The following is a 121,896-nucleotide window of genomic DNA, read 5'->3' as shown; positions in this document are numbered from 1 at the left end:
TGAGGTGATAACGCCGCAGAATATAGCGATATGTCATGAATCGTGATATAAGTTAATTACGTTCCTTTGTTCAAACCACCATGTAAATGGAACTTCTTCAATGAAAACATAAATCGAATATCGATTTTCTAACCACGACGAGTGCTTCTTGTGTGGAAACTAGAATTTTTACGTAGTAGATTGTTGTAGAATTATGCATGTCTCAGTTTCTCTATAATTTGTTATCTTTTGATACGTTTATAAACTCTATTAGTCTCGTTAAAAAATTCTCTCCAAATTTCCAGCAGTCGTGTAAATCGTATTTTTATTGTCGTATTTTTTTATTTTTTTTATTTTACTTAATTCAATTATGTGAATAAAGATGTATTTTGAGAACGTTGTCTCCAAAATATAATATATGCAATTTTTAGAATTAGTGCTAAGTACACCCACCACTGATGCAGCCCCAGTTCAGTGTGTTAGGTATAAAGACACGATTAATTAACAAATTAAAGTGTATCTTCAATAGAGATAAAAAATTTACGTTATAATGCTATTTCTATGGCGTTTCACTTTTACAATTATGTGTATGTATGTTTAAGACCTTTTTGTGGAACTATATACCCATTATTAAGTATACCTTTTATTATCTGCCTATGTCACAGACATGTATTAGTCATATACGTAGACTTGATACCTGTCAATTTCAAAGTCGAAACCGCTAGTGTTCAGTTCAATTTATATAATTAAAAAGTAATACCTATAAATATAAAAAGTATGTTTGACAGACGTCATTTTGCATCTGTGTTTACCGAAAAATATATTCGGTGCAGTTACCGATATTGTAATTACAAATCTTTTAGAATTTAGTTACTGCTTGTTCTCTCTCTTACAAATATTATATTATTAGTTTAACTTTAGCTCTTGTGCTGATATTTGCAATATGATTCAAGTAAGTACTCACCCTGCCTACTTTTCTGAACACATTGTTCAATGTTGACGCTTATCTCGCGATTATACGTGAGTTTTCTTATAAACAATCTTAAATCGTTGTAATAGTGTAAAATTAGTTTAGTCTGTCTTTGAAATACTTTTATTTATGTAATTTACTTTAAAAATAACCTGTTGTCATTTTCCAATATGGCTCACTGGAGTTAAATGATTATATCACGTATTTTGCAATGTAAGTTGGTACGTACATATTATAATGTATGTCATAAAGAACACCATCCACTTGGATTTTATTGGGAATAAAAGAGAACATTGGGAGCTATTTCAAATAAACATAGTGCCTGTTATTGCAGGCTGTATATTTGCAATATTTACTTAAACTCACAAATAAATAAGGTATCACTAAAACTAACTACAAGAAGAATGTTGTTTTATGTAAATATTAACAATTTATTTTTGCTATTAGGATAATGGATCCTATTATTGATAGTGACTGGCTTATGAACAAATCAGAACCTATTGATGACAGTCAATCTGGCAATATTGCACGCAGTTGGGTATGGAGAGAAAGAGGTATTAATCCCCCTAACTCACCAAGCAATAAAACTGTGTTAGAAAATGTTGCTGAAGATATTCTTGTTCAAAAACCACTTAAAATAAGAGTAAGTAATAAAAGTTACTCAACATATATATCAATCTTTAATTGTAATTAATTTATCCAAAATTTTTGCAAGTAAATATTATAGACAAGGTATTGGCTAAAGAAGTGTTTACTCTTACTATAAATTATATAATATTTGTTTGAACAGTTTGATGTCTTAACTTATGGTATATACCATAAGTTTTATACACATTTTATACATTCATCATAGTGCTGCATTTTTTTATTACTTAAAATTTAATTATTACATTTGTAAATGATATCTAGATCTCCATACAAAGTGGTATAAGTATACTAGTTAAGAATAAATGATTTCAGTGCTGTGATCTACCAGGATATCCACGTTCAACATTCCTCATGGTCTTTAGTCCTGATGGGTAAATGCTTTATAATATTTATATTGCTATGTACTTACCCTAACATTCAGAGTCAAGACATAGCGTTTACAAACCACACTAAGTAGAGAACTAAATTAAGTAAGACTAGATTGCTCTAAGTCTTAACTCTGAATCTTACCCATAATTCTCATTCATCGTATAAAGATATCTAAACATTTTGTTTCAATATGTGAAATATTGAATTTTTTTATAAATTTCCTAATTAAATTCAATGTTTGAAAATTAGTTTCTGTTTGTAGATTGCTTTTTTTGTAAATATGAGTAACAATGGTGAATATATTTTTTCTACCCTTTTCTGAACCTAATGGTCTAACCTAAGTAAATAAGTAACCATACATTTTATTCAATATGTATACAATATATTTGACTATGATTATAATTTTAGTTACCAATTTTCAGTACCAAAGTTGCATCAACGCATGGAAATCATAATGTGTATGTGTCTGAGTTGGCGAGTGGTAAACATGTCAGAATATTAAAGGGTCACCCAAGAACACCATGGTGTATAGCATTTCATCCATCACATCCAGAACTAATTGGGTCTGGTTGTCTTGGAGGCCAAGTCAGAGTTTGGGATATTGCAAGTGTAAGTATTTTATTGTATATATACACAAGTAATGGAGTAGTAAGTTGCCTATGTGTAACATGAACTGAGTATTAACCAAAAAACTTTACATACACCTGTCTATAAATAGTCTAGATCTGAAATAAATTTGAAATATTATCAAACATTGATTATTTTGTAAATGGTGTGGAAATCATTGATTGAATTTTTTTTGAAGTGAAACTTCTTTATCGGGGTTGGAAAAACATTTAGTGTAACATTTTTTCGTTACGCGTCACATTTTTCGGTTACGCGCCATGTTGCTTTTTGAAGTCAAACTTCTTTATCGGCGTTGGAAAAAATTTTACCGGCACATTTCACTTCTTACGTGTATACACCTAGTACACGCACACATTTTTTTTTTAAATTTAGGGTGGAAGTGAAGTATGGAGTGTACAAAAGGAAACTGTAATAGCGTCAATTGCGTTCCATCCGCGGGAGCAGTTACTAGTGATAGCCACTTCTAATGAACTTTACTTTTGGGATTGGAGTCAACCGGCACCCTTTACTAAAGTCTCAACTGATGATATCAATGAGAAAGTGAGGTATGTTTCAAGGGAAGCTAATAAGAAGTGTTTCTTTAGAACAACATTAACAATAAAGCAGTTGTTCAAAAAATCAGTTAACCTAAATTTTTATTGTAAAATCAATGGTATGGAACATACCAAATATTTTGAAAAAAAATTGTACTGCATATTACTTTTGACATTTTCCAGATAATTGTTAATACAATTAAACACCTATATATATATAATTCTTCTGTGAGTGTGTATGTCATTGAACGTCTCTCAAACAACTGGACCGATTTTGATGAAATTTTTTGTGTGTGTTCAAGGGGATCTGGGAATGGTTTAGATTCACAAATCAGCCCGGCAGGTGGCGCTGCAGTCGGTACTTTCATACTTTGCTTTACTAATTGCTTGAAATATCATGCAGGACAACGTCTGTCGGGTCCACTAGTGGTCATATAAAAGATTACTTTTAAAGCTACAAGTCCGGGTTTTAAGTGTATTGTGTGGGTATGGCTAAATTCTGGATTCAAACAAAAATAACTTCTTCTTTCAGATATGTGGCATTTGATTCACTCGGATATAAGCTCATAACAGGAATATCACTGTATAATACTCCACCTTGTGCGCCTACTGTCTCTGAACGCAATGCCCATTCAAGTCCGCCAGTCAACTATCGCAGACAAGAACCCGATGATAGTCCTAACAATAGATCGGATCCAACGGGCCCAACGGGAGATGTCATAGTTAATTCTTACCAAAATTTAGTACAAAGATATGACAGTCTGGTGAGAAATTATCAGAGGTTGTTTTTGGTACGACATAGGCTTACAGCTACGACCCCACCGCCTAGCACGGTATAGTTTTTATTTTCATTTGTAAAATAAGTAGATTCGGCCATTTCTAATTTAGTATACTCTCATTTTTTTACATTTGACACATTTCAATTGTGAGCATTGCTCTAATATGTACATGTTTAAATTATATATATTGTGTATTAATTATTTTACTATATGAAAAATTAAAATTGTTGATTCGTGAAATTTAATAACTGAAAAATAAAATATAGTCTATATGACAATAAAACAAACCATTAAAAAAAGTGTCAAAAGAAAAAAAAATCTAGAGTATAAAGTAGTAAATGTAGAGGAAGCTTTGTTAACATAATTGTTCTACAAATGAGATATAGTTAGGTGGATTACAATTGTTTTAGTTTGGAGGATGTACAATATTAGTCAAATATAGCCCATGTCTGAAGTACTTAAAGTTGGAATGAATTTTGAATATTAATGTTTTTGCAGACCGATCGCGGAACAGACCCAATGGAAACAGATTCTGCAACAGATAATAATGGACCAATTCGTCCAACGCGTAGGACGCCATTCTTTCCTGAAGAAGGTAAGAAAAATCTTTTAAAATAGAATAAAAGTTATTTCATAAATGTCTTTCTTTTTTCATATTAAACGTTTTTATGTGTTCTGCAACAGAGAATGCACCAATTCGACCAACGCGAAGGACGATCTTTTCTGAAGAAGGTAAGAAAATCTATAATAAAGCAATACATTTTATTTAACGAATATATTTCTTTTGTCATAATAAATTGCGTTATGTGTTATTGTATATTTTACAATGCAAAACAATTTAATGTAATCATAAATGAGTCTTATTAGGTAAAACATTTGAATGGAAAGAAAGTATTTTTTTTTTACATACAAATTTTATTAAAGTAAAGTAAAAAAATCATTTAATCGCTATGTAACATAATGTACACTTATGACATGTCAGTAAAGAAATACATATCAATTTTACATTTAATGCCAGTTTTCAAATCAAGGGCGTAGAACGGGAGAGAAGAACTGGCAATAAACTCTCCGCCACTCTTTTTAATCGCCATTTTTTGTTTTACAAAATGTTTGTAAGGAACTGCAACCATTACACACACCATGTCCAATGTGACATTTTAAGTAATTAATAATAATAACATAAATTAAAAACAAAGGTTTGTCCTCTATCAGCAGGAGGCATGGTGAAATAGTAGCACGCACTTACATTCTCGTGGAAACAACACGCAAACACATAGTCGAAATAACCAACATCACCGCATACACGAATTCAAGTACGACCAGTCACCAAAAGCAGCACCCGAGCATATTTAAATCGATTTCCGTAAAAATATGTACTATCTTAAAATTATAATATCAATTTGTATGTTATCAAAGACGAAAAAATCTAAAAAAAACACCACTTTACCTAAGTTAATTTCCTTCATCATAGACTTATATTGCGATTTTATTAGCTTTATTTTTTAACTTCTTTGTTAATAGATGTCCTGCCGAGCACATCTAGAACTAATGAAAATACAGATAATGCTGATACAGATCCACTTTCTCACAGTCGACTTTTGAATCTGGATGCATTGACGCTCGAAAGAAACTCTATGAGGTAAATTTTTAATGCTTTAAAATAGGCTATCTAATATTATGGATCAAGTTATTGTACGGTCCTACTGAAATAAATTCGTCCTCAACACCGTGGTGCAAATGTGCAGTTTAATGTTTTAAAATTTCAGGACAAGAAGTTCGAGCACCACTCGCCCAGAGTCCTCTGTATTTGGTTCTCGCCCTTCAGCGTTTCAACCTCTCAACGAAGGCAATAGGCCATCTCTTTGGCAAGCGGCCAGGCATTTACCAAATCCCTTTACACCGCCGAGACGTACTTTGACGACTACCGTTTTTAACCAAGAGAATTCGGGATCTTCTCGAACAAATGTATTTCCCACTTACAGATCGGTGACTCCTCCTCCCCCTCCCACTCCTCCACCTCCTCCGGCCCCTGTCGATCCCCTAACGAGTTTCAATGACACCATTTCTGATTCTGTAGACGCGATTTTCCCTTCAGACAATTCAGTACAAATCGATTACCTAACTCCCTCGTCTCCAGACGTAAATAGTCCCATTCAGGTAGTGTACGATGCTTTCCCACCCGAAACCTCGAGCAATCCTACCACGTCTAGTACAAATACAACCACACAATCTCCCGTCAATACCCCAGTCGATGCACAAACTATCAACGAGAGTCTCGATCTGATACGTGACATTCTCAGAGATTCTGGGACGAGATTGTTAAATTTGATCACTAATATGTCGTTATCGAACTTGTCGAGAGAAAGACGACGGGAACGTTCTAGAGCGCATTCTGATGGAGACGGATCGAGCGATGGAACTTCCAGATCTCGAAATACCAGAACTCGGCCCAGGTTGTTTAGTTCAGGCTTACCCATGTCACTCTTTTTATCATCTAGTTCAGAATCAGACAGTGATAACCCTCCCGAAGTTAACATATTCAGAACCAGAAATGCATCATTCAGGGAAGACGCCGCCAGAAATAGTAATCGTCCAAATGCAAGTGGATCTACTAGACCGGAACATCCTACGGACAGATTAGTTTTCGAATTGAACGATGAATTGGTGTTGGAAGAAAACTTCGAGTTGGGTGGTTTTAACGTGTCTCCCAATCCTAGAACATTTCATGTTAGGTCACAAAATCCGCAATCCGCAGAGGAAAGCACAAACACTACCACAACAACTACTACAACAAACGCAGAACCTAGAGAGAATCGGGCACGGAGTAGTAGCTTCGACCCTAATATGCCCTCTACCAGTAGAGACAACTTTTGGTCCGGAGGAAACACGTTGACCTCCCAAGAAGCATTTCGAAAAGTTCGAGGCGGCGTTAATGCCTTGCAAAAACATGTTCAACAGCTAACGAATTTCTGGGTCCGCGGACAAAGGATAAGTATGAGGGACTTGCGTAATATGTGGGAAAATTTAAGGAGGCGAATTCTAATGCTTCATAGGGAAACGGGAAGACAGGATGTTCCCAGTTATTATTCAAGATCACTTTTAGAAAGATGCATGATGTTGTCTGACATGTCGGAGAATGTTAGTCGCAGCTCGAGCAGAACTAGAGGCCACCAAAGGACAGAAGACAGAAACGCTGAAACGAGTAGAGAGCAAGCACCTGCAGAAACGGGTGATAATGAACCAAGTTCAAGTCCTGGAACTTCAAATACAAGTAGACAGAATAGAAATCCACAAACGAGATCCTCCTCAGGGGGTCGATTTTCTCCATTCGCTAGACGCCGCCTACAACCTAACCATAGGTGGAGGCATGAAGACGAAATACGCAGAAGAGCCCGAAATCCCACATCCAACCGCTTATCACCAAGGCTCTCCAGGCCTCGGCGAGAACTCGCCCGGGCTATTGAAATAAGTGCTACGAGGCATGAGATTCGGATGCGTGCAATGCAAGTTTTGTCTGTTATGTTCAATATGATGATGATGTGCTTGGAAGAGCCAGGTTTAAGCCAACTTATCATAAATATGTTACGAACGTTAAAAAAGGCGTTAGCTTTAACCTGTCTAATGCTAATGAGTAATAGAAACGGTGGACGTGGAAGTGGAAGCACGAACCAATCTCCACAACGGTCCGATAATCGCAATTCTAATAACTCTGGAAATACTGGAAGTAACACTGACGGTAATACCAATGACGCGAACACATCGGAATCAGTGCAAAATTCAATATCAAGTGAGGCAGAGGAAGATCGCGCTCGCGAAAGTACATCTAATAATGCAGAAAATTCTATCTCTCTAACAATGGTTTCTAGTCCTAGTACCAGTACCGCGCAAAATGAATCCTTATCATTACCAAGTACATCCGCCGCTCAAAAGTGGAGTAATCGTCTAGCTGTCCAAATAGCAACAGCTAATAGAAACACATCTGTAACTGCCAGATGTAGAAGAGAGTTATATTTGGAAAGTAGACGGCTTAAAGCTTTACATCGTACTAATCCTACAAAACATCCTCTTATAAGGAAGCGTGTGCCTCCTTTGGCCTCTCACCGGATTCCTATGTTGCGGGCGTTACCTCGAAAGATTGTCAAAACACCTACCCCAAGAGATCCTTCGCCACCAGTCGCACCTGTAGTTTTCCCCCTACGTGGACCACCGCTTGGTGAAATTTCAAATCAAGAGCCGTCTAGACTCCCACCAGAAGTTATGAACGAATTCGAGCACAGGATTAATTTAATACGCATAGCTCACATGCAAGCGGTTAGATTGAGAAATGCTGCTAGAAATAGATATAGACGCCTGCAAACGATACGTCTGTATACTCCGTCGTCTGTGCGGGAAATGTTTACTCTTCAAGATGGAAATGATCAAAATCAGCAAGGGGCCCGTTCAAGTACTTCCGAAAATCGGTCGAACTTACTGAACAGAGAACGTCTTGTCGCCCGAGTTCCTATTAATATACATTCTGAAGATATGAGACAACTCCACGCCGGTGAGGCGCTGCTGCAAGTGAATGACGCGGTCAACGTCGAAGGACAAGGGAATCCACAAGCACGATTGCCTAGGATTCACGAATATCTACAACCAATAATTCTGGCACAGGTAAGCCTTGTAGTACTTATTAATTACAGCGTAAGTTGCAGATTTAGAATTGTTTATTTGGCCTATTTTAATTTCATTACTAATACTTGATGGCGACTGTCTTCACATCGCACGTGGAGTATTAATTCATGTTGTACTACCCTAGCTTAGAAACACTGCATATAACCTGTTTTTCTTTTCTCAATTTAGAAATATCTTATGAGAAAGGGTTTATGCGAGGATTTTACAAATGATATTAGTGAATTTTGATTCCCACAATGTTTTGTCGTTGCAAATAGAAAACCTATTGAATTACAGAATGCAGTGGTAGTTGAAGATGAAGACGAGAATAATGGGGAAGGGAATGGCTTTGCTGGTTTCGGAGTTCGACGAGTGGGCATGGGAGGGATGGCTGGTCTATTGGACGCTAGTGTTATATCAGACAACTTTCCCTCCCCGTCCCATAGAATACAGGCATGGGATTTCACTAGTGGAGACGCGCCGGACATAGCAGATGGTGCGTATATTCAAATGTTTAGGATGCAACCACTTTCTTTCGCGTATTACGCCCAAAATATTAATTTTTACCGCAAATTTATTCGGTGAAATTTGTTTTTCTGATTTCAGTTTAATAATACTGACTAATAACAACTTTAAATTACACTAGAAATGTTTAATTTAGTAATTAATCGATTGTTTAATTTTTAGTACATTCATGAATTAATATAATAAAGGCACTTTTATAGTGTTAAAGTCTATTTTGGAAAAAATATATCTTGACATATTCGAAGATTTCCCTTTGAAGAAAATTTGGTCTATCAAGTTTGTTGGTAGCAAGTATCAACTGAACTGATTTAGAAAATAGTGTTTCCAGAAGTGATCTACATATTTCATTGTGTTCTCGTTTTACCACGAAACAGTTTATTATAAGTTTTTCAGCTTATAATATAGATTCTGTTAAATTATTTTAGGTGACAAAAATATAGTGGTTCAAAGATGCAGAATTCATAACGATGCCAGTATTGATATATCCAAAGATGGCAGATTGCTAGTGGCTCTCTTACCTGTACCACGATTACGAAACACAAGCCATTGGCTAGGTAAGATAGGTGTGTGTGATTTTTATTTTTTTATTTTACACTAACACTACACAAAAATACAATTAACATTACGGTCTTTAATTCAATTCTTTTTTGCATATATCGGATGAAATAAGACGCCTACTCATATAGAATGAAGAAGAGAAAACAGATCTGTTATAGTAGTTCTTCTCCAGCTAAACTCTTAACTTTTCTTTTTTTTTCTTAACTTTCAGACAAATAAAAGAGTAACGACAACTGAGACCCATTTAATACATTTTTTGTTTATTCTTCGCGCTTTATTACTTCTGTACACTATCTTTGAGAGTATGGAACTGATGCCCTAAAAATATGTCCATAGTTCAAATCTTCATTGAGCTGACACTAAAATTGATCATTAAACTTTAAAATTCATTGACGTCAATTATAAAGTTGAGGTATAATATCGCGATATTTCCGATCAAGGGGTGTATTCGCTGGAATGGCCCCGCCTGGGTCACTGCCTTCACACAGCGGTGCTGGAGCAAAGTGCAGTGTCGGTAGCCCTCTCCCCAACTGGGCGACACTTGGCCGTGGGGCTTGGGTCTCGTCGCTTCACATCGGTACATCACGCGAGAAGCAGCGTTTTTGCGTTGCTCTTCAGACTTGACCCTCTCGGTAAGAGTTACTCAATTTACAATTAAACAAACGGAGAAAACAAATGTTTAGTTAAAAATAGTTATATTTTGACTACCGAAAGACTGGTTTTATATATGTAAGGAACGACGATGTTTAATTTGTCACTTGACATAATAGATGTAAGATGTTTTAATTTTTTTCATTATATTATTTTATTTTATAAAATCTAGAATATAGGCTTTAAATGTTGTTACTTTTGTATTCACAGAGAAACGCAGTTGCGCCTTATTTATTCCCAGCATAAGCGATCGATACCATTATATATATAAATTGATTAACTCTATACGTTCCACAGATTCTTCTAGCTTCACTGTACATGTATAAAATAATTTTCAGACGGCACAAGCCGCACCGGGCTGTCGCCTATAAAAGAGTTGGAGCAAACCTGGGAACACGGTTTCACGAGCCTCAACTGTTTGCGTTGGGCGCCACAACCTGGCCAAGGTTTAGTCTACGCTAACAACACTGGCCAACTTATTATTATGAGTTAGACGGGTCACGTGACGTGCGAAATTTGAGCGCTACAGAGAAAGCTCATGGTTACTATTAAACGTCATAGTATGCATCGAGTTATTGTTAGTTAATTGCCCAATTTGAAAATGTATTACAGCGCTTAAATTTTGTGTCGCATGTGAGACAAAATCTAAATAAAGTTTTATCGAGTTTGTCATTTCTAATAACGAAAAGAAAATCTACTTAAATTTTGGGTCGCATGTTAACAATCTATATTCAACAAAATCAAAATAACGTAGCATTTTAACGAGGATATTTTCATTGTCAATAACGAAAAACAAATATAAAATAATAACTTACCAAATGTAATATCCACATTACAATTGCGTACCAAAAAATTTAACTCATAATAGTGTAATTTTAGGCAACGTTCAAACGAATACATGTTCAATGCCGACGATTTTAGGTCAAAAACTTTAGACTAAAATGACAATCTTAAGGTGGGAACTGACCAACGTTACGAGGTGTAATGTAACATGTAATGTAATGTTACACAGCGAGCATTCGTGCAGTCAGTACGTCGTGTTCCGGGGAAACACGACGTAACACTACGTACTGACTGCACGAATGCTCGCTGTGTAACATTACATTACATGTTACATTACACCTCGTAACGTTGGTCAGTTCCCACCTTAAATGTTTGCTTATCAAGGAGCTTTATTAGCGATTTCCCATCGTTCATTGACAATTACCTAATAGGTAAAATATAAGATTGGTCTGTTTAATGATCTCGGGCCTTTATTGGCGGCAACCGGTAACATGACACTCGGAACACCTTATTGTTACCATATTTAGTTTTACAGCAGAATTGATTTTATGAATTGTAGTGTAAAACATGTTTTAAATATATAACTTAAAGTAAATTTGGTATAGTACTCGGCGATAACCTACCAAATTTGAACGGCCTTATGACGGATCAAAGTTACCATGGCAACGGCAATGGTAACCATGACAACGAATACCGTACTAAAGTCTACATTATTTAATAAGTCCGGAACAATGTTTGACGAACGGCGGCTTCGGTCAACGGCTGTCGCCAGTAGAATGAGTGACAAGGAACGTAGCCAAGCGGAACTAAAGCTATCTCTTTCTAATGGTCGTTGTTATCGTTAAGTACTGTACACAAAAAAATCTATATCTTTATCAGTCCTGGTATACTATCACTACATTTTTACTTATATAATAAGATCCCAATGTTTACATGAAGTCATTCGGTTTCATGTACATTAGAATTTAGGCGTAGGTATTTAATTTCTTTAATAATTTGTAATATAGGTAGGTAAGATGCGTGAGCATAAAACTGTTTATATTTTTTTCTATGTAAAATTTTTCATTGTACTGACTTTGGATGTAAATTAATAATTTATTTTGGAATTTTGAAAATAGTACAATTTTAGTTCAATAAATTATGTACGAAAAAAGCAGAATTTAAATTATATTGATCTTTTAATTTTTATTCTAAAAATTTGTCGTATTTAATTTTGTTTCGATGATAATAAATATGGCTTAATTTTAATATTTCCTGAAAGGCGATAACCGATGAACGTTTTGAAAATTAGATTATCTTGATAAAATGCTTTAGTTAATAATTTCTTGCGAATTAACTATTAAAGAAATGTAAATAATAAATCTCTTTCTTATGTAATTGTGAATGCATTAGACCTTTAATATTTCTTTAGTTCTTCCATTATGTTTGTAATTTTATTTTTGTATAAAGCTTAATATTTTGTTTATTATGTAAAATGGTAATAAATAGAGAATTTCACTCAATTATGTAGTTTGAATTGCAATGCATTACTAATACTACTCCAATTAAAAAAGGAAAGGCTAACACATGGCTTAGTTTTCGAAGACTACTTTATTCATAAAGCTAGATACAAAAAAAACTAGGTGAAGTGATATAGAATACAAATTCCTCATTTTATAGCCAGCTAGATGTGTCGCTATCGTTGATTTGTCAACGTTTAAAGATATTTCAATCAACATTTGTAATATCATTAATGTAGATTGCAATCATGACGTAACTTTATTAATATTTCATTTATTAGTTGTGACATTTGTTATAACACCACCATTAGTCGGAAGCTTCGATTCTCTCCCATTTTAACTTGTGGCATCAATTTCAGTTCTAGCAGCTCCAGTTAAAAGCTGACAGTTTTTTTGCGGACGTCAAATACCCTTGGTATTATACCGTTAAGTAAATCTAGAACATAGAAATAAAACACGATAAACTTTTTCTAATAATTTATTCATCATTATTATGTGACAAAATTTGCCAAATGTACAAAATGTGATTATAGGTATATTGTGGTATATTGTAGCTAATTTAGATTTCAAATATCCCTGCTTCATGATGCGAAATATCTTCGACTTGAATTATTTTCCCTAGCAGGCAACACTATTCTGAAACATTCTTAATAATTGTTTCTCTATTTCTTTAATAAAATAATTTTAACGTAAATTTAAATGTAGTGCAATCAATTAAAATTTTCCTTTGTCTAAAATTAGTTAAACCCCAATAAATTGACTTACATTAACAGAAAATAAATTTATTTATATATTTCCTGCATAATTCATCAATATTCTATAAACGCAAAACATATATTTAATTGTAACTACACAAACGTGATGATGACGTAAACTAAAACTATATATTGATTATTACAAAAACAAATTGAATTAATGAAACTGTACTACAAAATATATAAAAGATAACGCTCAAAGTCCTATGGGTAATACAATGGGAATTCAATGCATACAAAATGGTACCAAATACTGAACCAATACTCATATTAGCTGAGGAGAATGGATTTATAAATGGCTGACATTCTCATTGCATCTCGCTTGCATAGATCGGTGTCCCTCACACATCGGTAACGAACTGTTGATTATAGTTTAGTCTAAGATACTCATTTAATTATTTAAAAAAAACTCGTAATAATAACTCTTCAAATATTATCTTTTTGATTATGCAACATATTAAGCCATTTATAATTTCCTCCTTTAGCTCAGTTACACAACTGTTATCGAATAAAATAAAAATTAAAAAATACATGTCATATTTACAAATTACATAACATTTTGGTAAAAGATTCTGTAACAGACTTTTCTCCCTAATTTGTGAATGATACAATAAAAAAATCCAGTTGTGACTTAGGAACCTGTCACTATAACTAATGGTTTTAACTTACAAATTGTATGCGAAACCATTGGATAACACTAAAAATTCCTACAAATAATTTGCTCGCAGCACACAAACGACTCATCACAGACCGAATGTAGAATAATAGGAGTCTAGTGTGACCACACCCTCCGGTGACTTAGAAGCATTTAAATATAATATAGCGTCTATAACTAACTTCTTTGAAGTGATGTGATGAAATGTTAGTGTTCTGATGGCTTCAATTCCTTAATTTGCTTTATAAGGTAAGCCTTCTCATCATTGAACTGCTCGTCTTCAGAGCGGTCTGTGTGGAACTTGGTCAGGAAGTCCACCAATTTATCCTGGTTTCGAAGCAGTATATCCAGTATTGGTTTTGGTTTGTTTGGATTGGCTACGAACACCTGTAAAATTATAGCATCATTAGCCTTTTCTTGTTAATACATTAATCACTCAAAGTATAAATAAAATAAAAACTTAATTAGAATCCAGGTTGGATTCAATCATAATGTAGTATTATAGTAACAGTTCTTATTAGAGTGAATATATTTCATTTATAATAATTGATGTGTACTTAATTACTTATTCTATTTTGTTTAGACAATGCATACTATTTTAGATATTAAGGTTGTCTTAGTTGATGTAAAAAGCTAGACCTAAAAATAAATACTTATTAAATAAAATAATTATTACTATTTGTAAGAAGAAATCAGAAATCTCTAAAGTAAACCTGAAAGAGGCACTTACACTTTTATAACTTCCATTTAATCCAAAGGGTCAACTAAATATTCCAGTATTAGATATCAGATAAAAACATAAAATTCTATAATCTATATGAATAAAAAAAACTAAAAATAATTGTGAATGAAATAAATACCTTAAAAACATGGAAAGCCTCAAACTGTATATTACGCGATTTCTCTTTAAGCATATTCATCATCAACTTCAAATTCTCCGGGTTGGTGATGTAGCGGGTCATAATTGAAAAGTTATGTCGATCCAGCAAGAGTTCTCCAAGTAATTTCAAACTCTGCCGTCGAGTTACATAATTCTCCGAGTTCAACAATCGTTGGTAATGGTTAAACACCTTATCGTAATTTGCTTCTAAAAACTCAGCACTTAATATTTTGTGTCGTGTTAACAGTTCCTAAAATTTATATTCCCATTAGATCATTTTTTTTTTTTAATTTCTTTTACAAACAAAATATAATACAATCATAATAAGTTACATTAGAAAACCGCTGTGGTTTATATTGATGTAACCATAACAGTCTTGTTTAGGAGCGCGACAAATGCATATAAAAGTAGTTTTTTAATTTGCTGTTTATGTTGGTTGGCGTTAGGCAATCTAATATGTGATTGGGTAGACCATATACTAGCCGCGGTAGCAAATACCTCAACGTTCTCTCGCCGTATATGTTGTTTGCTCTTGATGTACAGAGCCGAACTTGCGTTACCGCTCGGGTCTGTACGTCATGCATTAACATCAAGATAAAATATAGCTCAATCAATAGCTTAGTGTGGCTTAATTATATTACTTATTCTATACATTAGTTTCATACACATTGCGGTGTAGTTTTATAGATATTTTACTTTAAATAACCTGACAAAGTGCTGATTAATTTCATTAATGGTATTGTCCAATTAATAATTAGCAACATGATAAATTTAAAAGTTAATTAACATTCAAAAATACAAGAATAATATATACTTTATACAAAATTATATAAGATATAAGACCTAAAGTGCCCCACATTTAACTTGGAGTTGGGGACCGTTCAAGTATTACGTAACGAATTTTTGTAAAACGTTACGATACGGGGCGGAGATTGAATTACGCGTTATTGTTAATATTATTTTCGACTTTCCAGTACTTGACACCACATAATGGTGTTTTACTATACTTGGGTACAGATAAACGTTACGGCGCGTTACATGGGGGGGGGTCAATAATATCTAAAAATTGCGTGACGTAATACGCCTTACTTCCCATTTTAGTGATTATTTTCTACATAAAAAAGTCAGATTCATTGTTGTTGCCTTACAATTGATAATTATTCCCAGAGAACCAAATAGAAACAGAAAATAAAACTATGAATGTTCATTAGACAATTATATCAAAACACTAAACATTTACATGACCTACTTACTTAAGCTTATTTTATGAGCCTACTTAAATAAAAAAAATACTTTAAGAAATGAATTGTGACAAATATTTTTAGTGTATATTACAAATTTTAATTAGTGACCAAAATAATGATCTGATAACTAATGGTACAGAAGAAAAAATTGTATACACCTAAAATGTGTAAATATTTGATTAAACTATATGTTTTATGTCTTACATATACAAATTATTCATTTCAGATAGTAAGAAAATATATCTAACGGGCAGGAGAATCTTCTATTCAAAAAGTTTCATATATCATTTCATAATTAAACACTTTTTTCACCTACTAACCTTAAATGTAGAAAAGGCATCAGAGGCAATATCAAATGTTGAAACTTCTACATATCTGAAGAAATTGTAAAAATCATCAGAATATAACATTATTTTAGCTAAAGCCTCATATCTAGCACACTCCCTTAGCATAGTGCCACAGTTTGAAGCAATTTCTTGGTGCTCATACCTGAAAAGCCATATTTTTAAGAATTTATTGTATATTTGTGAAATCATTTTATTTATTTTAAAAAAATACAGAAATTTATATAATGGCGGAGCACAAATTAGTGGCAAAATTATTTCTAAAATAAATCCTACTACAAAAATTCTTTTTTTTCAGATTCAATGTAGTTACTTAAAGTCACAATTTGCCAAAACTTACCCAGACATCAGGGTAAACAGAATTTCAGGTTTTGTACATATGTACTCAACGGTTGGTGACCGAGTACCTATTTGACGCCTCAACACATTGTTAAATACTTGGGCAACATCTTTTTTTCCTTCAAAGTCAATGCGGTTCAAGTTCTACACAAAACAATATTAATTTATAACAAGTAAAATACAAGAAACAAATTATCTTTACTCTAGTACCTACTTGAATGAGGAGAAGAAGGAGGTTAGTATTGTACAATTCTTGCGCCAGCTGTGCCACTATGATATCAGTTTGTGGCTCTGCATCTGAAGTACCGTACAGCATGTTTTTTATCAAAACCTATTATATACAAACCAATATTAATATCTAAAAGTATTATTATTAATATCAATATAATTTAGTATCTTTCATACCAAGTTTTTGCTCACATCTTCTTGGGCTTTTTCTGCTTTCTTATCCCCCCTTTCTAGAGCAGTTACGGCATCTTTTAAAGATCGTACAAGCTCCGCTGGGCTCTTCTGAGATTTACCAAAAAGGGGCATAGTATTTCGATTAAATCGTCACAGGCAGTCTAAGTAATCTCGTCTTCATATGATATTACCTGTAAGTAATTAGTATGTATGAAAACAAAAACAGTATATAGCAAGGCTACAAACCTATTTACTCCAACTATGTCTACTGGAACGAAAGACAAATAAAACTGTACTTGGAAAATTCATGATGCACCTGCCAACCTTTTGATATGCTAGATGGAGAATGAGAGTTTAAAATTATGTTTTGTTCGTTTTAAATACCACAAATATAAAGAAGTCACACTCACTTTCAGATTATTAAAATAAATTCGCACCTGAGAGACATAAACCACAGCAGAATCGAACAGCTGTGCTGTCAAACTTAAAGTGTCAATAGAAATGTTGGTAGAACAGCTAACGCAACACATTAGTGTATAATATATTATTTTTATCCTTGTAACGTTTTATATGGCGTGGATAGATTAAAAACATCACATAAAGTTAATCAAACAAAATATTTTTTATAATTAGTAAAGAAACAAGCCATGAACTCCTAAAATACACATATATATATATATATATAATAAGAGCTGCTTTTTGGTAGAAACAATAAATGTGCTGACTAGGCTTTTGTCTGTGCGGTTGTTAATATTATAAATGTTCTGTGACTAGCAAATCTGGTGATTTGTCAATTATGTCATGACAAATTCCTAATACCTGTTTTCAGATTACAGGTTATATTTCAATTTTCAGGTTAAGCTTAATTTAAATAAGATCAATTTATATCTCACAATATCTAAATCTTGACTTAAAATGGCTGAGGCTGTAAGTGAAAAGCTATCGAAAAAGTGAGTACTGTGTGAATAATCGTAATAATATGTATTCGTCACGGACTTTAACGACGGTTCTGTTTAGTGCTTTGATGAGTAAAAATATAAATTTTGTAAAACCACTTTCCCAATTTTATTCTACAGTTAACCCACGGTTAGTTTATTCATTTAGACATACATCTTAACCTAAGGTGCAGATATTTAAATTAATTATATTTATAGCGAACTTAAAAGGCGTCTTAAGGCCGAACAAAAACTGAAAGAGAAGGCTGAAAAAGCTGCTCAACAGCCTGTTGTTAATGTAGAAAAGAAAGCATCCAAGGCTGAAGAAGAAATCAGTCCAAATGAGTACTATAAATTAAGAACAGCAGCAGTAGCAGCCCTTAAAAATGGAAAAAAAGAAGATCACCCCTATCCCCATAAGTTCACTGTTACAATATCGTTGGAAAACTTTATTGAAAAATACAATAATTTAAATGATGGAGATGTTGTTGATAATGTTACCTTGTCAGTAGCTGGCAGAATTCATTCTATAAGAGAATCTGGGTCTAAACTTATTTTTTATGATTTACGTGGGGAAGGTGTTAAAATTCAGGTAATTTACAATCAAGTCATTCAAAATAATCAGTTACCAATTTATTATCATTTTGCATATATCCTGTAGTGTTTTTCTAAATTTTATAGGTGATGGCTAATGCTAAATTATATGAATCTGAGGAAAAATTTATCAAGGACACAGATAAATTAAGAAGAGGTGATATTATTGGATGTGTGGGTCACCCTGGTAAGACTAAGAAAGGGGAATTATCAATTGTTCCAAAGACAGTGCAATTACTCTCTCCCTGTCTTCATATGCTTCCACATTTGCATTTTGGTCTAAAGGATAAAGAGACAAGATTTAGAAAAAGATACTTGGACCTCATTTTAAATGATAAGGTAATTTCCTTCAAATTAAAGCCTTTAATTTTCAGGCTTTAAAACTATTTTTAAATCCTAATATCTCAATATAGGGACAATTTTCTGATCATTTTATAAGAAAATATTATATTTGCATTGCATTTCTAATTCACATTTTTGTTTATTTTTAGATATAAAGTTCTTCTTGCTAAGTATGTGAACCATGAATTAGTAAAACACACTTTATAAAATTTAACGCATAAAAAATGTGAAAGTGTCTTAAAACATTAAAAGAATTATCAAAGTTAATTTTATAAAATGTATATTCAACAGGTGAGACAAACATTCTATACTAGGACTAAGATTATAGCATATATAAGAAGATTCTTGGACAACCTTGGATTTTTGGAAATTGAAACCCCTATGATGAACATGATCCCTGGAGGAGCAACTGCGAAGCCATTCATTACCCATCACAATGATCTTAACATGGATTTATACATGAGAATAGCTCCAGAACTATACCATAAAATGTTGGTTGTGGGTGGTCTAGACCGGGTATATGAAATAGGTAGACAATTTAGAAATGAAGGTATTGATCTAACACATAACCCTGAATTTACTACCTGTGAGTTTTATATGGCATATGCAGATTACCATGATTTAATGTCAATAACTGAGAGTATGATTTCTGGTATGGTGAAAAGCATTCATGGTTCTTATAAGGTAAGGAAAATGTTTATATTTGTTATAAATAACAATATTAATAGAAAAAACAAATGATCATAAAACTGACAGAAATCTGAGGCCCAAACCTGAAAGATTGAACCTCTACATTTTTTTTATTAATAAGGATACAATGCAAATGAAACCAATGCTATTTTTCTTGTCAGTTTAAATTTACAGGTGAAGTACCATCCTGATGGTCCAGAGGGAGAGGAAGTGGAGATTGACTTTACTCCCCCGTTTTCAAGAGTACCTATGATTGCCACTCTGGAAAAAGAGTTGAAAGTAAAACTTCCTCCTGCTGATAAGCTTGACACACCAGAAGCTAATGCTATTCTTAGCAAACTTTGTGAAAAACATGAGGTAAATTTCACACCAATTCATATTTCAATTTATGTTGTATATTATGGGGGTTGAACAATTAAATTTATTTTATTTCAGATTGAATGCCCTTCCCCAAGAACAACGGCAAGATTATTAGATAAACTGGTTGGAGAATTTCTTGAAGAGAAGTGCATCAATCCAACATTCATATTGGACCATCCTCAAATAATGAGTCCGCTTTCAAAATATCATAGAGATATCCCTGGCTTAACTGAAAGGTAAAAGTAACTTTTTGTATGATTAAAAAATCACATAAATTTAGATTGTGTATTTCTGATAAACACTACTACTATGAGAAAATTGTACCCTACATGTATAAGTTTTAATTTAATGTAACATTAGATTACATTCAATATAAATGCATGATTATGCAATAATCTCTGTGCCCTATTTGATAAACTAGCCATTGTTGTAAAATATAACTTATAATTAGAATTAATCATCTTATTATCTTACTTTGCCTTTACTGACTTTAAACTTATTAGTAGTATATAACATATTTTTCAGATTTGAAGTATTTGTAATGAAAAAGGAAGTGTGTAATGCTTACACGGAGTTGAATGACCCAGCCACACAGAGGGAGAGATTTGAACAGCAAGCTAAGGATCGAGCGGCTGGAGATGACGAAACTCCACCAACAGATGAGGCATTCTGCACTGCTCTTGAATATGGCCTTCCTCCTACAGGGGGTTGGGGACTTGGTGTTGATCGTCTTACTATGTTTTTGACGGACTCAAACAATATAAAGGTAATTCTTTCAAAAGTTAGAGAAATATATTAAAGATTATTCATATATATGTATAACAAGCAAACATAAATGGTTGGAATCGTAAAATCACAAATTGCTTTTAGGAGGTGCTGTTGTTCCCAGCTATGAAACCAGATGACCCTAATAAGCATAATGCAGAGGAAGGTGAACCTAACCCTATACAAGCTGGTGCCTAATTTGTGAATTATGTTTGAAAATTTGCACTAACCCTTCTCAAATAAATTGTTTTAACAATACAAATATTTTATTTACAGTCCTTAGAATGAACGATTATTTTTTAATGCTGACTATTCTTTTAACTCCTTGTTATTTAAAATAATGATTCTTTGAAGTTAACTGCTTTTAAATACCAGTAATATAAATATTTAAAATTAACATTTTGTTCTTGTAAAACTTAATATATTACTTAAAGAAAATATGGTTATAGAAAAATTCTGCTGAAATTGCCTACTAAATAATTCAGTTGGTTAAACTACAAAAATAGTCCTTTGGCCTTCAACTAAAATAGTGAGCAAATAATGCCATTCATAATAATTGTCATAGAAGAGTCACATATCTCATAATGGACTCATCTATTTTAGTCTTCATTTAGTTAACTGCTATTGGTTATCTATCTCATCTTGAACTAATGTCACAGTGGAATTATAATGTTCACCTAAGCTATACATATGACGGTGATATGTTATTATTAAAGGTGGCCCTTCATAATCATTACCCTGTTCAATAGTTTCTGGACCTGTTGCCTGGATAACAGTGATTGGGCATTTTAGACAATTAGATAAGGCTCGGATCTCTAATTGACCACCCCATACTTTAGTGCTACAAATTTTTTCACAATAATCTTCAAATTCTTCACTAGTGAGCATTTCAAAAGTATTTGGGTTTGTAAGAAATGGTAAAAAATCATCTTTATTTTCTTTTATGTGATTACACACATTTTTTCTCAGCTCATCAACAGTGACTGTAATGTTTCTCTTATGTGTTAGTTGGTGTTCGATAGCTTTATAGAGGCAATCACCATCTGAACTGACAGTAAAAATATTAAGGTGTCTTTCTTTTAGTCTTGCTAATATAGCTTGCATTTCCAAATTCCTTGGACCATGTCGGTTTTCTTTTTCTTGAAGTTTAATTTGTTCGGCTCTTTCCTGTTCTTCTTGATTTTTTTTATTTCTTCGTTTCTGAGCTTTTGATAACTTAATATTATTATCTTTATTTTGCCAAATGTTTTCATCTTCTAATAAAGACGAAGCTTCATTAACATCATCTCTTTTGAGTTCTTCTAGTTCTACAGTTTGTCTCGACTCCAACTCAGCTTCTAATTTAGCAATTTCGGCTGATAGTTCTTTCTTCCTTGTCTTGTCATTTTTAGCAGCTTTTTTTAATCCTTGGATTTTGCTTTGTAGTTCTTTTCTTTCTTTTCGATGTCGACTTTCTATAGATGTTAACAAATTATATTCATCAATATTATCATTACTCATTATATTAAGTAAATAATATCTAATTATATATATTTCAGTTTTCACGTCTAGACTCTACACTCTACAGTCTACAGTCTACAGTTAACGGTCAGGGGGTCTAGCCATATTGGTGTCGAAAAGTATTCTACATACACTACCGCTTTTGCGTAATCGTACTGTCGAAAACGCTTCGTTCGTAGCCAAGAGGCATGTCGATACATTACCGCAAAGTCGACAGCGTAGATGCGAGCTGCTGTTCGTAGCACCTTATTCCGTCATATTGTCTCTGGGTTAAATGTATTCCTAATGTCACTTTTATAAACAAATAAAAGTTAAAACTACAATATTATTGTAAATTTGCAATAATTGCAAATTCCAATTATTGGAAGCTGCAAAAGGGACATTAGAATGTCAGCAAGGTCGGAACAATTTTCGATTTAAGTGGAATTTACGGAAGGTGCAAAGTGAATATATGAATTTTAATTGCATGTTTAAATCAATTATGGTTTGTTTCGTGTTTTCTCAGAAATTTAAGGCTAAATACAATATTTTGAAATTGCATAATTGCGATATATAATAATTAGTACCTAGTACTCATACTTTGATATTTTTAGGATTTGACCTCACAACTTATCTGCAAAATGAAGAAGCAACATGTTTTGTTACCGCTTAGAAGAAACAATAGAAATAGTACTGTGGATTGATAAATAAAGAGTGAAAATAAGGTTGAAATGAAAAGAGGGATTAACAAATATTATAAAATAGAAACTTAGTCTGGTATGAAATTATAATCCTTAATCAAAGGTTTTTGATTCCATATTGATGCTCTAACATCTTAGATATAAATTTAAGTTTGATGCTGATTTTATTAAGTTAATATTTATGTCAATTAACTTTTGGTTATATCAGTGATTTGCTACTAGTTAATATGTAAATGCAAAAATCTGTTTAAGTAAGAAATGAATAAACATTGTATGTTATGTATTTGTCAGTTTTATTTTTGGTAATTTACCTATGTCTTCTCTAGTAGGAAAAGCCATTAAAGTGGTTAACAATATTAGTTTATTTTACAAGAATATACAGATAAGGCATATATGAATGACCCGTACCTACTAATAGTTAGGTATATTAAAGAAACAGGTAGCAAAATAAAAATGTTTCAGTTATGGTTATTTTTTATTAAAATAAGGCACCAAATATCTACCTTAACATAATTCAGTCTACATAGAAAAATAAGCATATGTAACAACTTATTAAACAATACAGACATTACTACTGAACACACACAGGTGCACCAAATTCAATGCATTACTACCTAATGTAGATGTATTCATATTTATATATGTAGATAATTAACTAATAAATGTAAGTGTTAATTTGCAGCAATGTCAATATCTTGTTTGTGTGCTGTCATATACAAAAAATTTTTCAATTCATAAAACCTAATGTTAGATGTTGTGATGATTTCATAAAATTACTATGATACCTACAGTTACTATGAATACATCCTGGGAGATTAAAAATTAGAGATTGTTTCCTTAACACAACAATTGTAAATAATAATAGTTATTGTAAAGATATAATTCTTCCCAAAATCTACAAATGCAGTTTGTTTATAATTATATCTCATTAACATCCAAACTGCTGAACTTATTAAGATTAAATGTGGAGGAACATAGTTTCAGTTACTGTTTTCTGTTCATGAGGCAATGTTACTTAACCAACCATTATTTCATACTCCACTTGTCTTATTTTTTACATTATTCATTAAATGCTTCATTCCCCTTTATCAAATTCATTTTCAGGTACGTAATATAACACTTAAATTAATTAAAAGATAAGACTTTAATAAATCTTGTCCATTTGTGGGTTTTTTTAATATTTTTTCAGTTGTCTTATTAGCTTCTCTTTTTCTGAAAAGAAAATATTTTAGTTAGTACTTTGATCAAATAGAAAACTGACAAACTAAACTGTAAGATCGGTCCAAGGTTTGTTCAATAGGTAACTTTAATATTAAAACTCTTTACTTAATTCAAAACTTAAAAATATACTTAATTTATCACTTTGCTGCTTATTGTCAATTAAAGTTATTAATAACCAAACAATGTCAGTAACTCCCAAGGGACTTGAATTCAAACTTCTCATTCATTAACAATATTATAATAAAGTCTCCAGTATATTGACTTAGTAAATAATTAAAGAAAATATCTGCTTACCATTACTTAGTATTGTTCACTAGATTTTATATTTCCAAAGTTCATAAAGTATAAATCCATTTTATTTCATTAATTTAAAACAATATTATATCATTAGCTTCTATTATAATTACAATAAAATATATTTAGAACTTCTAATTATGTTCATTAGTGACTGCTTTCTCATCTGAAATATACAAATAAAATGTACAATCATTTTACTTTGCGATTTCATAATATATGCAATATTAAATGGTATATGTATTTTTCAAATTAAACAACAATTTCATGAACTTACATGCAATATAAATATCAATAAAAGATATCCAATATAACTAGGATTTGCCTCTACTAATTTGCTGATTTTCTTGATATTTTCATATTTATCTGTGTCTATTATGTTATCCTCGCATTGATTCATAGAAAAACTAAAACTCTTAACTTAAAAATATTAACTCTAGTTTAAATTATTATAATTACACGAAAACGTTAAAAAAAGACAGATAACAAATTAAAACCAGTCCACAATATGACATGTTTTTAAAACGGTAGCCATTAAAGATGGCAATATTTGTACTGAATTATTGCAAACAGCAGCTTTTGAGATCACGCTAAAAAATGGCGGAGAAACGCCGTTTTTTCTACACTGCCGAAACATTAATTGGCCGTTGGCTAGCGAATAGCGTAAGCGTTAATGTGTGTCTTTTCGTAGCACTGTCATGGCGTCGCTTATTGTATCCCGACTCACGCCTTTAGGGCCTAGGCTACCGACTGTCGACACGAGCTGTCATTTTCATACAAATTTAGTTTTCGACTTTCTACATACACTACTGTTAAGCCATCTTGGCTAGACCCCCAGGGGGTCTAGCCATATTGGTGTCGAAAAGTATTCTACATACACTACCGCTTTTGCGTAATTGTACTGTCGAAAACGCTTCGTTCGTAGCCAAGAGGCATGTCGATACACTACCGCAAAGTCGACAGCGTAGATGCGAGCTGCTGTTCGTAGCACCTTATTCCGTCATATTGTCTCTGGATTAAATGTATTCCTAATGTCACTTTTATAAACAAATAGAAGTTAAAACTTTACAATATTATAGTAAATTTGCAATTGGAAGCTGCAAAAGGGACATTAGAATGTCAGCAAGGTTGGACCAATTTTCGATTTAAGTGGAATTTACGGAAGGTGCAAAGTGAATATATGAATTTTAATTGCATGTTTAAATTAATTATGTTTTGTTTCATGTTTTCTCAGAAATTTAAGGCTACAAATAAATACAATATTTTGAAATTGCATAATCGCGATATAAAATAATAATTAGTAGTACTTTGATATTTTTAGGATTCGAGTTTTGACCTCACAACTAATCTGCAAAATGAAGAAGCAACATATTTTGTTACCGCTTAGAAGAAACAATAGAAATAGTACTGTGGATTGATAAATAAAGAGTGAAAATAAGGTTGTCTAGAAGTTGATAAAGTCCAAGGAATTTAAAAACAATAGAAACGTAGACTAGTGTGAACACTGAAATTAGAGTTTGATTTAAGCTTTAATTAGGTTTGGTGTTTGTGCTTGAACATTTTTAATGTCAATTTGAAAGCAGATTTTTATATAAGTGTAGATTTTATTAGTGATTTGCTACTAGTTGGAATTATCTCTGTTTATGTCCATCAAACAATTTCAGTTTAAGTTAAGAGTCATAAAGGTTGATTGTTTATAATATATTTTAAAAAAAAGAGGGATTAATTAAAATTTTAAAATTGAAACTTAGTCTTAAATTATAACCCTTAATCAACCTTTGACTCCATATTGATGCTCCAACATCTTAGATATAAATTTAAGTTTGATGCTTATTTTAAGTTAATATTCATGTCAATTAACTTTTGGTTATATCAGTGATTTGCTACTAGTGAATATGTAAATGCAAAATCTGTTTAAGTAAGAAATGAATAAACATTGTATGTTATGTATTTGTCAGTTTTATTTTTGGTAATTTACCTGTCTTCTTTAGTAGGAAAAGCCATTAGTGGTTCACAATATTAGTTTATTTTACAAGAATATACAGATAATGCATATATGAATGACCCATACCTACTAATAGTTAGGCATATTAAACAAACAGGTAGCAAAATAAAAATGTTTCAGTTATGGTTATTTTTTATTAAAATAAGGCACCAAATATCTTCCTTAATGCAGTCTACATAGAAAAATAAGCATATGTAACAACTTATTAAACAATACTACTGAACACACACAGGTGCATCAAATTAAATGCTACCTAATGTAGATGTATTCATATTTATATATGTAGATAATTAACTAATAAATGTAAGTGTTAGTTTGCAGCAATGTCAATATCTTGTTTGTGTGCTGTTATATACAAAAAAATGTTCAATTCATAAAACCTAACGTTAAATGTTGTGATGATTTCATAAAATTACTATGATACCTACAGTTACTATGAATACATCCTGGGTGATTAAAAAAATAGTGATTGTTTCCTTAACACATCAAATGTAAATAATAATAGTTATTGTAAAGATATAATTCTTCCCAAAATCTACGAATGCAATTTGTTTATAATAATGTCTCATTAACATTCAAACTGCTGAACTTATTAAGATTAAATGTAGAAGAACATAGTTTCAGTTACTGTTTCCTGTTCTTGAGGTAGCTTGTCTTGCTGCTTGTCTTATTTTTTACATTATTCATAAAATGCTTCATTCCCTATTTTCAGGTACATAATATAACACTTTGGTTTTTTTTAATATTTTTAGTTGTCTTATTAGCTTCTCTTTTTCTGAAAAGAAAATATTTTAGTTAGTACTTTGATCAAATAGAAAACTGACAAACTAAACTAAGATTGGCCCAAGGTTTGTTCAATAGGTAACTTTAATATTAAAACTCTTTACTTAATTCTAAACTTAAAAATATATTTAATTTGTCACTTTGCTGCTTATTGTCAATTAAAGTTTTTAATAACCAAACAATGTCAGTAACTCCCAAGGGACTTGAATTCAAACTTCTCATTCATTAACAATATTATAATAACTTCTCTAGTATATTGACTTAGTAAATAATTAAAGAAAATATCTGCTTACCATTACTTAGTATTGCTCACTAGATATTATATTTCCAAAGTTCATAAAGTATAAATCCACTTTATTTGATCAACATTATATAATTATCAGCTTCTATTATAATTACAATAAAATATATTTAGGACTTCTAATTATGTTCATTAGTGACTGCTTTCTCATCTGAAATATACAAATAAAATGTACAATCATTTTACTTTGTGATTACATAATATATGCAATATTAAATGGTATATGTTCCTATTTTTCAAATTAAAGAACAATTTCATGAACTTACATGCAATATAAATATCAATAAAAGGTATCCAATATAACTAGGATTTACCTCTACTAATTTGCTGATTTTCTTGATATTTTCATATTTATCTGTCTCTATTATGTTATCCTCGCATTGATTCATAGAAAAACTAAAACTCTTAACTTTAAAATATTAACTCTAGTTTAAATTATTATAATTACACGAGAACGTTAAAAAAAGACAGATAACAAATTAAAACCATTTCGTTAAAACGTCCAAAATATGACATGTTTTTAAAACAGTAGCCATTAAAGATGGCAATAGTTGTACTGAATTATTGCAAACAGCAGCTTTTGAGATCACGCTAAAACATGGCGGAGAAACGCCGTTTTTTCTACACTGCCGAAACATTAATTGGCCGTTGGCTACCGAATAGCGTAAGCGTTAATGTGTGTCTTTTCGTAGCACTGTCATGGCGTCGCTTATTGTATCCCGACTCACGCCTTTAGGGCCTAGGCTACCGACTGTCGACACGAGCTGTCATTTTCATACAAATTTAGTTTTCGACTTTCTACATACACTACCGTTAAGCCATCTTGGCTAGACCCCCAGGTCTCCGTCTACTAGAGTCTATCAGTCTAGACATAAGACAATGGACCAAGAGAATATCTTATATATAATATACTTTAGTCTGTATGGTATATACTAATCACAGTCCACACTCCACAGAACACTCTAAGCTTACCACTAATACTATAACATCTTTTGCCTTTCCCATTAGGAATAAATTAATACATAATATTAGACCACAAGCCCATGAACAAAAAATACCTGTGAAATGACCCAACCTGAATTACGCTTAGAAGGCTGTTACTATATCTGAAAATAGCTCTGAGCACTATGCCGTCATTTCTGAGCGGTACATGTGAGTACGTGAGTGAATGGACTTTCTCAAGTACAATGGGGGAATTTCGACTAATTATTAATGTACGGCTTTGTTATAAGTGTATAGATGATTAAAAATAAATGTCGAAAAACCTAGTGCCGTACAAAAGTGATGGTGCCGGAAGTCGGTGCAAATTTTTAATTCGACGACAGTTGCAGAAGCAATATAGGTCATTTATTACTGTACGGCATTTGTGTGATTCCTTTTGGACACATATACAGATACTTTACCCGTAAACGCCGTACATATTTCCAGCGGAGCGGTCGAAAGCCAAGGGTCGGAACCCTACCCCTACACCCATATTTTTTTTTTTTTTTTTTTATAAAACAGGGGGCAAACGGGCAGGAGGCTCACCTGATGTTAAGTGATACCACCGCCCATGAACACTCTCAATGCCAGAGGGCTCGCGAGTGCGTTGCCGGCCTTTCAGGAATCGGTACGCTCTTTTCTTGAAGGACCCTAAGTCGAATTGGTTCGGAAATACCTCAATGGGCAGCTGGTTCCACAAAGTGGTGGTGCGCGGCAAAAACTACCTTGAAAAACGCTCAGTTGTGGAACGGCGGACGTCGAGGTGATACGGGTGGAATTTCGTACTCTGCCTCGACGTCCGATGACGAAACTCAGCTGCAGGTATTAATCCGAACAACTCCTCTGAACACTCTCCATGGTAAATGCGGTAGAAGATGCAGAGAGACCCCACATCTCTACGCAACGCCAAAGGATCAAGCCGCTCGGAAAGGGATTGGTCATCGACGATTTACCCTATACCCTAAGGTCATTGTAAAATGTACGGCAACATGTTCAAAATATTATTTAACACGGACAATAATGTTTTATAATTATGCCGTCCAAATATTATAGTTAATATTTGTGTAATTAAATATTTATCGAAATTTCTGGATTTACCAAGTTCTTACTGCTGTAAGATCAGAGAATAATGTACGGCAACTTGTTTTTTTACATAATGTTACTAAATATTACCGTTGTACATTATAGCCGTTCATTATAAATGGTAACAAATAAAAATATTATGATAAAAAATATATGAAATTTCCGAAATTTAGATGACTTTTCAAATGCTCCTAGAGTAATATGGGGAGTAATATTTTCAAAGATTATTGTTATTTTATATGTAACAAATATAAATAAACAAAAAAAACCAGATGCCGTACATTTTACTCCAGATTATTCTTTACAGCTGATAAAAACTTCGACGACGTTTGAGGTGTCCCTTAAGGTCATTAATAACTGTACATATCTGAGTATATTTACAGCCTTATCGTAACAGCAGAGAGAGGTAAAGGAAAAATATTTTTAACAAAAATAAAAATATAATACAGGGCGTCCCAAAGTTATGAGACTTGAAGGGAAAGTACCATAAATATCGCAGATAGGGTATTTTACTAAAAGAAGACTTTATGTTATTTTTAAAAGTTAGTAATTCTGCATTCAAAGATTTTTTAAAAACTACTTGCCTCATCTGGAAATCGAACCGGCTTAAATTAAAAAAAAAACACCCCTACTTTTATGATGCCAATCGAAAGAATGGCCAAAACCTAATATTTTACTAAAATAAGACTTTAGTCTTATTTTAGTAAAATACCCTATCTACGATATTTAAGGTACTTTCCCTTCATTTCCCATAACTTTGGGACGCCCTGTATTGGTAGGCGGTGGTAGCGGACTATCGAAAGTGTACGGCATTTATCTTTTATTGAAGATTGTCTACAGTATTAATAACCTGTGTTATTGCCGTACAGATAAAAGTCACCGGAAAATGACTCTTTTCTGAGGAAAGTATTTTACCCCATACACCTATGTGTTCCACAAAAAATGTACGGCATGCTGGAAAATGTTATCTATTTGTGAAGTACTCTCAAGATCATTTAATTTTATGTTGATTCATATCATCATCACCTATATGCTAATCAGACATATGTTGCGACCCTTGGCTTTCGACCGCTCCGCTGGGAATATGTACGGCGTTTACGGGTAAAGTATCTGTATATGTGTCCAAAAGGAATCACACAAATGCCGTACAGTAATAAATGACCTATATTGCTTCTGCAACTGTCGTCGAATTAAAAATTTGCACCGACTTCCGGCACCATCACTTTTGTACGGCACTAGGTTTTTCGACATTTATTTTTAATCATCTATACACTTATAACAAAGCCGTACATTAATAATTAGTCGAAATTCCCCCATTGTACCTGAGAAAGTCCATTCACTCACGTACTCACATGTACCGCTCAGAAATGACGGCATAGTGCTCAGAGCTATTTTCAGATATAGTAACAGCCTTCTAAGCGTAATTCAGGTTGGGTCATTTCACAGGTATTTTTTGTTCATGGGCTTGTGGTCTATATGTATCATCATCTTGTATTTAGAATAACGTCGCCTTAACTGGGGATTGTGGGGGGGGGGGAGACTGAGGGGTGTAAATAAAAAAGATTTTTTTTTTACCAAACCTAACCTACCCTATCCCGTTTTATATATACACTCTAAGGGTAGGGCAGACAAGACCACGTGGATAGTGGGATGCTCTGATTCAGTTTTAGGTACTTTTTGGATATTAAAATAAACACTTTATTCTAGTAAGAATTAAATAATACAGAATGTTGCAAACAATTAAATACAAGTACCAATTAGAAAATACAAATTTTCGGAACCCTTTAATCTATTAAAACTAAATTAGGTTAATTTCAATGATGATTATACAATCGTTTAACTAAAAAAAACGATTTTTTAACAAGAATGTCACATGACACATGTGACACACATCTCTTATAACCAATAGATAAGTAGAAAATGTCGGAATGTTTACAAATTATTTCAATACATTATAATATATTATATTACACAAAACTTTTCAAATTTATTTTTATTGTTTTGGTTGCTTAATGCTTATTATGGTCTACTTCGCACCGTTCATGTTATCTGTGACGATTTTGGAGACAAAGTATATCTGTGGTTAAAGTTTTTAAAAATTATACTTTTTACTTATGGCTCTGCCTGTGCTAAGTGCTTGTTTAACTAAAAAACTGTGGTTCGTAATTTGTTTAGTTTCTTGAACGAAAATAGGCTAATATTTTGTTATTATTTTTACATAATTTCCTTAACGTGTAATCTTCTTGTATATTATATATCCTATAAAAATCGTGTGAGAAATGAATCCTTGTTCCATAGCGACACCTCAGCAGGATACTGAAGGCGATGGAAGGTGGAATAGCATTGTAAGTTTGCAGGTATTAATTTAATACGGACATCATGATATTATTAGCAATTACATCAAAACTTCTTCGTGGTATGGTATGTACATAATTAACTATAATGATTATAATTTTTCTAGCACAACAGATTTCTTTCTGATGCGAAAGGAAAAGATGCCGATGTCATTTTCCTGGGCGATTCTGTATTGCAAGCTTTAGAGCATACTGAAGTGTGGAATCAATGGTTTGCTCCACTACATTGCCTTAACTTTAGTATTCATAGAGACCAAACTCAGAATGTGTTATGGCGCATTAGAAATGGGGAGCTGGACCATGTTGATCCAAAAGTAAGCATTATAATTTTTTATACCAGTGCCATACATTGTTCTATGTTTAAATATTATGATATCTTATCCTAGATTGATATAATTAATTTTTTACAGGTCATTGTATTGCATGTAGGAACAAATAATGTTGAATATACAGCAGAACAAATTTGTGAGGGTATATTAGAAATTATTCATACAATACAAGAAAAGCATCCTAATGTTTACATAGTCTTACCTGTAAGTATATATTGTGTGTATTAATTATATGTAATACAAACAGTAACTATATAAAGTAAATAAAATTTCAGAGTCTTCTTCCTCGTGGCCAACATCCTAATTTATTAAGAGAAAAGAATTCTAAAATAAATCAGCTTTTAAAAGAAAAGGTGGTACATATGAAGAAAGTAGATATGGTATTCATTGATAAAGGTTTTATTCAAAGTGATGGTACCATAAGTCACCATGACATGCATGATTATCTAATACCCACAAATGCAGCATGTCGGAAGGCATTCGAGCCAGTTCATGATCTCTTGCATCAAATATTATCTGAAGGAGAGCCAGAGAAGGATTTGACACCTTCAGAATAAGATCCTTTACAATCTTTCTAGCATTTCTTTGGCAAGCTCATGTGATTATACACTAGTACTTATTTATATTTAGCTTTTTTTATTATAGGCTAAGAATTTAATGTAATGAATAATTTATTTGTAACTCAGACATTCCTTATTTATTATGTATTGGCTGTGCAATTTGGACTGAAATATTTCTGAAAAACATGAGAAATATTCAAAATTTGAACACTAAAGAACCCAAAATTAGGAGATAAGGCAACAATATTTTATAAGTAATGAAATACTTTAAATATTACATAATGTTGAATTTGATAAATTCAAGAGAATGGTAAATGAGTGATGCAAGTACATGTTTTATAATTGTCAATAAATAATTATAAACAAATCCTACCACTGTGGCACATGATTTGCTTAGAATCTTTTTAGTGAATGGCTTTATAAATATTGCCACATGATTTGTTAGTATTAAAACAGGGTCTATATTTTTTATGAACGGCATGCCTAAGGTGTAATTATACCATTATAAGCATTAAAAACTACTAAAACTTACAGGTATACATCTAAGTTTGGTATTATTTTAAAACAAATCATCAATTTTCTTTCAATTATGACCAAAGATATTTTTATTACCAAAGCTCCAATTTCAATATATCATGAATGTGCTAATTCATAGAAAATATTTTAAAAAAGATCTCATTCTTCAATATGGTTGTTAATAAGTACCATTTGATATAAAATGTAGGCTACTTAAAGAAATGTATTTCTTTTGCATAAATATTTGTGTAGTGGAACTACAACAATTGTAATTTCAATCAATAATTCTAATAATACTATTAATCATTACAATTAATCAGAAAGCTGTCATGTATAGGCTTATTTTATAGCTACTCAAGTTGCCAAACTGCTGGAATCTCATGACTGTTAATTTGCATTGCATTGATAAGGCTTGAAAGTAAAAGTGCAATTGTTTCTAAAATTGTTTTATTCACTGCAACACCTGTCTATTTTTTTTTTACGAAAATTATTTCTACAGAATCTACATTAGAAAATACAAGGAAAATAAATAAATTATGCACATAGTATTGCTTGCTTGATTAATCAATTAATTTTACAAATCAATTATGATTAAAATATTACTAACATGCTTTTACACATCTTTAAAATAATATTCAACCCAATGTAACATTTCTGTAATTATTTTCCTAATATTTATTAAGAAGCCTCTTAAAATATAAACTAAATGGTAAAGTAGAGTTCCTCTTTTGTAATGAAGTATCATATATGTTAAAATGATTTTTCTGCAATTTTGTTAGATAAATTTCGACACCAATTGCTGGTAGGAAAATCTGGTTTGCAATTTTTGGTATTTCTATAGCTCTAGCCTGAAAAATTAATGTCTTTACAATTACTTTATCTATACAAATAAAAAACATTCATATTTTTTAGTACATACTTTTTGCAAATGGCTGTTTGCCCTACTTGCTACTTCAAAAACAACATTACGCATAGCTTCATTATCAATTCCTCTTAATATTGATTCTTGACTTATTTTATATTTCATTAAAATGTCCATTGGTAATGTTACCATCTTGTGATGGTTAGACACATGGATGGACCTGAAAATATGCAATATTTATAAACATTTGTAGTGACTTGGCTATTAATTTATATGACAAATTACCTTAGTATATTCGCTAGTCCTTGAGATTTCCCTAAATGTGAGGCAGCATGATCTACATGCACATTAGTTATTCCAGCTACGCTTAGTAGTAGATAGTAAATTGATGACACTGAATTTTCAGAGTGCTTCTCTATATCTTCAATTGTTCTAAAGTATTTGGTTTTTAATATATTGCTTCTAGATGTAATTAATCGTTCTAAATACCTTTGGGGTAATTTATAACTTTGACAAACCTAAAAGTGTATTTAATTAATTTGTGTTATTGGATGAATTTTAAATAGGATTATTCATATGCCTGCAAACATACTTTAAACAATTGTTGAATAACAGGATTGGCAGGTATTGTTGATTTGTCCACAGATTTTTGAAATATTTTATTGAGGGAATCTTGCCAAAATTGCAACCTCATTGTTGCTATTTGTGGATCAGTTGTTTGATCTTGCACTCTTGCAACTTCTACATTGAATGCTCTTATTACCAATGCTGGTGAGCGTATAGCTTTTGTCAAAAGAAGAGTTGCCAAATAGTTCTCATAATCATACTGTCTATCTGAAAAAATAACACAGAAGTACCATGGTTGAATGGTTTATTATGTAAGAAATAAAAAAGATACAAGTTTTAGATAATAATGTTTTAATATACCTTACAATGTCAGCACAGTAATTTAATGAATCGAAAGCTGTATTAGCTTTCGGTGACAATCGTTTCATATATCGAGCACCTACTATAGCAGGTTTGGTTAATAACTTTATTTGAAACATAGTGTTTTAATGTAATTCTACCTAATGGCTATAAATTAGTCAATAACCAGTGGAACTTTATTTTAAAGGCATCTTAATTTCCAATGATTGTTATAAAGTTCAATTTTTATATAAGCATGTTAAATTACTTGTCGTTTACTTATCCTTGATTTTGCTTTATCCGGTTTGGCTTTTAATAATTTGAATAATGTTCTATTAATAATTAAATTCAATAATGTTTTTTTTATTACAAACTCCACAGATTACACTCAATAGTAAATATAGTATTAGACATAAGTACCCTATCATAGAGTATACTGTTTAACTACACAACCTTTTCAACCATCAATTAAAATAAAAGCAATACTAATGCAGAAAGCCAAACGCCTCAGGATTTAGGGGTATATTCGTAGATGAGAACTAGCGCTAAGTATGACTTCCGTACATCTAATCCAAGACGTTTTTGACAGACAGGAGTCACACTTAGCGATAAATACCGACTGTGAATTTGAGGGTCAGAAATTAACAAAATATTATATTGTGAACTACCTGCTAGTACTTAATTTGAGTCAATAATGTTCACGTTCTAGTCTCTATATTTTTCAGATAGTATTTTGTTCCTAACCATCATATTTTGATGGCATAGAGATTGTGGTATCATGAAACCCTATGAAAATGCTGACAAGTTGGTCATTAGCTAGACACTTGCAACAGTTCCCAAAAACGACTTCTTTGCATCTACGACTCTTATAACTCAAGTACCGAACAATACTTGCTTCTTTTGCAGACTTAAGGTTTCGATAAAAAAAAACGCTTATAACTGATGTATCCGTCAAAATCGTCTTTATTACACATATACACTTAATAAAAACACAAAAACGTATACATTGTATTAACGTATAATATTTTCTAGAACATGTATTTATTTTGAAATGCTAAAAACTAGAAGTGATTTTAATATAACAATCGTTAGGCTATTGCATATAACATAATCCAAATAGTATTGCTTAAGAAACTTCAATATCTTGCGGTACCGATACTTCGTTACTCTCCATGTCTTTACACTTGTCGCCGAAGTCCACATGTTCCGTACAAAATAGTATTATCCTTTGGCAAGCTTCGCGTAAATATGCTTCAGGTACAGTTAGAACTATTCTCATATAGTTGGGATACTCGAAACACTGAAAAATAAAAAATAGTCACAATATGATCAAGATTATTTTATTCTAACTCTTATCCTGGAGCCAAAAAACCTGGTAGATGAAAGGTGCGTGCAGTACAGAATTATTCAGGACCTTAGGTAGGTTTGGAGGTCCTGGGTAACCTGGCTAATTCTGTCCTGGTCCTGGGTCAGACATAGAAGGTAAGAAGCCCGATATATAGTATAAGCTGTGCAGATCCTTATGGTGATGATATTCGGCGCAATACCTGTTGTTGTAACAAACATACCTTCCCGGGTAAACAGAAGACTGACTGCTCTTTCACAAGACGCTCCACAAATTGACATTCATTTGTAATATTGGGAAATAGGACCATTTTTATTTCAATCATCATGTACATGGCTCCTTGAGGCATAATTGGTCGCAAACCAGGGGCTCTACGTAATTCTTCATATGCAAGTTTTGCTTGATTCTGAAAATCAAAAGCTCTGGTGAACTTTTACTTTAAAATATATATTCTATTTTCACCGGTGAATACGGTAATGCAAATTATATGTTCCTAACACCTTATTAAAACATTTTTTGTATATAATTGATTTTAAAATATACACGCTTTTTAAACCAACTTCATGTGCTAATGTTAACTAACCTCAATAAACAGTATGACATCATCGAAGAAAGTTTGTGGTGTATATTTGAGAATACTTGGTAGCGCTCGCTGAACTAACACACTTGGTCCTAGAATTCTCGATGCTAAATTGCTTAGCCCGTTCCTAATTTCTTTTCCAAGAATATTATGGCGATCGTGGATGATTACCCATCCCATACGCCAACCAGGAACTAAGAATCTCTTCGTAAGCCCACTACACGTTAGCACAGGAACATCAATAGATAACGATGATAATGCATGGAACTTGTGACCAGAGAACACGAAATGTTCATAAATTTCATCAGCTATAATTGGCACATGGTTTCTTGCCGCTACATCTAATATTTCCAGCAAATGATCCTTGTTGTATACAGAACCGCATGGGTTCGATGGATTTATTACGATAATAGCAGCTGTGTCATCATCGATTTGGCTTTCTAAGTCGTCTATATCGACTTTCCATTGCTCATCTGGCTGTAAAATATAAAATGGTGTAATATTTGCGGTGTTTTACGTGTTACGTATTTACGCATTTATAATTCAAAAGGATACGAAAGAATAAGACGTAAATAGTAGGTATGCAAATCAAGCTACACAATAAACTGGAAACTTGTTATGCTTCTAGAAACTTGTTGATTAGCGCTTAGTAGATATCAACTGGGAATTAATTATATTTTCGTTGATACCGCATGTCTCGTTAGAATATTAGGAAAACCTTTTATCCCAAGTAATAGAATCCAAGTACTTTCTGATTACCAGAATTCAAATAAGTTGATTCAAGCAATCTATATTTAAAAGAAATTTCGTTTAACTATTTTGCGTTGTATAACCCATGGTTGATGACTCTTAAAATGTAGCTGTCCTCGTTGTTTTATTGATCTTTGAATTCAACTTTCAAGGTCACTTGTTTAAAGGGTAAGTCGTATACGTATTTTAAGGCATTTGATTAATTTAAATCAGGATTTTTTTAAATATATTATTTAATTGAATGTAATAAAAAAAATCTGATAAATAGAATATAAGATAAGATAATAATATTAAGATAGATGACTTACCAATAAGTTATAGAATTTAATAGATATTCCTAATCCCTCAGATAGAGTTTGATAAATCATGAAACCAGGTCGTGGTATAAGTATGTTTTGTCCAGAATCTGCGATGGCGGAGATAGCAAGCTCAATCGCATGAGAGGCACCGCTAGATAGTATGACATCGTCTGGTTCTATAACTCCTTGATGCGCACTATATTCTGCAACAGCTTGTCGAGCTTCTAGATGCCCCTTAGCAGGAGCATAGCCCCGACTTGAGTGGGATTCTATACTTTCTCGAACGGCTTGTAATACTTGTTCCGGAGGATTAAGATTCCCGAATGTCGTAGGATCACCTGCCAATGTAGCGTCAGAAAATGATAAACGATAAATATATTCACTTGCACAACCAAAATATATATACATATATTATGTTTAATAGCTGATTTGCTTTGAATTAGTTAAAATATATATTTTTTAAATTATTTGTAAATTAATCATGACAATTTAAAATTAAATTGAAATTAGAAGAAATATCTATGGTACATAAAATGATTTCTTATGCTTATATTTTAGATAGTTAATGCGTATGCATTTTATATTTTTGCCACATACATCAATCATACCTATAGAAAGAGCGATCAATTCCTTTTGGGGATTAGGCTCAACCCGTAGGTTCTCGACTATACTTCTTATTTTGTTATGGGTATTACGGGCTAGCGTGGAAGCTCGTACGTCCCACTCCTTTCTTCCTGGCGTCCTTCGTGACATGGGCACCAAACTTATCGTTATTAAAATCTGTGGCAACACGCGAATTGAGAATAGAGGCTGCCTCTCGATACACCTCACTTTTGTATTAAAACGTTTGACGATCACGAGTTCCCGAGTCGCAGAACTGGTTTAATTATGTATATGAGATGACGACAGAACAGCTTTTAAATATTCCACCCTTATTATTAATATCTAAATACATATACGGATTATAAGAGCACGTTGAAATTTAATTAAGAAAATCTGATCTACGAGTAGAGAAGCGTGTTATAATGTAATTAAATTTTCGATAAGTACGAATAAGTACTAATAGAAGTAACCTTTACCTAATCATGAATTGTAATAGATTGTTCAGTCACATAGGAAAAATAGTTTAGGTAAAAACTGCCATAATATGTATGTACTATCTAGACCCCATGTGATATTGATATCTACAGAATGGTTCTCTCGGCAGTTAAGCTCATAACCACTGAACTGCGACGGTATATCTGTTTTATTATGTACCTAGTTAATATTTTTGTTTTTGATTTAATTTATAACGCGGACATATAAAGTGCATTAACATTTGTTTGTAAACAGGTTGTTATGAAGCCTGTTTACAAACAAATAGTAATATTAGTACTACGTATAACTTGAAGTACTTCATCTATGACTAAAGACTAAACATTATCATGTAAGTACTTTTAATAATATCATTGTTAAGTTTCATATCGAAGTTGGGCAAAGTCAATCCATGCATTATTTTACTAAGCACGTACAATGTCACACCAAAAGAAAACAATTGTATTTTTTAATTTATTATTAAGGTACCTTCACTTATAACTGCTTTATAAAACTTGCGTAAATATATTAAAATAGTATGTATGACTAGATAGTGAATAAAACTATTTATTATTATTAGATTATTGTATAGAAATTCTGAATAGGTATGATGATTGATGAGGTTATTGTTGGGCCTGGGACTAGTGCTAGACAGGCTTCTTCTAATTAATTTGCGATATTTGTTTTAAAATAAGTGTTGTTTGATGATTTCCTATTTTAAAAGAGTACCGAGAATTTTTTACGCCGGCTTATTCTCTCGGCCTGCACCCTCTGTCTTCTTTGCCGAAGAGTAGGTATGCCTACAAATTCAAATTTAATGACGTGGAATAAGGGATAGCTGTATCATATGTTCCATAATAAACATATTTTTTTTATGATTTTAGATGTTTTATATAAATAGCGAATTATGTTATGAAACATAACTTATTTTACTTATTGTTATATTTTACTCACTTTATGTGGTTAAAAACAAAAACGTTTTAATGAAATAATTTTATTAATTGTATTTATTTCTTTAATAGTCAATTTTGTAAACCCATGTCTTATTTGTACAATGGGGTTTAGTCAAGATGCCTTAACAGTAGTGTATGTAGAAAGTCGAAAACTGTTGATTACCTTTTATATAAATAATAAAAGTTTCGTTTCATATACTTTTATTATACACCCCCGCCTGCAGTATGGATACAATGATACTTCTGAGCTCACTTGTCGTGCACTAGAACCAAAATTTGTACGCTTAGGTCTACTAGAAATAGATATATGTATTATAAATCGCTTTTTTCAGTATAATACATCAATCCAAACTTGTAAATCTCCTACCGAAAAAGAGGGGTTTGTAACTATGTTGTACCTATGGCATTCTCGTTCCTAAAGGGATGGACCGATTATGGTGTGTTCTTTTATGTTAGAATGCTCTCAGCTACAAATTATAAAAATCACTTCAGGCGTTTTAAGATCATGAGCCAGCTCTTAAGCGCATCATCATACTTTCAACATGCCACTGAACTACTTTGATGGTGTAGCACGAAAGAGTTTATACGAATATTCTGTGTTACTGCTTTCTAAAACCATTAATAATAATAACTATTCCCTTAGCTTTAGAATGTTTAAATTCGTTTCGTTTCAAAGTACGTACACGTAAGTACACGACGCAAGTATCACTTCATAAGTTATCCAGTGTAAAAAATGTGCACCTACTTATTCTTTAATATCGTGTATAACTCTGGAGTGTTTGCTAATTTGATCACTTAAGATAGTTGGTTGAGTCTGATGTTTGAGTGAGGATTTTTGTGATCGAAGAGTTTGTGACCTTAATTCTTACAGTTCTGGATGACTGGCCTATCTGACACCAATCATATATGTGTACATAAATATATAGGAATAGTGATATTTTTAACATATCAAATGCCATAAAATTGCTAAAGTCGAAGGCTATTTTAATATAAGTTAATTTCATATAGATATATAAATATTTCATTTAAAATGATATTCTTTGATTATTACCCAATATTGTGCAATATCGTAGTAGGTATAACTCTGGAGTGTTTGCTAATTTGGTCACTTAAGAAAGTTAGTTGAGTCTGATGTTTGAGTGAGGATTTTTGTGACCGAAGAGTTTGTGGTCTTTATTCTTTAAACAGTTCTGTTGCGGGATGACTGGCCTATCTGACACCAATCATATATGTGTACATAATAATATAGGAAGAGTGATATTTTTAACATATCAAATGCCATAAAATTGCTAAAGTTGCAGGTTATTTTGATATAGGTTAATTTCATATAGATATATAGGTAAAGATTACATTTTAAACGATATTCTTTGATTATTACCCAATATTGTGCAATGTCGTGCCAGAAAATAAAACGTTAGGACTCATTTATGAAAATTATTCAATTCTCATTTTACAATTAAATATTATCTATCTACTTTATTTTTTCGGTTTTAACTATTGATGATGATTTCAAAATATTTTGGGCTCTTTTACAAAGTATAAAGCTATAAGCATTCCAAGCTAAAGTAAGCAATAACAGCAATTGTATGTGATTTGTACTACTTCGTAAAGATATGTTTTAATAGAAAGTTCATATACAGGTTACTGATAAAGTTTATTTCAAATACGCTTTGTAGTTTCATTAAGTAATAATTTTGTAAACATAATATGAAAAGGAACTTGTCGATTTATATAACGAAAACAATGAAAAGTTCTATCTAGCGAAACTGGTTGCAAGCAAAGCTTGGTCAGAGTAGAGGGAAAAAGGGCAAAGTGAGGTCTCCGTTGCGCACTCCCTCGAAAGAGGGGAAGTTGGGCCCGTTCGGGACATAGCCTCCTTCGAGTGGTGTTTCCATGTTCGCGCCCTGCTGATACAGGCCGGTAAGGGGATGGGCGCATATATATATATAACCCCCGGTTGAACCGGGTGAGGCCCAGCGAAGCGACACACGTTTCCTGCCCTGGTGTCGTCGGCGTCCGCGGAGAAAAGCTCACGCGGGTACTTGTAACGGTCTGGTTGGATTTAGAATTACGTCGCACGAATTTGATGATGCTGATTATGCAGGAGTCTCGGGGGACCTTGATTGTAACACCTCCAAGCCGGATTTTTGCTGCCAGAAATTGCGTCTAAGTATTTTAAAAAAATTTAGATGTGATATGTATTGAAATTTGTAAACAACCCGCCATTTTCTACTTTTCTATTGGTTATAAGAGATGTGACATATGACATTCTCGTTAAAAATCGGTTTTTTAATTAATCGATTGTTTTTTAGCATGAAACATCGATGATAATTTCGTGTTGATAGATTACAGGGTTCCGAAAATTTTGAAATTATCGCTACCTACTCGTTTGTATTTCCTAATTAGTACGTGTATTTCATTGTTTGCAACTTTCTGTATTATTAGTACCCAAAACTGAATCAGAGCACCCCACTATCCACGTGGTCTTGTCTGCCCTACCCCTATATACCCCCTTTTTTAAATTTAAATAACTGTTTCCGGCGCGTAAAATTGGTGACGGTTGATTACTACACCCCCCCCCCCCCACAACCCCCAATTCGTGCGACGTAATTCTAAATCGTTACCGTGCCACGGCGCGATGTTTTGGAGTTGTGGATATCGAGACGTGTCCGGTCCATCAAACATCCTTTCCGCTCCCTCCGCAGGTCTTGCGCTAAAATAAAATAAAAAAATAAAATATGTTTATTATGGAACGTAAGATACATGTATCACTTATTCCACGTCATTAAATTTGAAGGCATCCCTACTCATCGGCAAAGAAGACAGAGGGTGTAGGCCGAGAGAAAAAGCCGGCGTAAAAAACTCTCGGTACTCTTTTAAAACAGCAAATCATCAAACAACACTTATTTATAACAAATATCGCAAATTAATTAGAAGTAGCCTGTCTAGTCCCAGGCCCTTTTATCAATTAGATAATCGTTGACTTTATAGTAAGCCTTTTTACACAGCTTTTCTTTAATACATTTCTTAAATTTATTGAAAGGCAGTGATAAAAGAGCTTCTGGGATTTTATTAAAGAAGAGTATCCCTTTCCCCAAAAAAGAATTACTAACTTTAGATAGTCTAGTACGGGGAAATTGCAGCCTGCGTTTGTTCCGTGTATTAACATTGTGCGTATGTTCTATTCTAGTAAACTTATCACTATTTTTGTATACATACATAATATTTTCATAAATATATTGCGAGGGAAAGGTAAGTATATTAATTTCCTTGAATTTATCTCTAAGAGATTCCCTATATTATAGCTATATTATAGCATTCCCCTCGTGACGTGGGGTAATAACACTCTCGATAATACTGCACGCCGTAAGGTAATATTTTGTACGCCGCGCAGAGGGAAAGGGCAAAATGAAAGTTTGATTTCTTTTATGTAACGAGAGTTCGGCTAATAGACTTGCATCCACGTTACGTAAAAAACAGTAGTTGATTCTGTGGTTCTTTGACAATTTTGTCAACACTTGATAGAATGACAGCTGACAATGACTCGTCTGTCTAGTCTTAATATTCTAAGTTTTATTAAAAAATTCTCTACCCAACTTGAAATTGTTCTTTGATTAAAAAAATTAGATCAATAGTTCACTAATCATCCCGAACTAAAATAATAACTTATAGAATTCAGCTGCTTGCAGGTATACTGCAAATATGTCTCAATTAAAAAACTCAAAGAAATTTAAATGGGCTTTGGACTTCAATCCTAAGTAAGTTTCGTGTTATTTATGATACAAATTTTTAGTTATTATTGATTTAATACATCATCTTCTTGTAGATCACGCTCGCAAACAACGGAATTACCTTCGCCACCAGGGTACAGTCAATCCACTAGTGCAAATTATGTAGAAACCTCTAAGGACTCTGACTCACAGCTTCTCTTGATAAAAAAATTGTGGGATGTTGCTTTAGGCCCACTCAAACAAGTACCAATGAACCTCTTTATTATGTACATGGCAGGAAATTCAATTTCGATTTTCCCTATCATGATGGTGGGAATGTTAATTGTACGTCCTATAAAGGCACTGTTTACTACACAAAGTACATTCAAAATGGTAGAAGGAACACAGGCTGTAGGACAAAAGTTTGTTTATATAATTGGTAATATAGTTAATATATTTTTAGCATTGTATAAGTTTCAAAGTATGGGTTTGCTTCCAACACATTCCAGCGACTGGTTAGCATTTGAAGAACCATTAACTCGAATGGAACATATTGGAGGTGGTTTATCTATGTTATAAACATACAAAAGCTAGAACTTCATGTATTATTTATTATAAAATAAAATCATACTACAACCCCTGTATTTACAATTTAATTCAAGCCTACATTACACTGCATTAGTCTTTTTTGCCATTGAACTCATCAATTTTTCCTTTAATAAAAGTCTGAGCTTTCTCAAATAAAACCTGTGGGGACTCCACCTTTTCTATCTGTAACACAAATAAATTTATGTTAGTAAATTGTATTTTACAATAGTGATAACTATGTTTATTACATAAAAAGACAGCTTTGAAAATCCTTAAAAAAAAATTTTGGAGTTTTAGTCTTTAAATATTTACCAAATATTGTCCCTGGTTCAAGAATAACAAAAATAAAAAAAATATTTAAAACAAACCATTTCTTTTTTTCCAGAGCTCTCTCACATTCTTGTGCTGTTCTCTTACAAAATAGAGAAAGAAAATCCTGCATTAAAAACAAAATAGAAAAAATTTAGTATTTATAGACAAATTTGGTTTCACAAAAGAGGCCATTGAATGATAAAATCTATTGAACCAGGTACAATATATAACTATAAATGATTGTTATCACTCCTAATTATTTCTAATCCATTCTAAATATTTATCTAAAGAAATTGATGAGGTTTGATATGGCCTCCTTTGTAGTCTACTATATAATGTAATGAAGTAATTATTGACGATATTATGCACTTATTGAATATGTCTTAAGTCTCTCTACAGGTATCCATTGGTGGTGGTATACACTTGTTTCTACAATATCCGCCTGCATATAAATCCCCCTTTCCCTTTAAAAATTATATTTGTTGTAAATAATAATTTAAAATTTTGTTAGTGGTAGGCAAATACCAAAACTAAATTACAAACCTGGTAGGTTTGTGCTACATATACACCTGTATAAACCCCACTTCCAAAGATGATCTGAAATCATTATATATGTTGTGAAGTCTTGAAAAGTAGTATTATATTAAGGTATAAAATTGTTTTAAACCTTTATATAAAAAAAAAGTATAAAAAATTATAAATCTACAAGAATTTTGAACCTCTTTACCCAAGTATAAAAAAGCCAAAATATTTAAGAAAATTACGATTTTCTCCATACAACTATCTTGTATACAAAATCAACTTACACTTGTTTTAAATAATGAAGTACAAATACCCATTATTACAGGTATATATTTCTTAAATTGGCTTCTATTTAGTTAACATTTTGTGTAAAAACAGAAAATTTTATGAAATTCAATATTTCAGTGACTTTTAATGACAAAATAAACATGTAAGTGACATTAGATATGAAACCTTCAAATACTTTATTTTTTTAATGAGTATACCTAAAGAGTACCTTAAACACTCAGGATATCATGAACCAAGAATATATCTACTGATAAGATAATGTATTTTTTATACATTTATATTGACAATCAATTGATAGTTTAAGGGTCTGTTTCACAATGTATGGATAATTTCTACATAAGTTCCAAATAAGCTATTTATTACTTATTGGTAGGATAAACACTATTGTTGCGTTTCACGACTGTCAGAGTGCTTCGTAAGTCCATAAGTTATGAGTCCGATGAAGTGACAAATACCACAATTTATCTTCCAAATAATTTGGTAATTTAACCTGACATTGTGAAACAGACCCTAATCTTATAAGTATTATATAGGGTACCTTAAATAGAGTATTCCAATATATTATTTTTTTTAAACAGAAAATAAAGATCAATCCAGTCAAAATTGAAAAATTGTCAATGTTGTTGTGTATTTTAGATAACTTTTTTGTTTATATAATTGTAGTAATCAACTAGTAAATTTTTATTATAGATATTTCCCTCATTAGTCAAAATAATTTCTAGTTTTTCTTTATTTTATTCTAATTTTCTAATTTCTTCTTTAGAATCTCTAGATTAAATTAAATATACCATTCATTTTCTAATAAAATATAGAAACGGGACAAGCACTAAAACATTCCTAAAAATAGACTTCATTTTCGTAACATGTATACAATAATTTGGTAGTTATTTTTATATTAGTAACAAACCCATTGTTCTTAAACTCAAGACAATGATATGGCATACAATCCTTAAATCTTTCTTTTAGCTAAAAAACTTACCAGTGCTTTCAACATTTTCAACAAAATTATTTACAAGATTATACAGGAATCGTAGAACTCAGCACTGCTTGTAGGTATTAAAATATCAAGTTAGTACCTTAATAAACTGTCTTTATTCTTAATATATAAATAGTACTGCTTTAATGCATTAGGTTTAAAAAAGAAAATGCCATTGTTTTGATTTCTGCTAACCTGCTAACAGTAAATCAGTCAGCTGATTTGTCAGTTCATGACAATTGTATTCATTTACGTCAATTGTCAAGCTCGAGTTGTGTCGAATGTCGATGAGAGACGAGGGTGAGAAACCGAATGTTAAGCTGCGTATAAATTAAGCGCGGCAGCCGCGCGAGGCAATGTTCGACCAGAGTTGACCTTCATTTGCCGCGCGAGCCAATATGAAGATGTAAATTTAGTTGGACGTGACTGCCGCGCGCGGCAGGCGATCGATCACAAACAGACCGCGGCAGATAGTCAGAACTCAGACGAGTTCACTCTTGTAAACCTGCGAGTATGGACGCGCGTGGTCGGGCGGCTGCCGCTTTCATTGTGATTCACCATCTTATTTGTAAAAAAAATAAAAGAAAAATAAATATACATACTTATTTATTTAATCTTTCAAATGTAAACTGAACTTTATTGACTATAATGACTCCTTTTCCAGTCTTTGATTATTTAATTGTAATTAATTATTTGCATGCAATCAAAAACTATTTTTAATAATGCCAGAGAAGTATAACTTCTTACGCGCGTACATAAGTACACGCACCCTTTTTTACGTATTCGCCGCGCGAGCCAAATCACCAAAACTATAACCGTCCCAACTGCGCGCGAGCCAACGACTGAACCTCCTTTGATGCGGTCTCAAAAACCGACAGCGAGCGGATCGACCCGCGGCACGTTCGAGCGCGGCAATGTTCGAGTCGCCGCGCGCGGCGACCCTGTCTACATGGTTTGCCGCGCTTAATGTATGCGCAGCTTAAGGTATTAATCAATGTTTCTTACTTCCCCTTTAATTTAATTACACAAACTGGCACTATTTTTAGCACCTATGTTTTAGCCACCCGTCTGTAGCCTGTGCTTCGTCTGGCTGGATCTTTTTTATTCGTATTTTGCAGGGCAGATACGATGTACAGGTGGTAAATAATTAAAAATGTCAAGCTCACTACCCGAATTCCCGCAGCCTGTCTATGTGACCAATACTGTTATAAATTTAAATATGTAAATATGTAGCCTAGGTAAGTTACTATACACTTTATTGTTCTGAAATTTATTCAGAAGTAGTGTTGTGTTTTTAGCAACCTATTATCGTTTAAATTTTACAACGATCTTTTCAGGTTTATTCGACATTTAAAAAAAAAGGTATACGAGGTTAAATGAGATGGTCATTTTAAATATTTTTTTTATAATCAAAACTTAAACTTTTTTATAATCAAGTTTCTGGACTTCAACTATAAAATAAATATTTCTTAATTCACTTTACCTGTTTAATATTCGCCTAATACAAAAATTTTTGGAGAAAAATACACATGTAAAAATATCGTAATATAAATATTTTATACATTTCATGATTTCTAGAATCTTCTAAACGAAAACTTTCATGTCCTAGGCATGTGGTACTTAAAATGATATTATTTAATATATTAAATAAAAGTAAACGTTTGAAAGAGTTGGTATGTTATAACTTATTATCATATTAATTGGCTCCTGGTTTATATTCACGCATGTAAATTTATTATAACAATAATTTAAGAACTAAGATTTTTTCTATATAAAACTAAAATAATACTTATTATTCGGTTTATTATTATGCTTGGTATTTCATTTGAGCACAAAATATTCAGCATTTCAATAAAAATTAAAACATAGGTACCTACATTCAAGAACACTCATAAAAATATTACATTTATTAACTTAATAATTAAAAAACCTAACAAATTTATAATAAAAAATTATTGGAATGTTTCGTCATTTGAATTGTACCTTGACTTGTTATAACCAAGTTCACAACATAATATAAGTCTCTCTAAACAACCATTAATTCATAAATACTATCACAATATTGTATTGATCCGTAGACCTATATTCTGTTCATTGTTCGGAACTTCTAAATAAGTATTGTATTGAGTCTTCGTGTAACGCGATTAGTAGCATAATAATACCGCCAGTTAAAATTCCTAAAACAGCAACAACCACGTGTAAGCTTCTTCCTTTATTGTTTTCATTTATTTCTGGAACTAAATCAGCTAATGCTATGTAGAAGAAAGTACCAGCTGTTGCAGCGTAGATCCATTCAGAAGCGGACTCGTGGTCCTCCGCAAGCCAGATTCCAATAGCCATTCCAAAGAAACTAAGTACTGAGGATAGAAGGTTGTAATACATTGCCCGTCTTATACTCATACCAGATCGAAGTAACACTGCGAAGTCACCGAGTTCATGAGGAAGTTCATGGCAGAAAACCGCAAGTGCTGTTGCGAAGCCAGTCACTGGATCTCCACTAAACGCTGCTCCTATGGCCAGGCCATCAGTGAGGTTATGCAAACCATCACCCACTATCACCATAAGTGCAGTTGACGTCATAGGACGTTCCACCGGCGGATCCGGTGAGCCAGGCATTATGGCTCCGAGTTCGATAGACTCTATTTGTTTTGCTGATTCGATTTTCTCTTCTTTGACAGTTTTGCTTTCATGGTCATGTGAATGCGAATGTCCACCGTTCATTGCCTGCATGATAGCTTCGACACTATAGAACAGTAAAATGGTAAGAAAGGTGACACTGCATTTTAGAATCACTTCGGTTTCTTCCTGTGGTTCACTTGAAGAGCCGTGGCTTTTCAATGCATGAGGTAGAAGATGAAGTAGAGCGTCACCACATAAAGTGCCAACAGCGATAGCGATCAGGAAATGAAGCACGTGACTGAAAATGGCAGACTTTATCATCGGTACTATTCCAACTCCCAATAGTCCAGTAGCGCTGATGACTAAAATGGCTAATGTTGCGTATATCCACGCTGAAAATTAAAAGTCAATATGAGAAAAAAAATAACAATTTAGTTATTACGGTCAATTAATATTTTAACATTATTGTATTCACTGTGAGTAAAAAAATACAAATTCGTTTAATAAGTTAGTCGTAAATTGGTTATAAACTAACCATGATGTATATATGAGATAATGCCCGTTTTTAGAAAGAAATAATATGGCGAAATAACTTACTCCAAATTCTATCCAATTTCGGAACAGGGGCATCTGTCTTGTAACAGGAACGTTGGTCTAACTGATACACCAGGGCTGGACACATTTCCAAAAATGTTTTTGGATTAATAGTTATAATGCCTGGCTCTTTCTCCATTCCATATACGGTGAGTATTTCTCTTGGTGATAAACATGATTTCTTGAGCATAGATGTTGCTGTAAGTAAAGAAATTAAAACATTTTAACTTTGATAGTGTATTAGATACAATAGATTAATACATTTCAGATTTAGATAGAGATTAAGAAACGAAAAAGAACCCCATCTAGTGTTTAGATGCAATGATTATATGTTTAATAGTCAGTTGCATTGTAAAATATAACGGGCAGCCTCATCGCTTTAAGCAATCTCTTCCAGGTAAGCACTCAAAGGATTTTTTTACAAAATATATCGGACTAATTTGATTGTCTTAATCTTAAACATAAAAAAAAATCGAAAAACTAAAATAAATACAGATAACTTAAGGGGCACACGAACAACAATACTTTCTAAATTAGGGATCTCATATGGACAGGTCCTGCTTATACAGTTGAGTTTTAAAGGAAGATAGAGAGTAAATTAAATATACTATAGATTAGTAAAATAAGAATTTGAAAAAGTTTTCCGGAAGTACTTTGCCATTCAGATATGATCGCAACGCGAAATCTTAGCTGGTACACTCTTATAAAATATGTAATATTGAAATTATGTGAAAATGAAGTTGTATTGAAATTGTAACATTCAAGAACCATTTCTCAATGTATTATATAAAAAAGGTGCGTACATAAGTAACGCGCGTAAGAAGTTATACTTCTTTGGCATTATTAAAAATAACTATTTTTAATAATGCCAAAAAATTATTTGATTGCATGCAAATGATTAATTACAATTAAAGACTGGAAAAGGAGTCATTATAGTCAATAAATTTCAGATTTGAAAAATTAAATAAATAAAAAATTTCACTCTCATCAATTTTTCATAACGCGCCTAAAGAAGTATAACTTCAAAAATGTATCTTTTATCATAATCCATAATAATACTAACTACTTTATTTAAAAGTATGAAATCTAGGAAAATATAAATCTAGATGCGCCATCTATAAGTCATATTTCAATTTCCAATAATTATTATCTTTGGTCGGATTTGACATGATATAGGTACTTGGTTTTGGAGGCAATCATTCGTATTATTTGATTTTATTTTACCTTATTACGTACTGAATTTTGTGGAAAGTGCGTGTTCTATCTAGAATAATTACTTTAAATAAATGTAAAAATATAGAGTTTGCCTCCTGACTCATAAAAAAAGAAAAAAATATTAATTCCATTTTTTGATTCATCAAAATTCGAAAAAAATATACAATTAATACTGTCAGGACTTCATATTATGGAAACTTAAAAATACTGCCGAGTTTGAATGTTAATTTGATATTACAATAGTAGAAACTAAGCATAACTAAATATTAAAACAGGCGAGGAATGAATAGATTAACAACTTTAGTTTGAGTAGCTCGGCTTAGATTAGCTCGTTTGGTGGGATTTTAATATAGATAAAATCATACAATAATTATAAAGTATATTACTAGCATTATCTAATCTTTCTCTTGTTAAATATTCTTCAAGTTTGCGACTTGTTTTTGTACAATAAACGCAGAAAAATTATTAGAAAAGCCGACGTCGAATGTCATGTCATGTGACAGATCTCTTAAATATTGATATTGACATTAGTCAAAGGTAAATGTTAAAAACTTTAAAAGTAGGTACGCATTGTTAATAAACTGTTGTACAATCACTAAGCCGGGTCGTAGTGATGTCGTGGACCTAGGGTCATAATAGGATAATCGGGACCTCTTAAATGACGGTCGAGTGTTGCGCAAAACCGACTTGTTCCTGTATCGTGATATGAATATCGTTATGATTTTATAACTCTTAATGTGATTTGAATATATCTTATTAATTAAAACAGCGTCAACTAGCAATGTATTTACATTGAGTTTGTCTTTATTATAAACGTAACGCAGTTTTATAAATACTTCATAAGTTGCAGTTTCTGGGACTTCTGGGATTGAAATGGAGTTTTCTTCTCGGATGTAACTTTTACTACTAAGCCGCTACAAGGGTGTCGCTAGTCGATCTAGGAATCCAGTAGACGTAGGTACAGAGGATGGAACAAGAATGAATAAGATTATCCTATCCCTTTATCTCGATTTTGTAGGGATTGTGCTTTTATATATACTGCAAAGCCATTGCGTACTATGCCATTGCGTAAAAACGATGAAGGCGTACATAAAAATATATATTTGTAATAATAATCTTTAACGGATATGGTTATATTACGTAAACAAGGTGTTTTGATCCACTCCAAATCTTATCTATTTCCCATACGTTAAGATCTGATAATATTAGAATGGGTACAATGTTATAATGTACACCAAATTTAAAACGTTATTGATTCCTGTCTGTTGGTCAATAACTTGCATTTAGGCTCGATTACTTAAAGCTGACACAATAATGAGAAAGTGCGTAGGTACACTTAATAACAAAATAATATTCTTAGTCATTGTTTCAAACAAAGAAAAAAACGTTTAATTTACTGAAGATTGGTATCTACCTTTAAAATAATAAATGGTTTAAGAATAACATAGGAATGAACGGTGGCAAGATGTGAGCTTCGAAGCAACGGTGGAGGTTCCTTAAATACCTATACAAGTATTTATCATAATATAACAAATATATAGAAGTATAATATTACGCGAAAGTCAGCTTTCTACCAAACGGACAAGTTACACCGGATTGGAAAGATTGTCCATTTATTAGTCGATAACCTATTTACATTGGCGTGATCTAGTTAAGTGTTAAGTACGTTGATATTGAAAACTTTAGAAAATTTTTATTCCAAATTTCCACTGTAGACGGAGTGTAATGTTAGTAGTTATACATAGCTTTCGCTTAGTAAAAAAACATTCTGAAATATATGCAGACGAATGTCAGGCCTAAGTAAAATAAGTGTAGGCCTAGCAGTGTAGCGACTCTCAAACACTGAGGCTACAAAGGTTTAAGATTTAAGGACTCGCGTAAAATTCATATTTCCGTCTGTCAAAATCCACAACACTTTTGACATACGGGAGACACACTTAGCTAAGTTTCTGGTTTTACCCATATACTTAGCCCAAATCTTGACGACTTATGAAGACAAAAGAAGGGTTACCATTAAAAGAGAAACGAGCAAATAAAACATCAAATCATCTGTGGCAAAGACAAATTCCATAATTATTATTAAAATTGATAGTTTGTATTTAGTACTATACATTAATGCAAGGACTTGTAATGTATATAATAGAATTATTTGGTTATATAACCATTCCTAACTGAATTGTGAATGTAATTTTCACGGATTTTTTGCAAGGTCGTTGGAACCAATTGTTTGAACACTAAATATAGTAGGTATATTCCTATAATGAGCTTCCGTCTTTCTCGTTGGAAATTCAAGGTTCTAAATTGGGTTTTAATTAAGTCAAAGTAGTAGGTTGTACTCGTAGGATAGAGTATGTAAACTCAAATGAAATTCGATTTTGAATGAAACCAATTTGTAGTAATTTTACTTTGATTATTTTTCCGACCCAAATATCGGCCAATAGAATTGCACCATTCGACGTCACGTGGTACAACCTACATGGTATTATACTGATAATTTTTTGTGAAAATTTTCTCTGGTCGTTGCTTCAAGAAAAGTATTAAGTAGTTGTTTTATTCATTATGAAATTCTTATTTGTTAACTGTACATTTCGTCTCATGGTGCAATTCTATTGGCCGACATTTGGGTCGGAAAAATAATCCCCCGAATACCACACGAGCTTCAAAATTATCGGGCATTTCCCTCAAGGTTCCCTGCAAACAAATATAGTAAATTGTTTGCAACGAACCTATCGGGAAATACCCGATAATTTTGAAGCTCTTGTGGTATTATAAGTGACAATTGACCTCATACGTTGACTGGAAAGATTTTTAACTCAATTGAAGTGAATCTAATTAGGTAATAAATTTGTATTTTCGACTATATACGTAATATAAAAGGTGGTATCATAACGTAACTTTGCCACTTTCTACGTGGAAAGCGCATGTAGGTACTTCTAGTACCTAAAAACAATTCCTGCGCATCTAATGGCACAAAACAATATATTGGCCAAGAATTATACTTATTATTTTTGTAATAACTGCGTAAGGGTATTTAGAACTAAACTATGATTTTAACAAAGAAAAACAAACAAACAAAGAAAGAATGAGATACTTACAAGTCGTTAGTGACCGTTTGTGTCGATGCTGTGTATCATGAAGCTGCTTGAAGGTCCCGTTGATTCTATGAATGGCGATATCATGTGGAGAATTGAACACACGGCCTCCCAAACCCAGGCTGTCTAGTAGATGTTCGAAACCCTGAAATACCCAATACATAATTAAGAAGACTTGTAAAAAATTTTACGTACATATAATCTAAATAAGCTTATCCACTTATGTGTAGGTAATACTATCATTCATCTCATTGAAATTGTATGACGCTAGAATATACAAACTGAAATCGCAAATATAAACGTTGTCATAATATTTTTCGGTTTTGCTAGTTAAAAACAATACATTTTGTCCGGTTTAAAGATTTATACGGTTCTCACGTTTCGGTGAGACATTGTCAATTTGAAAACATTCACATTACATAGTTTTTTTAATTATGTATTTGAACAGGTACCATACATGTTAAACGCGTGATTACATTACAATACTTGACTATTGCTAGGACAACCCAAGATAAATTTTGAACGGTATTTGAGTAGATACCTTCAATAAAAAGTAGTATTTTTTGACATTCAACAAAAAGTAATCAAAATCAGTTGATATGCGTGAAATTCTTAGAAAAAAATTCCTTGATCGATCTTTATTATACTTTTTCAAATTTGCCCGTGTTATTTTGTCACTTTAAATGACGACTGTACAATTGTTTTTTTTGTGTTTAGTTAGCGGCTCTTGAGAACAATGAACGAAACTACAGAGAAACAGGTGGTCCATTGAAACTGAAATTAAGCAAAATATCGTTGAATAAGTTGATAAGATAATAATTGTATAATGCTAATGCAAATCTTTGTTTGACAAAAGTCTTAATATATTATTTTGGTAACTATAAAATACCTATTAATCCAGATTCTGTTAATTTGATTGGAAAACAACTAATTCGACGCATGTATCACAGTCTACTTCATTTACAAAATTCTACTACAATACATACCTATAATATAATATTTTGCTTCAAGGAAATAACTACATAAAAATAGGTAATGTAACTTAAGACCATTGTTACATAATCTGCAGAAAAATGTCATTATGAAGGAAATCCTATATATATTTATTAGTAGATTATTATCAAATTCTGTAACACCATACTAGAATTCATTTCGTATTATATATATAATACAGAAAGTGTGTTTCATGAATTGTGTAAGAAATAGACAACTAAATTTTAAATTCGGGGAAACATATTATTTCAGTTAATTGTAACACACCTAATGAATGTGTATCCTACATCGATGCCTGCTTATTTGATAAGTTATTTTACCAACAAGACAATTCAGTGAGGTAAAAAAATATTTTATAAAATTAGCTAGAATTCAAAAATCTATTGAATTAAACGAGTAATGCTGACAATGATCGTCTAAATCTTAAATAATAAAACAAGATAAGTGTTATGATAATCAAATAAACGTGTTTAATAAATCTAAAATCTTATGTCATCACAATTCGGAGTATGCTGGGGTGTACATTTTGACAACTACGCGGGATTCTTATTTGACACGATAATTGATAAGAGATATGGAATCGATCAAGTTGGTTATGTTGTAACATCAAGTTCATTGAACTTTCGTTTACGAAATAGGGAAAGGTGATTTGGATAAAAAAGAAATTTTCCTATTATAAATGCGTGTCGTTTGAAATTGGGACATGAGACACTTTGCAAGATGAAAGTAGGTACCAATTTATATTAAGGCTGTGCTTATATTCGTATACAATTTGCTTATCTCATATCGTTTAGATCAAAAGTAAACTAAATTTGCTGCTAAAAGTTACCTACTGTTGAAATGTCTTCAAAAAACAAGAATGTACGCGATTAAAAAATGCACTTATTTTGGTGTAAATTCTTGTGGAACAAGGATTAAAAATATACTTTATTATACCAATTTTTTCAGTTAAATATGACATAAAACAAAAGACAACTCGTTAGTGAAACTAAAAACAAATATGAAATCGCACTCACCTCAAAGTTAATAACACCTTCCGATCCATATTTATCGAAGATTTTCTCAATGAAATACTGTTCTGCTGGTAATGTATTGTTAAGATCTTGCTCAGGGGCTAAGAAGAGTTCAGCTGACGCCAAACTCGTTGCCAAGAAGATGATTCCAATTACGATCATATTAGACACTTAGGCAGACCGTGCGCAAGCGACGATCCACAGCACACTATCTGATTATCTGATACGCGTCTGGCCACGTTGGGTACGCACAATGTAAATTGTTTATTTATTTGAGATAATCGCAATACGAATTGGAATTGCTCACGCGTCTTCGTCTGCGCGAGCGGCGTGTGCGTCTGGTACTTTCACTAAACGACCGCCGATCTTGCGAAGTCCGTTTTTGATAAAGAGGTATGTCAATTTGACGATTTTTATTGACAGTGTCTGCCTTATGTACGGTATAGACGCCAAGTTTCAATATCAAGCAAGAGCGAGGATGAAATCTGGAGTGTTATAAGTGCCTCGTCTAGGTTATCTGAGCGTGAATAACATTAATATACTTATTATGTAGTTACGCTGTAGGATTCAAGTGATTCATTTCACCTTCTTGCGGGACATTTTATTCATTTAATTCACAAACATGTAGATTTTAGAGATTAGTTGATAATTGCAGTACTAGAATAGTAATCTGCTCAGGCTTTTGATTCGGAGTGGCGGATTAAATAACATTAACAAAAAGTTTTTATGGATATAAATAAATGGATGGGGAAAATAATTAATTTTACAATTTTTAGACAGAAGCAATAAATAAGTTGCATTTTGCCGCATTTTTCCCTGGATCATAAGAAACATCGCGTATAAATCGAAGGTATGTTAAAATGAGTAAATAATATGTAAAATTGTTACAAATATAATTCTAATATTAGTAATTAAAATTTGTATGAACATACGAAAATGAATTTCTTAGTTCGGTTCGCTTTCACGCTTAATCTAATAGTAATAAATTAATAACCATATTTTGTTGCAGCATACATATATAATATATATATAGTGGGGGAAATGTACGAAGACTGAGAATGTAATGTACATACATCTATCAGATTCCGTTATTTTTATTACGTATAGTCAGTTTTTAACCCTCTTACTTCTCATTATGATTAGTCAATTACTAAGTCCAATATCGTTACCTAATTAAGCTCCCATTAGTAAATTTACCAGTTAATTGGAATACAAAATAACGATTGCGATAAACTGTAAGTCTCGTGAGTTTTATTGAAGGAGTCTCAGGTTCAGGGTCGGAACTTGCTCTAAGTATGACTTCCTTCAAAATCCAATGCATTTGTACATCAATATATTGGGGGGAAAATGGGAGTAATATCATCATACCATACATGATGTATAGTCATTAGTGAATCTGTCAATGTCCAACGCTTATAAACGTTGTAGGGCTCAAATTCCAATGTCAACAATTTTAGTTAGGAATATTTAGTCGAACAAAATATCGATAAATAAATATACCATACCTTCATATTAAACGAATATGTACGTCGAAGTTATATAATATTTATTTACGCGATATTATGCCGTTATGATATGTTCAGCTTATTCGTTTCCTGTTTTTTAAGTATGTTAGGATATTTGTAGTTACGATTGGGGACTTGATAACGTATTCGTTACCGTAAATATATAATTGTGCTAATATTTAATTAAATGTAGACGTTTCGCTCCAAAATTTAACACCTGATTCAATAATACATTTGAAAGGATCGCTGACGTTGTTCTTTGTTCATACCTGGTAAAAGTATTATAATACTGATAAATTCTTCACTAAAGGAGGTTTTAGAAGAACGAAAAAGTTAACAATAGAAACTAATTTCTAGGTACATCCTTGATTACACCAGGTGTTTCCAGCATAGATTGGACGCCATGAAATATAAACATAGATAAGTTAAAAAATATGACGTAAATAACAAATGGTTTTATCACGTTAGATTACATTTTATTGTTGTATCTCTTCTTACCTTTTTCGTGGCTGACATGATATCCACACATGTATGTATAGTTTGAAAACCAAGGCTGTGGATTCATTGTGTTTACTCTGACGCATGCATTTTGATGCCAATTGCGTATATCCTAGTACCTATTAGCTAGGCACATAAATATAAACATAAGTAAAGTCGTGAATTTAGGGTCAGATAACCAGGGTTCCCGAACGCAAAACAATTACCGTAAATGCGGGAAAATTTCAAAACGATATATGATGGTAAACTACTGTTATAAGTACTATAGTTATTTAATGTATAATATATAATACTGGTGACAGTAAAGGAAAACGCTGCAGAGGGCGACCTTTCGCACGCTGGGAAGAAGATATTAAAAAAATAGCTGGCCCCAAATGGCAGCACATAGCGCAAAATAGAGAAAACTGGCAAAAGCTGGAAGAGGCCTTCACCTGAAGAGGGGTTCCCATACAATAATTAGAATATCAAAAACTGTAAATAATAATACTTAGCATGATAGAAATATAGTCATAATATTTATTCATTTACTAATAGATTTTGTTAAGTTTTGCAAAGGTTTAGAAAACCACATAAAGAAATGTACCTTATTAATTGGGAAATAAAAGGCTTTTTATTTTTTTTATTTATTTATTTATATAATACTGGTGATTAACTTTGCGGTGAATTTTGATATATTATAACCAAATTACGATAATTTTACAACCCTGGTACTGATAGGTGAACATTGATTTACACCCACTTTGGAGCGTTGCTTACGTAAGTATCACATTTTACTTAAATTCGAAGAATGTTTTGGTTTCCTGAGCCACCTATTAACATACACATACACACATAACTAAACACCCCGCAAAATGTTAGTTAGATCTCTTTTATATATGTATGTATAACAGTGGGCAAACGGGCAGAAGACTCACTTGATAGACACCAGCCTTGCGATTCTGTAACTCACTTTTCGAACTCGCACAGCCGTTTTTGCAGCGGCGGTCGCGCTCAAATCAGCCGTGAAGCAGTCATTTTAAGATTTGGCATTCTGATAAACAATAAACTACAAGCTCCCTCCTTATTTGTACTTTCATTTCTTGAAGGACCCTAAGTCGAATTAGTTTACTGAGGAGCTGGTTCCATATAGTGGTGGTGCGCGGCAAAAACTACATTAAAAAAGGCAAAATACGAAATTCCACCTGTATCACCTCGCCGCTGAAAAAACATGGCGATTAAAAAGAGTGGCGGAGAGTTTATTGCCAGTTCTTCTCTTCCGTTCTACGCCCTTGATTTGAGAACTGGCACTAAATAAAAATTAGAAGCATTAATGTGTATTTCTTTACTGACGAGTCATAAGTGTACAATATGTTACCTATATGATTAGATGATTTTTGAATTTGAATTTTTGTCCGATGATGAAAATCAGCTGCAGGAATAAATCCCAACAACTCCTCTGAACACTCCATCGCAAATGCGTTAGAAGATTCAGAAATACCCCTTATCTCTACGCAACGCCAAGGAATCCAGCCGCTCGGAAAGAGACTAGTCGTCGAGGATTCGAATCGCTCTTCTTTGAATACGGTCAAGTGGAAGGAACTGGTACTCGGGGGCTCCCTCACCCAGAAATGAAAACAGTACACCATGTGGTGCCAAATTTGCTCGCCTTGCTGAGCACACCAAGCTTCTTAGAGGCTAATTTGGCTAAGTTGAAATATATCATTGATAAGCAGAAGACCTACGCGTTGGACTGACCAAATCAAGTCTGCCGTAGGAGACTCTCTCAATCAGTGCAGCAGGATGACCACTAATAGGCAACGATGGCGAAACGTCGTGAAGCGCATCACATCTGTCCCTACTATACAAATACTTCCTTGCGATCACGACCGCTCTGTCAAGAGTGCACCGGATAGGAAGAAGAACCAGGATTGGGGATAGGACACAGCCTTGTGGGACCCCAGCTGGTTTAAGGTCGGAGCATGCTCCGTGGATGACAACCTTGATGCTCCGATCGAATCTGAAAGCTGAAAATTCATTTGCATAATTTCTCGGGGAGCACATAGGCTGGCAGTTTCGAAAGAAGTGCTCTGCTTTGTGCCACACACGATCAAAGGCTTCGCTATGTCTAAACTTAGCGCCAGCGCCTCCCTCTTGGTGTCATTTGCTTCTGCCCACTTATGTGTGATGTAAACGAGAAGGTCACCAGCTGAGCGACCACGACGAAAGCCGTACCAACCATGGCTAATCAGCTGGCCCTCTAGATATCCCAGGACCTGGACGTTAATTCGGAGAACAAGGAGGTTATAGCTATTGGGCGATAGTTGGACGGATAAGAGCGATCACCTTTTTTAGGGATCAGATGTATGGAAGCGGTCTTCTAGTACTTCCGGACAATGCCTAGTGAGTACAGGTACCGGAAAAGGCGCGTTAGGACCGGAACCAACTCAGGAGAACAAGTACGCAGCACAATTGTAGGAAGCCATCAGGCCTGCTCGACTGATGTATGCCCAATGAAGGTAGAAATAGTAAATATTATGCCTATAGTTATTTTCAAGTAATACTATTCAGTAATCATTTTTACGAACTGCGGCGTAGCTATGCAACAAGGGTAGCAAATGCTACCGGACCTTATCGAGTATTAGTAAATTTGTCAAAACTAGAAACGTATTATAGGTAGTGGTATTTTTCTTATATCTAAAACTTAATATCCTAATGCAACCGACAGACTTCTTGATAGAAGTCGCGAGCATGTCATATATATATAAGCAATCGGTTACAGAAGTGATGTGAAGGGGTAAATAAATGTTAACATGTAACTATGAATAAAATATTTGCATCAAACATTTACTATGTATTATTTAGTTTCCAATCATGTATCAGCCGCTTATTTACCGCTCCCAACAAACATTCTCAGCGACTATACGATAGCTTGTATAAATATTGTCACAAACATTGCGATATTGCTTATTGATTATACCTTAATGGTATGACAAAGTGCCCCACGTCTCAGAAAGCTGATTACTCACATATCATCAAGAGAAAATAAATAGTGTAGTCTTTGGCGCGAATTGGAACTGCAACAGAGTATAAACAGGCTTCCGAATTCGAAACAGATTCATAGCCCCTTACTATTATTTATAATAGATCTCTTAAAGATGGTGTTTTTCCTGAAGTATGGAAAAGGTCTCGTGTTGTACCTGTGTATAAAAAGGGAGATATCACCGACGTAAAAAATTACCGTCCTATTTGTATTTTATCTTGTTTTTCCAAGCTCTTTGAGTCTGTCCTGTAGCCCGTAATCTCAAAATGTTTAGACGGCTGTATCATTGATGAGCAACATGGTTTTAGAAAAGGAACCTCATGTCTTTTGTGACTGAAACATGTCAGGAATTAGATCGTGGGCGCCAGATTGATGCCATATATACTAACTTTAGCAATGCCTTTGACAAAGTCAGTCACGCGTTACTGATGCAGAAGCTTCGTGGTTATGGAATGGGAGAGAATTTGCTGAACTGGTTTAAGTCCTATCTTCGTAACAGGCCTCAGTCAGTAGTTGTTGGAGGCGCTGAGTCTACTCCCTATATTGCGCGATCTGGTGTTCCGCAAGGATCCCATTTGGGACCGTTGCTATTCTTACTATTTGTAAACGACGTTAGGAATCATATAAAGCACTGTAAAGCGTCTCTCTTCGCTGATGATTTAAAAATTTATAAAGTTATTAACACTGTCTGTGATGCTGCTCTAGTTCAAAGTGATCTTAATGGTATACAACAATGGTGCTTTTTAAATGGTATGATCCTCAATATAAATAAGTGCTTTCATATTAAATACACAAGAAAAAAAAAACACTTGTTACTGTGTATAAGCTTGACAGCGCGCCATTGAAGGAGGTTCAGGAGATTCGTGACTTGGGTGTTATTATTGACAAAAAATTAACGTTTACATCACAAGTCAATAAAGTAGTCACCACATCCACACGAATGCTTGGATTTCTTAAACGGAATGCGGATTGTTTTGGTTGTACGACTAAAACAATTTTGTACAACGCTCTGGTGCGCAGTCATGTTGAATTTGGCAGTATTATATGGAACCCATTCGCAACGCGTTGAAAGCATTCAAAGATCTTTTACGCGGCACCTAGCTTTTATAAGCAGAGGATTTTCACATAGGCATCCGTACCATCAGCGACTCAAAAAATTTAATATGATATCTCTGTACAATCGAAGACTTCTAGCCGGTGTTACCTTCTTGCATAAATTGCTCAATAACTGTATACAGAGCAGTGACCTCTTACAGGAAATCAAATTTGTCGTCCCTCACTCATTTGAAATATATTGTTGATTTTAAACCTAGGGAGGTTTAAAATCAACAATATCTTTCAAATTCCTTCTGCCAAAACCAACCTAGGAGTTCAGGCACCTCTCGTTCGAATTCTTCGCGATTTCAACAAATTGAACACAGCGTATCCAGAGCTGGATATATTCGGTAGTGGGCTGATCGGTTTTAAAGAAAGCATTTGCAAGTGCCTTTCTCAAACCTAATTTCGCTGTTTTGATGAAGATTTTTCTTTTTTTTCTGCTCTAAGTGCCAACAAATTTCTGTATTTTTTTTTTTTTTTTATTGTGTGCTTTTACTATCGTATATGTTTAAATTGTAATTTTTATTTCTATTTAAATTTTTTTTTTTGTGAAACTTATGCTTATATTAATTGTCGCACATTTTAGATGCGAGATTTTTTGTAAAATAATTAGTAATTTTAGTACTGTGTGTGATGTTATAAGCTTAAACTAAATAAATAAAATAAATAAAATAGAATATAACAAAACCACACTTTTGAAAAGTTTTAGCGGTGAAAGCTCTCTGTTGGTGGTACCTACGACACCGTCGAGTACCAACAGACATGAAGAAAGAATGCAAACATCTTAAAATTGTAAATTAGGTACTTCTTCACTCCCTGTAGCTCTTGAACCTAAATTATTTTGTTAGCTATCAGTATTTGAAACCAAATCAAGTGGAAGGTCCTATCTGGAGGATGAATGCTTGAAAAAGAACCTACCTCGCCAGAAAATCTGACTAGAATAGTTAGGAATTTTTATTCTAATCTCTGTTTCGACGCCAATTGTATGTTGTTCAGCAGATTTGAAATTCGCGGATCGAAATCGAAGATTGCCAAAAAAGGCAACCCATTTTACCGTTAGGTATCGCTATTATGATTATTGAAGTCATTCGCCTTTGAAATGAAAAAAATGTTAATTACTATGAGACCCAAGTTGAGATTAATAAGTAATATATTATTTATCTATATTGAAAATAAATTAAAACATAAACATATTTTAAAACGGACAAAGTTTTCCTTGTGCTCGGGTTTCGGTACGTATATTTCGTACATTTGGTTGAAATATTATATGTAAAATATAATATTTCTGTTAATATGTTAACTTGTAGGTTTCAGTTGAATTGCAGGAAAAGTATCATTTTGCAGTAAATGTGCTCGGTGGAAGTACTAGAACGGATATTGTCAATATCCGTTCAATATCATATTAATGAATTTTTGTTTAAATAAATCTAAAAATGTTTTCAAAAGTCTACGTGGATGAAGTCGCCAGATTAAGTATTTGTCGTTCCGCGTCCGAGTTGTCTCTTTCATCGTGGTACGTGTCCAATATATAAAAATTTATGGTTCGCTGCTTTTATCGATAACAATGAAACATTTCACAATAGAGTTCCGGATTATTGTATCATAATTTTATGTTAAAAATGTGTTTCTGAAGTACCTGCTCTACTTACCTCTTTGTTTAAATTAAGTTTGAGTTTGACTATTGGTGTACTCCCAGGATTTGACCGTGGCGTACCTACGTAGTATTGCAACATACCAAAAAAGAGCCACACGTTTAAACTACATGATCAACACGGCTCAGCCAGTGCTGCGTTGAAGTTAAAGCCTTACGGTTTTAAAGGGCAACTAATTATTTTGAAATATATAATATAGCGCTGTGGAACTTTTTGCTCCTCAGCATAATGCTGAGCTAGGGCCAATTACAACCACAGTACACACACATTGCACACTGGAAGCGAACCGAATGGCAAAAGGGAATTTTTAATTTTTATTGTTTTTGATGTCTTATTTTATTTTTTTCTTTAAGTATTGTTATTTTGTGTGTTTATGTGTGTGTGTTTTCGTTTGTAATAAATGTTATGTCTATGTCTTATGTCTAAATATTAATCTATCCCGATGTCTCGTACTTAAATAAAGCATAGCTTCAAACAAACGAGTTTAAATCCCTCAAAGGTATTTTATATTGTCTGTTGCATAATTTTATACTCGCATTAATAACTGACAATATTCTAAACCCTTTTTTTACTGTAAAGTTAGTAAAAAAATTTAGAATATATTAATCATAGAAAGTATGTATATCAATTTGTACATTATCTATGGTATTATAGTAGTGAATAAAATCAATTCATATTAAGTAAAAACTTTAATAGATGTGTTATAGAACTCGTCCTCAATTATGTAATTATGTCTACGAATATGATTAAATTAAATTTGATTTGTACTATAAATATTACCGATCAATTTACGATAAAAATGTGAATTGCCTAAAAAAAGGAGTAGGCGATTCAAAATTCAATTTGTTCGCATGGAATCATCTTCCTTAAAAAATGTTCCGTACACTTAGGTTGGTTGCAAATTTTATACGTGATATGAAATATTATATCGAAAACTTCCCCAAGTTTGCAGAACTTTTGGAATTTTTTTCACGCCCAAAACTTATTTTTAACAATGTTCCGGACCGCAGAGCAGGTTGCAAAATTTTATAGTTTGTTTTAATACCACTCCCGACCTTACATCAAAATTTGAAAACTTTTGGAATTATAATGAATTAATTGTCTTGACTGACTGGACTAATATTAGACTTTTAGAGACGGAGAATTTCATTTTGGAGAAACTCAGTAATGCGTTAAAGGCAAACATTTCTGTAAAAAAAACTGGTTGCATCATTACTTGATACATGCATATATTAATGATTTAAACACGTAATTGATGATAATTTACTATTTTGTAAATTAAATAAGATTTTGCGTTCAGTTTGCCGCTTGGATCCAACTTTTTACTAACATTGCATAACTTATTCAGTTAAACGCAAATAACTAATAAACAGTTGATTAACACATTAAAATTTCATACAAACCTTATATACTAAAACTACATAAATATAGGTACAAGGTAATTCTTATAAAAATAAAATAAAACAAATTTCAAAAAGCATTATATTAATAGACTGATCAACGTTATAACATAAAAAAGCAATTGTAAAAGCTCGAGATTTATTGTCAAACTTAAATCTAAGAATACTTTCAAACAGATCTAAAGTAATGATTTTATAAATCATAATTCTTTTGAGTCTTCGGGGAGACATAGGAACATTTTTGAGCAGACAATATTGAATGAATTGCAGGCTGACTGCAACCATCGCGGCGTATGCCTAACGCAAACAAAATAAACTGGTATTCCCGCCGCAATCATGCCAATACCTATACCAACTTCAACAGGGGACTTAAAACAAGAACATATAACAAGTGATGTACATAAAACAAGGAATGATATTGGGAATAATAGGTTGACTCGAATTGGCCGGGTTACGTTTGGTTGTGTGCGTCGCAGCCAAAGGAGGCCCGCGACTGAGCAGATAATGAAAATTGCCTCCACAGATGTGACGTATAGGACGAGTGACTCCACGCTCCGTGTCAGCAAAAGTAATAGCGTCACCAGACACTGGAACAAGATATGTACTATTTATAAATGTATAACACAAATATGGAATGTATTAATATGATTTTTGAATAGCGAATTTTGCAATTGAGTTAAGGTGTCTTTTGCAAAGCACAATTAAGCATTTTCCCTCCTTGTAATTGAAATTTTGGAAAACGGTTAACCAACCGTTTGGGGCCGCTTCCGTAATTGGAGGTTAAGCCTGGGATTATCATTGAAGTATCTCGTAAAAATTTTGTGACTTCCAAACCCATTTTCTCTCGAAAGTGTTTTGTAATCTGATAGACCAACTAACATAATAACAATATGTACGTAATAATAACATAACCTAATTCTTAGCAAAACAGAAGGAATTTTTGCGTAGTGGGTACAGATACACAATCGAAACTCATGATATTCAAAAGGCACAAGTAAGTTTTATCTCTTTAATTATAATCTGTTGATTAAGTGAGAAAATAATTGAATTGTGTTTTTTAGTAATTATCACTTTCATATTAGCGTGCGAAAATGTAATTAATGTGTCAATTGTCAACCTTGTTAAGTTGGTAACTTTTGGGGGAGGAAATGCAATACCAAAAACAAATATAATCTATTATAAAATGATAAAGCTTCTGATGGTGTAGGGGGTAAGAATTTCGAAAATTCTTTGAGTGACTTATGCTATATGTCAACACGAATAATATTTTTTTTTTAAACAGGATTTTAAAAGAAAAAGAATGACTTGTAGTAAAAGGTCGGTTATTTCAACAATGTATGTAGTCTCTGATTTTTATAAACCTATATTCAAAATTAGTGTTTTATTTATTTACACTAACCATAAAAATTAAAGATGGAACTGGAGTAAGTCGTCGGACGTCAATAAGTGCGATCGCCAGCGGTAAGTGTCCATTCCTTGCTCCGACGAAGAACAGCCTGGATGAGGCGTATATAGCCCCATTAAGGGATCCAAAAGTGCACAGTGCGACAAATAAAGGCATTATCCAGGAAAACATGCCCAGTATTTGGTCCCCAAATGTGACAGCAACGGCAGCGCCGGACGCAATAATCTGTTCCTTTGTTAAAACAACGAAGAGGGCAAAATTGGTCAATGCATACACAATTGTCACAACTGGCATCGATATACAGATTGCTCGCGGAAGGTTCCTGGAATTGAAAAATATATAATTACTAGCGGACCTGACAGACGTTGTCCTGCATATTTCAAGCGATTAAGATATTAAACAAAGTATGAAAGTACCGACTGCAGCGCCATCTGCCGGGCTGATTTGTGAATCTAAACCATTCCCAGATCCCCTTGAACACACACAAAAAAATTTCATCAAAATCGGTCCAGTCGTTTGAGAGAAGTTCAGTGACATACACACTCACAGAAGAATTATATATATAAAGATCATCAATATCAGTTATAAATAAGTTTGAAATTAGGTTAACAACTTTTGTTGGACATCCATATAGCATACACAGAAACATATATTTATAGAGCTTTTTGTGGTATTATAAAGCCAGGTAGTTAAGATTTTTATGAAGTACATACTTATATATTATATCTCCATTATTAAAAAAAAATATCAGTTTGTTCTAGGGATGATCGATGTTAGAAAAACATCGATATTGACATCGATGGCATTATCGAAAGCCCAACATCGATGTTCGATATTTATCGAAAACCGAACATAGATCTAGAATGATGATTTTTGCATTAATAATTGACAAAGAAATAAAATACAGTGGTTCGAAATTTATTAAGAAACATGACAAATTATTACATATTCCGATATTTTTATCAACTGACTGAATGAAAATTAATGTTTATAAAGAAGAACCTTATAATATATTTCTTTGTTGATAAAGAGTAGTGAGAAAGTGTGAGAGAGAAATAGCGAGCGAGACTACGAAGAACGAATGAAGGGAACGACCTGAGCGCAAAGAATAAATACGCGTTCAAAACTTTAATAATCCTGATTTGTGGATGCGTTCATAGAAGACATTTGTTTCGTAAGTTGCATTGGTCGTGCGAGAGGCCGTGAGTTAACATCTAACATCGATGTTCGATTCAGTTAACATCGATATTACGATATTTTTGGTATAGCAACATCGATGTCGAAACATCGATGTTTTTGCTTTCAACATCGATGTTCGATGATCATCGAGCATCCCTAGCTTGTGGTTCCCATATTTTAAGTAATGTCTTGACTATCAAATTGTATTTATGTTTTGAGAAAATGAATTAAAGATTGATTGCCATTTCATTGATAAGTATTTCAACGTTAACTGCAAATCAAAGTTCAAATGTTCACATACCTATATGGATCTTTCAGTTCTTCAGTCACAAAGTTGAGATAGTTCCAACCGGAGTACGAAAATAACCCATGGTAGAAGGCAGCCGCGATGTCCCCTGGTTTTGTCACAGTTCCCTCCATCATTGATTGAACATTGTTTGTACTTTCAGCGAACAAATACCAAATACTCGCACCAAACATTACCACGAGGGCCAGCATTTTGGCAGCAGTAAACGAATCTTGCACTCGCGTAACCCATTTTACATTATAACAATTTAAGGCTGTAAGGAAACCTGAAACAAATATTGTTTCAATTAAAATGACGTTATCAAATACGAAGTTATCAGCGGGTTTTAATTAGGAAGCTTATGTAACCTATATATTAATAACCATAAACGATTTTTTATATACCTAGTCGCATAAATATTATTGAAATCTCGGTATATGGGTTGATTGTGTCACCAGCTGATTACAATTGCAGAAAAGTACTTCAAACGCCGAGTTATATAAATATAATAATACATTTTACAGCCATTATATTATAAAAAAGTCACAGAACGTTGGAAGCTTTACATACATTATTTGTGATTTCTAAATAAACACTAAGGGTTCAGGAAAGAGCACTAAGTGTGACGCCCTTATGTGAAAAATCTATGGAATTTCATTCTGTCATTCTTTTGTTCAAAATTAACTATTTGAAATTAAATAATATGCTCTAATTTTATGTATAAAGAAATGCCCACAGCTGTTTTCTAAAAATCATTATGAATTGACAAAAAATACACGAAAATCTCCTCTTTCGGGGTTTTTCAATAATTAAGTAATGATATTAAAAGAAAGACTCATATAGCATCAAAATATTTAAGGAAAACATACAATTTAATTGATAAACTGCCGCAAAAACCTTAATCTTATAGTTTTACATTACTTATCTACTTTACTTATCTATCATTAATGTTAACCAAATATTTGAATTTACAAAATGCTTTATATTTAAATGACAATTTTACTGTAAAACCGATGTTTAGTATCTTTACAGCTTGTATCGTCAAGCGTGTTTCCTTGGTGCATCATCTAAAGAACTGTTTATTCTAACTAATTCAAAGAGACTACAGGATAGAAACATGCAGAAATAAACAGTAGGTGCAAATAAATAAGTGGAAGTTGACTGCCAGTACATTTTTTTTTCCATCTCGACGCCATAGATAATGTACTTATATTTTATATCATAGACTAATATTATGTGTGATACGTGGACACCTTGTCACTGCCCTATGCATATGTATTACGGTAAATATAATATATTTTCCCTTGCCTATACAGGTGTGTATTACATTGTATAGGGACAAATTAAGTGCTACTACCGGAGCGTAATTTGCGCTGGCGATACGGGAGGAAATTCTCATTATCCTGTCAAGCACAATCAGCGTACGAGGATAAAGATGCGGACCTCCGCGGCCCTGCACACACGAATAACTCCTTATTGTAACGTAATTGTCACACATTGTACTTCCTTTTTGATATTCAATCTTTTAACTTTCATTGTTGGGCGATAAATCTGACTTTGGGTAACTAAGTTCAGTCGAATAGGACTACAAATGCTGTGACCGAATTCTTTGGGTCTACCAATGTTGGCGTGTAATTTGATGTAATTAAATGTTTCGTTATTTTCAAGGGTTTTCAAAATCTATACACATATACGAAAATTCTTGACAGATCTACCATACTGACAGAAATCTCCAAACAGTATGGGGTTTTGTTCGTTGTTATAAGCATCGGCCAAAAAGGTATGGCAATACCAATTTTAATGGGGAAATTAGATAAAAATTAAAAAAACCTTTTATGTAAACTATGAACTACGTGCACACGTTGTTAATATCTAGTTACTTCGTTTAATATATTGATTTGATTAAAACAAGTAATTCTAAAGAATGAAACAGAACTCTTTGGATGTTTACAGGCTTGTATATTAAAAGAAAAAAAAACTTTGCCAAGAAGAAATGTATCTACCATTGCTAACCCACCTATAATTAAATTCTACAAAATAATACCAAAACGACTTGACTTGACTCCAGTTTTATTAACTTTTGTCTAAGTCGTAGTTTTCACAGGACAAAATATCGCATCAGTGTGTCTAATAAAAATTGCGTTGTCGAAAAGTTTTCGTTATTTCAGAATATTATCTACACGTACCCGAATGGTTGGCAAACGTAGTCCTTTAAGTTGTTGTCTCATTCTCTGGAGTACATTGAACCTCTTGAAAAAGTTGCAATGAAAATGATTGTCCAAAAAGTTCAAGAGAACCGGAAATCTTTTGGTTATGCATTTTGGAATGGATTGAAAATGTATTTAGCTCTGTGCAAATACCATGAATATACATCAATCAGATAAGGAATTTAATTATAGGGTAATTGGAATTGTGTAATATTGGAAATTTATTCGTATTTAATTAGTAAAGTTATCAATATAACAAAAATTGCAATCGCCGAAAAAGTAATGATCTATTTATTATATGGTACTAACAGACCCGACAGACGTCTTAGATGCCTTTACATGTCTTAGATACAAAAATATCAAACTTAAAAAAACAAACAAAATATATGTAATTGTTAATAACCCATCGAATCCACTTAATCACTCGTCAAATTTGTTCCAGCCGGTTAGGAGGAGTTTTTCAAACACAGAAGATTTATATACTTATAACCTAAAAAACAAGACATCAAAAGTTTTGAAGCTAGAAACATCAAATGCTTTTTTACTTTTTTTATTACGTAATATATATGTTTCTCGTTTAAAGGATGATTCACGGTACACCGTGTCGCGAGCGGGCCGGGCCCCGGCCGGGACACGGCCACCGTGCGCCGGCCGGGACAGTGGTTCATGTTACACCGGGCTGTTTGGGTGTACGCACGTACGTGTTTGGACGACTATATCTGTTTTTGTCAAAAAAAAAAACAAAAAAAAATTTAACCTCACTAAGATTTGACGTTGACTGCTCTGCGGGTGCCCGGGCGCCTACGTTCATGTTACGACGTGCCGGGGCCGGACCGTGCCGGAGCCGGGAAACAATACCCACCGACATTACAACGCCGTGCCCCGGCCGGGGCACGGCCGGGGCACGGCCGAGCCACGGTCAGGCATGAATTACTTCATACAAAAGTATATCATTAATGTTAGGCCGTGCCCCGGCCGGGGCACGGCCCGGTCGAGACACGGTGTAGCGTGAATCAGCCTTAAACCTTCTCTGAATTTCCACAAATATTTAAAAAAAAATGCCAAATCGGCCAAGCCATTCTCGAGTTTTAGCAAGACAAACGAACAGCAATTTATTTTTATGTATAAAATAAACTGCTGATTAAATTATTTATTTATATAATTGTTATGAAGTCAATGTTTGTTTTTATCCTCAAAATATTAAATTAAGTTTTACAAAAATAATCTAATTGAAGAGAATAACTGTCTTAATACTGTGAAGTTCAAATTCAAAAATTCTGCGTTTGGTTTATTCCACGCATTTACCAGCTGGGTTGGGTTCGATCTGAAATTGGATATTTACAGATTTACACTAATATAAAGAAGAGCTTCTTATATAAAAAAGAGATTTGAACAATTCTTTCACCTTATGAATCCAATATTATCTGTCACGAACATAGAATATTTACAAAAGAGTTATCAGAAATCGTTTGTTAATGTAACCTAACGTATGAAAAGAATACTAATAAATATCCTATATCGCGCACGCTCCGGAAACTATAGACAATAGAGAAAAGTGATGTAATACAGTTTAATAGAAACCATCAATATCTTCAAAACAGTCCGCGATACCATGATTGACCATTACTTACCACCATGGTCCAATTACCTACGAAGGCTTCAGAACTAAAAATCATGCTACGGCCGAATTAATGCGGGTGAAACTGTAGAACACAGGTAGTAACGCATAAACAATTACAATAACGTAAATAAAACAATTGCAACCGAATTTAAATGATCCTAATCCTTGGGATTGATTTGCTCGAATTCAAATATATGGCTTTACAAACAATTTGTAAGACTCACAACTTGGCGATTAAAAAGAGTGGCGGAGAGTTTCTTGCCAGTTCTTCTTGCCTGCTCTACGCCCTTGAATTGCGAACTAGTAGTAAATGTAAATATAGAATTAATACATCTTTTCTGTTGACGTTCATAAGTTTACTTGGTTACCTATATGAATAAAGTTATTTTTGATTTTGAGTTTGCATAAAAAACAAATGCGATCGACAAGTCCAGTGACACAAAAGAAGACGGTGTAAAATAGAATATATTTTATCCATATGTGTGTAACCTTATTCTCGGTAGGTAACAATTGCAAAATAAGGATTCAAATCACTAAAGTTGCATTCTGTGAAGTCTGAACAGGCGCTGCATGTGGCAAGGAATGTACACGTTGCGTATTCCACGAAACGTGTATTGTAAGTTATTATTTATAAAAAAAACTAATGGAATTCTGCTGAACAACCTCTTTGGAAGCATTGTACAAACGAGTTATATAATACTGGCGCATTTTAACTGCGTTTCTTACGGATGAAAGCTTTATTAATTTACGCAAAACAATACTAAATGTAAACTCAAAATATTTTTTAATTAACCTAAAATAAAACAGAAAATATAGTTAAATGTGGAGTTCAATTATATAAAACTTAAATTGTAATTGACAATATTGACACACCTTAATAAGTTAAAAAAAAACACTTCGTTTTTGAACCTCCCTTTTTGAAGTCGTTAATAACCAGCTTGTGACCCTAAATAATAGTGGGATTAACATGTTTTTGCGCAAAGTATCAGCCCAAATGGACCCTCCATTTGGGCTGAAAAAAAACAAAAGCAAACAAAAGTATGTAATTAGCAAATAATAAGTACCTTTGCGTCACAAATATCAGCAACGTATACAAAGTAATAAATTCGCCACATGTTGCACTATACTCGTGCGCGTATTCCCAGGCGTACAAAATTACACCATTAAAAATGGTCGCAAACGTCGCAATAACTATGAACATTGCGCCAAATATTTGAATATTAAAAACATTGAAAAGTGACTATGATTAAAGACGATCTTAGTAATGTTAAATCTAACATATATACAATTCTCGTGTCATAATGTTCGTTCCCATACTCCTCCGAAACGGCTCCACCGATTCTTATGAGATTTTTTACGCATATTTAGCAAGTCTGAGAATCGGCTACTATCTATCTATCTTTCAAACCCCTAAATTTTTATTATTTACATAATTTATTTTGTTTTTACATATTTATTTATTATACAAAAATACATTCAACCTTTAATTTTCACCCCTCTACGATCAACCTCTATTTCTTATTTGTTAATTAAAATCTTGCGTTTTGAACTCTGAGGTTTATATAGAGAAAATTCACAGAAAAACCTAAGAAGTTTTCTTTCCACAAAACCGAACAGTCTCTGGTGTAGCATAGCAAAATTGTCCAAAGTAAAATCACATTAAGGAGAAACGAAGTTCGCGGGGGCAGCTAGTAGTCCAATAAAATTATCCACAGATTAGCAATAAACATTACACTGAAAACTTACAGCATATACAAATGCAAGTATCTGGCTGGCCACAACTGTGGAAACGCTAATACCTTTTTTACCTTAAACATTGATTTATATAAATAATGTAATAAATTGGCGTTTATATTTTTTAAATTTATATTGTGTAGTAGTTGCGTAAAGCAATCACAATGGTAATTAAAGTAGGACGAAGAAAAAATAGCAAAACACTCTTCGCGTAAATTGGCGATTGGGTGAAGCTTCAGGAAGCTTAACTCTAGCTTTGTAAGTGACGTATTGACCGATCAACCATTATTAAATTCTACTCGACTTTTTTTCTTATCCACAATTTTTTATGACTTAAGAAAACATCCGCCTTTGCATACACCATAAAACGCAGCACAGAAAATTCCAAGATTCTAAACCTGGATGAGGCTCTGTTGTTTATTCGCGTTAAGTTTTTGCACCCGCACAAAATTTTTTTTTTAAATAGTAAATTATTATGGAACTGTTGATTGGACATGTTTAACACATTAAGCAATTACCTATAATCAAGTACCTAATCTGATGTTACTTAACTTCTGTTTTAGATCTTTTTCTAACTACGTTTAAAATAACATAAATTAATTCTATAAACCTTAGTACGTCATCAAGTTTTTATTGAAACAAAAAATAACCAAAGTAAATCATGCGGTTGACCGTTGAATATGACGCATACTACCTAACATTGATAAAAAATTGTTGCAACTTTTAAGTAAATACTATTATTTATATACTCACATGTCAAAACAGCAGCTACAAGAATCACGGCATCCACGGGAGGTTCACAGGCAGGCCAAAAAGGCTGAAGAATATTTGTAGCGAATATCAAAGCCGTGATGGCATTTCCAGTAGGGACCAAGACGAAAAGAGCTACCCAGAGGTAGAGGAATGCTGGAAGTGGGCCGAAGGCCTCGCCGATGTATGCGTAGTCACCGCCGGACTTTGGGATCATAGTACCTGAAATATGAATAGATAACTAATTAGTGTTTGTTTAATAATAGAAAAAAATCAGTTATTATATATGCTATAGTTAACTAAAATATAACCCCCCATTATAATAATAAATACGATTACTTCGATTCTTATGATCAAAATTGTTTAAATAACATTATTGAAGTGAGTATGTTGCGCACATTGCGATAATACAAACGAAATGATAAAAGCAATGTTGGGCTAGTGGTTACTCGACTGCGACTCTCAATGATAAGGTCGGGCATTCGAAGCCCACCTGCACGTCGATTTTCAACACTATACTCGTACGGCGTAGGAACGCCTTTTGAAAACCTGCATGGGTTAGCCCAAAAGGATGGATGGATCTTCAAGGATGTGTCAGGCATGTCTCTGTCCCATGGTGGTCGGAAAATCATATATTGGTTTGTGGACTCAGTTTCCGCACTTAGACTCTCAATAGGTCCGTTGTGCGTAAAGTCCTAGCTAACTAAGCCAGCCGGGGAAATCTTATAACATACAAACATAGAGGGATTATAGAATATTCAAATCACTATAAAGGCCGATTTACATTATCTTAGTGTTTAGGAGAGTGCTTTAGGATAGTACTTTAGTTGAAACATGTAAACGCTACTTGCTTTAGTAAACGCTATGCTAAAGAACTTGCCTTTCAAGTAGTACTAAAGCACTCTCCTAAACACTAAGATAATGTAAATCGGCCTTTAGTGTAACTTGAAAGGCAAGTTCTTTAGCATAGCGTTTACTAAAGCAAGTAGCGTTTACATGTTTCAACTAAAGTACTATCCTAAAGCACTCTCCTAAACACTAAGATAATGTAAATCGGCCTTAAGATAATGTAAATCGGCCCTAATGCATGAAAGTTACGAAGCCGAGAAGTGCCAATGTTTACAATATTTTAACGTTCTTACAACGGTGACCTACATAAAGTAGGCAATTCAATAACCTACTTTGAAGCTCGATATAGGCTCTAGCTACATTGAAAACACTGCATTGCAGTTTGGCAGTGTCTTTCATGTAAATACGATTAAAATTTTTATTGTTTGACCCCCGGATCGTCTATTTTTACGTAAGTAGGTAATTTAGCTTCCATAAAATTTTGATAAAATTATTAGGAATCATTTAACCACACGATGACGGAAGTCATAGATTTTTGCAGTCTTGCGATTAGAATAATTTATGTTCGTATTAAATTTGAATATTCTTGGTAAAAAAAGAATATCGAGGCACGTGGCACTAATCGGTTTACTCCATGACATCTTCTCCAAAACATTTTTGCGGTGATTCAAACTTAGACCGCTGAGCTATTTACGTGATTAGTTAACACTTAACAGTGAAAGTTAATCAGATCAGGTGCGTGCTATGACGCATTAATTAAAACTTTAAATTAATTTTTCAGCCTTTTACTTGTTAGAGATAATATGTCAATTGAATCTTACCCAATTCGGCATAGCAAAGTGCTCCGATCATTGACAGCAGCCCGGAGAGGACCCAAACAATGAGGGCCATACCCTTGGAGCCTGCATTCTTCAAGGCGTTGCTGGGAGACACGAAGATTCCAGACCCAACAATTATTCCAACAATAATTGCCACCCCATTTACAAGACTCAACCCTTTCTTTAACCGTACCCCACCACTAGGTTCTGCTTCATTATGTTCACCATCTCCTATGTCCATCACCTTCGGCGTCAAAGTTTCAGTTGCTGACACTTTCGCCATCGTATGAATTTAAACCGAACCACTTTAATATTAAGATTAACCCAATACAAAATTTACAACTGTAAATACAAACATAATTTTGGCTACCTTAACTGAATAAGTGACGAAGCTCATGTAAACATTGCATCACACTACCTTCGGAAACACCACGTGTGATATTTTTCACAAAAATCTAAATTTTATAATTACATAAAAATTTAACTATCGTTTCACAGCTAGGCGATAAAATAATTCGATTTATGCACACATTTTACCTTCCACTACTAGGTTAATATATTCAAAAAATTGTAGGTCACGATCTATTAGTCGTAATTAAGCAGAACTGCACTTGACCTATTATATTTTTATAAATTTGATTGAATGATTTTATAATGTTTATACATTTTTTAAAGCATATGTCGCGATCGAAGCCGGCCCGACGACACTACACGTTGTTCGTTAACCGACCCCACTTTACTATTCAGTATACTTAACATGTAACTCCGAGTCTACTCTACCGCGTTGTAATAATTCCATAACGAAAAAGGCTTTAAATTATTACATAGCCTTTAGAATTTCAATCTTAAATACTCAGTGGTAGAGATCATTTCGCACTGCGAAGTGGGTGTTAAAACTGGCTGCCAAGTTTGAACGGGTTTTCGTCTCTTTCTTTCCCCTCTTACCACGTGTACGGATGGTATATTTTTTACTATAATAGTTATTCAGACCCACAGCTTTAATAACACGTGTTTTCATTGACTGTTTCTAATACGAAAATTATAATAGGTTAAGGATAGTCGCAGGATATAAGCAATTTATTTATAACGCTACACAAGGTCATTGACAGCCGGACTGCCGGTATCAGAGATCAATCACCCGCGTCAAGCCCTGAAAACTGGCTACTTGTAATAAAATTACATATTTGCTTCACGAATAGACATTTTCCGGTGACTGTTATGTTAACTTTTATGATTGCCTGCTACAGAAATGACATCCTTTTTTTGAATTCAATAAAGGCTGAAATATTTTATTTTTCGTGATTGAAACTAAAATCTCAATGCTTAAAATTGGCGCAATTTTGCTATGAACACATGAATGGGGGTAATAATCATGTATGTGGTATGTGGAGAATAAGAACGCTAATAGTTTTGTATATAGTTGGTTCAGTCTTCACTATACTTCTAAAAATAAATTGACCAAGAGCTATCAGCAAACATTACTTAAAAAATGTTATTCACAATTAAATTAAAAAAAAAGGGATAGAAAATAGAAAGGTTTTTAAAATAACGCGCAAAATGGATATGGAAATGGACTTTATGGAGTATGGACTCTTTCACGGTTTTCTAATAAAATAATGAATAGCTCGGATCAGGAAATGAGGCTTTTGTTTTAATAAAACTTTATAGGTACATGTATGTATTTTTAATAAACCATTTCTTGTACTTTTGAGTATATAGAATAAAGTGTATAGCAAAGACATTAAATATTTTATGATTCCCATGAATACATTACTTATTGGATTTAAGATAAAAAATTTGATGATGATAAAGTTTTATTTCTGTATATAAATAAACATTATTTGTACCATGTACTTAATCATTATCACTTTGGATAGGGTATTTAAATATCCTTGCTGTTCCATCATCAGATGTGCACAGTACAATATTTTCCTTTGCATTATAAACAAGATCCAGTATTTCTGACCAATGTCCTGTTAGCATTTTACTTCTTTCACCAGATCTTCCATCATAAACTCTTAAAGAGCCATCAAGACAGCCAGTAAGGAGTTGGTCCTTGATCCATATCATTTTAGTTACACCCGCTGACACATCTTCTTCTGATTTTGCACAGGAATGTCTTATCATTTGCCTGGCTGTGTCCCAAATTGTGATAGAACCATTTAGAGTACCTAAAATTTTCATGAAAATATAGACTAAGTAATTCATTATATCATGCCTTTAAAAAATTAGAAAATAAAACTTAAAAAGACAGACAACAAAGAAGAAATCCAAAACTCTTCCGGGCTTAGTTCAAAACATTGAGAATTTATTTTAAATGTGAACAAGCATCTTCAAGCTTATGAACTAAAACTAAACACCACGATAAGTAATAGCAATGCCCTATTGAACTTCTTCCCAAACCACCACCCTGTGGTGCCTTTATAGAATGAACTCCCTGAGAATGTCCTGTCCCCTACACTGATCTCTTTTACAAATAAAATGATAATATTAATAATAACAATAAATTTATTTAAATTGCAAAGGTAGAAGCACTGTTGGAATTATCCTATTGTAAGTGTTGCCAGTATGATAAGTGTTTTGTTCCTTCATTAGTGTTTGACATCTGACTTAATAAGTAATGTGCAGTATGTTTTTCTTTAAAACACATACTTACACTTTTTTTTTTAGAACATTCATTATTAAACATAAAGAAAATAAACTCCATACTGTTACATTATTCTTGTCATAATCAAAGAAAATAGGAGATAAATTGGTCCCACTGATGTGTAGCTTTAGTAGAGCAATTTTCATTTTATATGTTATACATATATATACACATTAAGTGTAGTTAAAGCAAAGTTAATAAGTCAGGAACTTAAATAGAATTACATAAAACATTACCTAAAGCAAAATAATCCAATTGTGCATCAGGACAAAAAGCAACAGCTTCCAAATCATTTTCTGCTCCCAGCTGCGCTACAACCTTTCCGTTCACTGATGTTGTTAGGACCACTTTCCCTGTAAAAATATACACAAATGTTTAAACTTAAAGTTGCTAAGGTAACATTTTTATATATGACTTATATAGTATTTATTTTAGGATTTTATTCTTGCTGGAGATATGTGTTGAACTAATGAAAAATTTAGTCTAGACTTCATTATTAATAAAAAAAAAAATTACTTAATTCAGAAGATTTATCTGTGTCTAGCCTGTGTGTAGGCTAACAAAACAATTATATTAAATATAATAATGTAGCTAATTGCAGAGATTATTTGTTTACTTTATAGTAAAAACTTTTTAATAATTATTTATATTGTAACTAATGACATCAATAACAAACCATCGGTAGATATAGAAGCCATAAGGTTATTCTCTGGGTGAATATCAATAGCTGTAACACGAGTATCATGCATTCCATTGGGGACTTGGTGAAGTACAGCATTTGTCTTAAGGTCCCATATTTTTACAGCTCCATCTTCATATCCTGCTGCTAATCTTACACCATCCGGGAATATCTACAAAAATAACATGAATCTACATAAATGAACATGTAATTACACACATATATTCAATGGATTTTCCTATTATAGTGTTTTTCACATCAAGGTATATTAAATTTTAAAGGTATGAATTTTTTTTCAAAAAACAACCACCAAACAAGTAAGGATGTTACCTTTGCACAGTCTGTCCTTATGTTGTGTCCTTGTAATACTTTAATGTCTCCAGACGGAATTTTAAAAATATATATATCTCCAGCAACTGCCCCACATATAAGAACTCTAGCTCCAAAGTGCCATAGACCCCAGCTGAGGTCATCAGCTTCATACTCAAATGCAACAGACCATGGTTCTTGATTTTCTAAATTACATTTCCATACTTTAATTAAACCACACATGTCAATTGTAGCTAAATACACACCATCGAAACTGAATCCCACAAAGATAACCGAATCCTTGTGGTTCACGCAGTCCATGATTACCTGGCCAGTTTCAACTGACCAGACATAAGCTTTATCATCTTCTCCACCAGTAACTGCAATTTTACCATTTGGGTGGAGATCACAACAAAACACTGAACCTGTATGTTTATTAAAGGCTAGCTGCGATTGATCTTCAGGCCTTTCCATGCCTGTATCATACTCTTCTTCTTGATCGTCCACCATTTCGTCATCATCGAACTGAAGGTCATCCAATTCACCCAAATAGATTAATTCCTCGTCATTCTCCCCATCCATTCCAATTACATCGTCACCGTTAATCGACGACGGTGGGGTATTTTCCTGACGATCTCTCATTATAGTAGTTATTTGTTTCTCTTCGTGAAACCTTACCTAACCCAACGAGATAATATTATAACCTTCACTAAAATAATCACGAAAAATGTATCTTCTTAGTTGAACAATATTTTTATCAGTTATTAGCTCGAGGTAATTGCACCTTACGGATTGTCAATAAAATTTTTATCGGTTGACTGTAAAAATAAAAATTATTGATAAAATAAAAATTAGACAATCACATGCTTTTGTTTTGGAAAAAGTAAAAATGTTTGGTTAGGTCGTTATAAATAGGACAAATTAAAGTATACTGTATAGTACCAACTACCATATAAATGACATTTGACACTTCATCAAAATTCAGTAACTTTGTATCGGCACATAATAATATATTGCTTATTTTTTTTCAATCTCAAGTACATATTTAATATAATAAGACAACAGAAAGTAATTTTACGATTAAGTTTTAGTAATAAACCATTCTATACAATAAACAATTTCTTTTCTAAATAGAATAGACGTCGTTACAACTTACAAATTACAATGTTCGACTGTTGCGGCATGTGAACCCTTTTTCTTTTTAAACACTAGGGATGTAGATGTACCCAAAACATCGAAAGTTCATAAGTAGAATCGAATGCTATGATTACATGTTCACCATAAATAAATCACCAAATTGTGATTACAACAAAACATATTATTATTTTCATTAATTAAAAAATACAAAGAAAAATAAATAGAAAAATCATTCTGTTAGGCCTTTAAAATAAAAATGCTATCGCGTACGCTACAACTGTTTTATTGAATTTTACGGATAAATATGGGACACAAGTCGACGCCATAGTAATTGAAGGAAACATTAAAGATGGTAGTTCCCAGTGTTACCAACATTAAAACATATGTATTGGTCTCAAGTTCTCAACTCAACACATTATCAAATTAAAATTACAGTACCTACAAGTACGTTTTTAATGTACAATTGATTCACATATTATGTTAAAAGTTCTTATCGATTCATTCACTTTAATGTTTTGACGTTTTATCTTTTAAGCAGGTCACTTCACTACGAAGCTATAACTGACAAATGTCAAATGTGATCTATTAAATTAGGCCTGATAAAGAATTTTATTAAATTTGGTTCATAATACATTTTCCATGGGAAAATAACAATAAATTCTTCAACAATTCGTCATCACTCAACAGTAAACAGATAATTTTTTAAATAATGATTTAGACAATTACTTATTAACTCGCTCTATATTAAATCTACTCTCCAGAGTCAATTGTCATTTGTAATTTGTATATCCTAATTTCTTTAGGCTGATTTGATCATGTTGTGGATTTATTTGTGAAGAAGATAAATTTAAAAATTACATTTAATTCCTCTGGTGTTATTGTTGTTGTAGGTGATAAATAACAAACATGGCATCTCTAAATAAAGGTATATTAAAAAAAAATTTACATAAGAATTATTTATTATTAAATCATAGTTATTTACATTTCGCTGTTTTTACAGTTTTGTTACAGACACCGGCGACTTTCCTGATAGCTAGGCGATTTCGAGGGAAAATTAACATACAAAAACCAAAGAAGCCTCACTTCGAAAAACAACTCCTTATCGACATAACCCAACCGACTTATGGTCCACCAAAAAGTAGTCTACCTCAGTATGCCTTTTGTAACAATGACAAGCCCACATTTACAAAGAAGGAAATTGATAACCCATTTGAAAGAATATTAGCACGCGAATGTCTTGAATGGTTTAATACATCAAAAATGGTAGTATTCCTACATTTGAACTCTATTAATATGGAAGATAAAACACCAATATTTGCTGCATTAAAAAAGAATGATATGCATTTAAGAACATATGGAAAGAAAATAATGAGCATGGCTACTACTGGGACCAGATATGAAGTTGTTAATCAATTATTTACTTCTCATCAAAATGTAATATTTGGCCAGCCACAGAATGCAAATAAGATGTTTAAAATTTTGAAAAAAGCACCGCAGCTAGTTGTTATGGGTAAATACTAAATATGTTTTTTTGTAACCTTAACAACCTTTATATGACTGTAATACTGACGATTGTGGGTATAACTTAAAGTATGTTTTATGTACAACTGTTTCCGTATTAGGTAGTCATATAAATGTTAAAATTAATTCAATTTCCAATATTAACAGTAAAAATTACTTTCCAGCTGGCATAATAGAAGATAGGATGATGTCAAAAAATGAACTAGTGGAATTTAGTAATCTTCCTAACTTGGAAGTGGCTAGAAGTCAGCTGTGTTCAGTACTACAGAGTGCTGGCTCATGCCTTGTCAGTCAACTAAATCAAAATCAACAAATGTTGGTCTCACATCTTGAAAAGCACATAGAGATACTAAGCGCACCTGAAAAGAACAAGGAAGATAGTTGAAGTTGCATAATTTGTTTGTAGCATAATATATAATAGCATTATGTGTTGTTCTTTCTATTTGCACTGGTTATATATGTATGTATGTATAGTGTGTAAGCTGCTATAGAACATTTTCTTATGTTTATGATATTAACTAACTAAAAGCGAGGATAAAGCATTGAAAAACAAACTATTTGAGTATATTAAGTATGTGATTTGATTTATATTATGATTAGAGCGTGTTTCTAACAAATTTGTTCTTAATTATTGTCCAGTCCAGAAATAAAACGAATACCTCTAATATGCGATCTCTGTTATGGGTTAACTTTAACGAGAACTTATTGATTTGTCTGTCTTTAAAGTAAGAATGTTGGGTAACCAAAAAAATCAAAATGGGTATAATGTAATAAATTGACGCACTGGATCAGGCACAGCTACCCAGCAATGAGTGTTCATACACAGCTAGTATCGGTAGATAGCTTTATCTCTGTGTATACGCATTACCTATAAAGGGAGCAAATAATGAAGGTGAAGCAACAGACGTAAGTACGTGTAAAAAAAAAGGAAATTAACTGTCGTTAAAATATGTTTGAATTCAATTGTATATGAAAAACTTCTACATTCAATTGTATTTTACCGTCTTGTGTTTGATTTTAATCAATATCTAAGTTAGGTAAAGGAACTTACTTCTACTACTACAAATTTTGTAATGTAGGAAGTAAAATCTCACATTCAGATATGAGACTTAGATCGAACTATGACTTCCGTAAAATTGAAGAAAAAAAAAGAATTATTTCGATTATAATTTTAATTATAATAAACAACCTTTGGTTTACAGCCAGCCTAAAAGAGATCGAAGAAATATAATTCTTTCAATAACCTAAATTATGAAATTATGCCTGAAGTTTATACAAAAGCATCATTGTTGTTGCGAAATCATTGATATGCAAAAACTAAAGAGTATTAATAATACTATTGAGCAATTGATAGTGGGCGTATCGATAGTACGGACCATGAGCTTGTGTCTTGATCCCATCCGTTTACAAAACCTAATCTAATAAATTTATTTTATATACATTAACATCATATAATATGTCGTTATGCTCCAATACGACTGGAAGCTAAAGTGGTAAGTGCTACGGCGGCTTCTACTTCATCTCTGTCATGTTCAAAATTGTTTATGGTAATACGCTGTTTTGAATCGGATTTTTTTCGCCTCCCTTCAGGCCACCAGGAATAGTTACTTTCACTTGGCTTAAAACGAGCAGCGCTCTCCAACCATTTAGTTAATAACACGGGACTGCTCGTCTTTTCAATTGAACAATTGGAAAAATTCGTGTCAATCTCATTGCAATTGTTATTGAAACCATGATCAAAAGACGCTGTAGATCCTGAGTCGTCCGTTTTTATATCTGGACTTTCCTGCTCGTTGTTTTCACTCGATTCACGACGCGATAGTGACTCTTGTTCACTCCAAATGCTGTCATCAGAACAGATGCTGAACTGCTCAACATTCCCTTGTGCACGATCATTGTAAGTACGAATTAGGTGACCCCAAGTTAATTGGTTTCGTTCAGCATTGACATTCTTGAGTTTTCTACGCCAATTTGCGAACCAGTTACAAATCTGTAAGAGTAATAACAAAAATGAGAATACTTGAATACTTTTTCTTTACTTTGTACTAAGTACAAAGAAGTCTTCACAAATGAAGCGTCGTCGTTTTTGGGCTTGAGATAGGTAAAACATGCTGTTTTTAAAAATATAAGTATATCGAGTCAAATATTAAAACGTGAGGTAGGTACGTAACCTCACGTTTCTCTGACTTTTATTGTATTAAGCAGTGTTGCGACAAAAATAGTGCCTATTTATGTACAAATAGCAATGTTTGGCATTGTTCCAATTAGGTTGTTTGTGGGTGTAATTTGAGACTATTATCATCGGCACCAAGTGACCCATGGTAACAAATGGGTACTTTAATAAAAAAAAAATAATGCACTTACTTGTATATATGTCAGTCCTGTTTCTCGAGATAAAATCTTTTTTTCCTCGCGATTAGGGTAAGGGTTTTCTCTCCGTCTAACAAGCCAATCCTTTAAGTAGCGTTTAATTTCTGGAGTAAAAAGTCGTTTCTGGGGGCGCTGGCCAGAGACGAGACATCGCCTAAAAACGCTTTATTTATGAAAAAATTGGTTAACATGACACTGTAAGTTCCATACATTCATCAAAATTGAAATCCTTTAAATCGATGACAAAACAAGCTCGTCTTGTAAGTCGTATTGAATGACGCACAAAGACATTATTTACTAAATAAAGACTGAAAAAGATGAGTCATGTTAACAAACCGTGTATGTCGCCTGTTCCTCACTGGTCGCGAGGACTTTCGGTCTTCTTTGGCTGGCCCGTCCATGCTATCAGGCACACCCTCGCTCCTTTGAATAAGCGTCATGGGCGAAAAGATCACTTGTATTTTAAAGTATTCAAATAAATCTGAGTAATTTCAGCACGTGCGATGGGCACCGTAGCTGGAGAAGACTTCGTGTCCCGCAACGTTATCGTTGCGGGGGATGCTTGGTGATCTATTAAAAAAATAAGGACATGTTGACACAAATAGATTCAATCTTAAGCACTCCACCTTATTTTAATACACAAAAAGTTAAGCTCTATACGTTGATGTAACCGAAACATGACGTTCACATTCCTTAGTTCACTTTTAGATGTTATTATTTCTTAGCTTATCCCGTGACTGCTAAGTGTCGAGTTAAGAGTTAACATTTCGAATAGAAAACTAAGGTATTTGTTAACACTGTACAATTTTGAGATTAATATCACTGAATCAGTATAAAAACAAAAAACATGATACTGTTACGTGTGTTGTCGAGGTCATTGTTCCACTATTTATGAAGAATTTTACTTGTACATTTTACTAACGTCATTAAATATCTTTAAATTGAGATTAGAATAGATTTTATTAAATTGTAACAATGGTAGAGATAGAGCAATAAAAAAACAGATACGTACCAGGTTGCGGGAAAGCTCGTGGTCTGTGTGAAAATGGCGTCAGAAGTGCGACTGTAGCGCCGCCGCGCGCGCGCACCGCCCTGCTGCAAAATCATGTTATTTCAGGACGTCTCCCGCGATGTCTCTAAACAACAAAACTATGATAGTCTTATAAAATAATTGTTTTTCTACGTTACGTAGAAACGTTTTTAATATTATGTTGTTGATATAAAACAAAGTTCTTTTATAATTTGCGTTCATATACCTATGTAATGTAATCTCATAAATATTCAAATAGTAGAATAACTTACAATATTTTACTCTGTCGTAGAAAAACTATTTAGAATATTATTTCAATATAAGGTTACAGTTTAAAATCATTGTATTTCATAGAATCTCATGCATATCTTATGCAAATATGTAATTCATTTCGATCATTTTTTGTGTCAAACCTTCCATCCAAATCGCCAGACCTACCTATGTATTGATAATTGGGAAATGCGCCTTATATATCACAAAGCTTGAAACTAAACTTTTAATAATGCTGTATTTATTACTCAACAAACACATAGGTATGTTATTGGATTTAAACAAGTTGTAGTTATACAAGGTCAAACACTTTGTAGATATGTTTAGATAACGTACCTATAGTATTTTTTTAAAATATCTATTAATTTACATTTTTAATTGACGTTGAAAAAGAAGGAGGATATCATTTCGCCGGAGTGTTTACCTCATGGACGTCTGGACCAGACTGGGTTCCTTTTTCCTAGTTGGTCATTAGTCCAGGGTTTGATCACAGAATCCTTGCGGAAAAGAGATTTTTTTTAAATTTAAAAGGTACACCTAAAGTGATATGAAATTTCTGACATAGGTATGCAACTCGAGGTCGATATTAGATTCTAAAATCAATTTTCTTGCTCATATGGTGAAGGAACCTGCAGCAAAATTCCATCAGACGTCGAGGCTTAATAACAAATTCCACCTTAGGCTGACTAAGGCTCCTTCACGACCTTGGGTTGAATGCCTTGGCGAACCCCGAGGGTCCATCTTAAGAGCGCGTGGAGCGTGTTTTTAGTGGGTATTGTTTCGCTACTCCTCTAACTATCAGAGAGCTTTGAGTGTAGCTCCAGCCTCACAGTTCCCGCGTCAAGTCCGACATCCGTAACGAGCCTGCGTAAGCGCATTTTCACCTTAAAAAAACAGCGCACCAATTCGAAACCGGCAACGCGCTCTCGAGCTTTCGGAAGTGTGAATGGGTGGTGGTGTGATTTAACTCTAACCCGTTTTATAAAATATTTTATGTAACTATTACTTAAAATATTGACAAACTCCTCCTTCGAGTTTTTAAGTAGGTAGGTTTTAAAATTAACAGAAATTTAAAAAAATCATTCGCAGTGATTTCACTGCAGATTGGAAAAATAGTTGTAAATGTTTCCTTATATGAGTATATACATACATTTTCTTGTTACCAATAGGTAGGCAATTACGCCTCGGACTTCCTTAACTATGAGAGGAAAATTTATCAGTGAACCTACATAGGCAGTAGAAAATTACGAATGATAGAAAATGACGCAACACTCTATTTCTATTACATCACATAAATATTGATGATTTTCATAAATAATAAATTTGTGTTTTTTACTATGACAAATTAAAACTATAATTTTGGTAAGTAAATTTAAATCAACTACTGCTACTAAAATAGCTCTTAAATAGTTATCAAAAATAATCCGTCATGATACTTCTTAAAAAAAAATTAAGGTTAACGACGCCATGTACAAATTTTCACTATATTTAAAAGTATATAAAAAAAATCTTACATTAAATAAAAGGCCGTAGCCGTTTAATAGTTTCATAAGCTCAACTTTTGCACGTATGCATCTCTTTTGTGCTAGTTAGGTCCCGTATATTTGTCCTTGTTACAAGCTTGTTCCGTTTCCCGACAGCTGACATTTGGTCGGTGTGTGTGTTCACTTCACAATTCAGTTTTCTCCAGTTAGCGCACATGCGCCGAGAAGACCGCGTCTGCTCGCAGTTCATATTCTTGTCGTAATCCTATATTGACGTATTGTCGTTCTTGTTTAGTCGATCGTAAAAATGCTAACGAAAAGTAATTTATTTGTGTAAATGTTTCCGTTAATTTAGAATGATGTTGCGTTTGTTCCATTGAATATTCTATAAAATATTGAAATTTACCGCGAATTTGTCACGTGGCCACGTGTGTTGTGTTTACCGGCGTCAGTGATTGATTTTTTGCGGTATGGGCGAAGAAATCCAAACAGAAGACGGAACAGTGACTTTAAAACGTAAAATTACGCTTTTTAATGGCGTAGGAATTATTATTGGAACGATTATAGGGTCTGGAATTTTTATATCTCCCACCGGTGTTTACTCCTATACTGGGTACGTATACTTAAAGTTTCCCGCCATAAAACTAAGTAACGTAACTCTAAATACATACAACGATTTGTTATTTTTATTTAAATGTGAGAGGCATCTTTGGTGAGAGATTTAATAAATAATGTTTAAAAATTAATAACAAATAAAAAAAAACTATTTAGTCAGATGCTTTTTAAATGCCTTAGTGTTATATTAAACTTTAAAATTTGTCGATAAAGTGCTAGGTAAATTCATGGATTGTGTTGGTTCATTAATACATAGTTTTTTTGTCGAGTAAGGTAACTTAATGTACACAATTGATTGAGCACAAACCTTTATCGCATCAAACAGCTTACAGTTCACACCCTTTCTACGTGTAATTAATTATTGTGTTACGATTTATAAATACTCCAATGTGAATCTTACCGATTTTAATCAATTTTCCTGCATTATAAACATTTAAATTACAAATTACTTAACGTTAAAGTAACATTTGTATTATTTACATAACAAACGCTTAGAAATTATTCGTTGAAATATTTTTGGTTCTTACAAAATGTCATAATTAACACGGTTAAAAAAGACCAAGGACAGAAACAGACAAGACATACAAGTTGTAAAGAACGATAGAAAAAAGTTTGCAGCTGTTTTAAGGAGTTGATTGAAATTTACCAAAAAAATCATTATTGTTGTAGCCTTCTTTCTTCTTAAATATCACAATTAGTAATACATTACATATAAGGTAATATGTACCAAGGTATCAAAAGCAACATTTAGGTATATGTTATTTTTTGGAATAATAAATTAAAGTATTAAACTATAAGAACGTTATTTGCTAAATTTAAATGGTAAATTTATTAATTATACTTAGTCTGGTAATTATGTCTTGCATTTTGTTGTCGCGTTTTTTGTACGATCTCAACTGGTCAAGGCAATATTGTTTTTGATATCTTGTTGCATAGGAATGCGTCTGTTTGCGATAAACATATGGCTTCCCGGTACCTACCTACTTAATATTTTACTAATAATTTCTCAAGTTGAGCGCAACAATTAATTTATATAAAATTTCATCGACGATAATACATAATAATTGCACATTTTTCAGTAAACTAAAATTAAAAAATAACTTAGGGTTTATATTGTTGAACCTTATTAATTATAATGAAATTAATTGTATATATAGCATAAAATACACTTAAACATTTCTCAGGAATCATCACAATAATTGCCGTAAACCATTCAGAAATCGGTTTAGTAGTTTTGAGTTTATCGCGTTAATAAATAGACATACGCGGACACGGTACTTACTTAATTTTATAGAATGTGTTAAAAATCATAATCATAGACTTTCCACATTGGTGTAGTTTACTAACTTGAATATTGGGAAGTGAAGCCATAAGGGATATTTTTTAAATGAAGAGTTAACTCAAACACATAATAATTGAAAAATATAATACTAGAATAAATTTAAAAAAAGTTTGTTCTCAGTGTACTTTTAATGCTGGCAGCCGTAATTAACATATCAAAAAGAATACTACGGGTTTATTTCCAGCTAGTTTTAAATATTTTTAATTGAGGATTACATAGTAAACCCCGAAATTATGAATGTTTGTCGCGAATGTAAATTAGTTGTTAGTCGAAACCACTTGCTAGCGGTGAACGCACTCCGATTCACTTGGCAACAGGGCCAAGGCTGAAATCGAAACTGATATTAAATTTGACGATGTTAATTAATCTTATAAGATAGTGTTACGGCTTTTTGAAATAATGGGTGTGTCATAAAGTATTCGTAACTGAGATTCCTCTCTGAGACTTTCCAAGAAGGTTGAAGGCCTGTTTTAACCAGGTTCGTGGAACCTATTTACACAAATTGATATGTATATGTCACCGTAAAATTGTAAACACCGTTAGATTGTAATCTATCTCGCGAGATTATAAACTGTCGAAAGATTGTGAACCTCAACGAACTGCTTACAATTTAACGTATTATTATTCGGTAGTTATATGAAATTGTTGGGAAGTAAAATTAATCTGTAATTGACCAAAGAAGTTTGAATGATAACTAAGTTAGTGTAGTACAATCTACCGAATAATAATACGTTAAATTGTAAGCAGTAAGCTGAGGTTCACAATCTTTCGACAGTTTATAATCTCGCGAGATAGATTACAATCTAACGGTTTTTACAATTTTACGTTAACATATATAAACAAGGGTATACTCTAGATGCCTTTAATTTTGTATTAAATCTAGGATATATGTTTGGAAGACAAAAGGGAATCCGAAATGGCCATCTAAACCTATTAAATGCATGAAAACAATTAAATCAATTCAATTTGATTAACTATTGTTTCATTTGGGTTATAATTTGTAGATAGATTAAGTTAATCTTTACTTTCAATATCTAATATATAGTCGAAGAAGAGTTAAGATACTCCACGCACGTGAGCGGAATAGATAGGTATTTTCGATGACGTTGATGATAAAAGATATTTCGCTTCCTGTATTTTATCTAGATCATAACGCACACACGACCTCACACATTATGCATTACCACACACTTCAACGAATAAATTATTAGGTTTGCCCTTTTTGAAAGTTTTCATTTATATTTCTTGCTTTTAAAACCACATATTTCTGATAGTAATAGTTACCTATACAAAGCATGCTATGGTATCCTGTTAAAATGTACACCACGTAATAAGTTAAAATGTATAAATACCTATTTAATTTTTATAAATAGTTAAAAATGTAGTTATGTATGTGATGTTGTAAAATTAGTAACCATTAAACATATGCTGTAATCCGTTTTGGCTGGCTATACCTATCATATATTTTTAAAAATCTGTGAATTACTAATAAACACTTAAATAAAGATTTATATATGTCATTAAACAAATTATTAATTATTATTTATCCGCAGAGCAATTATGATCGGCAAAAGCCTAAATAAATAAAGATTTGTAATTGGGTTGCACTTGCGTAAACGAAATAAAATGTTTTATTAACATTTAATAATTTACCGTACAATTGCCAAAGTAAGTCTGATTTTAAAATAAAAGTATTTAAGAGATAATTATTTCCTTGGATTCAGATTTCAAATATGTATTGTGATAATATGTAGGTCGTTGGTCTGTGGCGAAGTTTTCTTTAAAAAAAATCTATCAAATTCGATTTAATAATTCTGTTCTACGTTCTAAGTCCTAAGAGATAACATATTCTTATATATAAAATTCTTGTGTCCCAGTTTTCGTTGCCATACTCCTCCGAAACGGCTTGAACGATTTTGATGAAATTTTTTGTGCTTATCCAGTATCTATGAGAATCGGCCAACATCTATTTTTCATCCCCCTAAATATTAGGGGTAGTCCATCCCTAAATTTTAATTTTAATTTTTTAGACAAAATTTTTAATTTCTATTTTTTTATGATACAACATACAAAAATACATACAACCCCTAACTTTCACCCCTCTACGATCAACCCCTATTTTTTATTATAAATGATATGGCAAAACGACGTTTGCCCGGTCAGCTAGTATTCTTATATACCTCCCGCTTTAACAATGTATCGGGCCAGAGATAACTTAATAATTGTCATTAGTAGGGCTAAGTAGAGCAAGTGTAGAGGATGCCCTTGAGACCTAAATGCTGAAATGCTGAAGCACGCTCATGTCTAAATACATAATATACTATCATCACGAACTTAGATAAAATAGTTTTAATCTTCATTGTCAAAACCTGATTAATACATATTATCAAATATCTTACCATTCCTTTCGTTATAAATACACTGCCGCACTGCTGCTGTAAAATTATCTATATATAAAATTATGTATGCTCTTATAAAAAGTCGCCCATTCAGGCCCAACTACGCTCGCCAAAACAGCCCGAGCTGAGGTGTTAAGGCCAACAGCGAGATTCCTTACAAAAAAAGCTTCTATAAAGTTTAAAAATAACATAATTAAAAACAAGTGACTGTTATTGAATATTACGTTTAGAATTTATTACATGTATGTTATGACTAATCAAGATATCAGAATTAATTACTCGTATAAATATATTTCCTTGAAATTATTATTAAATGTAGGATGTACTTTCATAGTACGAGTTTCGTACATATACTTACGTTGACTATTTCCACCGTAGATCTACAAGTTAACTGCATGCAATGTTAATATAAAATAGTAATATGGGCTAAAGAGTTCGTAGATATAAAAAAAAATTTTTGGATTATTCAATAGTAGATTGACACTTTTGAGAGCGATACAACGATTATAACGGTCAAACAATTGTTCGATACCATTTTTATAGTAGATTAGTCTTTAGGCTCAACGTAGGCTTCAGTTTCGATTACCTTTTCATCAGAGCAAACTCTTACTCTCCTAATAGCGTAAGTAATTGCCGTCCTGACTTCAATATTGAGTTTGTACCGATATTGAATGACCTTTATCAAAATTGCATATAAATTGCTATAAAACCTACAGAGTACCAGCGCTGTTCCTACCGCTCGGGGGCTTATCTTAATTGTGAATCATTAGCTAAATTAACACTGCCCCTTTTACATAAATTTTACTGCATCAAATAAACATCAAAATGATACAGTATCTTCCTGAGGTCACTGAGTTATAGTAAAACAATAATAACTTTCAAACTTATCTGCTTTATCTGTTACAGGTCGGTAGCGGCATCACTCCTAATATGGCTGATCTGTGGTCTATTATCAACATTGGGTGCACTGTGTTATGCCGAGTTGGGGACTTCCATAGCGAGATCTGGCGGTGACTACGCCTACATTTACACGGCCTTCGGGCCTTTACCGGCCTTTCTTAGAATGTGGATTGCGCTACTTATAATTAGGCCCACGACGCAGGCGATTGTTGCCCTGACCTTTGGGAATTATGTGGTGAAGCCTTTCTACCCTGAATGTGAACCGCCGGAAAACGCGGTGAAGCTACTGGCGGCGGTGTGTTTGTGTAAGTAAAACAAAGTCTTAAACATAATGATATGATGGATGCGTAGTAATGCGAAATTATAAAACAATAATAATTTTGGAACATCTAACAAGTTTGCTAAGATAAGATTGTTTTAAACCTAAAGGTTATCACTTCTGGCATATTTTGATTTATTATAAACATTAAAACCGTTAGAATTTTAAAAGTTAAATTCACTTATTTTTTATCGTTAGATTATATTATAATAAATAATATCATAGATTTAATGTAAACATATTATACATAGTTTTATTAGAATTACTCTGCGAAATGAGGAAATAACATTGTTTGTATGTACATACTATGTACTTCGCATAATTGTATGTAGAACAGCTGATACTACAAAACATACTACTTCGTGATATATCCCGATGCGCAACTATAAATAGCTAACTCGTTTTTTATTTCTTTCTTTCTCAAGTTATTCATATATTTGAAAAGCAAGGCTTCCCAGAATTGGAAACTTGGAAATCCCATAAAAATAGACCAGTCCATAAGATCCGTAAATTCCGTGATGAAAAAATAGCAAAATTTCAGTATTATTATTACGTCAAAATTTGCAAAAACTTCAATTTGATTTGATTTAAAGGACACAAATTTAAGATTTAAACAATTAGTCTCCTTTAGAATAGAAAACCTAAGTAAGCTGCTAATATTGTCCCTATTTGTGTCGTCGATTATAGAACACATCCTAAAGAAGCGGTCAGATGACGCCACGTATCTGAGTGTAATTAAATTGTCGTTATGTTTGGTTGTTAAGGATCATTAAAGGATACTCATAAATAATTTAGATATACATGAACTATGAGTCATACACGTGGGCAAAATATGCAACGCAATTTCCTCGGATAATTATACCTATGTTAAAATAATACATAAACGAAATGGATTAGATGATGAAACCCAGGGTATATTTTACACTAGCTCCTGGGTTTCACGCGCGCCTATGGACACTCACGCTGTCAGAAGGCTCTCAAGTACGTTGCCGACCTTTAAAAATTGGTATACTCTTGAAGGACCTTAAGTAGAATTGGTTCAGTAATACTTCAGTAGGCAGCTGATTCGTCTGGATTTTCGTGAAATTTTGTGTGCATATCGGTTAGCTCTGCGAATCGGAAAACATATATTTTTCATTCCGCTAAATTTATTTTTAGAACTTTTTTTGATTTATTTTATTATGATACAGCATACAAAAATAGATATAACCCTTAATTTTCACTCCCCTACGATCAACCTCTATGTAAAGGCAAAAAAGCTTCTTAAGTACTTGAACATTTTGTGACACATCTTTCGTCCCGCAATGATTTTATCTGCGACACGTGTAAGTGTAACTTTGTGAAACAACCATTCTTTCTATGTGCCTTATAAATTTGAGGAATAGTTGAATGATCCTAATCCTTGGGATTGATTTGCTTCTGTTCAAACAATTTGTATGACAATACTTGGCGATTAAAAAGAGTGGCGGAAAATTTCTTGCCAGTTCTTCTTACCCGCTCTACGCCCTTGTCTTGCGAACTGGTAGTAAATGTAAATTTACAATTAATTTAACCTCTTTCTGACAATTCATAAGTGTACTTGTTTACCTACATGAATAAAGATATTTTGAGGTTGGAGTTTGAGTTAAAATAGTATTGGGAAACTATCAATCAATTTGACATGTGTCTACTTGTCAATAGAAACAAAACAGCCATAGAATTGTGCAGGACAGCATACAATATTTTATTTTTCTCATGCCGGTGGGGTTTGTTAAATACTTACTGAGGTCTTTAAAGGCCAATTGGTTAGTAGACTGGCTTTTCATACCGGTTTAAAGTAATAAAGTACGTTGACCTAATAAAATATTCCATTCGAAATCCTTCGTACCTGTTAATATTCCTAATTTAAATGCAAAATTGTTTAACTGTAGTTACTTGAATAATTTAACTGTATATTTTGCAATCTATTTGTTTTTAGAACGTTTAGTAAGTGTTTAGAATTTCTGATATGTACCTATTAGATGTAAAAATGTGCGTGTACTAGTGTACACACGTTAGAAGTGAAACTTCTTTATGACCTTATTTTTCGAAAAATTATCTATATGCAACTAACTTTACAGAAATTGGTTAAATAAAGTTAAATTAGATAAAGTTTAACAAAAGGCTTTTAATATCACAGACTTGAATACAAATAATACAATTATTTCATTTTACCTTATTAACACTAAGATTATTACAGAATTTCATAAATTGTAATATAATTTTTAGTATCATTGTTATAGTTATTATAAATTTTTGATATTAATGGTTTAGAATCTCTTCGAATCAACCGTGGTAGGGACGAGAAAAAGACGCGCGTAACGGTCAAATGTGACGCGTAACCGAAACATGTGACGCGTAACCGAAAAACGTGACGCGTACGGCGTAACGAAAAAATGTTACACTAATTTTTTTCCAACCCCGATAAAGAAGTTTCACTTCAATAAATTTAAATCAATAAATTAATAATAATAATATTTTTTTTTTTTAAAGAAATTTCAAAAAGGTTAGTCGACATCACAGGAGACCGAAGATCTGGCAGCTACCTCGGACAAAGAATTAGTCTAGCAATTCAAAGGGGGAACGCTGCCAGTATCTTCGGAACCTTGCCTAAAGGGACTCCTTTTAATGATATATTTTAGTTTATGTTAAGTTTCGTTATTTATTTCAATGTATATTATTTTATTATTATTAGTTTATGTTTATAAGTTTAATATAAATGTGTAGGTTCTTTCATGTTTCATAGACAAAAGTAAATACAATCATTTAAATTATATGTAGTTTGAAAACGGAAATTTGACCTTTTGTAACTACGTCGACAAAATATTTAAAAGTCTGTTTTTTTATGTCCAAGTACAAGTAGTATAGTAAATTTCACGAATATGGAAATGATCCTCATTCTTGGGATTGATTTGCTCCAGTTCAAACAATTTGTATGACTCAAAATTTAGCGATTAAAAAGAGTGGCGGAGAGTTTCATGCCAGTTCTTCTTGCCCGCTTTACGCCCTTGACTTGCGAGCTGGTAGTGTAAATTTAGAATTAATTTAACTTCTTTTCTGACGTTCATAAGTGTACTTGTTTACCTATATGAATAAAGTTATATGGTTTGAGTATTTATTAAAAAAATACATTCATTATCAATGGCCGAAAGCCCGAAATCCGCCATATATGGCGTGCCTCTTATTTTGGAGCAAACACCTTACTAACCATGTGTCCCAATGTTCTATTGGAACCTGCATATTAATTTTTGTGTCGTCCCCATTCACTACCTATATTACTAGCAAGCCATACATTAAACGTTTCGGTTTCGTATCTATACGAAATTGTGAGATCTCTACTCAGATATATTATAAAACATTTTCCTAAATATATCCCTTAATACAGTAAGCTACAGTCGACACCTAATATTACATAAATGCGTCTTCGCAGGAAGCTTCCACTTAACCTAATTTCCGACCGTTCAAAGGAACCGTTCCCGCGCGATATTGAGATACAATAGTTTCCTGTTTGGTATAGAAAGCCTATTAATTTTCTCAGGGAAAGTTTTAACTATCTAGAACAAACATCTACGTTATTAAGCTAATAGCCTGGCTTTCATTTATTGAGTAAAGTTGCAATTTGTTGTAATGCGTTATTAATATTGTGGTTAAGAAAACATGTTTACATATTTACTGTGCTAGTTATGCAAATTGTTAGTTACTTTTTCATACACACATACATACGATAGTATAAAAATTACAACTATAATACAAATATTGATATCAGGAAGGTGAACTAGGTGGAACTGAAAATATTAAATAACGTTTTTTCTTTAAGTAAGGCGGCCTTTGGACATTGTATGTCCATTGAGCACGTGCAGCTATCGGTCCAGATCAAGATTTGCGTACCAATTCCTAAAAGACCGGCAACGCACTCGCGAGCCTTTTGGTATTGAGAGTGTCCATGGGCACTTAACATTAGGTGAACCTCTTGCCCGTTTTATAAAAAAATATCAGCCAACGACGATGGTTTTTTTTTCAGGTATACTGACAGCAATCAATTGTATTAGTGTTCGTTGGACCATGCGAATCCAGGATATCTTCACCACATCGAAGCTGTTGGCTCTAATTGTAATCATCATATCTGGATTTTGTTATATTGGCATAGGTGAGTTTTTGCCTTACAAAATAATTTGAAAAAAGAGATAAATTTAACAGTATTTTAAATGTGTAAGGTTTTAATAATTCATTTGCATATCTTAAACATGGATTGGGGACATTTTCAGTAATTATTTGCAAGATGTGATCGAAAGGACAATTATTTTATTATACTTTTATTTTGTATTTGTTTAATAATATAATTCTGATAGTGTGTTTCCGAAAATTGTATTAAAATAGAATACATTACCCCGTATAGGTATGTTATCTAAAGCTGGCGGCTTCAACACATTTACACTGTGTGCTTGTGTAGTGTCTGTGAATAAGCGCGAGACGTGATGTCAAACTGAAATACAATCACAAATACATCATGAAAAGACTGTCCATCTCTCTCGCGCTCGGTCAAGCTTATGAGTATATAAGAGACAGTTATTGTTTTTCTTTTGCTACTGTTTATGTTGATCTTTACTGTTTTATATTATTATTATTTTATACATGTTGATCTTTTTTCAAACATTACCAGGGCAATCTCGTGAAATGGTGCACAATGTTTTTAATTATTTTAAACATCTTAATAAAAACAGTTTAATGAAAAAATGTTATATTTAATTTGACATCAGATGCGACTGGGGCTTCTAAGAGGAGTATTGAAAGAATAGTTAGTGAAGTAAAAGTGAAGTGTGTCGAGCTAGATGGAGCTTATGTGGAAAAATGAAAAATTATTTACACGAACTACTCTTTCACGTTCTTGGTCTGGTTTAGAACTTTTGGATCCACCCTCGTATGCACCTAATATTTATATGTATTTGACACATTTTTATTTATTTACAACCCACCCAACCTTACTAAAACCAGAGTGGACTAAAATGTATAGCATGGCAAAAAAATCATATTTTTAAACATACTGTATGTGAAATTGCATTAGTGTGAGTACTGTGAACTCGCCAGCTTTCGATAACCGACCTATATAATATAATGTAAAATATTACCGATTTAAATAAAAACACTTGTAAAACATTTACTGGATTTTGTGAAACAAATTTAATAAATGTTTGTAAAATATCTCTTGTTAACTAGAGTAAGCCGCTTTAAACGGAAACAATGGATTTGTTAACCCGTGTCCATGCTCGTTGTAAAGTACGCGAAACATCAATTTATATTTTATATATTAATCAATTTCATTTTAATTTAATATTTATTATATTTGTAACAGTTGTAAGGAATTATTATAATTTTTTTTTTTTTCGTCCACATGCCTTCGTTACGTCGAATTGTATGTTCTGCCCATTTCCATTATTTTTCAGTGTGTGATAGCGTATATAATATTAGTTTTTTTTATAAAGGTCGATACTTATATATTAACCTTACAACTAGTTTACTAAGTTTCAATATAATCCTAAAAAAAAAGTGTGTCTTTCTCTAAAAAATCTTTGGCGTAACAAGATAAAAATCTTTTATTTTTTTTTATCTTTCGCCTTATTCTACGTTTGTAGAAAAAACTACACTATCAATAGAAAAAACTAAAATGTTGACTATAGCTAACTTCAGGGTGTCAGTATTTTGTGACGGTGTGCGCGCATCGTAAAAATTTACTCTCATCACTTTTCGCTAACGCGCCAAAAAAAGTAATCCTTCAAATACTTGCATAATATACATATTAAACGTTTTGCTATTATTAACAATTCGCTGCTCCTATTCTTCTTTTTCAGCATATTTCAGCATCTTCAATTTTGTCGTTTCAGAATAATTCTAATATTTGTAACTAACAAGATTGATTTTATATGTGCTGATAAAGTACGCTTATAACAATGACCTAATTTTTATCGCATTTTAATGTTTGTACTAGCTGTCCTTAGGCTAGATAAATCTAGGTCTAAACATGAATCGGCAAATAGGAAGTGATTATAACATCTCAATCTAGTTCTGAGTTCGCCCATTTGCCGACTTCAAAGAATTCAAAGGTTTGAAGAAATGCCAATGATGATTCAAATGACATTATTGGTACAATAGATGTCAAATCAATTTCAGTTGCTGAGACGTTAATCTGATTAAAAGTGTTATTTGGTTGGGTTTCAACCACAAGAATTATTAGACAAGGGATCGTAACGAAGAGAATTCTTTGTATTTAAACAATCGTTTAGTTATAGGAACATACCTATGGCGTTTGAGATGTAACTATGCTTGCTAATTTGATCAACAGTGTCATGGTCATGGGGCTGACACATTTCTGCAGCTGTTTGTAGGTGATAATTCTTCTGTGAGTAACACACGACTTCGATTTTTGGGTCTAAGATGTCGGTTTTCTCGCAGTGTTTTTCTACAACGTACGAACAAGACGCCGATGAAAAGAATTAAAACATATTGTTCCAATGAGAGTGGGAATATTCCCCCCTATTTCACCATGCCTACTGCTGATAAAGGACAAATATTTGTTTTAATATTTTTTTCGTTTATATATATACTTATTATAATTATAGATTATTACTTAAAGATGTCATGTGGATTATGTTGTAATGGTTGTAAGCTCCTTACAAACATTTTGTAAAACTCAAAATCTTGGCGATTAAAAAGAGCGGTGGAAAGTTTATTGCCAGTTCTTCTCGTCCGTTCCACACCCTTGATTTGAGAACTGGCAGTAAATGTGAAATTAGAATCATTTAGCATTTAATTTGTATTTCTTTATTGACGTTCATATGTGTACATTGTGTTACCAAAATGAATAAATGATTTTGAATTTTAAATAAAATGATGCACATGCTCGGTTCGAAGGTCCGACCTCAAGCTCGAGAGTAGCACGCTTTACTACAAGGTTAATTTAGTTCCTAATAACCAACAGATTTCAAATTCGATAGCAAAGCACTTTGTGTCATTTAAACACGAAAATAGTAATAAATCAAAAAATTAAAAGGAAATATTATAACTAGAAGTAACTTCAAAACAATAAATGTTTTAGTCCTAAATACAACGAAATATTTAAAGTAAAGACTTAATTAGCGCGAACTGTGACTTCCATATGTCTAACGTCGATACATTTTTGCGTAGGGATTTATAAAACATCTCAAACTGACACTTTAGGGGCCTCATAGCCTAGCGGTCTTATTAAGTGGCAGCTAGGTGAGGGGTACCGGGTTCGATTCCCGGTTCGAGGGCAAGTTTTAATTTAATTTAAATTTGTTCTCGGCCTTTGGGAGGGTTGTGCGGTACCGGGCGAGTGCTTAAACCGTACATGGAGGACACGGTCGAATTTCTAAGGCAAGCACGAATTATAAAAATCTTATACTTGACGCTGGCTAATGCACAAACCGTGCCAGAGCCATAAAAAAACTGACACTTTAGCTTCATACATTTATAAGGTTTGGTCGTATTTCAGGGCACACAGAAAACTTTCAGAATTCCTTCGAAGGGAAATATGGTGCTGGAGATATTGCTTTGGCGTTTTACTCCGGCCTTTTCGCTTTTGGGGGCTGGAATTATTTGAATTTCGTCACTGAAGAGCTGCAGGATCCGTATAAGTAAGTCTTCAATCTTATAAATTTTTATTTCATTTTAATGTAATTACTCTAAAACTTCCTTACTGTTGGTACATTTTTTGTTTGTACCATGATAATCACGACAGGATGCATTATGCATTGCATCTATATAATGAACGCAAGCTTTCAAAGTATCAAATGAGTTCATGTTTATTTCCAAATTTATTTTTAAATTCACTCTTGATTTGCTTTGGTTTAGGGAACTAGGGAACTTTGTTTAATTATTCTCTTTGCTAAACGAATATAAATCATGGTTAGAATCAGTCCAAAAAGAAATTCAATTATTAAAGTAATATTTAGTTAAAAATGCTACCTATTCTGAATATAATAACATTATTATATATGTACGAGTAAATCCTAAATGCAATATTCGAGATATTTAAAAAAATCGCCTAGAAAACTATATTTAACAGGAGTACCTACATTCTTCGATTAAGAAAACTGAGAAACAAGAAGAATGGAAGTTGTACGCCATGAATAGTCTCGATGACCACGATTGCTGAAGAGCAAATTGTAATACATTCGCATTTATATTCGTCAAAGAAGTTGTATATGTAGTGCGAAGATAAAACAATTATTTATAAAAACCAATACCTCAGATTTCTGTATCTGTTTCATAATCATTTGTTTTTTTCTAAAAGGCAAGTAGATCTTTCTGTGCCTGTTCACTTTTTGGGTCTAATAGGCATGCAGTATTTCTCACTATGATTTTCTTCACTGTTTGAGCAAATGTCAAAGCGAACATAGACAGAAAGTCCATAGACCCGGGATCAAACGACCTTAGAGGTGAGAGTCACACGCCGTCAGTGGGCCAACACTGCTGGAATTTCGATTCTAATAGAGACCAGCATAATAGTCATTGCTATACCATATTAGGTACTTGTGATTTCTGTAAAGAATAAAACCTATATGGGCCTATTACCACAGATTTGCGGTCGCTAACCTTGGTATTTAATAATAAATAGTCTAATTCGTGACGCAATCACCACAAACAATGGTACGACTGGGTAATTTTCCTTCATACGAAATCTTTATAAAACACATACATGTCACAACACATTTTCTGTTTTACTCTATGGAGGAAGGCTTCTTCTGATCTGAAGGGATCCTCGACGCATCTTATCGCTGACTAGCTGGCCCCAGTGGCTTAGGTGGAAAAGTTTAATATCCTTAGGGCCGATTTACATTATCTTAGTATTTAGCAGAGTGCTTTAGGATAGTACTTTAGTTTAAACATGTAAACGTTACTTGCTTTAGTTCGGTTCTACTTGACTTTCAAGTTGAATCAAAATAGAATCGCTGTTTATTTTTGTTTCAAGTGATACCCCTCCTGCGCCCGCGCAACCCCCGAGATCTTACCTCGTTGTGTGTAAACACGTAATTTAGTAAAATCTTTAGGAGAGTGCACAAGTGCCGTGAAACGCGTGCGTGTTTTTTGATTTTTAAAGATGGCTAAATGGTCGGAAGTTCCAACTCTCAAATTTGTGTCTGAATATGTTGTTCACGAATGTTTGTGGAACGTTAAAAACAATTTATACAAAAAAAAATAGGCTAGGCTTTCGGAATACAATGCCTTAAAAGAAGCTACATATTTTATTTATTATTTATATTTAGTTTATTTATTTCGAATAAAATCTTGTCTTCTATTTGCTCCATAACTACAGTTAGTATTTTGCGTAGAATAGAGCGTATTTGCCGACGTCGTTGCGCGTTCATTGTGGCGCTGTAATGATACTCTACTGGAAGAAATGTAAACGTTCACTCGCAACGCACTAAAGCACTAAAGAACTTGCCTTTCAAGTTGTACTAAAATACTCTCCTAAACACTAAGATAATGTAAATCGGCCCTTAGCGGTCCGAATAACCCAAGTCGATTTAGGGCTGTGCTGTGCTGTAATCGTACTGATTTATAGCCGAAGTCGTCGCTACAAATTAAATACCATGTGCTTATCTTTAAATGTATTGACAATGAAATGATGTTAGCATATTAAATTGTTTAAAATTGAGTCTGTTTTATGATAAAGGAGACTTTTCTTTGACTTCGAAAATGAAAACCGAAAACACATTAGATAAAGTGTTGTACCTTTAATTTTCATTTTGGTTTATCTTGAATTAGATAAGAATATTAAAAAAAGATTTGGATGGACATGAAGTCATACAGCCAAGTCTCGACTTTGAATGTCATCCTTACTTCGAAGAAAAAACTTGAATCGTAAGTTGTTGCAATAATAAGCAGGATTACTTAGAAACACGTTCTTCGTTATGTGATAAAAATGTTCTTCAAAGATATAATTTTATCATAGAACATTACATTTTTGTTATAAAAATATTATAAAATTAAAATATGCCATATTATGATGTGAAAACCTCTAAAAACCAGTGACGCTACCACCTTTTGGGTCTGGGCCTCAGATTTCTTTTCGTGATCATTTGTCTTTTCTAATAGGCAATATCAGGCTTTTGTGCCTGAAACAAGCCGTCGTCACGGTTATAAGGCATGCTGGTTTCCTCACGATGGTTTCCGTCCCCGAACGAGTGTTAAATTAGCACATAGACAGAAAGTCCATTGGTTTCAGGGGATCTCAACAAGTGAAGATCTATACTTTTCTTATTTCTAAGACTTACTTAGAAAAAGAGTGGCCGAGAGTTTATAGCCAGTTCTTCTCATCTGTTCTACGCCCTTGATCTGGGAACTGGCAGTAAATGTAAAATTAGAAGCATTTAATGTATATTTCTTTTTTGACGTTCATAAGTGTACATTGTGTTACCTATATGAATAAATGATTTTTGACTTTGACTTCTATTTCATAGTCAGGTCGCATTTGGTTACAAATTAATGAGTATTAATTCATTAACCTTTATTTTGGACATTATTCACTTCGGAATCTCATAAGAAAGGAGCATTTTTAATACAACTATATTGTTGCCAGTCATATAAAATCACGCAAATTTGTCAAGCAGTCTTCTTTCCGTTCGTGTTTTGTGCGTGTCCAATAGGAGCAATATAACAGAAAAGTGAAATAAATCTTTAAGTAAGTACGAAGAGATACTTGAGAAAAGATTCAAGCGTTCCCCAAGAGTAAATCAAACAAACCTTTTAATGGAGTTTTCTTGTGTCTTGTAATGGGAGTTATTTGCTCGCCATTCACTACTAGAGCTAAGTAAGGAGTTGATTATGAAGATAATCAATCCTATTTAAGTACGGATGGCAGTAGGATTTTATAATTACTATCGGAGATCACTCATGTTGCCTTGTACACACGTCTTGAATATAAAAAATTCACACACACGCACATAAAATAATTCATCACTAGTTTCATCAAAGTCCAGCCGTTTGGGAAGAGTTTAATTACAAACACATGCTTAGATTTTTTAATATTTAAAGATAAATGACTTCCGTTATTCGTAGTATTATATAACCAGACACCTTGTTTCCAAATAAATAAATAAACCAGACACAAAAATATGTTATGACAAACCTCTTAAAGAAAAAGAAAAAAGAGTTATACTGATTCGTGTTATTAACTAAGTCAACAAATTTAATAATATTAAGATTGAGGAATCCGTCAGAAATCAATATTTTATCGTTATTTAAAGATAAAATATTGCTATATTAAATTAATTGAATAAATTTTTGACAGATATGTTTAAAATAGCAACATTATCAATGATGTTCCTCAAGATTTATAGCATGAGTTGGTAAATATTAGAATTTTGTTCAACTTGCCGTTTTATCTTTGCCGTATCAAATACTCTTAAGCGATTAAATGTATTATTCATAGCGACGCTTTATTCGTAAGTGACCCACTGGAATAATGGCCTGACGGAATATTCCATTGAGAAAATTCTCTAGCGTTCGTATTAAATTACTTTATATGGGACTAAATGAAGACGAACTTTATTAAGCTACGTGTTATCATATTTCCAACCATAAGTGATAAATTTGTTTTGTTCGTAGTATAAGAGTTAGATATTTTTCAAAATTAATAATTTCCGAGTAGGTACTTCCTGTGAAACAAAAATGAAAAAAAAAAACTTTAACGAATATAATAGCGAATTTATAACATATTAATTTTAAAAATTATTAACATAATGCTCTTTATGGTGTTAAGTGAGTTTTACCAGTCTTAGTCTGCGAATATTTTTATTTAAGTAGTAGCCGCGTATTTTCTAAGTCTTTAGCTGTATTATTGATGTTTGATGATAAATAGGAAAATATAAATCCTGCAATGCAAATTAAAGTTAGTAGATTTAAAATGTTTCTCATTGCAATATTGCTGATTACCCGTTTATACTAAACATTTATCTTAGATTGAATTAGGCTTAATAAATGTGGCGTTTCGGCGGGCCTTTATCATTAACTAACATTTTCTGTGCGTAGAACAATCTCTGAGGTACTATTTCCAGATCTTTAGACTCTAAGCTTGATAAGATAATTATTGAGCAATATATTTCATATTGAGGAAAACTTTTAGAACTAATTTCTTCAAATGCCAACAATCTTTAAGATCTCATCGTGGTCATCTTGCCAATAATGTGTCAATTCGATTGTTCGTGGTCCAATTCTTAGATATTGTAAGTTATAAGTGCGTTAAAATACCGAAAACTACTAAAAGCCAGTAAAGAAAAGTTATTTACAATGAAGTCTTTGTCGGAGAGAAAGTATGTATCTAACCGAAATTAAGACTTGGCTTAAAGATCAAAAGGCCAATAAAAGTCTGTATCTATAGATAATGTGTCAATTTATGCCAATTTCCACGCTCCCAACGCTGGATTTTTATTTTTTTATCGGGCTCTTGATTGCTCTATTGTGATACAAGATAGATTAGTTTAATTTCTTTATACTGCAGCTTCTGACTTTAAATAGGTACTTTTTAAATCGATACTATTATATTTTATACTACCTGCCCCCACGAACTTCGCTTCGCCTTAATATACTTATTTTGCTTTTTAGTAACTACATACCTACCATATGGAACATTTTGCTATGCTACCTCATAGAGACTTCGTTTTTCGGAATAAACACCTAAGTACTAAATCAAACTTAATTTTCATTATCTTTTTAAAATCTCTCTCTTCATAAGTAAACCTGTCTTAGATTTCAAGAAATAAATATAAAAAGTACTCGAATCAGTCCGTCTTCGAGCGCTTAGCAACATATTTTGCGATTCAATTTTGATTTATATAAATGATCGAACGAGTGTTTCGTTGGGTCGTATAATAATTTATTCGAAGGAATGAATAAAGAGTTCTATCGAAGTGACTAGAAACTATCGGTAATGGGCCTATTGGTGTGCATTACTGACTATTTGAATATGCCTTTCAGAAATCTACCTCGCGCAATATGGATAGCTATGCCAATGGTGACTATAATCTATGTGCTGGCGAACCTGGCCTACTTCGCTGTGGTCACTAAAATGGAGATGATGTCTAATCCTGCGGTTGCTGTGGTGAGTGCCAATCTTCGCGTCTTTAAACATAACGAAGATAAGATAAGCTTATCAGAAAAATCTAGCAGGCCGTGAGTTCTAATCATGGGTATTGTGTTATGGGCAAATAACACATGCTCGAACGATGAAGGTAAACTTAGTGAGGAAACCATCTGGCACAGGTACGCGCTGAGTTTCTTGCCCGTTCTTCTCAGAACAAGGCCTCCTGGTAGTTTTGCGAACGGATGGCGTAGCTCTTTCGCGAATTTTGTAAACGTTTTTGACATTCATAAGCATGCCCTAAGATGCATCTAAATTGAATAAACGTATTTTGATTTTGATACTTTCAATAAAAAAAGGCATATTCTTTTAATAAAAAAATGAAGAAAACATATTATATCAAAAACTGAGGCCAAAATAAGTCAGACCAGTAAATATAATATATTTATAAAACCCATTTTATTATTTTACAGGCTTATAACATTGTAGTGTTAAAAGTGATCCTAAGTAAACAAAACACAAAATTTCGCAAAAACTTATTGAAAAAAAAATTAACTAATCTTCGAAACATTTTTTAAAACCGCCGAAATATGCGAATATGCGAAAAACGCCATCTGTAGATATTTAGTTCGTGGTCTCATAAATGGCGAGTAGAAGATCTCTCGTTGTTGAAGTTTCTTAATAGAGGGCGCTATTTTGGCTTAGTGATATCATTGGTATAATGTGAAATTAGTTTAGTAAGGAGTTTATTTATTAATTTTCCTGTATTTCTTTAGTTAATTGTTAACTATCGAATCGTGCTAAAGCACTCTCATCCCTGAGATCGTAGGTTCGATCACCGGCCGTGCATATTTATATATTTCTGCGACCGTATTCGGTTCTGATTTTTGGTACATGTAGATATTATTAGAGTTATACCGGCTAAATGTGGGATTAAAGTTAAAATTGTGTGTGTATTTGGTTATGTTTTTTTTTTAAACTAAAATTTATAAATACGGGGTTTTAGTTTGGGTTCCTGACCCTATTATAAATTGCAGTGCGTAATTTTTAAGTGTTATTAATGGGAAAACAAAAACTTTGTTATAATTACTATAACAAGTCATATAGTCCATTTAAATGTTAAATTTGCTGAACATTTGATAGAGGACGCAATTTTATTTATGGGACATGCTTATCTCCAAAGAGATCTTCGACAAAATTGTTCCGACATATTATATTTTTGATAAAATAAAAAGATAAAAGTTATTAAGCAATTAAGAAATTTTTAACTTTTTTACGTATAACTTTTGAATTTTGGCTTTATGATAAAAAGTCCAATAAACATAATTGTAGGCAGAGCGAATTACTACAAAATATGTTTTTGCAAATTTTTTGTACGATGGATAGTTTAGGAGATATAGCCAAAAACGTGTTTTCACTCCATTTTCCAAGTTACACAAATTTGGAGTTAAGCTTGTAATGACCCCCTACAATCCCATAAATAAAATTGCGTCCTCAAACAAATGTTCAGTTTGGCCCTCAAATTGTAACATTTCAATGGACTAATATTTGTGTACATTTGCAAATTTCTGTTGTTTCTCAATTAAGAATTAAATTCTAAGTAAATTTTCTTTGCCTTTCCAGACATTCGGCGACCGTCTGTTCGGTAGCTGGAGTTGGGTGATTCCAATATTCGTGGCTTTATCTACTTTTGGAGGAGTCAATGGCGTTCTCTTTACATCAGCGCGATTATTCGCAACGGGAGCACAAGAGGGGCATATGCCGGCATTCTTCTCGCTATTCCATATTGAGAAACAGACTCCTATACCATCACTTATATTCACGGTATGTACCTCATATAATGTAAAAAAAAAACTTAATAATTAGTAGAAAATACCTGAGGTTTTAACAAATATTTTTGTTTTAACATATTGTTATGATGATAATTTTATTTGTATAAGAATGACATTAGCTCACACTTTGTCACGTGACCATTTTCATACAAATCCGTTTGGCGTTAGTGCGTCCAGATCAAGACGTGATTGCCGATTGAATTTTGCTATTCATTAACTTTATTGTTGATTTCATTATTAAGATTAACACAAATAGCCTATATATGGCTATATATATTTTCTATATTGCATATAAATATATCAAAGAAAAAAGATTCAAAATCTGTTTAAACATTTAATTCGAATATTACTCTGAATTAAAACTAATAATTTAATAATATCCATATGGGTCTTGGCCTCAGATGGAATCTATTTCTTTGATCATATTTAATAGACAAGTAGGTGATCAGCCCTCTGCGCCTGAAACAAATCGTAGTTTTTTTTCTATTTCACACGATTTTTGCCTACACCGTAGGAGCAAGCTAATTCATAGCACAGCCGTGATTCCAACACACGACCAAGGTCGCACGCTTAAGTATTTATGTATTTATTGCGAATTAATACAGAGAATACAAAAGTGATATTAATTAATTTGTAATTATTTCCAGTGTTTATTTTCCTTGCTGATGCTGACAACTAGCAACGTATTCGCCCTCATAAATTACTATTCGCAAACGTTATGGCTATCTGTTGGTGCATCCGTTGTCGGAATGCTCTGGCTTCGTCATACAAAACCCGATCTGCCCCGTCCGATCAAGGTCAATCTAGCCATCCCTTTCGTTTTCCTCGTCGCGATCGCCTGTCTCGTTCTAATCCCAGTCGTAACAAACCCGAAAGATACCGCTATCGGTTTAGGGATACTCTTCTCAGGAATACCGGTTTATTATCTATGCGTGAAATGGAAAAATAAACCTCGGTCCTACCATACGTTATCTGGTTGTGTTTTAAGGTTCCTACAGAAATTATGTTCTTGTATTTATGTAGACTCGTTAGAGAAAATGTCGACTGATAAATAATTTAATATAGTGCTTTACCCTCTTATTTATAGTCTCGTATTCTATGATTCAAAGTCGAGACTTAAACCTAACCTCAACGTAAAAAATGTATTGGATTAGACAGGAGTCATAGTAAAGATTCTGAATCTACCCTCAATCTTATGCTACAACCGGTATTCTGGGGCGCCAAACTGAAATCTACATCAATACAGAGTTCGATTTGACAGATTTAAAGTCGAGAATTAGCGTATGACGTCTGTCAAAACTTGACTTAAGACTGGGGGCTTAGTCAAGATGCCTTAACAGTAGTGTATGTGGAAAACTAATTTTGTAGGAAAATGACAGTTCCGGTTGTCAAATTTTCTGTTCTTATTTATAAAAAATAAATGTGTAATTGCACTGGTTTTACTGATGTACCTAGTCTGTCTCTTTACATCACGGCGTAAACACAATTTGACAGAAAGAGACAAAACATTACTATAGACTTATCTTTTACGGAAAAAGCTAAATCATTTTTAAACGTGAGACATTTATAACTAAGAGGGTTTTTGCATCAAAGTAAAACTCGAATCAGTAAAACTATTTTTTAGCTAATTAGCTCAGTACGTGTGCCCATATTTTTATATATAAAACAAATGTATATGACAGTAAACAAGTCATAAAAAAGTGTAGTGATACCGATAATACAAATCACTGCGATGATGTATAATATACATAACTACAGTTAGTATTTTGCGTAGAATAGAGCGTATTTGCCGACGTCGTTGCGCGTTCATTGTGGCGCTGTAATGATACTCTACTTTAAGAAATGTAAACGTTCACTCGCAACGCACTAAAGCACTAAAGAACTTGCCTTTCAAGTTGTACTAAAGCACTCTCCTAAACACTAAGATAATGTAAATCGGCCTTTACTCGACTCGGGTCCTTCGGGCCAGTCAGTGATTAGACTGGTCAAGGACTTTTTAGGTTGAATAAACAGTATACCTCCACAAAAGCAACATGTCAAGTGTATAGGGAAAACTTAAAAAAATACTAATAATATGGTCTTCACGTGCTGTAAAATATCCGATTATATTTGGAGCTAAAATTACATCGTAAGTATATTTTGTATAAAGTAACAATGCACGAAATATTATTGAATCATTTCTGTAACTAGTAAGACACAAAACCTACAGACTTTAAAAAGAATAATATTTTACGAATGTTTTAACTGCCAACTTAAAAAAATAATAGAATACCGTAGATTATGTCATCGCAAGTGACTTGTGCTTTAAACATCTTCAATTGTACGAACTAAAAAAACTGTATTGTAAATGGACCAATATATCCATTATGCATTTAACTTTTTTAAATTAATATTTCAATTTCTAGAGATTTTTTAAATAAACACTGCAATGAAATTAATTCGACGTTTTTAGTCCAAAATATGGACATTTTGGATCTTTTTTTAAAATATTTATTTGTATAATAACGATTACTAATTAGTATTTTGTACGGCTTTTTCAGACTTATTAATCGTAAGAAATTTTTATACAGGTTTATAAAGGTTCATTTACTTTAAAATTATTCGTTACTCGAGACTATTAAAAACTAAATCAGTATCATTAAACTGTTTTAACTTTATCTTTTATCTTGCTTTAGATAAAACCAATTTTCTCATTAATAAAAGGTGTGTCTTCATACCTTATTTATTCATAAATTTTATATTACCGTATCTAGTACTCATCTGTCTCTCGTCTTCACAGCGTTAACCCAATTTGACAGAAAGTGACGAAAAATTCCTTAAAAAAGCCCAATTCGACTGATTTAGTTTTTATGATTAGTTGAAATATATCAAGAATTCCTTTTTATTTGCCTAATAATTACGAAGAACATTTTCCTGTTTAAGCGTTTTAATATGGAAACATCACTTAAGCGTAATTAATGCTTGAATTATTATATGAAGTATAAATTACTTGATATATTAAGACTTTATAAATATATGGTTCTTTTACTTAAATGTACATATATTTACAGAAACATTTACACTAATATTTATAGGTGTTAGACGTAAGTGAACATTCCTAATTATACTCAAACATGTGTAATCTATGAGCAAAAAATAGCCGGCTTAAGTTTTATTTAAAAATTATGTTTTATTACTTAAATTATCTGGGAAGTTCCTATTTAGTTTTATTTATGTCAAGAAAATAAATTTCATTCCATTTAAACATAATAAATTCGCACCAAAATATAATTGATTGCTAAATCGCTGGTTATTTCTGTCATATTGTGAAAAAATATAATACAGTGTTACCAGATTCATTGTTGTTATATTTTGTTTACTCAATAATTTGTACCTAATTTAATTTATATTTAATTTAAGACATTCCCTATATGCGGGTTTATATACGCAATTTTATTGTCAAACATTTTAAGATTGGTACTCATAAATGGACTATACTGTATACATATTTAGAAAATGCTTACTAGCTATTTATATGCCATGCTACGCAATGTAACAGCTAATAAATATAAAAACAAAATATTACGAAATCATGTATGGAAATATAAATTATTCAGAACAAGAGTTTGTAGTTTTATTGAGTCACAAAATCTAAACATCGTAATGTCATAAGAAATATTTAATTGATTTTGTTTATTTCACAAATATAGAATTAATAATATTAAATCTATTGTTTTTAAATAATATTTCGATTAACGTATCGACGTTATTTATATCGATAAATGGCCACAAGTCTGCCACAGAGTATTAAAGGTTCAATGCTTTTATCGTGTGAATAATTAAAAAAGTTACCACGTTTATAAAAAAGTTTTGATTATCTGATATATATGACTCCGTCATTATTATGTCATATCAAGCTAGGCTATGTGATTTTTATTCACAAAACCTGATTTGTTACGAAGGATGTCTAGTGGCATTAACATGTGTACAATCCTTAAGCATATACAATTTTTTAAAATCAGTTCTTTATCATCAGGATTTACGCGACACTTTCGAACAGGCCATCGATTAAGTGGCCATCGTTGGTCACCAGATCCGCTTTTTATGAAACAATTTGAAGGTGTTGCCATTTACCCAACTCCAGAAATGGAGAAATACGCTAAAGTAATTTATGACGGTAGAGTAAAACCACTTGAAAGAAAGCTAAAAAATATGTGGCTCAATTTTGGACCACAACACCCAGCTGCCCATGGTGTATTAAGACTTATTCTTGAACTGGACGGCGAGTACGTCCTGAGGGCAGATCCACATGTCGGGTTTTTACATCGAGCTACAGAAAAACTAATGGAGGCTAAGCATTACAACCAAAGCCTGCCATTCATGGACCGTCTGGATTATGTCTCTACAATGGCCAACGAAGTAGGATTTGCACTTGCTGTTGAAAAGCTTCTCAATATAGAGGTCCCGCCTAGAGCTCAGGCTATTCGAGTCCTTATGACTGAACTGTCCAGAATAGCTAACCATTTATTAAATATATCTGGTACCGTACTAGACGCCGGTGGTATCAGCCCATTTTTTTGGATGTGTGAAGAGCGTGAAAAAATATATGAGTTATTTGAAAGGGTTTGTGGTGCGCGAGTACATAACGCATATATGAGGGTTGGAGGAGTCAGCCAGGATCTTCCTATTGGATTCTTAGATGATGTTCACGAACTCTGCATGAAAATGGGTGAGCGCTGCGATGAAACTGAAGATGTTGTGACTGGGAATAGGTTATACTATGAAAGAACGGCAGGCATTGGAGTTGTATCGGCTCATGAAGCTATTAATTTGGGATTTACTGGACCGATGCTGCGTTGTACCGGCGTCAAGTGGGATTTGAGAATTACTCACCCTTACAGTGGTTACGAGATGTATGATTTTGATGTACCTGTTGGTACGTTTGGAGACAGTTATGATCGTCACCTTTTACGTTTGATGGAGCTACGCCAGTCTTTAAGGATTATAAATCAAGTGTTAGACACTATTCCAGAAGGAGAAGTTCGAACAGACGATTCTAAAGTTACAATGCCTTCAAGACAGGAAATGAAAACGTCTATGGAGGCCCTTATACATCATTTCAAATTGTGCACAGAGGGGTACAACGTACCTCCTGGTGCAACTTACAGTGCAACCGAGTGTCCTAAGGGTGAATTGGGAATCTATATGGTAGCCGATGGCACTTCAAAACCCTATCGTGTTTTTATTAGACCATGTTCATATCTTCATCTAGCAGGCCTGGCTGTTATGGGTCCAAGAATGTTGCTAGCTGATATATCTATTCTAATAGCAACAATCGATGTAGTATTCGGTGATGTCGATCGTTAATAATTTTTAATATATCTATTATGAGATAGCTCTTGTTTGTTTTATGTTCCAGAGACTTCGTACCATAATTAAATAGGATTGTTATGGAATGAAAATTAATACATATATAATATTATAATTAAATATCTTTGTTATTATAAGTTTATTTTTGTTTCCATGACTAAAACGGTGAAGTTTTATTTTGGTTTTAAAAATTGATAATATTCTGGAGACTAGCTTCTTTTATTCTATGCTTCTTTTATCTGGGAAACAGTGTGTAAGCGTAATTTATGAAATAAACGCTAGTGCAGGCGCAGGTCTTGAACCCTTGTCAGTTTAAGAGTCCATTTTACAGTTGAAATTTCAAAATCATAAAATGTCAATGTTTTATATTTTAATCCTTATAATCTACGTAAAATGTATGTACTACATTCATCTTATAATAATAACTAAACTATAGGGAGCGTCTAATAAATAAGAATGGATACCAAGTAATATGTTTAAATGCTGATGAGTTTAGGTTCCTAAATTCAATAGAATTTTTTCTTACCGTGGCCTCCTATATATCCTCCTATTTGAATCGCTAGACCGAACGAAAGAACAATAACTATTTTTTTAACTGTCTAATAGATGATTCAATGATGATAACAATAAATAAAATCTAATTATTATTTTAAATAGTTCGTCAATCACAATAAGCTATTGTGTATATATGTATATATGTGTGTTATTTTTTTGGTAACATTTTTATCAAATCAAATCAAATCAAATTCATTTAATCATATGGGTAACACATTGTACACTTATGACTTGTCAGTAAATAAATACATATTAATGCTTCTAATTTTACATTTAGTGCCAGTTCTCAAATCAAGGGCGTAGAACGGAAGAGAAGAACTGGCAATAAACTTTCCGCCACTCTTTTTAATCGCCATGTTTTTTAAACGTTTCCATCAAATTTTGATAGGAATATCTTGGTGTTTACAAAATTTCAGTTCCATAATCATTATAGTTTTGCAGCACGTTGCCAGAATACGATTTCTGGCATCGAAGATTCACACCGCGAAAAAGTCGGTGGTGATCTCCCTCGGTCAGACAAAGTCGAGTTGGACGCGAAGAGACAGCCCGGACTTCTCCTTCGCGGTGTGTGTGAGTCATTCTCAAAATTCCATTAGACAGCTTTGGCGAGAGACCAAAGACTTGAGTCCCCTTAGAAAGGTGGGTCAGTCTCTCGCCAACCTTGGCAATGTGCTCTAACTTTGCCTTAGCGATTTCGTATTTTTCATATTTTGGAGGCAGAGTTATATGCTTTTTATGTTCGCTAGTATTGGCATCACGAGGTGTCCGCTTCTGCCCAGGCCATGCTTTAAAACATTCTCGCTTTCGACGCGAGGCCGCCTTGCAAGAACGCTTAAACCAGGACTGTGATCTGCTACTGATCGGCACCGCAGAAAATGGAATAAAGAGTTCCCTGTAGAACCACTTCGACGACAGCGACGGAATCTGGAGCTTCTATCGAAAAGCATATAAACCCCCAAGTGTAGGACATAAAGTAAGCATCCCGTCCCAATCTGCAGACGACAGCCCTCAAAGCGGAGCCGTGGAGGGCGCGTAGTGGGCACAGTACTCCGGACTACACAATGATCCGAAGAACCTAGAGGAGGGTCGACGGAGACTTGGTAGTTTGGATGTGAAGTCAACAGAAGGTCCAACAAAGATGGTGTGACCATCCACATCTGGTATTCGCGTAATTGCAGAAACCATTTGTGTCAGATCATATGCCAAGGCAAAGTCATGAAAAGACCTACCCGCAAGATCGATGGTATCAGAGCCAAGTCAGTCGGCATGATCATGGTCGGTAAAGCTGCCAAGTATCACGATTTCAGCTGGCGGGACCTTTTCGAGCAGGTAATCTGTATTCATTTGGATGTGCTCAATGAGTCGGTCAGTTTCGGAATTTATGCTATGGAATTGTAAACAACATGTTTACAATTTCACCACAGACCACAATTTGAAACAAAAAACTACTGTCACAACAAACGTTTGCCAAAAGAAAGACTTTAAAAGTAATCAGCTGTTGTCGTGATCGCCATCTTGTTTTAGATTATTAATATTAATCAACACGCTGGCTTTCGTTCAGACAGATAGATAAACGTTTTTGACGCTGCTTTATTTAAATCAAAATGCTAGCGAGTTGATTGAATATCTTTAATTAACTGTCTAGAGATTCAATTAACTCTCTGATACATATATATTTGTAAATTGTGAAATTTTAGTAAATATATTTTTATTATAGATTAAATCGTATAGGATGTTAGAAGAGTTTGCATTATCTACAGACTACATTCTACGCTTTGGAAACATTATTATGACTGGTGTAAACTGTAAACACTAATCTCAAATCTGTGATTCTTTGATCTTTCAATTAAGTATTATTTTATTTTATTATTAAGAAATAAATTAACTTAATTCAGTTTTAGTTTAAACTAAGTGTAAAACTGTTACGAACATTTTACTCTCTAAACTATGTATAGGACGTGATTCATTCGAAGTAACAAAGCTCATTGTGTTATAAAACATTTCCGTGCTTTGTTCTCATAAAAATAATCATGTTCAACTTAAAATTCGAAATTGTATCCTCACGTACTGTAGAAGGTGTGGATAAGGAAAATAAATTTGTTGCCTATATGGTGCAAGCTAGACAGTCAAGAATAATCGACTCAGAGCCTGCCAATGTTGAAAGAAGATACACCCACTTTCTAGACCTTTATAATGGTCTTAAGAAAGAGCGACCAGCATTGCTAAATAATATTTCCTTTCCGCGTAAGGTTGGTAATCCATAATTATACTTGTCCAAACATATTCGTTTACCTTGAGTATTATAAATAATTTTAGAAATTGATTCTTAAATTATGTATAATACCTTAAAAAGAGATTGATTTTAAACTGTAATTTAATTAACTGGACTTTATTTACAATAAATTGGATTAAATTTGAGAAAAGAGTTTGATAAAAATCTGATTATTTAATTTGTTTTGAACAAAAGACTTTTCACTGATAACATAAACCTTTGTGTTATTACAGATTTGTTTTGGAAATTTTGATCCTAGTTTAATATCATCACGATGTGCTGGCTTTGAGGTACTCTTAAATTTAGTTGCAAGTGAGTCGCAGCTGAGGGACTCGGTGGCTGCCATAGCTTTCTTTCAAGATGTGGAATTAAATGAAGCAAGACGTCTTATTGGCGAAGAGAAATATGACCAAGCTTTCTCAGTATTGGAAACAGGCTTTAAGTTATTAAGTAAGGTAAAAGTTTTACAACATTTTTTCATTCAATTAAGGTATTGGTTAATTTTTATTAGATAAAAATTAGATCAATACCTTTTATAGACATATTTACTGGTTTTTTAAATAAAGTTTCTCATTCCAGGTATACACAGACAGATCACGAGTAGTTCTAAGCGCACTATGCCGTATAGTGGCATGTGCTGGCTGCAGCGGTGGTGCTTTGGCTGGACCAGGTGAACGATGGGCACAGCTTGCCCTGAGAAGATATGAAGCTGTTAGTGACTCTGACCTACTCCTCATGTATATTCCATTGCTTCACACTTGTATATCTATATGGTATGTACTGGCTTCTATACTATAGTAGTACAGATGTTTGTAAAAGCAAATGAAGGTGAATATTTTGTTTGATATTTTCAATAGACTATACATAGTAAGAAAACATAAACATTCAATTTATATGGACCTAAGGTTGAACATTCTAAATCAAGCAACTGTTGTTAGTGATGATTTCAATATGGAATTATCTTGCAACCAAGTTTGATGACTCTTTTTTATGAATAATTTATCATTATTAACTTATAAATGAATTGTTATTTAAATCTAATAAGAATTTTATAAATATAATTATGTTATAAAGGAGGCATGCATTGTACTTTCAGAATTGTATTTGTGAAATAAACCTACAGATAATAAGAGATTGTAAATTTTTTTTTTCAATATAAAATGACTTATTAAAAATAAACTAATCTAATTGATTTGACTACATTGTTTGATACCAAATTAGATATTTTATCTTAATTTTGGGGATAATTACATTGAGATTTCTTTCTAAATATGGGTCATGTATGCAGATACATTTCTGTGCTTGTGTTTTTTTGTGTGGCCTGCAAACTCAGAATAAAATTTATTTTAGGGAGACATTGGGTCGTGATAAATCAAAGCTAGTGGAGGAGTTAAACAGTCTCCGAAAACAAGGAATGAAAGTGGACTCCGTACCAAGTCTAATGGAAGCTATTGACAATTTAAGTACATCAGTATAACATTATTTCAAAAGTAATTTGTAAGTGATTATATAAATACTTGATCTGGCAATAACTATTAAATCATCTAGGACAAAAATATTTGGTTAATTTTAATACATGTTTGTTGTTTATGACTATTCAATTTTTTTTTTAAAGTTTATAATCTGTATAAATTATTTATTGTTTTAATATATTTTGCAATTTTAAAAGAAAAATCTTATCGCTATTTATTATAGTTTATAAGTGTTATAATTTATCATTATATAAAATCAATTCGATAATATAAAATTGTATATAATTGACATCAAAGTTTGTGAAGTTAGTTGTAAGCATAAATATGTATGTATATAAGAATGACTAGTTACAAAATAAGCGTTATATAATACTAACTTAAAAAATTTAAACCAAAATAATGCTTTACCTTTGTAATCACTAAGTTAGTGCCTAAAATTGTGATATTTCTAATTAACTCTCATTTCGCGGTAATTTGCATTGTTTATGACTACTCACGAATCTATGATAAGAACAGATACAAAACTAAACGTAATTGTGTCGAGTTTTTCAATTAATAAAGAAGATATTGTTTTAAAATGTATTCAATATTAACGTTAATATTATAATTTCAATTTAAAAGTTACTGTTACATATTTAGGGATATAAACGTGATTTCTTTTATCATATTCGCGATTATAGACGGTAAAGTAGGTTTCGGAATGTTTTTCTTAACTTAAACTCAAAAGTCAAAAGTTTAATAATTAGTAACTATTAACATTCTTACATAATTGATCTGAATATTATAAGATAATTACGTATGTGATGGTTGATTTTTTACCGACATTGAAAAACAAAGGAGGAACAAAGGAGAAAAAATCTATAAAGTCTTTTCCTCTTCATTTATCTATCTCGTGGATTTTGTAATGATATATTGTTGATATTATTTATTAGGTTACGGTAGCTATGTGCTATTTTATTATTTTATATTATTATTTCTCACTATGATATATTAAATAATGCTTGTCGACTGTCAAAATATGTAGACGAAAAATTAAAAAATGGGTATAATATGCTGGAAACGCTTAAAAGTGTTTAATTTTAATAAATTAAGCTATAAAGTAGAGGTTCAAAACCTCTGTTTTAAGCAAGAAGGCATGAATGGTCTATATTTACCTTTAAGTAACGGTCAGATGAATTCACCTTATTAAACAAAAAGCAATATTTTATGAAATTCACAATGCTAAATCATAGTTAACTTTAGTTAACGTTTTATACATTTGTAGCTCATATACATAATATTATGAAATAAAATATACATATTCGGGCCATGTTGTTTTAGTTCAATGAATTCCCTATTAATATCTATGAAACTATCAGTAAGATACAATAATTATAGATATAGAAATAAGTAGGTATATATAGTTTTATACGTGCACAGAAGGCTGATGGCTCATATAGGTAATTCAATTAATGTTATTGATTTAATATATAATTCGATTAATCAAAGAAACAGGTTAAGACCCAGGGTTGTCGCGCTACTGGATTATTATTTAGACGTCATTCGACCTTTTATATTAAATTACACTTCTGTTTGAACCTTCGTACCAACTGCAACTGTCCTTTCATAGAACCTACTAAAACAACAAAATGCCTAGGATTAATGATTATTTTGTTGGGGCCCTCAAATAAACTACCTCTGTTCTAGAGAACACTGACTTATAAATGTATTCAAACTCCTTAGAAAACTCTTATTTACATATAATCAAGATAGTGTATACGGATTGTGCCAGTCGATATCATCTTACTGCGTCTCGGTATGCTGAAATTTGAGTGTGCTCAACGCGCTACTCTTTAGATATCCTATATGAAACCTTACTCTACTACTCCAAAACTTTTAATCCTTAGACAACTATACTTTATGGCAATATGTACCTATGTCGGGTATGTAGGGTAAAGCGTTGTCTATTGGACCTGTCGTACCTGGTCGTTCTAGAGAAGGAATAGGTCAAAACTCAAAATATCGGCCATAACCGACGAGCATGCATGGTGAATGTCATGAAATTTGATGAAGCGATCGAGGTACCATACCAAGGGGAAATCCGTGGTCTATGACTATCCGTTCAAGAAAAAGGCGTATAATAAAGCGTCGAAGGGATAGAAATAGTGTAAAGAAATAAATCATAACGATCTGGCTTTACGATCCACAAAAATATTGTAAATTTTCATGACATATTTTCATCCATAAAAATACTCGTAATGTACTTATAATAGAACTTATCAAAGAACTTAATACCACGATATCACGAACATATTGAATATCGTAAAAATAGATGTTATTTTCTCATTTAGTAAATTGTTAAGGGATTCTCCGGGCAATTTTTCCCTTCATAAAGGTTCGTATAATGGTTATTGTCTGAATTGCTTAGCAATTTGTATACGGCGTTTAAATTAGTAAATATATAAGTTGTATCAGAATTTCTTTAATCTGTTATAACTATTGTTATTATGCTTTTATAATATAATGTTGTTGCGACTTGTATAGGATAAATAATTTTTGTTTCATTTCGTATACATATCTTAAAATATATAAATTACGTGTCACGTCGTTATGTCCGCTATGGACTCCTAACTACTTAACCGATTTCAATCAAATTTGCACACCGTGTGCAGTCTGATCTAACTTAAAAGATAGGATAGCTTACATAAATATATAATTCTACTGTATGTGTGTATGTCACTGAATTCCTCTTAAACGGCTAGACTGATTTGAATGATTTTGTTTGTATGCGTTTTGGGTGGAGCCCTGGATGGTTTAGATTCACAAATCAGCCCGGCAGGTGGCGCTGCAGTCGGTACTTTCATACTTAGTTTTATATCCTAATCGCTTGAAATATCATGCAGCATCACGTCTGTCGCGTCCGCTAGTATAATATATAATATATATTATATTGAACACAATTGAAATATACTATATAATATGTATACATATTTATTAGATAATAATAAAGCAACATATTATATACTTGAGTATACTAAAGCATTGTAAGGTGTATTTGATTTTAATGCCACACACCGAACAGCCAAGTCAGCGAATAAAAAGCGTAGACAAACAAGTTCTCAAAGTTTGCTTAAACGCGGCCGGTAACAACTATAAATCTGCCGTCTAGATTTACGAGGGGCCTCCGCAAATCGGTTTATATTTTCGATAAATAAAATTGGCGCGGGTTTTGCGAGGTAAGCAGAGGCAGTTAGGAGCACGTCGCCAGCTGCAACATAAACCCGGCTACCCTAGCGTTTTCTTGCTGACAATTTTTTCCCGCTACGGTCATTACGCAGCTGGGCCCGAGACAAAACGGCGAATCGTTTAAGCTCTACTGAGACCATCCAATTTTATTGTGTAGGTATCTAGTTGAAATTGATATGCCGAACGGTCACTTGCGTCACGTGTGACGGACATTCATGGGTGGTAGCCCTCAAATATTGTATGATATTCTCGGTTATAAGTAGGCTTAGATGAAATTTCTTACATCCTTTATTTTCCAGGTCCATTGGTCAAGGGTTATTTAAGTTAATTGTCCAAATGCACAGCACGAAAGCACAGATATAAATATGTGTGTAATCCGTGTTCAATGTTCACGTAACATCATAGAGACGTGCGAAAAATGAATGGGAGTGAGTGAAACTAAAACTTGAGTAGTCACTATTCAGAAGAATTAAAAAAAATTCAATGCTTCACGCATTCAAATACCGGCTAGTCAATAATGTATTTCTCTATGTTCTATGAGTAATTCTAATTGTATGAAAAGCGGGGAAACAAATCCAATACGTTTTTGACATATAACATTCATAAGTCGCACTAAGTCTCGACTTTGAATCTAATAAGACCTTAAAAAGGAAGGTATGACGTATAAACACTATTTTTGTTGAAAGTTGCAGAAATCGATGTTACGTATCTATATTTAGACAAAATTAGGAAATTCTTTATTATGATTTAAAAATAAATAAATCAGTGGCGCTACAACGTCTTTAGGTCTTGGCCTCAGATTTCTGAATCTGTTTCATGATCATTTTTAAATCTAATAGGCAAGTAGGTGATCAGCC

The 121,896-nt window shown here is 32.9% G+C and overlaps 16 protein-coding genes and 4 long non-coding RNA genes across 37 annotated transcripts; 11 read left to right on the top strand and 9 right to left on the bottom strand.

Moving 5' to 3' along the window:
- The first annotated feature begins 764 nt into the window (after nucleotides 1-764).
- Nucleotides 765-11,240, top strand: LOC125056882. 5 transcript variants are annotated; one of them, XM_047660203.1, is made up of 14 exons: nucleotides 765-931; nucleotides 1,397-1,592; nucleotides 1,910-1,968; nucleotides 2,389-2,575; nucleotides 2,966-3,138; nucleotides 3,659-3,959; nucleotides 4,404-4,500; nucleotides 4,584-4,637; nucleotides 5,427-5,544; nucleotides 5,672-8,558; nucleotides 8,856-9,054; nucleotides 9,509-9,646; nucleotides 10,082-10,273; nucleotides 10,631-11,240. In XM_047660203.1, the coding sequence occupies exons 2-14, from the start codon at nucleotides 1,401-1,403 to the stop codon at nucleotides 10,783-10,785; spliced, it is 4,752 nt and encodes a 1,583-aa protein (XP_047516159.1). In that variant the 5' UTR covers nucleotides 765-931; nucleotides 1,397-1,400; the 3' UTR covers nucleotides 10,786-11,240. The 5 variants fall into 5 exon arrangements, with proteins under 5 accessions (XP_047516159.1, XP_047516161.1, XP_047516158.1 ...); XM_047660205.1 differs by lacking the exon at nucleotides 765-931 and adding an exon at nucleotides 990-1,162 and having other exon boundaries at nucleotides 9,509-9,637; XM_047660202.1 differs by lacking the exon at nucleotides 765-931 and adding an exon at nucleotides 991-1,162 and having other exon boundaries at nucleotides 4,590-4,637.
- Nucleotides 11,241-11,821: 581 nt separating this feature from the next.
- Nucleotides 11,822-17,734, bottom strand: LOC125056909 (protein Mo25). Of its 5 annotated transcripts, XM_047660271.1 has the most exons (8): nucleotides 17,604-17,734; nucleotides 17,197-17,384; nucleotides 17,006-17,122; nucleotides 16,793-16,935; nucleotides 16,429-16,597; nucleotides 14,845-15,114; nucleotides 14,167-14,371; nucleotides 11,822-13,010 (listed from the first exon to the last, which is right to left on the bottom strand). In XM_047660271.1, exons 2-7 carry the CDS (start codon nucleotides 17,323-17,325, stop codon nucleotides 14,192-14,194), a joined length of 1,008 nt encoding a protein of 335 aa, XP_047516227.1. In that variant the 5' UTR covers nucleotides 17,326-17,384; nucleotides 17,604-17,734; the 3' UTR covers nucleotides 11,822-13,010; nucleotides 14,167-14,191. The 5 variants fall into 5 exon arrangements, with proteins under 5 accessions (XP_047516227.1, XP_047516226.1, XP_047516225.1 ...); XM_047660270.1 differs by lacking the exon at nucleotides 11,822-13,010 and having other exon boundaries at nucleotides 13,037-14,371; nucleotides 17,631-17,718; XM_047660269.1 differs by lacking the exon at nucleotides 11,822-13,010 and having other exon boundaries at nucleotides 13,037-14,371; nucleotides 17,598-17,679.
- Nucleotides 17,735-17,983: 249 nt separating this feature from the next.
- On the top strand, nucleotides 17,984-21,137 carry LOC125056895 (lysine--tRNA ligase). Of its 2 annotated transcripts, none has more exons than XM_047660237.1 (8): nucleotides 17,984-18,143; nucleotides 18,348-18,720; nucleotides 18,810-19,061; nucleotides 19,356-19,748; nucleotides 19,929-20,111; nucleotides 20,190-20,350; nucleotides 20,640-20,880; nucleotides 20,985-21,137. In XM_047660237.1, the coding sequence occupies exons 1-8, from the start codon at nucleotides 18,109-18,111 to the stop codon at nucleotides 21,075-21,077; spliced, it is 1,731 nt and encodes a 576-aa protein (XP_047516193.1). In that variant the 5' UTR covers nucleotides 17,984-18,108; the 3' UTR covers nucleotides 21,078-21,137. The 2 variants fall into 2 exon arrangements, with proteins under 2 accessions (XP_047516193.1, XP_047516192.1); XM_047660236.1 differs by lacking the exon at nucleotides 17,984-18,143 and adding an exon at nucleotides 18,144-18,279.
- Nucleotides 21,131-22,591, bottom strand: LOC125056915 (deubiquitinase OTUD6B). The gene has a single exon (XM_047660277.1). The coding sequence runs from the start codon at nucleotides 22,377-22,379 to the stop codon at nucleotides 21,501-21,503; it is 879 nt and encodes a 292-aa protein (XP_047516233.1). The 5' UTR covers nucleotides 22,380-22,591; the 3' UTR covers nucleotides 21,131-21,500.
- A 32-nt stretch (nucleotides 22,592-22,623) lies between these two features.
- On the top strand, nucleotides 22,624-26,045 carry LOC125056924. Of its 6 annotated transcripts, none has more exons than XR_007118130.1 (2): nucleotides 22,624-22,815; nucleotides 25,896-26,045. It is a non-coding gene; the product is annotated as an uncharacterized LOC125056924 (long non-coding RNA). The 6 variants fall into 6 exon arrangements; XR_007118129.1 differs by having other exon boundaries at nucleotides 22,624-22,822; XR_007118126.1 differs by lacking the exon at nucleotides 22,624-22,815 and adding an exon at nucleotides 25,566-25,701.
- A 5,791-nt stretch (nucleotides 26,046-31,836) lies between these two features.
- On the top strand, nucleotides 31,837-33,923 carry LOC125056432 (platelet-activating factor acetylhydrolase IB subunit beta homolog). Of its 2 annotated transcripts, none has more exons than XM_047659520.1 (4): nucleotides 31,837-32,084; nucleotides 32,189-32,395; nucleotides 32,492-32,614; nucleotides 32,686-33,923. In XM_047659520.1, the coding sequence occupies exons 1-4, from the start codon at nucleotides 32,007-32,009 to the stop codon at nucleotides 32,965-32,967; spliced, it is 690 nt and encodes a 229-aa protein (XP_047515476.1). In that variant the 5' UTR covers nucleotides 31,837-32,006; the 3' UTR covers nucleotides 32,968-33,923. The 2 variants fall into 2 exon arrangements, with proteins under 2 accessions (XP_047515476.1, XP_047515477.1); XM_047659521.1 differs by having other exon boundaries at nucleotides 31,838-32,072.
- On the bottom strand, nucleotides 33,917-35,679 carry LOC125056431 (NADH dehydrogenase (ubiquinone) complex I, assembly factor 6 homolog). The gene is made up of 5 exons (XM_047659519.1): nucleotides 35,276-35,679; nucleotides 34,941-35,178; nucleotides 34,634-34,866; nucleotides 34,406-34,568; nucleotides 33,917-34,334 (listed from the first exon to the last, which is right to left on the bottom strand). The coding sequence occupies exons 1-5, from the start codon at nucleotides 35,392-35,394 to the stop codon at nucleotides 34,155-34,157; spliced, it is 933 nt and encodes a 310-aa protein (XP_047515475.1). The 5' UTR covers nucleotides 35,395-35,679; the 3' UTR covers nucleotides 33,917-34,154.
- A 513-nt stretch (nucleotides 35,680-36,192) lies between these two features.
- LOC125056430 (tyrosine aminotransferase) lies at nucleotides 36,193-39,083 on the bottom strand. The gene is made up of 5 exons (XM_047659518.1): nucleotides 38,837-39,083; nucleotides 38,238-38,566; nucleotides 37,183-37,656; nucleotides 36,823-37,005; nucleotides 36,193-36,554 (listed from the first exon to the last, which is right to left on the bottom strand). The coding sequence occupies exons 1-5, from the start codon at nucleotides 38,979-38,981 to the stop codon at nucleotides 36,381-36,383; spliced, it is 1,305 nt and encodes a 434-aa protein (XP_047515474.1). The 5' UTR covers nucleotides 38,982-39,083; the 3' UTR covers nucleotides 36,193-36,380.
- A 4,721-nt stretch (nucleotides 39,084-43,804) lies between these two features.
- Nucleotides 43,805-44,601, top strand: LOC125056719 (ER membrane protein complex subunit 4). The gene is made up of 2 exons (XM_047659994.1): nucleotides 43,805-44,013; nucleotides 44,082-44,601. Exons 1-2 carry the CDS (start codon nucleotides 43,958-43,960, stop codon nucleotides 44,542-44,544), a joined length of 519 nt encoding a protein of 172 aa, XP_047515950.1. The 5' UTR covers nucleotides 43,805-43,957; the 3' UTR covers nucleotides 44,545-44,601.
- Nucleotides 44,557-46,916, bottom strand: LOC125056720. 2 transcript variants are annotated; one of them, XR_007118100.1, is made up of 4 exons: nucleotides 46,655-46,916; nucleotides 45,409-45,462; nucleotides 44,922-44,989; nucleotides 44,557-44,736 (listed from the first exon to the last, which is right to left on the bottom strand). It is a non-coding gene; the product is annotated as an uncharacterized LOC125056720 (long non-coding RNA). The 2 variants fall into 2 exon arrangements; XR_007118101.1 differs by lacking the exon at nucleotides 46,655-46,916 and adding an exon at nucleotides 45,672-46,032.
- A 1,208-nt stretch (nucleotides 46,917-48,124) lies between these two features.
- On the bottom strand, nucleotides 48,125-56,757 carry LOC125056710 (zinc transporter ZIP10). The gene is made up of 4 exons (XM_047659988.1): nucleotides 56,181-56,757; nucleotides 54,175-54,316; nucleotides 49,868-50,062; nucleotides 48,125-49,662 (listed from the first exon to the last, which is right to left on the bottom strand). Exons 1-4 carry the CDS (start codon nucleotides 56,337-56,339, stop codon nucleotides 48,743-48,745), a joined length of 1,416 nt encoding a protein of 471 aa, XP_047515944.1. The 5' UTR covers nucleotides 56,340-56,757; the 3' UTR covers nucleotides 48,125-48,742.
- LOC125056711 lies at nucleotides 56,460-58,435 on the top strand. Its single transcript, XR_007118097.1, has 3 exons — nucleotides 56,460-56,570; nucleotides 56,954-57,027; nucleotides 57,187-58,435. It is a non-coding gene; the product is annotated as an uncharacterized LOC125056711 (long non-coding RNA).
- Nucleotides 58,436-65,417: 6,982 nt separating this feature from the next.
- LOC125056681 (large neutral amino acids transporter small subunit 1) lies at nucleotides 65,418-76,956 on the bottom strand. Its single transcript, XM_047659940.1, has 5 exons — nucleotides 76,202-76,956; nucleotides 74,535-74,753; nucleotides 68,235-68,505; nucleotides 66,749-67,076; nucleotides 65,418-65,936 (listed from the first exon to the last, which is right to left on the bottom strand). The coding sequence occupies exons 1-5, from the start codon at nucleotides 76,479-76,481 to the stop codon at nucleotides 65,550-65,552; spliced, it is 1,485 nt and encodes a 494-aa protein (XP_047515896.1). The 5' UTR covers nucleotides 76,482-76,956; the 3' UTR covers nucleotides 65,418-65,549.
- Nucleotides 69,264-69,881, top strand: LOC125056682. Its single transcript, XR_007118087.1, has 2 exons — nucleotides 69,264-69,422; nucleotides 69,536-69,881. It is a non-coding gene; the product is annotated as an uncharacterized LOC125056682 (long non-coding RNA).
- A 1,038-nt stretch (nucleotides 76,957-77,994) lies between the features above and the next one.
- LOC125056680 (angio-associated migratory cell protein) lies at nucleotides 77,995-80,758 on the bottom strand. The gene is made up of 4 exons (XM_047659938.1): nucleotides 79,855-80,758; nucleotides 79,522-79,696; nucleotides 79,082-79,198; nucleotides 77,995-78,369 (listed from the first exon to the last, which is right to left on the bottom strand). Exons 1-4 carry the CDS (start codon nucleotides 80,473-80,475, stop codon nucleotides 78,053-78,055), a joined length of 1,230 nt encoding a protein of 409 aa, XP_047515894.1. The 5' UTR covers nucleotides 80,476-80,758; the 3' UTR covers nucleotides 77,995-78,052.
- Nucleotides 80,759-81,739: 981 nt separating this feature from the next.
- Nucleotides 81,740-82,919, top strand: LOC125056784 (39S ribosomal protein L10, mitochondrial). The gene is made up of 3 exons (XM_047660071.1): nucleotides 81,740-81,895; nucleotides 81,971-82,480; nucleotides 82,656-82,919. The coding sequence occupies exons 1-3, from the start codon at nucleotides 81,877-81,879 to the stop codon at nucleotides 82,874-82,876; spliced, it is 750 nt and encodes a 249-aa protein (XP_047516027.1). The 5' UTR covers nucleotides 81,740-81,876; the 3' UTR covers nucleotides 82,877-82,919.
- A 726-nt stretch (nucleotides 82,920-83,645) lies between these two features.
- Nucleotides 83,646-86,007, bottom strand: LOC125056546 (homeobox protein Mohawk). Its single transcript, XM_047659692.1, has 4 exons — nucleotides 85,874-86,007; nucleotides 85,198-85,431; nucleotides 84,856-85,015; nucleotides 83,646-84,481 (listed from the first exon to the last, which is right to left on the bottom strand). Exons 2-4 carry the CDS (start codon nucleotides 85,299-85,301, stop codon nucleotides 83,954-83,956), a joined length of 792 nt encoding a protein of 263 aa, XP_047515648.1. The 5' UTR covers nucleotides 85,302-85,431; nucleotides 85,874-86,007; the 3' UTR covers nucleotides 83,646-83,953.
- Nucleotides 86,008-87,837: 1,830 nt separating this feature from the next.
- LOC125056545 (large neutral amino acids transporter small subunit 1) lies at nucleotides 87,838-109,552 on the top strand. Of its 2 annotated transcripts, XM_047659691.1 has the most exons (8): nucleotides 87,838-88,258; nucleotides 92,908-93,206; nucleotides 97,260-97,385; nucleotides 100,746-100,887; nucleotides 106,232-106,355; nucleotides 107,958-108,158; nucleotides 108,814-109,257; nucleotides 109,315-109,551. In XM_047659691.1, the coding sequence occupies exons 1-7, from the start codon at nucleotides 88,116-88,118 to the stop codon at nucleotides 109,219-109,221; spliced, it is 1,443 nt and encodes a 480-aa protein (XP_047515647.1). In that variant the 5' UTR covers nucleotides 87,838-88,115; the 3' UTR covers nucleotides 109,222-109,257; nucleotides 109,315-109,551. The 2 variants fall into 2 exon arrangements, with proteins under 2 accessions (XP_047515647.1, XP_047515646.1); XM_047659690.1 differs by having other exon boundaries at nucleotides 108,814-109,552.
- An 887-nt stretch (nucleotides 109,553-110,439) lies between these two features.
- LOC125056544 (NADH-ubiquinone oxidoreductase 49 kDa subunit-like) lies at nucleotides 110,440-113,540 on the top strand. The gene has a single exon (XM_047659689.1). It carries the CDS (start codon nucleotides 112,109-112,111, stop codon nucleotides 113,510-113,512), a length of 1,404 nt encoding a protein of 467 aa, XP_047515645.1. The 5' UTR covers nucleotides 110,440-112,108; the 3' UTR covers nucleotides 113,513-113,540.
- A 2,367-nt stretch (nucleotides 113,541-115,907) lies between these two features.
- Nucleotides 115,908-119,121, top strand: LOC125056747 (sorting nexin-20). Its single transcript, XM_047660024.1, has 4 exons — nucleotides 115,908-116,319; nucleotides 116,576-116,797; nucleotides 116,922-117,115; nucleotides 117,693-119,121. The coding sequence occupies exons 1-4, from the start codon at nucleotides 116,101-116,103 to the stop codon at nucleotides 117,817-117,819; spliced, it is 762 nt and encodes a 253-aa protein (XP_047515980.1). The 5' UTR covers nucleotides 115,908-116,100; the 3' UTR covers nucleotides 117,820-119,121.
- The last annotated feature ends 2,775 nt before the right edge of the window (nucleotides 119,122-121,896 follow it).

Source organism: Pieris napi, chromosome 15 (assembly GCF_905475465.1).
Source record: "Pieris napi chromosome 15, ilPieNapi1.2, whole genome shotgun sequence".
Taxonomy (NCBI): Eukaryota; Metazoa; Arthropoda; class Insecta; order Lepidoptera; family Pieridae; genus Pieris; species Pieris napi.
The sequence above is the reverse complement of the archived record's forward strand: the minus strand, read 5'-3'. Positions and strand labels throughout refer to the sequence as shown.

Excerpts from the sequence above, each read along its gene's own strand:
- LOC125056895 (XM_047660236.1), top strand. The coding sequence starts at position 18,173 with ATGTATTCGTCACGGACTTTAACGACGGTTCTGTTTAGTGCTTTGATG. Across the intron at positions 19,062-19,355 it reads ACCTCATTTTAAATGATAAG|GTGAGACAAACATTCTATAC; the intron begins GTAATTTCCTTC and ends TATATTCAACAG. Across the intron at positions 20,112-20,189 it reads AACTTTGTGAAAAACATGAG|ATTGAATGCCCTTCCCCAAG; the intron begins GTAAATTTCACA and ends ATTTTATTTCAG.
- LOC125056430 (XM_047659518.1), bottom strand. The coding sequence starts at position 38,981 with ATGTCACGAAGGACGCCAGGAAGAAAGGAGTGGGACGTACGAGCTTCC. Across the intron at positions 37,657-38,237 it reads TTAAATTCTATAACTTATTG|CCAGATGAGCAATGGAAAGT; the intron begins GTAAGTCATCTA and ends TATATTTTACAG. Across the intron at positions 36,555-36,822 it reads TCTTCTGTTTACCCGGGAAG|TGTTTCGAGTATCCCAACTA; the intron begins GTATGTTTGTTA and ends TTTATTTTTCAG.
- LOC125056882 (XM_047660201.1), top strand. Across the intron at positions 2,576-2,965 it reads GAGTTTGGGATATTGCAAGT|GGTGGAAGTGAAGTATGGAG; the intron begins GTAAGTATTTTA and ends TTTTAAATTTAG. Across the intron at positions 9,647-10,081 it reads CCATTGGCTAGGTAAGATAG|GGGTGTATTCGCTGGAATGG; the intron begins GTGTGTGTGATT and ends TTTCCGATCAAG.
- LOC125056546 (XM_047659692.1), bottom strand. The coding sequence starts at position 85,301 with ATGACGCTTATTCAAAGGAGCGAGGGTGTGCCTGATAGCATGGACGGG. Across the intron at positions 85,016-85,197 it reads AGGAACAGGCGACATACACG|GCGATGTCTCGTCTCTGGCC; the intron begins GTTTGTTAACAT and ends AAGCGTTTTTAG. Across the intron at positions 84,482-84,855 it reads CAGGACTGACATATATACAA|ATTTGTAACTGGTTCGCAAA; the intron begins GTAAGTGCATTA and ends TTACTCTTACAG.
- LOC125056710 (XM_047659988.1), bottom strand. The coding sequence starts at position 56,339 with ATGATCGTAATTGGAATCATCTTCTTGGCAACGAGTTTGGCGTCAGCT. Across the intron at positions 54,317-56,180 it reads AAGGTGTTATTAACTTTGAG|GGTTTCGAACATCTACTAGA; the intron begins GTGAGTGCGATT and ends TGGGTATTTCAG. Across the intron at positions 50,063-54,174 it reads CAAACGGTCACTAACGACTT|CAACATCTATGCTCAAGAAA; the intron begins GTAAGTATCTCA and ends CTTTACTTACAG.
- LOC125056681 (XM_047659940.1), bottom strand. The coding sequence starts at position 76,481 with ATGGCGAAAGTGTCAGCAACTGAAACTTTGACGCCGAAGGTGATGGAC. Across the intron at positions 67,077-68,234 it reads GAACTGAAAGATCCATATAG|GAACCTTCCGCGAGCAATCT; the intron begins GTATGTGAACAT and ends TTTCAATTCCAG. Across the intron at positions 65,937-66,748 it reads TTCCATCTTTAATTTTTATG|TGTCTGGTGACGCTATTACT; the intron begins GTTAGTGTAAAT and ends ATCTTGTTCCAG.
- LOC125056432 (XM_047659520.1), top strand. The coding sequence starts at position 32,007 with ATGAATCCTTGTTCCATAGCGACACCTCAGCAGGATACTGAAGGCGAT. Across the intron at positions 32,396-32,491 it reads TGGACCATGTTGATCCAAAA|GTCATTGTATTGCATGTAGG; the intron begins GTAAGCATTATA and ends AATTTTTTACAG. Across the intron at positions 32,615-32,685 it reads ATGTTTACATAGTCTTACCT|AGTCTTCTTCCTCGTGGCCA; the intron begins GTAAGTATATAT and ends ATAAAATTTCAG.
- LOC125056784 (XM_047660071.1), top strand. Across the intron at positions 82,481-82,655 it reads ACCGCAGCTAGTTGTTATGG|CTGGCATAATAGAAGATAGG; the intron begins GTAAATACTAAA and ends ATTACTTTCCAG.
- LOC125056909 (XM_047660271.1), bottom strand. The coding sequence starts at position 17,325 with ATGCCCCTTTTTGGTAAATCTCAGAAGAGCCCAGCGGAGCTTGTACGA. Across the intron at positions 17,123-17,196 it reads AAGATGTGAGCAAAAACTTG|GTTTTGATAAAAAACATGCT; the intron begins GTATGAAAGATA and ends TGTATATAATAG. Across the intron at positions 14,372-14,844 it reads AGGCTTTCCATGTTTTTAAG|GTGTTCGTAGCCAATCCAAA; the intron begins GTATTTATTTCA and ends ATAATTTTACAG.
- LOC125056680 (XM_047659938.1), bottom strand. The coding sequence starts at position 80,475 with ATGAGAGATCGTCAGGAAAATACCCCACCGTCGTCGATTAACGGTGAC. Across the intron at positions 79,199-79,521 it reads GGCTTCTATATCTACCGATG|GGAAAGTGGTCCTAACAACA; the intron begins GTTTGTTATTGA and ends ATATTTTTACAG. Across the intron at positions 78,370-79,081 it reads ATTGGATTATTTTGCTTTAG|GTACTCTAAATGGTTCTATC; the intron begins GTAATGTTTTAT and ends TGAAAATTTTAG.
- LOC125056431 (XM_047659519.1), bottom strand. The coding sequence starts at position 35,394 with ATGTTTCAAATAAAGTTATTAACCAAACCTGCTATAGTAGGTGCTCGA. Across the intron at positions 34,569-34,633 it reads GGACTAGCGAATATACTAAG|GTCCATCCATGTGTCTAACC; the intron begins GTAATTTGTCAT and ends GCATATTTTCAG. Across the intron at positions 34,335-34,405 it reads CAAACAGCCATTTGCAAAAA|GCTAGAGCTATAGAAATACC; the intron begins GTATGTACTAAA and ends TTAATTTTTCAG.
- LOC125056544 (XM_047659689.1), top strand. The coding sequence starts at position 112,109 with ATGTCTAGTGGCATTAACATGTGTACAATCCTTAAGCATATACAATTT.
- LOC125056747 (XM_047660024.1), top strand. The coding sequence starts at position 116,101 with ATGTTCAACTTAAAATTCGAAATTGTATCCTCACGTACTGTAGAAGGT. Across the intron at positions 116,798-116,921 it reads GCTTTAAGTTATTAAGTAAG|GTATACACAGACAGATCACG; the intron begins GTAAAAGTTTTA and ends TTCTCATTCCAG. Across the intron at positions 117,116-117,692 it reads CACACTTGTATATCTATATG|GGAGACATTGGGTCGTGATA; the intron begins GTATGTACTGGC and ends AATTTATTTTAG.
- LOC125056915 (XM_047660277.1), bottom strand. The coding sequence starts at position 22,379 with ATGAGTAATGATAATATTGATGAATATAATTTGTTAACATCTATAGAA.
- LOC125056719 (XM_047659994.1), top strand. The coding sequence starts at position 43,958 with ATGTCTCAATTAAAAAACTCAAAGAAATTTAAATGGGCTTTGGACTTC. Across the intron at positions 44,014-44,081 it reads GCTTTGGACTTCAATCCTAA|ATCACGCTCGCAAACAACGG; the intron begins GTAAGTTTCGTG and ends ATCTTCTTGTAG.
- LOC125056545 (XM_047659690.1), top strand. The coding sequence starts at position 88,116 with ATGGGCGAAGAAATCCAAACAGAAGACGGAACAGTGACTTTAAAACGT. Across the intron at positions 88,259-92,907 it reads GGTGTTTACTCCTATACTGG|GTCGGTAGCGGCATCACTCC; the intron begins GTACGTATACTT and ends TATCTGTTACAG. Across the intron at positions 108,159-108,813 it reads TACCATCACTTATATTCACG|TGTTTATTTTCCTTGCTGAT; the intron begins GTATGTACCTCA and ends AATTATTTCCAG.